Source organism: Pistacia vera, unplaced genomic scaffold, assembly GCF_008641045.1.
Source record: "Pistacia vera cultivar Batoury unplaced genomic scaffold, PisVer_v2 Contig320, whole genome shotgun sequence".
Taxonomy (NCBI): Eukaryota; Viridiplantae; Streptophyta; class Magnoliopsida; order Sapindales; family Anacardiaceae; genus Pistacia; species Pistacia vera.
The window spans coordinates 2,948,483-3,057,829 of NW_022196136.1; the positions used below are offsets into that span (position 1 = coordinate 2,948,483).

Sequence of the window (109,347 nt, forward strand, 5' to 3'; positions counted from 1 at the left end):
AAAGACGAAAACGCCTTTTGCACAAACTGATTCTTAAATTATCTTCTATCTGTGTGACCTATAGGCTCCTCATCATACTGGCAGTGAGTAGTATCGCGATTAACACCAATTAATCATCTCACAATACATAGAACAAGATTGGCCCTTAGCAAGGCATCATGGCCACCCGATAGATTTAGATTCAGCGAAATAGCTACCTGTCAATGATATAGTTACGGTGCAATCAAATCCTTTTATCTTCAATTATCTCATTGAGACTGGGGTATAGAAATAGTGTCAACCTTAGTTTACTCTCGATATATTTGTATTTAGTTATTGGACCAATGACTGGAATAATGAATTGAATTGAGCAACAACTCAATCACACTGTGATTACAAATTTGTTGTCATTGTCACTAATTGAATTGCGCCATGAAATAACTTCTCCCATACCTAGGAGTGTTGAATCTTCTGTCGATCCACTATAGTCTTGATACACTTGTCGATGTAGTCAATCATTACCGTATTGACAGCTCTGAATAGAACTGCGTTGGGCTAGTGTCAAACTACAGCAATTGGTGCACAAGGCGCTCCAGTGATCTCAAGTCTAAGGATCACATGCACCACCATTCGTTAGAGGATTTGTTCCATAGAACTGGGGATACCATCTATATGAAATCTTTTGGTGGGTCAGTCCAGTGAACTTGCCTACAGCAAGCACCCATGTATTGCACCAGGTTGTTAGTAAACAACCTTGACAAGTGAGATCAGTCACTGCCTTTCGACAAGGTCGTTCAATACTATGATAGCCTTACCATATTAATTGTGCCTTTGGTCAGAATAGTATTGGGACTATGGACGTTTCTAGAATGGCCACCATATGTGCTCATAGGGTTCTCACTATCAAGATTTGAAATACTTGATACCCTCATCACGGTTCTACCATTCTAAGGACATATATCAATACATACAACTATGGTTTACATGATATAGTAGATAATGCCTTTTATTGATTAATAAACATTATTACAAAGAGTCAATTCCACAATAATTAATTGGCTCTAGGGCACCTACTCCAATAGTAATACATATATATAAATGAAGCAATAAACCACACGTCAAATAAGAACACTTTCTTCTATTGATAAGATAGAAATGTATATACAAAATATATACATTAACATATACATATACAAAACATAATACCTTGGAATCGATGACACGATTGGTTCCTAGGGCATACACTAACAAAACTCCCACTTGCACTATAGCTAATCATTGTGGTATCTAATACACATCTTCTCAAGATGATGATCTAATTGCTTCTATGTCATCGGTTTAGTAAGTAGGTTAGCTACGTTATTTGCTGAAGGTGTTTTCTACACCAAAATTTCTCCAACTTTAATAAGCTCTCTCAAAAGTGATATTTATGCTAAATATGTTTTGATTTCTGTTGTTCTCTTGGTTCCTTTGCTTGTGCAATCGCACCATTATTATCGCAGAACAAGGTTAATAGATAACCCATGTTTGGAACCACATCAAGTTCAGCTACAAATTTGTGAATCCACACACCTTCTTTTGCTGCTTCTGAAGCGGCAATATATTTAGCTTCTACAGTGGAGTTGGTAGTGGTCGACTACTTGGAACTTTTTCAATTAACTGCTCCTCCATTAAATGTAAAGATGAATCTGGAATCATCCACATCTGGATGAAAATCAGAATCTGAGTATCCCTGCATTTTTAATTCTGAACCTCCATAACTTAGTAAATCTTTAGTCATTCTCAAGTACTTAAAGATTGTTTTAACTACTGACCAGTGTTTCTCTCCTGGATTTGATTCATATATGCTCGCAACACTTACAATAGAGGCTATATCAAGCCTTGTACATGGCATTATATACATAAGACTACCTATGGCTAAAGCGTAAGGTATATTACGCATCCGCTGTCACTCCTAATCAGTCTTAGGACTCATATCCTTATAAAGATGTAGTCTATGACCGCAAGGCAAAAAGCCTGTTTTGGAGTCTTGCATGTTGAACTTCTTCAATATTTTCTCTATATACATGCTTTGAGATAACCCTATCAATCCTTTCGCTCTATTTCTATAGATGCGAATTCCTAGGATGTAATTTGCTTCTCCCAAATCTTTCATTGAGAAAGCCTTTGACAACCACATCTTAACTTTGATCATCATGTCAATATCATTTCCCATTAACAATATGTCATCTAAATATAATATGAGGAAAATCGAGACATGTCTTTTACCCACTTATATATACATGGTTCATCTGGATTCTTTATGAAACCAAAAGTCTTGATCGTTTCATCAAACCGGATATTCCAACTTATGGAAGCTTGCTTCAATCCATAAATGGATCTATGTAATTTGCACACTTTATGTCTTTTAGTATTGGATACAAAACCTTCGTTGCGTATATGTTTTCCTCAATAAATCCATTGAGGAACGCGGTCTTGACATCCATTTGCCAAATTTCATAATTATAGTGTGCTGCTATGGCTAGCATGATTCTAATAGATTTAACATTGTAACTGGTGAAAAAGTTTCCTCATAATCCAAGACTTGTTTCTGAGTATAACCTTTTCGCTACCAGTCTAATCTTATAGGTCTCTACCTTTCCATCCTTGCCAACCTTTCTCTTGAAGACCCATTTACAACCAATAGGAACTATTCCCTCTAGAGGGTCAACAAGTGTCCAAACTTGATTCGTGTGCATGGATTCTATTTCATAATTCATCGCTTCTAGCCATCTTCTAGAATCAATATCTAATATCACTTCTTCATAAGTTTTAGGATCATCTCCATGATCAACTTCTCCCACTGAAAAAGATTCAAAAACTTTTTTCATGAAGAAAACCATAATATCTCTCTGGAGTTCGAGATATTCTAGAAGATTTATGGGCTAGAACCGTTGTGTCATGGGTTAAAGGTTCTTGATCTAGTTCACCTATCTGAGTGTTATCAATTTGAGACTCTTTGGAATATTTCTTGAGTTCAATTTTTTTTTTTTTCTGCACGTCCTTCTTCCAAGAATTCTTTCTCAAGAAAATGTGTGTTTCTACTGATTTAGATTCATTGATCAGTAGGGAAGTAAAAATAATATCCTAAACTTTCTTTAGGATACCCTATAAGCTGGCTTTTTTCAGATCTTACATTCAACTTATCTGTTTTGATAGTCTTGACATAAGCTGGACAACCCCAAACCTTTAAATAGTTAAGACTAGCTGGTTTGCCACACCATACTTCATATGGTCTTTTCTGGATTGATTTAGATGGTGCTCTATTTAAAATATGCAATGCTGTTTGTAAGGCATACCCCTACAAGTAAATCGACAAGTCCGTAAAAGTCATCATCAATTGTACCATATCCAATAAAGTACAATTTCTCCTTTCAGATATACCATTGTGTTGTGGTGTAAATGGAGGAGTTAATTGTGATATAATTCCATTTCCTTTTAGGAAATCTCGAAATTCCGTACTTATGAATTCACCTCCATGATCTGATCATAGAATTTTAATGCTCTTTCCAGTTTGTTTCTTTACTTCATTCTCGAATTCTTTGAACTTTTCAAAAGATTCTGATTTGTATTTCATTAAATACAAATACCCATACTTGAATAATCATCAGTAAAGGTAATGAAGTAATGAAAACCTTCTCTGGCCATTTCATTATATGGTCCACATACTTCTATACGTATTTATTCCAATAATTCTTTGGCCCTTTCCCCTTTACTCTTAAAGGGTAACTTGGTCATTTTTCCTTGAAGACAAGATTCATAGGTTGAATAGGGTTTTGAACCCAATGAACTTAAAAGTCCACTTTCTCCTAACTGGATTACTCTTTTGTCTCCTATATGACCTAATCTATGATGCTAAAGTAATTTATGATTAACTTCATTTCAAGTTCTTTTATTAGTTATGGAATTCATTATGCTGTGGCCATTTAATTCTAGCACATGCAAACCATTTGTATTGATAGCTTTTCCAACAAGTTTATTTCCAAAATAAACTAAACATTCATTTCTATTGAACTGCACACCATAACCATATTTACATAATACAGAAACAGAAATTATATTTCTAGTGGCTTTTGCAAAATACAAGGCATTGCACAAATACAAAAGGTGTCTAGTGGAAGCATCAAAATGCATGTTCCCATGGCTTTGGCAGCAACATTTGCTCCATTCACCATTCTTAACATGACTTGATCTTTTGCTAGAGCAGAACTATTTTGTAGATCCTGCAAACAAACACAAATGTGTGAAGTAGCAACTGAATCTAATATCCAGGATGAATTATTTGAACTAACATTTAATTCAAATTCAATGACATAGCATTGGGACATACTTGATCCAGTCTTCTCAATGAGAAGAGCTTTAGTCTCCTTAAGACTTTCTAGATAGAGGGGACAATTCCTCTTCCAATGCCCTTTTTCTTTGCATCAAAAGCATTGGCCCTTTCTTTAGATTTATTGGCTTGAGGTGCAGCCTTTTTCTTAAACCCCTTTCCCTTGGGTTTTGTTCCCAATTTCTTTTGGAATTTCATTGGGTTTTTTCTTCTTTGTCTTACTGGAAGAAACCATATTAACAACCTCTTACCTTTTTCCTTTTCTTTCTTGATCATAAAACTATTGAATCTCATTCAAGAAATCAAGAAGTTTTCTCTCAATCCTATTGAGATGGTAATTATTGATGAAAGGTGTGAAACTTGAAGGTAGATATTGAAGAACTAAATCCACCTTGAGGGTCTCTGGCATTTCAATTTTCATGGCATGTAATTGCCCCAGAATATTAATCATTTTCATGACATGTTCTTTTGGTGGCATACCCTCTTTCAACTTCATTCCAAATAAAGTTAAACTTAATTCATATTGTCTTATCCTTGAATTTTCACAGTACAACTCTTGTAACGCGAGGTAAATTTCATTAGCATTTTTCATCTCTTCACACTTTCTCTAGAGCTCATCACTCATCGATGCCATCATATAAGAGCGAGCTTTAAGTTCATATTCCTTCCATTTTTTATATTAATTATGCTCATCAGAAGGAGCATCAGAAGGAGGAGGTTCAGGCATGGGCGTTTCTAAAACGTAGGCTGCGTTTTCTAAATTCAATATTATTGTCAGTTTCCTCAGCCAATCATTGAAATTACTACAGCCAACTAACTTTTTGTTCTCATCCAGGATTTTCAATAGTAGATTATTCATCTTTTATGGTTTAATATTTTAAAAGAGATGCTGCAACGAATTAAAAAAAATTATGAGTGTTTTGTCACATATGTCTTTTATTAAGCTAATCTAATTAGCTCCCACTAATTTAATTAGCTCCCACTATTTTATTCAAATCCTATACTTCCCTGGATAAAGATTCGGAAATTTTGCTGGATTAAAATTTCTAGTGGGGAATCAAATTCTTATCAAATTTAATAATCTCACATAATAGAAATTTTGGTCCATTAAATTCAATAAGTAGGAAATTATTTGCTTTTATATCACCATATAAGCTATGATTCATTTCATTGCCTCTAGTTTCAGATACCTCACATAATAGAAATCTTGGTACCCTAGACTAGTTAAATCCGACCCATTATGCTTTCTTAAAATAAAATTCCTATTATACCCTCACATAATAGAAATCTTAGGTACAATGGGAATTTCTATCCAAGAACTAAGACAATTAATTCAATGTCATAAATTAGCATCCCTCACATAATAGAAATCTTGGGATTTCTAATTCTATGGCAAAGAATTAATTGACTCATAATGGAAGGCTTAGACTTAATATTTTTAATTAGGGAAGATTTAAAGATTAGGTTTTGTTTTAGATTAATGTTTTAATATCTACCCTATACATATCCACCATATGTATCAATTAAATATAAAACACAAACTACAAACTACAAACCTAAAACTAAATGTCATGCCATAAAATTAAGTTTCAACACTTCATATAAATATCAAAACTTAACTATAAACAATGGCATAATTAATATGCATAAATCATACAAGCATATTAGATGCTTAAATACGGCATCACATGTTATCAAACGTAACAAATATGCACTGTATTAATATAACACATATATACCCCATTTATCAATTATATATAATAAATTGCCCATTAATAATCATTAATGAAACTTTAGGGGATAATGTAACACTTACATTAAATGAGCAATTATACAACCAACATTTGGCAATGAAAAGTTGGTGGAGTAAATTTATGCTTATCTTATCACATGGAATATCAATATACATTAATGATCAATTCAATTAATCTTATCAATAACATAATAAACAGTTAAATTGTGTTCACATTACCTTTCCATGTTTTTGGCACAAAGACAATTTTATCCTTAACTCTTTAAGGGAAATTATCTTAATACCCTTAATGTCCATTAAATCACATATTCAACAAACATAATGTAGTATGACAAATTACGCTAAAGAAGATCAAACAACCCTTTTACACCTAATTAAAAAACATGCAATAATCTCTCACATGAACAAAATTCATCTCAATGCATCCATGAACATTCTAATCACTATTAAAACATTAAAACTTTTAAATTGTCCAAACAATTATGCTAATTAATCAACAATTAAGGTGTTTTTACAAACTTGTCTGGCCACAAAATTTCACATAATCAAAATTATGTGAACAACATTAATTTTCATCAAAATGACATATTCATCCATACAATGTCCAATCACCAAGAATCATGTTCTTCAAGCTGTAAATATTGAGCAAGCAAAATTTTAACCCAAAATTCATTTGGCCAACTTCAATCAAACACTAAAATTTCAATTAAATCTTGATGTTTGTGCCATAACCATCATGTTTTTAAACAAAAATCATAAGAACATAAAGTGCAATTAAAGATTTTAAAAACTATGCCATGGCCGAATTTTGCAAGTCAACCAACATGATCAAAAACAATTTTTATGGCATATAAAGGACACATGCATGGATCTACAACCTACAAAGCAAGTTAACATATAACTTCACAAATCAAAATTTGTCAAATTACACAACATTATTAACATATGAACATGAACTTTTGGCCAATTTTAGACAAATAAGGATCAAATCCTTGGCTCTGATACCATTTGAAAGATGGAATGCATGGAGAATAATGATGTGATACTATAACATGTATATTCTTGTTTTGCAAACTTTTCAATCAAATTGAAACAAATAAGGTATAACTTGTTACCTTAAGTCCTTAGAAACCTTGGAGACTTTTAATTTCAAGAGAAATTAAACAAAAGAGTATCCACACTAAGGTAAAAGAAGAATTAGGCCAAGAGAGACATTAGGGTTCTTAGAAATTTCTTATCTCTATCTCAAAATTGACATATCATTTTCTTTATATATGTAGCCTTGTAAACAATTCAATAATGTGTGGACTTCCTTAAACAATTCCATAATTGTTTGGAGTTGTAAATAATCATAATTATTATCAAGTTATTAAACTTCTTTAAATAATAACATATGAACAATATGAACAATTAACAATTTAACTCTTAAATTGTTTACATAACAATTTAACCCTTAAATTGTTCATATGTTTACAATTAGAACCCACTGTTAAATTCAATTTAATATAAAGAAAATGATAATTATGAATTCAATTCAATTTATTCCAATTAGCAATTTAACTCTTAAATTATTCATAATAACTATATAACCCTCCATTGAATCTAATTCAATGATAATAATATAAATAACTTTATTACCTGGTAGGTGCTAGCCAACCTTGGATAATCAATCTCTTTGGCTATTTCTCCATTCTCCTTAGTTTTTACAGAACTATGCATACTGCTGATTTTACTAACCAACCTACAACATGACGTGGCGTCTGCGTGGCAGTGCCAATTCATCTGCCACGTTAGTCACTTGCCACATCAGATAGTAAAAAAAAAAAAAAAAATCTGAAAAAATTTTGCACTGGGTTTACACTTTACAGAACGAATTTTTGCCTCCAAAACTTTGCCTCCCTAATCTTTGCCTCCGTAACTCCATCTTAATAACTTAAAATCTTCTCTCCCAAATCCCAATCTTAATAAACCTAAATCTTCTCCCAAATTAAATCATACTCAAAACCCACATCACCCATCCGAATTTGAGCATCTGAACTATCGATTGTGACATCCATTGTCGCCGCCGCATTTGTCTCTGTCACTGACCAGGAGAGTTCCTTTTGGTGGTAAGAGCTTACTCACTCAATGGTCTCTCTTACTTACTTGCTGCTGGTGGGAGAAGTGGAGCACAACACTTCCTTGGTGCTTTTGAGTTGAGAACCAGTAAGTGTGTATAAATTTTATAGAAAACAATATTATAGTAAAAAGGAGTGTTGTAAATCCAATAAATTAAGGAAATTTTGTGCAAATGTAAAACGGTTGAAGGGAACTGCACAATTTGGGGAAGAAAAGATGAAAATCGGTGACTTGGTGGCTGGTTTTAGTAACGCTTGGAACCTTTTTCTTGAGGACTAATATGTAGTTTTTAGCAAGACACTTATAAATCTTTATATTAGTTATTCATAATGGCTAAAGTAACCATCTGGACTGTCTTTCCCCATTTTCAAGAGCACACAGAACATCTTTGTTCTGTATTTTTGTTTCCTTCGATTTAGGTAACTCATAGCAAATATCCTGCTGTAAAGGCACTTGTCTTTTGCCCTTATTTCATAAGGATGTTTCTTCCTGTTTTCTACCTTCTTGTAAAAATTAGTTTCTTGTTATATATCCAGAGAGATGTTCCTTGGTATCTTACAAAACATTTAGGTTTTACAACTAAGAGGTTAGGTGTTACTACTTTGATTTGTGCTAGCTTATATGGTTTGGATTGTTGTGTCTTTACATATAGTTGCTGCATGTGACAAATGGGAATCGTAGAGAGTACCTGTGTACTGAAACATGAGTGCTGAATAGAACTTTCTGCATAAATGTAATAGATTATCTTCCTGATTTAACTGTAATTATTAATGTTTTTCTTAATTATTAATAAACAAGTTTAGTTTAGTTCATTGCATTCAAAATGAATTTAAGTTGTGTAAGGTTTTGCAGAGGAGGCAGAAAACAAAGGCTGATAACATGCAAGAGCAGACAATGGAGGAGATAAATGAAAGTAAAGGCTTCAGTTTCTAATACTGAAAGGGTAAGCATTGTAATGAAACAAAGTTATTATTATGTACCAATGAGTACCCATGTTGTATGATAAATGATAAATTTTTGTATACGCACAAGTTAAATTTAGATGGTTTTGTTTCTATCATGTTTGTTATCTTATAATATTCTAATTCTGGGTATATATATAAATGAATCAGGATAATCATTTGAAGAAGTTGAAGATAGAGGAAGTGCAGATGAGGAATGGGAGCCGAAGCCTGGGATGGTTTTTGATCACTTGATAATCTTCTCCAATACTACAGAAGTTATGGGATTAGAATGGGGTTTGAAGTTATTATAAGATCTCAAGGAAAGGAGATGATGGAGAGGTGACAAACGCAACACTAGCTTGTTTGTACTGGGAAGTCGAGGTAACACCCGAAATGCTTTTAAATTGTACCCAGTGACAAAGACGGATTGTAAGGCTCGGGTTGGTGCAGCCGTACATGGTAATGGAAAATGGGAAATATGTTCAGTGGGGTTGAATCAAACCATGAGCTTAGTAGCCCAACGAACTAGATATTTCAAGAGAAATCGTGGTATACAACCATACGTGAAAAGGAGACTTGTAGTAAATGATAGGGCCGGGATTAGGCCGAATAAAAATTTCAATTCCAGTTAGTTGAAGCAGGCGGTCGAGAATTTGACTTTCTTGCAAAAAGATTGTAGGAACTATATTGAAAAAGTTAGGAGGATGGACTTGGTGTCGGGGATGCTTATGCAATCCAAAATATTTTTTGAAGATGCAAAAAGATAATACAAATTTCTTTACATGAGGATTTAGATGAGGAGGGTCGATTATAGAATGTTATATGGGTGGATGCAAGAAGTAGGGCTGCATTTAAGGAATTTGGCGACGTTGTCACATTTGACCTACATACTTGACCAACAAGTATGATATGCCATTTGCGGCGTTTGTTGGTGTTGACCATCATGGGCATTCAACAATCTTAGGTTGTGGGTTAATCTCCCATAGGACACGGAGACTTTTGTTGGCTTTTTGAATCTTGGTTTGCATGTATGTGGAATTGTGCTCCAAATGCAATAATCACTGACAAGACAAGGTGATGCAAAATGCAATTGAGATTGTGTTTCCCGGTACACGGCATAGATGGGGTTGTGCATATAATGAAGAAATTACCGGAAACGTTAAGGGGTTACAGCGAATACGAACGTATTAAGTTTGCTTTGCAAAATGCTGTGTATGATTCATTGACACGTGAGGAGTTTGAACAACGTTGGACTGGATTCATTGATAAATACAACTCATAACAATGAGTGGTTACTTGGACTGTATAATGAAAGACAACGGTGGTGCCAGCGTTTGTAAAAGACACCTTTGGGCAGGTATGGTACCACTCAACGGAGTGAAAGTATGCATGCATTCTTTGATGGGTATGTAAATTCTAAAACCACTTGAAACATTTTGTAGAACAGTATGAGAATGCAATGTGTGATAAAGTAGAAAAAGAAAAGGAGGCTTTTAGATCATGGAAATCATGAATTTGCATAACCGGTTATCCAATGGAGAAACAATTTCAAGAGGCATACACGACCGCAAAATCCAAAGAGTTTCAACAAGAGCTTACAGCTAAGTTGCATTGTGAGATATCTTCTTTCTAGGCCACTGAATCTGAAATAGAATATTTTGTAAAGGAAGTTGCGTGGTTGGGGAGACATGTCGTAGTGTGTTTTTTGTGGTTTATATAATGATCGTGGTTGTGATGTTCGTTGCAACTGTCGATTGTTTGAGTTTAGAGAGATTATTGTCGACATGCAATAGCGGTGTTGCTTCATAAGAGATTTATCATATACCGGAAAAGTTCATTTTAAGAAGGTGGAGGAAAAATGTATATAGATGTCACACGAAGATTAGAGTTAGTTTAATAGCTGGAGCACGATGTTGAAGGAGAACGGTTTGATCAGTTGTCTAATTCATTTTCTGAGGTGGCTGATTTAGCCTCAACCAATTGATGATAGTAATATGGTGACGCATATGATTACTGACATGAAGAGAAATTACTATCAAATGAACGTGCTGGCGGGATTGATAGACATGGTGACATGTCATGTCACAGTAGATCAATTTGATAGTGTTCACGCTAATTCCACAGAGGCAAGCAATAAATATTAACTCCCCAGGCTGTTTGTTGCAAAGGTCGACCTCCATTCAAAAGGAAGCAATTGAAGCTCGAACAAAATGCACGTAAAGGTAACAAAAGAAATTTCATGAAAAAATGCGTGTTGCGCGTCCCTAAATCGTTGTATGATGGGGGTTCCCGAAACCAAGAAGCAAATGAACCTTTTCAAGATACGATTACTTCCAAGGATGTGAAGAAGGAGTTCATATATTAAGTCAGGTATGATTCATTAATTTTCTACCCTTTTCTTTTTGGTGTTCAATTAATTTCTTAAGTCTTATTTTTTTTACATTTTCCAGAATTACAGTGAAAGGTCAGCGCTTATAAGCCGTATCCAGTAGATTCAAACTCGGAATGAGAATAATGGGTGAAGACCATGGTGAAAAGATAGACCGTTTGAAGATGTTATATCGAAAGTTGTATTATATAATTTATTTTGTTCGTTTATAATCCAAGCTAAAGATATCATGTGTTCTTGGATAATTTTTGTCTTGTATCATAAATTATGCATAGTCTTACCCTTGTATCTGAACAATATATTTTGTTCTTTTATAATATTTTATACATGCAAGGCATCAATTTAAAAGATGCAAGTTTACTATAAGCAACACTTTATTAAAAAATTTATGGTATTAGCCATTTCTTGTACAATATTTTTACCAAAACAAAACAGACCCCACAACATCATTGAGGACAGAACATCTAAACCTGAAGCATTTGAAAACCTAAATAGAAGCAATAAATTACATCAGTGAGTTGCAAAAATATGGTTCTCTTTAAACAAGTTAAGTCCAATGAGCTGACTCTTGATTCTGAACAATCAATTTATGTGATTTTCTGATGGCTGCGGTGGTTGCAGGGGGCTGGGGGTGTTAGGTTGGTGAAATCTAGGTTGGGTAAGGCCAAGAAAGGTGGTTGGGGCGCAGGGAGGGCAGGGTGGCTTAGGTACAGTAGGGGGTAGTGTGGGGCTGGTGATGACTAGGAAGGACGCAGTAAAAGGGGGCAGTGTGTGGTGGTGGGTGATGGCTAGGAAGTGACTGCAGTGGACAAAAAAAGGGGGTAGTGTGTGGTGGAATGGCGTGTAGGTGGTTGTAGGGGTGCTGGTGGTGTTAGGTTGGTGAAATGTGGGTTGGGCAAGGCCAAGAAAGGTGGTTTGGGGGGCTCGGAGGAGACGTATATGCGCTGGGAGCTGCTTGTGCACGCAGGCGTTGCTTGTCATTCCTTGGTTTTGGTTTTGGCAAATGGTTGAGTAGGTGGTGAGACATATCAGGGGATATCGTGAGACTGACTGGATGCATGGGGAAGGCCGGAAAACATTATAACCAATCAGACAACAACACTCCCAATATATCAATCTCCCATCAAACAAACTCCAAAACAATACACCAATCAAGCTGCCATCCCACCATCCATTCCTCCCGTAAGCCAAACACACCATTTAGTATGAGCACCAGCACTTTGAAACATACTTGAGTTAATGAGATTCTGAAATTTAGAACTCTCAACTTCAGCTTGCAGACCATTCCAACTCTATTTTCAAACAAGTTTCCACATTTAATCTGCAAAAGTACAAGCAAATAGAATAAGGATTCCAAAGTTTAAATAAGATTAGTTCTGAAGTTGGTTGAAATAAGATTTAGTTCTGTTTAGTTCTCTTTTGAAGTTGGTGTCAATTACTAAATACATGAAGCAGTTTAGCCATTTAAGATGGAGTACCTGCACTTCCTCAATAAGCAAGTACATGTTTTGAGAGCATCAACAACACCAGCTGATGGAATAATAAAAAACATGCATGCCAATACACCAGCTAATTTCATCAACTGTAATCGGCTTCATTCATTCAGAGAATTTGACATAGCTTGTACCATAAATTCAAATGCCTCTTTTGCCTACATGAAAATCGAACAAATAATGAAATAGAAAACAAGAAAATGTAGAATGAAAAGGAATAATAAAATAACCTTTATGATTATTAAGGAACCAAGAAGGAATAAATTAGAAGTAGACAATATTTAAGAGCCACCTCAGGTATTCTTGCATTAGTGCTTGACATTGAAGAAACGTTGTCTCTTCTGCCTAAGAGCAGATATGAACATCTTGAGCCCAGGTCATAAGTATAAGACTTTATCAATTGGAAGTGTGTCGACTTTCTGCTACTGGACCTAATTTTCACCACAACTTTGCCTCGAAAATAGACCAACCCCTTCTTTAAAAGCCTTTCTTTAATTATAAGTCCATATCTGCTATACGGTTCACTGATACAGGGAAAACAGATGGTATGTGTAGCAAATCCATAATGTGGTGGGAGCTCTAATTGCAACCTGAATGCCATTGAGATATCTTAATCAACCAAGACTAATTCAACATATTATAACATATAATACTTCTTTCAACTAGAACCCAACTTATAACTCAACAAAAGTGACCCAAAAAGCATTGTAGCCAAGATATACCAGATTACTCAACAATATTGCAAATTATATATATCAATGAATATACTTTAGAACCCATATAAATTCATGAATATATAGTAATCAAAACAGTGGCATATATGCAATTCACTATCACACAAAATACTGAAAAGCATCAATCTTTTACAAGTATCCATGAGTAGACAATCAATGCACGAGTTATGAAATGAACTTCTGGTTCCAGAAATTATTGCAGTCAAAAGCATTAATCAATACAATTCTGCTATTAACTTGCTTGGCCACAAAAAGTATATTCAAGGCACACTATAACCATCCACAATACAGTCCAAATTTCAAAATCAATTAAATACTCTTCTTAAGAAAGAAACTGTTTACATGAAAAACAATTTGAGTAAATTATTTACACACTTTTTAAGAAATTTACAGTAAATTAATTACACCCCAGTGCATAGAACCAAATCCACCTTCAGCCAACAAATTTCTTTTCAATTTGGTTTTCAACATTTTCTTAAGAAATCTATTAAATGTCACTGCCTGTTTCTTATTTTCCACATGTTATATGTAATTTTTTCAACTTCAATTTATTTTAGAAATCGCATTTGAAGGGTTCATAATTTTAATTGTACCTGGAAAGATGGCATGCTAATAGAAACAGAATCCTTCCTGTGATGATGAGATTCTTTGCTCTGGCTTTGCACATAAGCAGTGTCAGTAACCTATCAAAGATGAATCAGAAAACATTATGATATATAGAAATATATAAATTTGGTCTTTTCCCCTCCATTAAATAGCACTATGTCATTAACCCACCTCAGAAAATATTCCAGAAACTGGGTTTTTAATATCAAAAAAAACTAAAAACAGCTACTGGAAAAAATGGCAAGTGTAACAACCACCATAACAATACAATAAAAATAGCAAAACTTGAAATAGCTACCACAACAGCATCAGTTTATTACAACAAAACCTCTAGTAAATGCTTAATCTAACAACTGTAACTGTGCAGTGCCCTGTTTCTACTCTTTTCTAGAAGGCACCAAAATAGAATGTATTCTTACCATAGCTGATGAATTCAGAGGTTTAATTTCACTTAGTTGACTCTAATTATTTAAGCCTTTTTTTCCTCCAACAATGTCAAAGCCCTCAACTTCATTTGATGATAAGAACTGGAGGAGTGATGGAATTTCTTCAGGGGAATTCTGCTTTGCGTGATCCATGAATTTGTTGTTCTCATTACCATTCAAAAACCACCTGAAACACATAACATGTTACTTAAAAAACTCTTTCAAGTCCCGTTATGTGTGATCAACTTTACAGAAAGCATTTATAGAAATAGTAAGATATTCAAAAACTGTCGACCACTAATTTGGAACTAAGGAAACATCATTTAATAAACTTCATCAGCCAACTAATCTCTGCCACAACTGCTTTAAGGAAAAAATGCTAAACATGACTACAGCAGCGCAAAATGTGCATCTCATGTTGTCTAAATAAATTTTTCAAGCGCAGACAAGAAGGTACTTCAAGATTTCCATATACAGTTACCATGATTCATATCCATATAACCACACTAGCTGCAAGAGGATCCCCCAAGTCGCTCCTTAGTTCTGCACAAATTGGTTTTACAAAGCATTGTTTTCCAAAAGAAGTTCCAGCATTTGATGAAACCAAGGATTGATTCAATTGACGAACAGAACTGATCCATGGAGCTGTAAACCAAAAAGAAAAATGAAAAAAAAAAAAAACACTGCAGTTAATTGAAACAATCACAAACCCAGAAAACAAGTTCAAACATTGCATTGGTGGGTGATCTTCGGTGGGGATGATAGGGGTTTTTGTCAGGGGAGGCCAATGAGGTGAAAGGTGGCATCGGGGTAGATCTCTGATGCCGAAATCGACTGAAAATTGGTTTAAAAAGTGCGAACCCTGGATGAGCGGCGACCGGCGATTGGTGGGTGATCTTCGGTGGGGATGATAGGGATTTTGGTCAAGGGAGGCCGGTGAAGTGAAAAGTGGTGCCAGAGTTTATTTTCGGTGCCGGAGTGGTGGTTGGCGATTTAGGGGAGAAGGATAAATTCGTAAGCCGGAATTTTGTTGGGGAATTTTTTTTTTTTAAAACTATTTGGTGTGGTAAGTGACTGACATGGCAGATGAATTGGCATCATCATGTCAGACGCCACGTCATGTTGTAGGCTAGTTAGTAAAAACTAGTAGTATGCATAGTATTTCTGTAGTTTTTATATGTGTCCTCTTAGGTTCACTATGGCCTAGCTGTGGGCCCAATATCATAGTCTATTCCGATATGTTTTGTCATAACTCTTTATGAACAAAACTCTCACCGATTATGGTAGGCATCTAGCAATGCTCCATAACCCCTAAGTCGAAATGAAGATATACTCCAACCAACCCTTTTATAATCATACGCGCTGTATAATCAAATCGTTCCGTTGTCTAATCCCAATTAAGAATGGATTCATGGTATGCCAAATCCTTATCTTAATTTTATATCAAATTGACGATCAATACATATGGAACGTGTCACCATGAAACAACCTTTCAGGTAACATTTTATATACCCCGACCGGAGATTTCCCTTTTCAAGTGTATCTTGACATTTGTCTAGGAACTTGACATCAATCTATACCAAGTCAACAGATCTCATCTTGACTATCACTTGTCCTCACACATAAACAACACATGGGCAAAACAGCTTATTAACACATGACTTGATTAGCCTCGTGTTTATACACCATATGAACCATATGTGTTTATGCAGAATCCAACCGTGATATCTCAAGTCTAAGGATTAATAATACACTAGTACGGTCTTATGATGAATCATTGACTAGATTTTAAATGTCCATGTGATTCATCATAAATGGTCATATTCGATAAACAGTTCACTAACCGCTTATCCATGCTAATGCCCTAGTGATATAACTTTTATAATCACCCACACTAATACCATCACATGATATTCTACAGAGGCATTCAGCATGCCTACTATGTAATATTATTGCACAATTAATATTGCCTATGTAGGGAATACTTTGATGATTTTGATTTTCTAAAGATTTGTATCATCTGGACATTTCACATATAATACATATATATAAATGAAGCAATAAACTACATGTGAAATAAGAACACTTTCTTCTATTGATAGGATAAAAATGTATATACAAAATATATACATTAACATATATGTACAAAACATAATACCTTGGAACCGACGACACGATTGGTTCCTAAGGCATACACTGACAGATACAATAGGTAAAACAGAATTGGATGAAACACTTTCATTATGTAGAGAAGGTAAAGGACAAGAAAACAGTCTAACTGAATTGTCATCATAATATGATAAAGAAGAAGTAAAGTGATCACTGGGAGTAGATAATGAAGATGAAGCAAAAGGAAAACTAGACTCATCAAATTTAACACTTTGGCAGATGTAGATCCTGCTATTGGAATCCAAACATTTGTATCATTTGTGATGCAAGCTATATCCAACAGAATTACATTTGGTGGTATGAAAATCAAATTTATGAGAGTTGTATGGCCTAGTTAAAGGATAAATTGCATAACCAAAGACTCTAATAACATCATAGTTTAGAGCTTGTTTAAATAAGACTTAAAAAGGAGAGAGGTTAGATAGAACAGGTGTGGGCAGTCTATTGGTCAGGTAGGTAGCAGTTTGGAAGGCAAACTACCAATATTTCAAAGGCGTGCTAGCTTGAGCAAGTAGGGTTAAACCTTGTTCTACTCTTTATCTGTGTTTCCTTTATACTCTTCCATTTTGCTGGTAAGTATGGAGACATGGATGCCTAATGATAACACCATGATCAAGAAAGTAAGAAACTAAAATCCTATATTCAGCTCCCCAATCAGTTTGAACACATTTCAAGGTTGCGTTGAATTGTCTCTCAGCTAATTTGTGAAACTATTTGAAAATAAGTTGTGTTTTAGACTTTGCTTTCAAAGGAAAAATCCAGTAAACCTGCTGTAATCATCTAAGAATTGAATATAATACTTAAAACCTTCAGGAGAAGGAACAAGTGATGGTCCCCAAAGATCTGAATGGACTAATTCCAACGGTTTAGAGGCTCTAGAGTTGGACTTAGGGAAAGCAGACTGGTGAAGCTCAGCAAATTGACAAGCGATGCAAAAATAAAAAATGATTGCAACAGTATGATTTATATTCAAAGAGTGTAGGATTTTAGCAAGAACAGTTGAATTAGGGTGACCTAATCATTTATGCCATAACATTCCACTACTTTTTGCAACTGAAAAAGATTGAAAAATGCTTATTTTATTATCAGTAGTAGCATTGGTACAAACGGATACAAATGCAGGAGAATTAGAAGTAACACTAATGTCACTTAAACCCTTACTTTCATAAACAGCAGGAAATCGAGAAGACAGAGATTGTGTGAACTGAGACTTATTAAAAAAAGTTCTAGTTGAGGAGTTGAAAGCTGAAATAGTGGAAGTTGAATGCTCAACAGGCAAGTTTGAGTTTTAGGTAGAAAGAGTGACTGGAATTTGAAGTTGATAAAGACTAGCCTTAAGTCTTCCTTGAAAAAGAACATATTTGGATTGTTTGTCCTTAATCACACAATGGTTAGCAAAGGACTCAACAATTACACTATTGTCTCTAGTAAACTTAGAAATGCTTAACAAATTTTTAGTAATGTAAGGTACACTTAAACATGCTTAAGGTAAAGTGATCTAGAATCACAAGGTAATGAAGTGAAATCGGTATGAGATATAAGGAAGTAACTCACCATTTCCAACCTAAAGTTGCTCATTGCCAGTGGAGTTGGAATTTACTGTAAGTTGAGATAAGTCTAATGTCACAAGGTCTGTAGCTCTAGAGTCCATGTACTAAGATGCATCCTGCACTATGGGTGGTGTAGTAATGTAGTTGGTAGTAAGATTGGAGCAATGTTGTGACTGCATTTGGGACAGGAACACTTGATTGTGAGCATAAGGCACATATGAGTGAGATCTAGTGTTTATATGAGACTGTCCTGAAGTTGGATTAGATCTTGTTGAAAAACTAGTTGGAGTAGGATTTTGTGCTCCTGAGTTAGAGTAGAGTGGTGATGGAAAACCACCTTGAGTAGGCATTTGAGTGCTTAAATTGGGGTTATAAGGAAACTATGTTGAGGTCTGAGCAAAGTATTGTGATCCTTGAAGGGTTNTATATACATTCACATATATATACAAAACATAATGCCTCGAAACTAATGACACGATTGGTTCCTAGGGCATACACTAACAGTTTGTTGAGTGTAAGACAAATGTTAGAGAAGAATGAGGTGTTGAGTGTCGGACAAATGTTAGAGAAGAATGATGTCTTACATTTCAAAACAAATCATGTATCATCATAGATAATGATGGTAGTGAGCTTATCAAAGTAAAAATGATGGGAAAAAGTTTCCCTGTTGAGTGGAAAAAACTAGATTTTCAGGCCCATACCGCTAGCATAGATGAATCTGAACTATGACACAAGAGATTTGGCCATTTTCACTACAATATGGCCTTAGAGAAATGAAGTATAAAAATCTGGTTCAAAATGTACCAGAGATAGAAGAAATGAGGAGTTTGCGTCATGCTTGCCAACTTGGTAAGTTGAGCAGGCAACCATTTCCTCAAAATCAAGCATGGACGGCTATTGAGAAGCTGCAATTGACACACAGTGATGTTTGTGGACCAATGCAGACTCCTTCCTTGAATAGCAAGTATTTTGTGCTGTTTATAGATGACTTCACTAGGATGAGTTAGGTCTATTTTTTAAAACAAAAGAGTGAAGTTGCTGCCATGTTCAAAAAGTTCAAGTTGTTGGTAGAAAACCAAACCTATTTGAGCTTTAAATCAGTTAGAAGCGATAATGGGACAAAGTATACTTCAAACCAATTTGAAGAGATGTGTAGGGGAGCTGGAATAAGGCACCAATTCAGTAGTCCATATACTCCACTACAAAATGGAGTTAGTGAAAGGAAAAATAGGAATGTTATGGAGATAGCTAGGTGCATGATGTTTGAAAAGAAGCCGCCAAAATCATTTTGGGCAGAGGTTGTGAATACTGCAGTCTGCTTCTCAATAGACTTCCAACCAGGGCACTTAACAATTTAACTCCATTTAAGGCTTGGCATGGAGTTAAGCCTTCAGTAAAAAATCTCAAAATTTTCGGGAGTGTGTGTTATGCTCATATTCCAGCAAGTAAAAGAAGTAAGTTGGATGAGAAAGCTGAAGCAGGAATCTTGATTAGATACAACAGCACCTCCAAAGCCTTCAGAGTCTTCAATCCAAAAACTAAGAAGATTCTAATCAATATAGATGTTAGAATGGATGAGCTGTCTTTTTGGAATTGGGAAAAGAAAGAATTTGAAGATGAAGGAAGGCTGTTGCAAAAAGAAGTTTCAAGTAGTCAAGATGATTTCGAAAATGACTCAAATGCAAATCAAGAAACCTCAGTAAGAGGTACTAGGCTGTTGTCAGATGTTTATGAGAGGTGTAATGTTGTAGTGGTGGAGCCAACCTATGTTGAAGCTGCAAAGTCAAGGGATTGGATAGAAGCTATGAGGAAGGAAATGAACAATATCCAAAGAAACCAAACTTGGAGATTGGTTGACAGACCAAAAAATAGAAAAACAATTTAGGTGAAATGGATTTTTAAAACCAAGCTGAACTTAGATGGATCAATTAACAAACATAAAGCAAAGCTTGTGGCTAAGGGGTATGTGCAACAATATGGAGTAGATTTTTCAGATACTTTTTCTCCTGTTGCAAGACATGACACCATTAGACTCTTGTTAGCTTTGATAGCTCAATTCAAGTGGAAAATTTTCTAAATTGATGTTAAATCAGCCTTCTTAAATGGCTGGTTAGATGAGGAAATTTATGTTGAACAGCCTGAAGGGTTTGTGTTGGAGCAACAAGAAGACAAAGTGTATCTGATGCATAAAGCCTTGTATGGCTTGAAGCAGGCACCTAGAGCCTAGTACAGCAGGATAAATGAGTATCTTTATAGCCTAGGCTACATAAGGAGTCCAAATGAGCATACACTTTATGTAAAGAAGATTGAAGATGAGCTGATTGTTGTCTCTTTATATGTTGATGACTTACTGATTATTGGAAGCAATGCAGAACATGTGAATCAGTTTAAACAAGCCATGCAAAGTGAATTTGAGATGATTGATCTGGGGGAAATGACATACTTTCTTGGCATGGAGATAAACCAATCGGCAAATGAGATTTTTTTGTGTCAAAGGAAGTATGCGAATGAGATTTTGAAGAAGTTTAACATGGAGAATTGCAATCCAATAAGCACACCTTTGGTGCAAAACCAAAAGTTGTGTAGAGAAGATGGTGCAAGCAAGGTTGATGAGTCCATGTATAGAAGCCTAGTAGGTTGCTTATTGTATTTGACGGCAACTAGGCCTGATCTAATGTATGCCTCTAACCTTCTATCTAGGTTCATGAATGAACCAAGTGAGATTCATTTTAGAGCAGCAAAAAGGGTGTTGAGGTGGGAAGTGCAAACTTGGGAATATGGTTTAGAAAATCAGAGAAGTTCAATCTTGTTGGCTTTACAGACAGTGATTGGGTTGGCTCTCTTGATGACATGAGAAACACTTCTGGTTATGTGTTTTCTTTAAACTCGGGAGCATTTTGTTGGCTCTCCAAGAAGCAAGAGACTGTAGAACAATCATCTGCAGATGCAGAATATATTTTTGCTGCTACTGCAGTGAATTAGGCCATTTGGCTAAGAAAACTTTTGAAGGATTTGAAGCTGGACCAATGTGAGCCTACTGAAATTTATTGTGATAATCAGTCCACTATTGCTATGGCAAAGAATCATATCTTACATGGTCGAACTAAGCACATAAAAATCAAGTTTCATGCTGTGAGGGAAGCTGAGCAAGCTAAAGAACTTAAACTGGTGCATTGTAGAAGTGAGGAACAATTGGCTAACATAATGACAAAAGCATTGAACAAGTCCAAGTTTGAAGAACTGAGGTTCAGACTTGGTGTTTTTAGCAAAAATATCAATGAGTGTTGAAGCTGATGATACTTTGCCAAAAAACAAAGTCAGCTCAAGTTTGTTGAATCATATCTTACATGGTCGAACTAAGCACATAAAAATCAAGTTTCATGTTGTGAGGGAAGCTAAGCAAGCTAAAGAACTTAAACTGGTGCATTGTTGAAGTGAGGAACAATTGGCTAATATAATGACAAAAGCATTGAACAAGTCCAAGTTTAAAGAACTAAGGTACACACTTGGTGTTTCTAGCAAAAGTATCAAGGAGTGTTGAAGCTGATCATATTTTGCCAAAAACAAAGTCAGCTCAAGTTTGTTGACCGAAGATGCAGAGAAGCCGAAGACAAGAAGCACAGCAGCTAGCCTTGGGAGCAATTGAATGGAGCTGATTTTGATGCCTAAACTGATGTTTTTCGATGTATTCAATAGGGTATTCAGCTGTAATTAAGGGGTCGTTAAATGCAAGGATTGTGTGTGGTTGAAATTGTGTGGTGGTGAATTATTGTTAGTAAAATATTCACTCCAAGTTTAGGTGAGCAGTGTCTTAACTTTTTTGTAAAAGTTGAACCCATTTTCAATGAAAAATTAGCATTAACATTCAGCAAAAACTTCTCTCTAAAAAGCAACTGTTTCATCTGCTTCCTTTGTATTCTCTAGCTCAAAAACTACAGACAGGCATCCAAGTTTCCAGTTTTAATAAAATATTTTTTGTCTAAAATCATCATCCTCAAGTGCCGTTTCATAGTTCAGTTGGAAATTATGCGCCAATGCCGCCATGGCAAGATACGTTATCTGACATGCAGCTTATATGTTTTCTTGTCACTTTGTCAGATAGCATCGTATTTCCTCGAACTTTCTATAAGGATTTTCATAGGACGACATGCCATCTATGCTTCTCTACTGAGTCCAGAACAGATGACACGAGGAAGTTTATTTGCAGGAAATCATTTTCAATTCCCAATTGGGATATTCCCCAGATACTAACATGGATATATGGTTCAGAAAAAAGCATTAGCCTCATATATCTTTCCAACATTCAGATCAAGCATTTAAATTTGATTATAAAAGCAAAATGTATCTAGATATAGAATGATTATGATCACATTATTGTATTACAAAAGTAAAACTTTAATCTTATATATTACAGTACCCTGTAATGTTACTGAGACTCCAAAAGCAAAGCAAAAACAAAGCAAAACCAATTCTCTCACTCCCAAGCACTGTCCAACTTATACATATACAAGTATATCTATAGGAAAAGGAAACAAAGCTTGTGTTTCATGAAAGCCCTTATTCATCATAACACTCTGATATATTTCGTACAGCAAGCAGCACCACTGATCCTCTATGCAACTCCCAGGAGTTCCTTTATATCATTCTGCAAAGGAAAACAAACATACAAAAAGATACCGAATAAGTAAGAACTAACCAAAGATAAAATCGATCATAAACTGGAAATGTGGTGGGGACTGCCGAAGTGGGTGTTACCTCAAAGCTAGAAGGGTTAGTAGTTGGGTCATAATGATTAACAACATTCCCATCTTTGTCAACCAAGAACTTGGAAAAATTCCATTTGATATTGTCTTCACCTTTGCTCGACTTCAGGAACTTGTATATAGGAGCAGCACTCTCACCATTCACATCCACCTGTGTATCAAAATAGACAAAGCTCAAACTAGTTAGGAAAAGCTACCATGGAGTCATAGTACACTTTTGACCACCTCGGGGCTGAAAGATGAAACAGGTGCATTTTCATCTATAATTTTGTTAAATTACTGAACAAGTACCTTGTCAAATATGGGATACTCAGCCTTAAAGCGAGTGCAAGCAAATTCCACGATCTCTTCATTGCTTCCAGGTTCCTGAGCTCCAAACTGGTTACAGGGAAATGCAAGAATTTCCAGGCCTGCACAAAGACAGTGATAAGGGAAAAACTGAAGAGAAGGATTGAATTATTAAAGCAAAGTGACCTAGGTATATATTGAAGTATTTTCCCCCTGCATTTTGCAGAGGAAAGTATAGAAAGTCTGAGATATACAAGTTTTATTCATGTGATCTTGTCTATAACCTTCAAGAAACCATAAAGTTAGAAAGGGTACAAAAGCACACCTTGATCTCTGTATTTCTGGTAAAACTGACTCAGCTCTGTATAGTTGGAATTGGTCAAGCCACTGCATTAAAAAGTTGAAGTTATAAATTTAACATACAAGGAAGAGGCATGTTGAAAGGGAATGCACTAGAAGCATTTAGACATTAACTCCAAATAAAGCTTTTCAGGAGAATTTTTGATATATAAAACAACAAAATATTCATAAAATTGAGAGTGAGACATTATAAGTTTGATGTAAATTCAATGTATACAGGAGTTAAAAGCATACCACTGTGATGCAACATTGACAATCAAGAGGACCTTTCCTTTATAAATGCTAAGATCAACAACATTTCCCCTTGCATCCTGCAAAAATATAAAACAACAGAATTTATTATTAATTTCGCTATCAAATAAGAAAATAATCTTACTTGCAAAACTATCATTATCTAACATAGCTTATGCTAGGATCATCAACTACTATAGCTCTCAATGGACTCAGCCCACCAGAAATAACGGCGAACCTCATTATAAAAAGTATTGCATTATATAAGCTTCATTTGAGGCCTTGAGTATGCCAATTATTTTCCAGGGATTTACTAGTGAAACAGCGAAACTTCTCGGACTTGGTTAAAGAACAATCCCATTCCCATATATTTTGGATTCAGTTTGCTTGTGAAACAATGGAATTAAGCAGTTAGTTTCAAGAAGAAGAAAAAGAAAAAAAGACCGACAAACTGACCTTAACAGTGAAGTCATGAACTGATTTCTTGGATTCGCTGGCCATTCTATGATTAGATTTCAAAGTGTTGATGGAGAAATCAAAATGGTTTTCTTATAATTTGAAGAGAAATAGTTTGTTAAAAGAAGAGAAGTAGATACAGTTGCTGCGTTAAGATTTCTTTCCAGGAGAATGCGAGTTGAAGAAGAGAGCAAAGAGGATTTTATAGCTTTCATAGTGTATGAAATTTTGAGTGTTGGCTAGTGTGGACATAAATTCTGACGATTGGTCCTGCAGGTTGTTGGTTGGCATGTCTACACGTGGATAATATTTGGATCAGAGATTACGTCACTGTCTTTTAAACAGTTAAAATTCTAGAAGTCTTGTGTGGTGAAGGCGACAGTAAAGATTTTGAGGATTTTAGGCTCCAACTGGACGGCCGGCCTTTTATTTGATATCTAGAAAGTTTTGCGGCTTCTTTCCTAACCTTTTGTCAGTGCTCTGCAGTTTTATTAGTTTCTAGAAAATTCTAGTTCACGATGTATCTGTCTTTGCTGTTCAGTTTAATCCTAATATTCGATGTCTCAAATTTTTATAAAAGCTTGCATGGAGTTTCAAAAGACAAAAGTTGATTTCACCTCTAATAATAATAATTAGAGTCATTTTTCGATACATAATAGTTGTTATATCACTTGGTATTCAATAGAATTTAAATATAGAATAATGTTACGTACACCAATAATTTATACCGATATATATGACATTCAGTTAAATACGATCACGTCAGAGACAATATATGTCTTCTGTGAATAAACAATCGTCCAACAATTATAGATGTTCGTCCATATTTGATTGACACCCGTCCATATAATATAGACGCGAATACGTTAGCAACAACATACGTCTTTCGTGAATGAATAACCGTTCACCTCGAATGGATGCCTATCTATAAATTTTTAAAAGTATAATAATGAACGTGAGTCCATATGATATGGATTAGCCTCCATTTAAAATAGACGACTGTTGGCAATTAATTTTTATTTGCCTCGTGCAGATACCAGGGGTCCATTTTCAATAATAATAATAATAATTGGTTTATCAAATACTCTTTATATTTTTGTAGCTAGAAATAGCATTTATAGTTGTTGCTGATGGATGTAGGTGGAATTAATATTTAAACACTTTTACTAATTAATAATTAAGGTCAAAGATAGTGATAAATATGGGTTGTGATGTGAACATATATGGAAGTCTTCTTTTAATCATGAATAAATAGTCCAGTTCTAAACTTAGTTTAGGAATAATTAATTAAGTTGGAAGTTGAAGAAATCAACAATTATAGTTCAGTTCTAATACGGACGGCTCATATAATATAGATGGACGTCCATTCTTGTACTTTTATAATTTTATAATTTAAATTATGGACGAACGTCCATTCTAGATGAACGTCCATTCATAAGAAATTGACTCTCGTCCATAGCTATTGTTATTTTGATATGATAATTCATCTAAATTAGTAGACGATCGTCAATTTGTAATGAACTGTCGTCCATCATATAAGTTGACGAGCGTCCATTGTTTTGTTTTCAAAATTTTCTGGACAAGCACCCATCCATATAATATGGATAAGAGTCCATTGATATTTTTGTGGACGCTCGTCTATTCGTGATGAATGATCGTCAATCAAATATGGACGGGTGTCCATAATTGTTAGACGGCTTTTCATTCACGAAAAACGTGTTTTGTCTCCAACGTAGCCGCATCTCATTGAATGTCATGTCTTTCGGTATAAAAATTCGGTGTCAGTAACATTATTCTTTAAACATAAAACAAGAATTATATTTTTTTAACCGGGGTGTTCGAGTCCGCTTACGGACAACTTAATTAATTCCCATAGTCCAAATGTGGTAAGTGGTCAGAGTTAGTTGAAAACACTTTATACAAACTCAATGGGTCATATAAGTTACAAATATAATAGATGACTACTTTTGTGAGATTCGAATACAAGATCTTTGGGTGACCCCACCCACCCACCCAGATTGCTAAAGACTTGCTAACCGGGCTTTGACCACAAGGTTACTTAGTACAAACATTTTTGGTGAAAATGAGGTAGAACACTTTTCAAGATAAATTTTTGTCTCAATAATTTAAAATCATCAAACATAAAAAAAAAAAACTTTGGATCAGATATTAAATATATGAAAATACAATTCAAAATTTTGAAATATATATTAATTTTAACAATTATTTTCGGATCACAAAATACATATGAATCTTGTGCCGTTACATGTGTTGATAATTCTAGATGTCAATTTTAGTACTGATAGCTCTAAATTAGCAATCCTGAGGCAGTGCCATCATGGGAAGATGAAGATGGCTTCTGTTTTCTATATAAAATCTATAACAACGAACTAGCTGTATCAATATGATCTCGAACAACCGATTACCTTAACGTAAAGCAGTTGTATATCTATACGTATTCTGGCGAGTATCAGACCTGAATAATTTAGCCCCAAGATATCTGAGTCTCTAAATTATACTTGAAGAAGTCATAAGATACAGGAGTTTCTATAGATGATCGTTGTAAAAGTATGCTCTTCCATTTAATAATGCTGTAAATCTTTTGTACATCTCAAAACTCGTATATATTCCAACATGGATACCGTTTGAACCTAAAGGTATAGTTTCTCTCTTTGTAGTTCGTAATTATCTGATCTTTATAAAATTAACAACTGTTCTGAACCACCAGGTTTTCTTGGAATACTGCTTTGGGGACTGTATTAAAATAGACTTCTGGGACCATTTGGGACCTTTTTGTGCTTTAAGTACTCAAGTACTGGATTAAAAAAGATAACATATGAGCTTTAGTGCGAAAATTTATATCAATGCCCGATGGATCTGAAAGAGAAATAGCATTGCCATTGGCCTCGTTGGTCATTCAAAGTTCAAACATTCAGATCAAGCATCTCGCATTTCAAATTAGTAAAACTATAGGACTTCATTAAAACAAACGTATTTATGATTACATTATTACTTGATCAAACTTTAATACATCATAGATGTCTATAGAAAAAAGAAAACAAAGTTCATGAATACATTTCCATGAAAGTGCTTATTCATCATATCCTACTCATTTATTCGCAGTAAGTTGATACACTTTGAAGCAGCACCTTATGCAACTGCCAGCAGCTTCTTTACATCCTTCTGCAAAGAGTAACAAGAATTATGTGAGTTAATAAGATCTAACCGAGGCTAGAGTTATCATTAAATTTGAAAATATGGCAGCGATGGCAAAAGCAGGTATACCTCAATGCTGAGAGGGGAAGTAGTCGGGGCATAACGTTCAACAACTTTCCCTTCTTTATCAACCAAGAACTTGGAGAAGTTCCACTTAATACTGTCTCCAAAGAGTCCACCTTTGTTCGATTTCAGGAACTTGTAGATAGGTGCAGCATTGTCACCATTCACATCAACCTGTTTCATAAGAGAGAAACGAATTCTATAAACGTAAGTCTCTACTTCTGATCCAAAAAAACAAAAAACATTAAAATGTCCCTTTCTTTTCCTCTGGTAACCAGCCTAAATTATACAATCTGGGAGGCAAAAGATTTGAATTCTAGATTCATCTCATCTTCTCACCCTCTTTCTGAAGCAAACCATACAAGCAAATAATGGTTTAATTTATCAGGGAATGATCAAAATGATTTTGCAACTAATTCAAAAATGAAGGTACTTGAATTTTTATCAATTGTGGAAGACCTAGAGACAGCATAAACAATTCAGAAACGGAAAGAAAGAGAGTAAGTCCAACAATTATCTCCATTAGAGCTGCATGATTCATCCACTATAAAATCAGATGTTGTTTTAAACCTCAAACTAGCCACCTAAAGCTATGGAGCCATGTAGTATACCTTGACAACCTAAGAGCTAGAAAATAAAAAATAAAAGAGCATTTTCAACTATAATTTTCTTAGATTACAGAACAAGTACCTTATCAAATATGGGATACTCAGCCTTAAAGCGAGTGCAAGCAAATTCTAAGATCTGTTCATTGTTCCCTGGCTCCTGCGCTCCAAACTGATTACAGGGAAATGCTAGAATCTCCAAGCCTGCAAGAAGATAGAATATTCAACTCTAAGCAAACTGACACCTCTTGGCTATATTAGAGTATAATCATTGACTTTACCCAAAAAAAAAAAAAAAAAAAATTTCAAGAAATTTAAGGCATACAATTCCTATTCATGTCTATAAGCGTCAACATATCATGAAGTCAGAAAAAGGAAGGAAAGCACACCTTGATCTTTGTATTTCTGATACAACTGGCTCAGTTCTGTGTAGTTGGAATTGGTCAAGCCACTGCATACAAAATCGAATCAATAAATTACATATTTTTGAAAGAGGCATGGAAAGGAGCCACCATTGAGCTTCAAAAGTAAATAGTCAGGTTGAAGTTCTGCTTCAAATTACAAATATTTGATGCAAAATGAAAATCAATAAAGATGTTCTCATACCATTGGGATGCAACATTGACAATCAAGAGGACCTTTCCCTTGTAAGTGCTAAGATCCACATCATTTCCCCTAGCATCCTGCAAGAAAATATAAAATCACAAAATATATATCAAACACCCAATTAAACCGGAAAAGAAATTAAAAAAGAAATCTCCCTATCAGCAAAACATCCTTAATTTCGCATTGACGAGGCTCAGATTATTATCTTAATGTAAAGCATTGATAGAAAGGTAATAACAGACCTCATTATAAATACTGTACCAAGCTTTGGGTTGAGGCACTTGCTGGTCAATTAATTTTCAAGTGCTTTGCCAGTTAAACAAGAGAACAGAAGTCTCTCTTATTACTGGGCCCTTCTATATATATATATATTTTATGTTTAATTAAAAATGTCAAGAATCTAACACTGATTCATTCAATCATTGACATGAAAATAAAAAAATTTAATTTCAGGATTTGGTCAAAAGCAAATCCCCCAAATCTCCGAGTATCGTCTGACTATAGCACCATTTATTTAAGGATTATTGTTTTAATTACGTCAAAAGCAAAACAATCACCATACGAAAATTCAGAAACCCATAAACAAAAAACATAAATGAATAGCAATACCAAGAAAGAGTCTTTTATGGTAACCAAACCCATAAAAATTAACGAAAAGACACCCGAGAAACTGACCTTGACAGTGAAGTCATGAACTGATGTTCTGGATTGGCTTGCCATTGTATGATCCGATCTCAAAGTGAACAACACAGGTTTAGAAACCGCTCTTTGGTTCGACGGAAAAACGAAAGAAAGAGGCTTACTTTGCCGACAAATCAAAAGGGCTTTCTCAGAAACTGAAGTTAAATGTTTTGCTAAAAGAAGAGAAGTAGCTATCGATTGAATTTTAAGATTTCGTTTGACGAGAACACGAGTTGAAGAGCAGAACATCGAGGATTTTATAGCGTCCGTTGAGTCGAATTTTTGTGTTAGATTGTGTGTGAACGTAGATTGTAAAAAATGTGACTTAAACGTGGAGACTTAGAATAGTGACACGTGGAGACAAGTTGATTACGCGTCAGCCATGGAAGGTTCTGATTTTGCATCAGAGAATACGTAATAACGAACCGTTGTAAACGAAAAAACTCCGCGCAGTTCCCTTTTCTTTCTTTTTTTTCTCATTGTGGGCTGATTTTAAAACCTTTTTTTCCAAAAGTGTCAAATCTTAGGTGGGAAAAAGCCGTTTACTCTTAAACAAATTCAAAGTCTCGTGTTCACATTTGGTTTTGTACTTTCCTTTAATGCAAATGTCACATATTTCATTTTTTTTGTCTTGTCTGTAGATTTTCCAACGTTTTTGATATTATCCATGATAGTAAGGCTTTACATTGCGAGATTCATTCAGTTTAGAAGAAGAAATAAGATGGCTGTTGATTCAAACTTTTTGTATGACGAAGGAAAGGATTTGCTACCGTTCACTCCACTTTCTATTTTGCACAAAATAAAATGGAGATGAAAAATGAACTTGCTTTACTCCTTATAAAGATACTTTTTATGATTCTTGAGCATTATTATTCACTTTTTCTGACCATTATGAATACGGTTGGTTAATTTTGTTGAAATTGGTGAACATTTCAACAACAAAGGGCCACCGCGATAAATATGGGGTTTCGAAAACCATAAACGGTTTTGGTTGATCTCATGAAGAGTCGTTATAGAATTCTCTAAAGAATAAGATTCCTAATAATTTTAGATTTATCTCATTAAATCTAATATATAAAGATATTATTCTCTTATATGAGTAATATAAAAACTCATAATAAATACATTCATTGTAATGAGAGAGGTGAGGAAATATTGAAACAATATTGACTATGTTAAAAGTAACCGATTTAGATGAATCAGGATAAATTACGCATATTTTTTCTTTCCTATTTTCATTTGTTCTGTGTAATTAGTTTTAGTTTGATTTGGACCTCTCTTTAGTTTTTTCAAATTTCACTTGAAAACAATCCTTTAAAATGATACAATTTTAGAAACTAAAAAACTATTTATCGGTTGAATTGATTATCAAACTAAGGAACAAAACATTCTACAGTTAACTCTCTTTCTTGTTCACAAAACCTCATTCATCCTATTGCATTATTTGAGCCTTGATGAAAGAAACCTATTTAAATTCCTCATTCTCTTGCAATATATCAACACCATTTGTGTTTAGAAGAGGAATAACTCAAAAGAAGGTTTGTAAGTGATTCTTGTGCTTTAAGATTAGGTATGTACTGATTATTTTTCTTCTCGAATTTGGTACTGTTCAATCTGTCTTAATTTGTGTCCTGTCTTTCTCTCTTCCATGCTGCTTTCAACATGGTTGTAAAAACAAACTGTTCAATCCTCTGTATTCATTTATTACTGCTTTCACTTGGCAGCCATACAACAATGGACTCCAATTTTGGATACCCTGGTGTTTTTCCCATATGCAGAACTTTTTGCTGATAAAGTTTGGCAAAACGCCAATTTGAATCATGTAAATAACCAATAGATTTTTTTTTATGGATTCGGAGGAGACAATTATGTCTGAACCAGAAACACTTTTTATCAAATGTATATAGAAATTGCATATATCAAAACCAAATAGAATGAAAGATAACTTGGTTATTTTACACAATAACAACGGATTTGTCACAGCATTTGCTATATGATCCACTGCCATATCTGGGTCTAATGATCTGCAATACAATCCGCAAAGTCTTAAATGGACAACAACACTCAATAGTGCCAACCAAACATCAAGAGCGCTGGTTTTATTCATTTCTTCATCCAAAGTGTTCAGGAAATCTCCAACAGCTTCTTGATGTTACCCTGAAATACAGTAACATCAATTGATAAGTGATACAGGCTGTATAACTCAAATAAACTTTCAGAATCTGAATTAGCTGCAAAATTAGACTTTACCTCAATGGTGAGAGGGGAAGTTGTGGGATAATAACGATCAACAACTTTTCCATTCTTATCAACAAGGAACTTGGCAAAATTCCATTGAATGTCATCCTCAAAAATCATCCATCTCCCTGCCTTTAAGAACTTATACACTGGAGAAGCATTCTCACCATTTACCTCAATCTGATACATAAACAGCAATGCAGATAGTTAAAATGGGATACTGGGCATCATGAGTTGATTCATTTTTTGTTTTGAGAGTTTTATTATCAATTTGTTATAAAATTGCAGAACAAGGACAGTCTAGCTTCAACCTTATCGAATATGGGAAATTCGGCCTTAAAGCGAGTGCAAGCAAACTCTAAGATCGCTTCATTATTCCCTGGCTCCTGAGCTCCAAACTGATTGCAGGGAAACGCCAGAATCTCCAAACCTGTGCTAAGAGTGACAAGGAGAAAATATAATACAGCAAAATGATCAGGAAGTAGGATATTGAAAACAGACCTTGATTTTTATATTTCTCATACAGCTGATTCAGCTCTGTGTAGTTTGAATTAGTCAAGCCACTGCATCAGGAAAAAAAAAGAATTTGAAGTAAATTGGATGGTGGAGAAGAGACTTCCAGTATTTGGGAAGTGATTCTTTAATTCTCTGTTTGGTAACCAAGGAGTCTACGGGGAAAACTCTAAAATAGCAAGTAATGAATGAACAAGAAATTAAAATACCACTGAGATGCAACATTAACAATCAGTAGAACCTTTCCGTTGTAAACACTGAGGTCAACATCGTTTCCCTTAGCATCCTGCAAGAGATATGAAAAATACACAAAAATCTCTCAATTTAATAAGCAGATGTATGGGAAATTGACATATACAAATAATCATGCAAATCAATGAAGGGGCTAATAAAAAGAATTTAAAGCTAAAACCTCAGCATCTACCAGTCTTCCCAGGGAAGCACAAATCAGTTCAGAAAAATCACAAATCCATTACTCACCAACAATTCGCTCAATAATAAATTTTGATCCCAGAAGACTCACCTTCACAGTTAAATCATAGAAAGATGCATTATTCCCTTGGCTAGCCATTTTATGATCCTATCAGCACAGGCCTTGAAATCCCCTTTCTCAACAAGATATACTGGTATACAAGTGTGTTTTGATGTTTAATTGGGGTATTAAACTTTTAGATGTAGGGTTTTGTGAAAGCAACATTTTGGAGGTCTGATTGGTGCTTTCCTCATGCCGCTTCAAATTGGGCTCACAGTTTGTCAGCATCTTTAGCCTTTAAATGTCGAGTTAACGAGTTTTTCTCGTGTAATGACACATTTTCGTACTATCACTTTTAAAATACTATTTTACTATCCAAATTTATATTCTGACAACAGAACAAAATCAATCAAAATTATTAAAACTTTTGAAAAAAGAAGACTGATGAGTCTTTTAGTGGTAAAATATTAGATTTTAGTGTTTAAGGTTTATCAAAATTTGATTTAAGAAGAGTGGATGTACAAACCCTAATCGCTCAATTACTGGTGATTGACAAAGATTGACAAAAGTAGTATTTGAAGGGTTTTGATAAGTAATGATTGAGAAAGAGAATGATGATGATGTGAGGTCACAACGATGCTAGAATTAGAAATAGAATATAAATTTAGATAAAAAAACGATATTTTAAAAGTTTTTAGGTGGGGGTCTTAGGTGGCAAAAAGTTGTTTACTCTTTTTAAACATTCCATGAATAATTGTTTTCGTATAATTAATTAATCGGTCATGATTTCAGATAGTGACATGTGAATGGACAAACAATTTTGGAATCTTTGGGTAGGTAGGCCGTAGGAGAAAGAGAAAGTAACTAGGAAATAAAGAACAAAGCAAATAAATAAGTCAGAGAAAACATTAAACTAGTTGATCCAACTGCCCCACGAATTGAAAATTGGTTTTCATATACAATAATAATAAAAAGTCTCACTGCTCTTTTTCCTCAAAATGCTGTATGTGTTATAACAAAGCAAAAAGATAAAATGAAATAAAAATGTAAACTATAGTACAAATTAAACCAATGTGTTCACCCTCTCAACCAGATTGTTCATGGTAATTGAGAATGCATCCTGAAACTTGTCGAGCTTAGAATCTAAATCTCCATATACCAACCCTGGTAATAATTCATATACTATATACCTCCTCATGTTCTCTTTTTCCTTTTCTGAAACCTTCATCAGCCTCTCTATCACATTTACCTTCATTTTCCTCACCTCCTCTTGGTCTACAAACACTGAATATTTAGTATGATCCTCTGGTAAATGCCACGGATATTGATAATATGCGGTAAAAGGATCAAAAAGTACAGGAATGCAACCTGAAATAAGTGAATCAAAGACTGATTTTCTTGTTGGACTATCCCCGGAAGGCTGTAAGCAGAATTCGGATTCCATGAACAGATCTATAACTGGCTTGGGCTTGTCACATGCACCTGAACTACAATTTAAGAACTTACAAGTCTCACTATGTGAAGAAGTGCACTGATTGATTAGTATCGACCTTATATTCTCTGGATGACCGAGCCTTGCTCCCCCGGCAAAACTGACTAGGCTCTTACGTTGTGACCGGATAACCTTGTGTTGCCAGTTGACAATATCATCATCTGAACGAGGGTGGAAGTAAGTAGGATGAGGAATTCCGATGTCATTTGCATGCCATGGCTGCCTTTCGATCAAGAGCTTTATTGGATTTTGCATTTGATCAAGCTCTAACAACCTTGTACCCCATGAAGTATTTACTCTCCTGAAATCCCACGAAATTTTTCCCAAGACAAATACATGATCCTTACCAGAATGTTGAATCCATGACTTTTTGGACTCAAGCCATTTCACCAACTCTAGTGATAGAGAATCTTTAACATCATAAGAGATATTTTTGAAATGCCACCTCAGTATATCTAAGCCACCATAATATGGCACATAAAAAAGTTTGGCTTCATTTTCATTATAAACCCTGCAGGGATGCTTCAAAACTTTTTTATGAAAAATTAGCTCTAGAGCATACTGATGAGTGTTGAACCATCCTTGACCAAGCTCTGGAATGGCTTCACCGAAAGCATCATTATTGAAAAACTTGCAAAAGTTTGACCATGGCATCATATCATCACATTGACCTACTAAATCCTTATTGAATTTAGTAGGCAAATCATACACATAAATTCCCCTCCCTTCACAAGTTGCAACATTCTTGTCTGCCCTCCAGGATCGATGCTCATGTAAAATATCTTCAACAACCTTCTTAGCCAGTTCAGCCTCATCCTCTGCATCATTGTAAACATGGGTTCTGATAGCTGGATCTTTATTGGCTTGCTCTACACTGGAACCATCTTTGGCATTGGAATCGCTACCGGAATTAGCCTTCTTATCTCTTTTAGCCTCTCCATCTCCACCATTATCGACATTGGTTCTGATGACTGGCTCTGTATTGGCTTGAACTACATTGGAATCGTTATTGGAATTGGCCTTCTTATCTCTTTCAGCCTCTCCCTCTCCACCATTGTCAACATTGATTCTGCTAACTGGCTCTGAATTGGCTTGAACTACATTGGCAATATCTTTGCCGTTGGGATTAACCTTCTTGGCTCTTTCAGCCTCTCTCTGTCCGCCATTGTCAACATTGGCCGTAATAACTGGACCTGTCTTGTCTTGAAACACATTGACAAAATCTTTGACATTGGAATCGTCATTGGAGTTCGTAAAATTATTCCTTGGAACCGGGATTTCAAAATTCCCTTCAGTACCCGCAGAGAGGCAATAAAGATTACTGAGCTTCCGGGAGGATACACAAACACGAACAACATTGCCTGAGATGATAGTAGCAGAGGATGACCAAACAAAGATAAGGATCAAAAGGAAAACCGCAAAGGGGATTCGATACAGAATCTTGAACAAATAGGAATAACAGAAACAACATTGTTTTGTTTCATCTTTTCTGGAAAGTTTAGATCTCCTTTTTGACATGAAAATTGCCATGTCTTCGTCGTCGCTATGGCCATTTTCTCCATGGCTTTCGCTCTGGTTTTCTAGTGGGGGAAGGTTGCAACTACCGTTCTGGAAAGTGTGTGAACATGGTTGCACGTTTTATGATCAGTCAAGCTCAAGAATTTGAGAGCACGTTCGACTATACTACATTTGGTAGACATTCATACACTGAGAAATGTATTAGAACAATGCACAATAAATTATGAAGTGATTTTTCCACGAAGTGGGTTGAAAATTAAATACAGAGCTCGAGACGTCAATGACATGCCAATGATTGCCTAAACTCTTGAACATACAGCTGATTAATGTCGACAGTCGTGGCAACATTGTTGGTTGCAGGAAGATCAAAATTCAATAAATATTAAACAGTTCACAAAGTCAGCTTAAAACATTTGTAAATTAAGGTGGTTGGTTTAAGAAAATGTTTAATGTTTCGGAAACTAATGAAAAAGAATGAATTGAAATCATGTATTTTCAAGATTTAAAAACAGGTTGAAAATCAGTTTCGGAAAACTTTATTTAAAATGAAAACAATGAATGTTCATTTGATCTGGAAATCAATAAAATATTTATTCAGAAATGTTAAGCATTGCATTTCCTCCCAAACTCATGGAACACTCTTCGGTTTCTCAACATCCTCCCTAAACACTGCCCTCGCCAAACCATTCAAACCTTCAAATTCCGTATGTTAACATAACAAATCAAGCTGAGAAAATAAAATATAGTGAAAAGGCAGAAGAAAATTGAACAGTTTATGGTGTAATTTGTTGAATAAATCAATAAAACACCCTCGAATAGGAACTCGTCTGGTTCAGCTTGAGATGCTAATCAATATGCAATGATTGTAAATTTGTAATTGAATTATTATGGATCTTGAGATGAAAATCCGGTTGAAATTGGAGGGTGTTTTTGTGTTTAACGGAGGAGAATGGTGAAACAATCTCTCTTTTTTCGTCAAAGAGAAAGAAAGAGAGATTGAGGGACAAAAACATTCGAAACTTTTTCATTTTAAAAGCTAAAGCTAAAAATAATGAAATATTTTTGTAGTTAGATTGGTTATATTCCCATTTTCCTTCAATATAAATTACTGTTGCAGATAAAAATATATCCTCATATCATAAGTCACAGCAGCTTATTAAGTACGTGCTGCAAAGACTCAGAAGAAATGTCAAAGACAACGTTGACACAGCATCCCACAAGTCAATAATAAAAATTATTTTGGTAATTCATCTATCTGAACCTAAACGATCGCAGGACACTGCTAAAGAAACCTGTCACAGAATCTTAGAACCTGTCAAATTCATCCGTAGGCTATGGAAATTTCTTTAACAACTATTATTGTAAATTGTAATTCTTCAAAACTAGTTAGCCAAATGTTTATATTATTCATGGTCTATCCAACCAACAACTTCGATGACCATAACATGTTAGTAAGCATGAAATGCAGCAGGAAACAGCAATAGTTTAAAGAAGTTGGCTGAAGCACTTACAAGTTCTGATACCCCAACCAAAGATATCCAGTGTCCAATTTACAACATACTATCTGTCCTGGAAGGCAGCCGACGGAAGAAGTTAATGGGCACTGATGGCATCCTACGACGAAATCTTGGATGCCTCATCACCCAGAACCCTGCCAATGCTGCTATCACCTGAAATGGTGTCACAAACAATACCAGTGCAGCAACAAGGCAGAATGTGACAAATATGGCAGTGGCACGTGGGTCTCGCCAGCTTAACAATGCCTGACACCTTTCCCCTTGGGTTGCCACATCACCTACCACAGTTTGAATTCTACCAGCCACACTTCTCAGTCGATCGTACCTCATTCTCACCAGGTCAGGGCTTCGGCTGGTGGGAAATGAGTCAAATTCCTCATCAAGTTCATCAGGGTGAACTGCCTCAGCTTGTGAAATCTTTGTGTTCATGTGCGGAGGGTACCTTGGCCGGTACCTGAAGTTCCATATCCCTATTAGAAACATGTAAAGGAAAACTGTGGGTAAAATCAACTCGGGGAAGCAAGCAAGCATAAGATAGAGCACATGGACAAGCACGGTTGTAATAGGATTTCTCCACATACAAATGTCGCCGAACCATCTCCCAACAGAGAATAATCCGGAGAAAACTGTCCTAAGCCTGAAGAAATTTGCCTTGCTGCGGCGCATACTCCAAAGATGTGAGTCCACATCAGACATGTACTCTAACACCTCCTTCCGAAGTGGAGGTTCTGCACGACCTAATCTTGCTGCCACTATGTTTACAGCTTGGTGGCGTAACATGTCTAGTTGCATCAGGGAGAATGGCCTCACATAGTGCATCTTAGGCAAAAGTGGTCGGGAGTACAAATAAAGCATGTTTGCAAAAGATGTGCATGAAAATCGTATTGCCATATGCAATTCCCCCATCTTTTTAACTCCAGAAGGATGAAGAACTAGCAGGGGATAAGAGTGTGTATATATGCGACCAGTTTCTAGAGTGGAGATGCGAATTCGAACCTTGCCAATCTTCAGGTCCTTATTACCATTTGAACCCTTCTCTCCAAGCTGGCTGTTGTCAAATACACCCACAGTGACAACTGTAGCTGGATCAAAAACCTCCCATGTGTACTGCTCGTTATATTTTGGAGACAAGTTGTCAACAATGGTTCGTGTCCTGACCCATTTTTGACCATATTTTGCCACACAATATGTATCTGAAGTTCCCCTCCCATCTCGTGTTTTCATGGGGTGAAGTCCCACAGCATTTAGAATGCCAAGCTCTAAAATCCCAACTGATGGTCTCCAGAGCTGTTTTGCAGTTGGACGGAGATCGCTGCTATAGTGAGTCGANTTGTAATTGAATTATTATGGATCTTCAGATGAAAATCCGGTTGAAATTGGAGGGTGTTTTTGTGTTTAACGGAGGAGAATGGTGAAACAATCTCTCTTTTTTCGTCAAAGAGAAAGAAAGAGAGATTGAGGGACAAAAACATTCGAAACTTTTTCATTTTAAAAGCTAAAGCTAAAAATAATGAAATATTTTTGTAGTTAGATTGGTTATATTCCCATTTTCCTTCAATATAAATTACTGTTGCAGATAAAAATATATCCTCATATCATAAGTCACAGCAGCTTATTAAGTACGTGCTGCAAAGACTCAGAAGAAATGTCAAAGACAACGTTGACACAGCATCCCACAAGTCAATAATAAAAATTATTTTGGTAATTCATCTATCTGAACCTAAACGATCGCAGGACACTGCTAAAGAAACCTGTCACAGAATCTTAGAACCTGTCAAATTCATCCGTAGGCTATGGAAATTTCTTTAACAACTATTATTGTAAATTGTAATTCTTCAAAACTAGTTAGCCAAATGTTTATATTATTCATGGTCTATCCAACCAACAACTTCGATGACCATAACATGTTAGTAAGCATGAAATGCAGCAGGAAACAGCAATAGTTTAAAGAAGTTGGCTGAAGCACTTACAAGTTCTGATACCCCAACCAAAGATATCCAGTGTCCAATTTACAACATACTATCTGTCCTGGAAGGCAGCCGACGGAAGAAGTTAATGGGCACTGATGGCATCCTACGACGAAATCTTGGATGCCTCATCACCCAGAACCCTGCCAATGCTGCTATCACCTGAAATGGTGTCACAAACAATACCAGTGCAGCAACAAGGCAGAATGTGACAAATATGGCAGTGGCACGTGGGTCTCGCCAGCTTAACAATGCCTGACACCTTTCCCCTTGGGTTGCCACATCACCTACCACAGTTTGAATTCTACCAGCCACACTTCTCAGTCGATCGTACCTCATTCTCACCAGGTCAGGGCTTCGGCTGGTGGGAAATGAGTCAAATTCCTCATCAAGTTCATCAGGGTGAACTGCCTCAGCTTGTGAAATCTTTGTGTTCATGTGCGGAGGGTACCTTGGCCGGTACCTGAAGTTCCATATCCCTATTAGAAACATGTAAAGGAAAACTGTGGGTAAAATCAACTCGGGGAAGCAAGCAAGCATAAGATAGAGCACATGGACAAGCACGGTTGTAATAGGATTTCTCCACATACAAATGTCGCCGAACCATCTCCCAACAGAGAATAATCCGGAGAAAACTGTCCTAAGCCTGAAGAAATTTGCCTTGCTGCGGCGCATACTCCAAAGATGTGAGTCCACATCAGACATGTACTCTAACACCTCCTTCCGAAGTGGAGGTTCTGCACGACCTAATCTTGCTGCCACTATGTTTACAGCTTGGTGGCGTAACATGTCTAGTTGCATCAGGGAGAATGGCCTCACATAGTGCATCTTAGGCAAAAGTGGTCGGGAGTACAAATAAAGCATGTTTGCAAAAGATGTGCATGAAAATCGTATTGCCATATGCAATTCCCCCATCTTTTTAACTCCAGAAGGATGAAGAACTAGCAGGGGATAAGAGTGTGTATATATGCGACCAGTTTCTAGAGTGGAGATGCGAATTCGAACCTTGCCAATCTTCAGGTCCTTATTACCATTTGAACCCTTCTCTCCAAGCTGGCTGTTGTCAAATACACCCACAGTGACAACTGTAGCTGGATCAAAAACCTCCCATGTGTACTGCTCGTTATATTTTGGAGACAAGTTGTCAACAATGGTTCGTGTCCTGACCCATTTTTGACCATATTTTGCCACACAATATGTATCTGAAGTTCCCCTCCCATCTCGTGTTTTCATGGGGTGAAGGCCCACAGCATTTAGAATGCCAAGCTCTAAAATCCCAATTGATGGTCTCCACAGCTGTTTTGCAGTTGGACGGAGATCGCTGCTATAGTGAGTCGATTCATCAAGAACATGGTAACCTCCATCCAGACAGACTCTGAGATGGATCCGGCTTGAGAACTTATCTTTCTTCAACTGATCTACATCAACAGCAATTGGCTTTTCCAAGTTGAACCAGCGGGAGTGGATTATTCGATCATCAGCACTCTTCTCTACCGCACTCAATGGTATGATGACCCTTCCAATAATTTCATCCTTGCCAGGACCCACACGATCCTCAACTGAAAGAACTAGATGATCTTCGAAAGGTTCAGCAGCAACAAATACTAGATCCTCATTCCAAATGGCATTCAGTGTCCGTGCCTGGCAAGTCTTTGTTTTCAAGACCTGGTTTCCTATGTGGGCCTTAACATAAACATCTGGAAAACGATTCTTCTCTGTTGGGACCAAGTCTTGTGCCTCAACAACTGTAACACGCACATACCACAACCTCGGTGCATGGTAGACTTTGGAACGTAACACTGCAGAGATAGCTGGTGTGCTATCAACAGGTGTAGCTGCATCAGAATGCCATGCATCAGGAAAGGCCTCATCTGCCTGGGTGCCAATCCAAACTGCGAGCATCAGCTCACCCTTTATCTTCTCTCCCTTCTTATCCTCAAGTCGGTACCACTCTGGAGCTAGAGGACTATCTGGTGGGACTCGCAATGGAACCTCACTGATGTCAAACCTCACACTGCCTACAAAATCATCTTTTACTAGATCCTTGTCTTTGATTACAACTTCTAGTACAGAAGCTTGCATTCGGTCCCTAGAAAAGGCAAACACCTGGTGCCACTCAGGATTTTGCTTCTTCTCAAAATGTTTTGTGATCCCTTTGTAGTTTCCAATTCTCACCTCGACAAATGGATCAAGGCTACCAGTAACATCCATGGCAGGAAGTTCACGAGCCTTAACAACTCTTACATAGAGAAAATACATCCGTTCAACAAGATCATAAGTGCTTGCAGTCTTGTCTCCATGTATAACACGACCCCCAACTACTCTTCCACCTCCAAGGTAAGGGCTTGTCTCTTTAAGTGCGAAGTCAACTGGTTGTGATGATGCAGCTGAGTACATGCGAACTAGCTTTGCAGGCTGTGGTTCAGATTTCATCTCATCAATCTCATACTTGGGTAAATGATGGGTAACTACTGGAGGAGAAGGATCATGTTGATGTTCATGGTGAGTCGGGTTAGGAAGGTGGTGAAATGTGTGTCTTGACTTAACTTTGTCAGGGTTGACTGGATTTGGAACTGCTCTGGCATGCGTATGAGTTACATTGGGCTCCTCAGTTGTGGTGTATTCAGCCGCTGGAAGTGGAGTAGAAGACCTTATGGAAGGGTCATCAGTGATATAGACTTTTAGGCCAAGCTCTCCTCGTACACGCGAGAAAATACCACGCTTTTCTAGAGGATAGTGCAAGACAACAGCATCAGAGTAGGGAACGAAAGAATTGCCAGTTAGGCTAATCTTTCCAAGGAATGATCGGGAGTTGGCAGCTTTAATATCATTGTAGACATAAACATCAAGGGTTAGATAATGGAGGTTGGAAGCATCAGAGATATTGAAGTAGAAGCTCTCATTCCAAACAGGGTTGAGATCCTTTTCTTTGATTGTAGTTCGGAACCTCTGACCATCAAAGTATAGCTCCACAAAGGCACTGGATGAACCTTGTCCATCTTTCGGCAAAAGATTATGAGCACTAACAACCTCAACTCCCAGCTTAAGATTTATCATGATCAATTATTTTCAGGCGAGACTTTTGTAAGAGTTCTGAAACCCTGGAGAGGTTGAAGACAACTACAAGAATCTGAAAAGCAGGAAAAGAACAATTACAGTTACATACTATTAACTCCAACCAGTGAAAGAGAAATGGATACGATTTTATTTTCGCTAAAAAGAACTAATAGAAGCAAATAACTGGATAAAAGAGAAAACGAACTGAACAGTGCATTGAATATATCCTAATGGAATAAGACATGCAGAAGGAAATTAAAACAAAGAAAGCAAATGAATAAACTGTACAAATGCAGCACACAAGAAATCACGAGTAAGACACTGACAAGAATAAAACATAATTTCACTAGCCCTTTCCCCCTTCCTTCAGTTCAAGTATGAACAAAGCAGATGCATACATAAAGTAAGGAACACAGAAAACAAATCCAGTCCCTAAAAGTTTACAATTATAATGAATTTTAAGCACTCCATAAAAACACGTCTCCAAAAATTCCCAAGGACAAATCACAAGAACCAACAACTGCAACCAAGGTTATTTAAACAGGACATATAAGTCGCAACAAGCAGGAGCCATGAGCAAGGAGATAATATATATCAATCCGCAGAAACAAATCTCTTCACAAATTATTTTAAGAGGACATATGATGAATATGTTGAGCAATTTAAAACATGGTTCTTTGAATACTAATTCAGTGAACAAATAAAGACAACATACCCACCTAAAATATAATAAGAGTATACCAGAACCAGGAAGATCTTTATAATTTCTTCATCTTTTCATTAGTATTAACTGAAAAGTGAGAAAGGAAAACTAAAAGCAAAATACTAACTTAAAACTGCAAAAAAGTAGAGTCTAAATAGAATGATTTTAAAATAATGAAGTGATAAAAGCAAACAGGTCAACACTTTTTAATCAAAAGCATGTGCAAAACTCCCTCGTAAAAAGATCTAAACACATAAATTATAATAAGCATATGATACTCCCTGCTTCAAGTTAAAGATCCTTAAAGCACGCTCAAGACACGTGACGTGAGCTTCTTACACAGACCATTCCACAGAACAAACACTGAAGATCTAAATGTTGTCTTCTTCTAATAGAAAAATGCAAGGGACTAAGATTTTTCGAAAATATAAAAATAATTAAATAAAAAAGAAAAAAAGCCATGAAAGTGATATCTTCTTACACACCGTTTGGTTGCCGAGAAACGGGTAGGAAAATCCCAATATTTATTCTCGATAATTCGTAGATTTTCCCCGCAACCAAACAGAGGCGTAATCATAGTCTATAGAACTGAAATGTTCCTTAGTATAGAACTCAGAGAAGAAAAATTACTGAATCTGAGGGAGATTAACAAATTTGAAAAGCAAAAAACTTGCTCAGTTCAGATCATATCGAAATTAACTTAATCTCGCCAACTTTGAGAATTACAGAAAATACATCAAATCATGAGCCTGTAAAATCATCTAAAACGCTTACTCTTAGTTTTCACACGTAACGCCAAATTTCATTTCAAAAATGTAAAAATTTATACTTTGAGAACTTTAAACTAACGTTCAGTTCAAAAACGTGAACCAAAGTGAAGTTAGTGCAGCTAAAACCCAAAGAAAAAAAAATCTGAACAGAAACAAAAGTTCACCTCTTTCGAGCAAAAATCTTCAGATTCCAGTCATTTTTTGGAGAGGAAGAAGAAGCTCTTAACTTTTAGCAGTTAGCGCTTTGTTCACAAGCAGAAGGAGCATTTAAGACAGAGAGAGATGGCGTTATGGCAAGCCAAGAGTCGGCACGAACAACGAGGACAGAAAAAATTAAAACAATAACAAATTAAGAAGCAATGCAGGTAAAGTAATGGTATGGAGATATTAAAGAGAAAACTGAAAACAAAATTAGTTTGTTTTTTTCTTTTCTCGACTTATAAAATCAACGCCATTGCCATTCCCATTGCCATTACTAGTTGATACTTCTGTGTTTCTTGTCCTGATACACAATTACAACGTCCTTTTCAATTGTGATTCTCACTCTCTCTCTCTCTCTCGGCTTTCGCTTCCTCCTTATGAAGAGTTATTATAGGATGCGGCCGACTCCTTTTCAGTTAGTTGCATCAGCTCTGTTATTGTCCCTTTCTTTCATCTGATACATTAATGGTATTCTCAGACTGCTGTAATAATACCATCTATAAATGCATTGAAAAGAACTTTAATAATTGTATGCCTTTTAATTCACAGATTACAAAGACAAAAATGGTGCTTTATAATCAAACCCCATTTTGGTTAACTTAGGAATTCTTTCAGTTCATCAAATTATTGTTCAGCTCACATGATGATTGATGGGAAAGATTGGTGAAGGTGATGACCTCTTGATATGATGAACCAACACTGTAGTCTGACAAATCATCATCATCACTCTTTTTTTTTTTTTTTTCTTTTTCTCTTTTTGCATGAAATGATGGTAGATAAGAAAGAAAGTGGTCACCATTTTTGTCATTTGACTGGGTTCGTACAATAAGATAATGCAGATGCAGATGCAGATTGCAGAGAGCATTGAGTATGGATTAATTAAGGCTTCATATACGTGGGCCCATTTGTGGAAGTTAGGCAGCTTAGTTTCCCAGGCAGCCTGTGGGCTGCGGTTTCTGGAAAGGAAGAGCATTGCAGGGCTAACTAAAGACAGATGGTGCAAGACAAAAACATAAAACGCCGTCGCTTTGTAGCCCTGTTGGTTAATTTCTCAACTATATTGTTACTTAGTCACAACCAGAAAAAATTGTCACGTGTAAAAATCACTTGTCGCATTTCTAGCGAATAAAGTATATATTCCTTTAAGATCCGAATCTCTATAATGTAAACAAAATAAGGAAAAACCGTCTTGACCCAAACCCACAAATTCAAGTTATCCGCCTTAGCTAAGGCAAACCCGCCTTGTCCAACCGCATAATGCCTTTCAACCTCCTAGGTAATGATATAAAATCCAGAACTGTATTAGTATTACCCTCCTCTCCTTGTCTAGCGAGGAAGTCTGCTGCGCTATTCCCTTCGCGGAATTGATGAGTAATGGTGAACTGAACGTCTCTTAACATAATCAAAAGCTCATCCTAATAGTCTCATAAGTTACTCTTAGAAATTACACGTAAATAATTATGATTAAATACAAAGATTGAATAATAAATGAGACATGATTTTTAAAGTGGTTCAAATGCTTAAAGCGAATCATATGTCCACTGTTTCTTTTATATATGAGAGATTGCAAAAAGTTTAGTATAACGAATAGTGAGCAGGGGTACAACAATTGAATATTCAGAGAGAATATCAGGTCAGTCTTTTTCTCGTAAGTTATCTTTGCTCTGAAAATAAAGATTACAAGATTACAATTAAAGAACGGGGTCAATATCAGAATCCCGAAAATGAGAGGGGGAGTCTTCTATTTATAATAGAATAATTCAATGTAATGATCACAAATATATAAGTGGATAAGTGTCATGCAAGTCTTTCTTTGCCTCTCATTAGCTGATAACTTATGAAATATCCTCAAATTACCTGGGACTTGGACATGTGTGCAACCCTCAATCACTCATAGACAAAACTTAAATCTGTCAAATTAATGACAGCCATATTCCTTCTGTCATGGAGTGACATGGCAGCTCCTAAGTAGCGCAAAACCTTCCTAAACTCTAATTGGTGTTTGTTGAAGTAGGGTAACGTCAAATTTGATTTTTTAGGTATAACAAATTTATTCAACAATTATTAGATATTATTAATATGATTATAAGGTGTGAGGACCTCGCATTTACATCACTCCATATATTAATACCATACTCTTTTATTCGACAAAATAGTAAATTTGTTTGATATTAAAATTCTATAATAAGGGTGTGTTTGGATCAAGGATAATCTTCATTTATTTTGCAAGACTTCAATGTTTAGTTTGCAAGTAATAAAATATTATGGGCATATTTTATTACAAATAGTGTTTACTGTTGGTAATGTATGAGGTAATCTGATACCCTCCCCCATGGGTGTTATTAGAAGATTACCAGGTAATCTAATTTTTACAATTATTTTACCCTTAATTAAATATCATTTCGAACACAATTGCTTTCAAATGTCTACAAATAACAATTACCCAACCCCCCTACATTTGAGAAATTAGCTAAAATACCCTAGCCACAAAAAGTTTAAAAGTTAACAAAATATCCCAACAACCCAAGACCATTGTCGGCCGTTACTCACCACTGTTGGCTGCCCGCGTCAGTCGCTGTAATGGCGCACAACCAGTAAGATCTGGTTGGTCGTGCGCCGGTAAGGCATTTTCCGGCCATGGATCTGTGATCCATGACCGAAACGACTAGATCTGGGCGTGAAATGGCTTTGTGATCCGTGACCGGAAATGGCTTTGTCAGCACACGGTCGGCCATATATGACTAGTTGTGCGCTATTTTGTTGACTGCCAACAGTGGCTTAGGGTGAGTGGGGGTGATTTTGCTACAAATTTAATTTTTATATGCCTAAGGTGTTTTTAGCAAAATTTCAAATGTAAGGGGTTAAAAGAAACTATTCAAAAAATAATATTATATTAATATTTAAAAATGAGGGTAATTAGTAATTGATATAACATACCCACCCATTTATCCTCCCAACCAAACATATTAGTCACCAATTTATTTGAACCAACCAAACACATTTCTTAAACATTCTCAGTGTTCTTCAAGGTGATATATCTTTCTATTAATATAATATCCTCCTATAATCAAACATTATATGATCCAAACGCCCCCTAAGGAATAGTTCTTATTACCGTAAAAATTTATAACTTAATCATAGAAAGGCATATACTCGTATTGTTATTTATTAGAGGGATTTTTTAAGTAAGCTTATGTGTGCTTGGCTCTTTTGTAGTGGGTATTTATAGGTTTCAGAAGTGTAACCCTAACCCTCGTAGGTTTCAGAAATATAATTCTACCCTCCATGTGTTTGGCTTTTTTTTTGTTTTTTTTGTAATGAGCATCCATTGGTTTCATAAATTTTATTATTTCAACTTTCAAATTTATCAATAATTTTATCAATTTAACTTCAAAAAATTTATTAACCTCTCAACATTATTGACAAATTTTGGTAAAATCGTCAGTTCCTTCAAATATAAACAAAATAACCTAATGATCTATGAAAAATGGGAGTTAGGGTCACATTTTTTAAACTAATGGATATTCACTACAAAAAAGGCAAAACACGCAAAGGTTAGGACGTATTTTTGAAACCAACTAATGTTCACTACAAAAAGGCCAAACACACAAGTATTATTATAAAAATTAGTAGTGTTCAAAAGCAGTTAATCGAACCGGTTAACCGCTTTTCTGAACCAAACCGGTTTTTCGGTTCAGGAAAATTCTTGAATCGAAACTGAACCGGTTTGGGGGGGAAACACTGGTTTTTCGGTTAACAAAAAAACCGGTTAACCTCTTTAAAAAAAGCGATTAACCGGTTTTCCCTTTTTTATTGGATAAAACTTATTTTTTTTTCCTAAATTAAATTGTAAACATAAACAATACATATCTAAATAAAAATTAAACATTCACACATATTAAAAATTAATAATATATATTAATATTAATATATATTTTTATTTTTATTTTTATTTAATATATATATATTGGTTCAAAAAACCAGTTTTAATTTTTTCTCGAACCGGTAACCGAACCAAAAATCTAATTTTTAAAATTTTTTGAACCGTAATCGAACCGTTTTTTCGGTTTTTCGGTTCAGTTTTTGCATTTTTTTGAATACCCCTAAAAACTATTTTATTTTTTTTAAAAAAAAATCTGCTTATGCTAATCAATAACTTCGTATTTTATATCGAATACAACTAATTTATTTCATCAAATATAAGAGTGAATCAAATTTACCACCCAAGGCTTGCTGAGATTACATTTCCCACCCATAAACTTTGAGAAAAACAATTTCCCACTCATTATCATCAATGGAGTCAATTACCCCACAAGGGTTAAGCTAAGAAAAGACTATAATATCCTTTACTATTTGACTTTATAATTTTTAATGAGAGAATACATTTTCCAAACCTAAACTTTATCCAATGTATTTTTGACCCCTAGTTTGGGATATAAAAGTTACGATGGGTGGATAGTATGACAAATAGAAAGTAAAAGGGATGACGTTACGATTCAGAGATATTGAAGGGACTGAAAATAGTTATACTTGAATTTTGTAATAAACAGAATGCTAAGAACGAGGGAGAGAAGCTTCATTAATCTGTATTTGATACTTAAGCTTATTAATGGGCTCAACAATATACAACTCAATCACCGAAAGTTTAAGCGGCCTAATTGGCTCAACAATATACAACTCAATCAACCAACCCACAGTGGCCGAGTAATCAAATAAGGACACTTTATTATTTGAAAAATATTGGCTCTGTTTGATTGATTTTTTAGAATACTATTATTAGTATTCCTAAAAAAGTTAAACAGTAAAATGCTAAAAAACTCACAATATTATATAATATTATTCAATTTTTTTTAAACCCCGTAAATTTGTTAATTTAATTAAATACCCCTAAATATTTTTTTCAAAATTACAAAAACACCCCTAAACCCACATTATGCCAAATTCCGACCACCACTGTCGGAAGTTGGCCGGAATCTGATATAATAGTGCACTACCGGCTGAATCTGGCCGGTAGTGCACCGATCTAGCCTTTTTCGACCAGATCCACGGTGGATCTGGCCAGAAAAAGCCAGATCTAAGGCCAAAGATCTGGCGATTGATGGCCAAATCTTTGGCCGTAACCAGACATCAACGACGGCCAACATATGGTCATCGTTGACGAGCAAATGCGGCTAGATCTGGCCGTCAATGGCCAGATCCACCGTGGATCTGGTCGGCAAAGGCCATATCGGCGCACGACTTGCAAGATCCAACCGGTCATGCGCCGATACAGTGACTCCGACCACCCTCCGGTGGTGGTGGCCGGCTGTGATTATTCAATGGGTGGGTTGGGGATGTTTTTGTTAACTTTTAAAGTTTTATTATAGGGGTATTTAGTAAATAAACAAACATATAGGGTATTTTTATTAATTTTCAAATCCTACATCGTAATACCCACCCAATTCTATTTTTTTTAACTTTTTTCAAAAAACTTTTCTAAAAAATGCAAGAAAGTAAACCAAACGGAGCCATTATCTTTATCACTTCTTCTCATAAACTTTCTCTCATAATCTTAACGTAACAGTTCATTATTGGTAAACTCCCAAATGGACAAATGAGATACATACAAGCAAGTAAGACCTATTTTGCGAATTGACCAATAACAAGCTATTGCGTTAAGATTGTGAAAGAAAGTTTGTGAAAAAAAATCGTAGATACAACATTAATTTTATTATTTATTCGCTTTGAAAAGATAAATTAAAGTCGAAGACATTGAACCTTTCTTTGTGTTTTAACTATGTTGCAACAGCGTTTTTTTTTTTTTTTTTTTTTTTTTTTAATGTCCGTTTTGTTTCTATTTCTCGAATTTATTCTTTAAACGTCTTTAGAATACAGCTAAATATGTGTTTTCTTTGTGTCCTCGAACTAGCTGCAAGTCACATCTCGGCAACTGCCCACATCCAGATGCTGTGAGTAACCTTCAGGAAAGTTTACTCATATTTTCCAGCACCTGCGTACAATGCGGAGATAGGCATTATTGGTTTTGCATTTGCCTGATGTACAATTTGCTAAGATTGCATGTTTTAAGATTTATTATTTAATCAAAGTCTTCCTAAGATATTCCACTACAAAAAGGCAAAACACGCACAAGGTTAGGACGTATTTTGAAACCAATAATGTTCACTACAAAAATGCAGATGCAGATTGCAGAGAGCATTGAGTATGGATTAATTAGGGCTTCATATACGTGGGCCCATTTGTGGAAGTTAGGCAGCTTAGTTTCCCAGGCAGCCTGTGGGCTGCGGTTTCTGGAATGGAAGAGCATTGCAGAGCTAACTAAAGACAGAAGGTGCAAGACAAAAACATAAAACGCCGTCGCTTTGTAGCCCTGTTGGTTAATTTCTCAACTATATTGTTACTTAGTGGCAACCAGAAAAAATTGTCACGTGTAAAAATCACTTGTCGCATTTCTAGCGAATAAAGTATATATTCCATTAAGATCCGAATCTCTATAATGTAAACAAATTTATTTTAATACAATTTGGTTAGATGCGTGATTTTGACACCAACACCAACGACTCGCACATGCAAAATACTAAATTATTGTTAAAAATTACACGTGACTGATTATGATCAAATACAAAGATTGAATGATAAATAAGATATATGATTTTTAAAGTTGTTTGGATGCTTAAAGCGAATCTTATATCCACTGTTTTTTTTTTTATATATGAGAGATTACAAGAGGTTGCATATAGCGACCAGCGAGCAGAGGTACAACAATTGAATATTCAGAGAGAATATCAGGTCAGTCTCTTTCTCGTAGGTTATCTTTGCTCTGAAAATAAAGATTACAATTAGAGAGCAGGTTCAGTATCAGAATCTCGAAGATGAGAGGGTGAGTCCTCTATTTATAGTAGAATAATTCAATGTAATAATCACAAATCTGCAAGTGGATAAGAGTCGTGCAAGTCTTTCTTTGTCTCCCATTGGCTGATAACTTAGGAAATATCATTAAATTACCTAGGGCTTGGACATGTGTACAGCCCTCAATCACTCATAGATAAAACTTGAATATGTCAAGTTGATGACAGTCATATTCCTTCTGTCATAGAGCAACGTGGCAGCTCCTAGGCGGCGCAAAACCTTCCTAAACTCTAATTGGTGTTTGTTGAAGTAGGCTAACGTCAGCCCTGATTTTTTAGGCATAACAAATTTATTCAACAATTATTAGATATTATTAATATGATTATAAGGTGTGAGGACATCGCATTTACATCACTCCAAATATTAATACCATACTCTTTTATTCGAAAAAATAGTAAATTTGTTTGATATTAAAATTCTATAATAAGGGTGCGTTTGGATCGAGGGTAATCTTCATTTATTTTGCAAGATTCCAGTGTTGGGTTTGCAAGTAATAAAATATTATGGGTATCATTTATTACAAATAGTGTTTACTGTTGGTAATGTATAGAGTAATCTGATACCCTCCCCAGAGGTGTTATTAAAAGATTACCGGATAATCTAATTTTTATAACTATTTTACCCTTAATTAAACACTATTTCGAACACAATTGCCCTCAAATGTTTACCAAATAGCAATTACCCAGCCCCCCTACATTTGAGAAATTAGCTAAAACACCCTAGCCACAAAAAGTTTAAAAGTTAACAAAATACCCCAGCAACCCAAGACCATTGTCGGTCGTTACTCACCACTGCCGACCGCCCGCATCAATCACCACAATGGCGCACGACCAGCAGGATCTGGCTGGTCGTGCGCCGATAAGGCCTTTTCCGGCCATGGATCTGTGATCCATGACCGAAAACGGCCAGATCTAGCTGTGAAATGGCTTTGTGATCCATGACCGAAAATGGATTTGTCGGCACACAGCCGGCTATATACGACTAGTCGTGTGCCATTTTGTTGACTACCAACAGTGGGTGGGGGTGATTTTGCTACAAATTAAAATTTTGTATAATTGAGGTGTTTTAGCAAAATTTCAAATGTAGGGGGTTAAAAGAAATTATTCAAAAAATAATAATAAAAAGTAATATTATATTAATATTTAAAAATGAGAGCAATTTAGTAATCTATATAACATACCCACCCATTTATCCTCCCAACCAAACATATTAGTCATCAATTTATTCGAACCTACCAAACACATTTCTTAAACATTATCAGTGTTCTTCAAGGTGATATATCTTTCTGTTAATATAATATCCTCCTATAATAAAACAATATATGATCCAAACACCCCCTAAGGAATAATTCTTATTACTGTAAAATTTTATAACTTAATCATAGAAAAGCATATACTCGTATTGTTATTTATTAGAGGGATTTTTGAAGTAAGCTTATGTGTGTTTGGCTCTTTTGTAGTGGGCATCTATAGGTTTAAGAAGTGTAACCCTAGCCCTCATAGGTTTCAGAAATATAATTCTACCCTCCATGTGTTTGGCTTTTTTTTTGTTTTTTTTGTAATGAGAATCCATTGGTTTCATAAATTTTATTAATTCAACTTTCAAATTTATCAACAATTTTATCAATTTAACTTCAAAAAATATATTAACCTCTCAACATTATTGACAAATTTTGGTAAAATCGTCATTTCCTTCAAATATAAACAAAATAACCTAATGATCCATAAAAAATGGGAGTTAGGGTCACATTTTTTAAACTAATGGATATTCACTACAAAAAAGGCAAAACACGCAAAGGTTAGGACATATTTTCGAAACCAACTAATGTTCACTCAAAAAGGCCAAACACACAAGTATTACTATAAAAATTTGGGGTGTTCAAAAGCGGTTAATTGAACTGGTTAACCACTTTTCTAAACCGAACCGGTTTTTCGGTTCAAGAAAATTATTGAACCGAAACCGAACTGATTTGGAGGGAAAATTGGTTTTTCGGTTAACCTCTTTAAAAAAAGGGTTAATCAGTTTTCCTTTTTTTATTGGATAAAACTTTTTTTTTTCCTAAATTAAATTGTAAACATAAACAATACATATCTAAATAAAAATTAAACATTCATACATATTAAAAATTAATAATATATATTGGTTCAAAAAACCGGTTTTGATTTTTTCCCGAATCGGTAAGCGAACCAAAAATATAATTTTTTGAACCGTAACCGAACCGTTTTTTCGGTTTTTCAGTTAGGTTTTTACATTTTTTTTTAACACTCCTAAAAACTATTTTTTTTTTTTTTAAAAAAAAAATCTGCTTATGCTAATCAATTACTTCGTATTTTATATCGAATAGAACTAATTTATTTCATCAAATATAAGAGTGAATCAAATTTACCACCCAAGGCTTGCTGAGATTACATTTCCCACCCATAAACTTTGAGAAAAACAATTTCCCACTCATTGTCATCAATGGAGTCAATTACCCCACAAGGGTTAAGCTACGAAAAGACTATAATATCCTTTACTATTTGACTTTATAATTTTTAATGAGAGAATAACATTTTCCAAACCTAAACTTTATCCAATGCATTTTTCACCCCTAGTTTGGGATATAAAAGTTACGATGGGTGGATAGTATGACAAATAGAAAGTAAAAGGGATGACGTTACGATTCAGAGATATTGAAGGGACTGAAAATAGTTATACTTGAATTTTGTAATAAACAGAATGCTAAGAACGAAAGAAGCTTTGCATTGGATACTTAAGCTTATTGAATTCACAAAGCATAACAGGGTATTCACCGAAAGTTTAAGCCGCCTAAATGGGCTCAACAATATACAACTCAATCAACCACCTACAGTAGCTGAGTGATCAAATAACGACTCTTTATTATTTAAAAAATATTATCTTTATAACTTCTTTTTACTATATTTCTCTCATAATCTATATTTCTCTCGTAATCTTAATGTAACAGTTCATTATTAGTTAACTCTCAAATGGATAAACGAAATCCATACAAGCAAGCAGGACCTATTTTACAAATTAACCAATAACGAGTTATTAGTTATTACATTAAGATTGTGAAAAAAAGTTTGTGAGAAAAGATCCTAGATATAACATTAATCTTATTATTTATTCATATTTTCCAGCACCTGCGTACAATGCGGAGATAGGCATTATTGGTTTTGCATTTGCCTGATGTACAATTTGCTAAGATTGCATGTTTTAAGATTTATTATTTAATCAAAGTCTTCCAAAATATAACTGGTGGGGAAGTGAAGTTTTCAGCGAGCAATGAGGAAATTCTTCTTACAGAGGAGGTATAATCATCTTCAACACCCAAAACACCGTGCATCCTATTGAGCTGTCTAAATTCATAAATTTACCTTTGTACTTATGATGTGCAGCTCGGTGACTGCAAAATTTATGATGTTATAGAAGACGATCCCAATCACTTGGGTTTTCAGTCTCTGTCACTTTCCTTCATAGCTAGAAGCAATGTTTTAAAAACCAACCCAGGCACAACCCAGCAAACTGGCCGGGTCTCAGGTTGACTGATTGAACTGGTGATGTCATCCCCAAAAAAAATTCAAATTCCAAATCACAGATTCCTAAAAAAATTCTTAACAAACCATCATCAAACATCAATACAATCCTTACAAGTAATTACGGATCCTTAACAAAGCATCATCAAAGTTCAAACATCAATACAATCCTTAACAAAAACTGCAGCTGGCCACGCAGCAGCCAAGAAAAAAAAAACACCCCCCAACCGTCAGCAGCAGCATCCCACACTCCTGCCCAACCACACGCCAACCAGGATCAAGACAAAGGAAAAAAAAACACCAGGACCCAGACAAGCACCACTTCACCCCACTCTCAACCCAGCTCCAACATTTTCAATAAAGAGAAAGGGAAGCCATTGTCACAACTGGAAAACGTCCCCACACATTCAAATAAACTGGAAAAAGAAACCTAAGAATAGAAAATGATAGCCACATAAACCAAATCTGTCACTTTCATGACCAAGTCTCAAGGCTATTTTTTCACCCACAAGACTTAAATTTTCAAGGTCTCTTTACTGCCCTTCTTCACATTCTACTTAAATTTTCAAGGTCTCTCTACCGCCCTTCTTCTTCCTCACAACACTGATTTTGATTTTAGACTTAAAACCCAAAAATTGGAAATGAGAGATGAAACGCAGAACTTAAAGAGAGATGAAAGAGGAAGAGATCGACTTTGACGGTACCTGACGAAGATGATCTGGAGCTGACGACGAAGAGGAGATGATTGATGGTGAAGAGAGGAAATCCCACAAATGAGAGTCACCGGTTGAAGATTTGAAGGAAATCAAAAAATGGGTGCAAAGGAAATCGCAAAAATGGGTGAATTGGGTTAAGGAAAAAGGGGTTTTCTTTTTATTTGATGTTGATGGAAAGAAAAATAGGGGAAAATTGGTTTAAGCCATGATAAAGATGAAACCAAGTTGCCGGCTGCCACTGATGAAGATGAAAGCAAGATGTCAACCAAGAAATCAACGTGAAATCGCAAATGAGAGACAGAGAGCATGGAGTTTGGTCGATGGAAAGAAGAAAAAAGGGGAAAAATCGGTTTAGGGTATTAAAGGGGGGTTTAATGTTTCACCCGGTTTATCCTAAAAACCGGTTGGACCGACAGGTTGCTACAGTTAATCTAGTCCAACCCCGGGTGAAACTGCTTCTCCAGTTTTTTGCCTAACCCGGCCCGGTTCAGTAGCCTGGTCCCGATTGGACTGGTTAAATCGGCCCGGCCTGGCTAGGTTTTAAAACAATGGCTAGAAGCATCAGGCTTTTCAAGCAAAGTGAGTATACTCCGCTCAGATGACTTGCCTGCCACACTGAATTGCCCTGTTCACAACATTGCTAACATCATATATTACTTCTTTCGTGAAGAAAAGTAGTTCAATATAACCCAAAGTTTATTCCTCAATCAAACCTTATAAATATGCTCATAGCTGTTTAAAAAAAAGGAGCTTGCTATAGCATGAGGAACAAAGGAAATCTCAGGCTGCAGTTAGGAGTGATAGTTTGTAAAATCTGTGCTTTGTTGTTCTCACTCTATTTTTTTCCCTTGGTGTGTCGCATTTACTTTATTTCAGCCTTAACTTTGAGCAGGTGATGTCAGACCAACCTAGAGCCACAAGCTTGAGATCGACCAAAGAATAATAACTTGAGCACAAGCCAATTTAACTATTTATTTATACAGTTCCAAAATATCAGGATTCGTTTTAACTTTGCTCTACAAAATTTTCTTGAAATTTAAGCCACCGATTTGGTGGGATTCAGTCCCACAGAAAAATGCTCTGAAACTCATACAGACAGAAGTGAGGTACCTGGATGTGAACTTAATTTAAATGGCAGACTGTGCTAGCTGTATGATAACACTGAAATGTTGTAAAGCTCACTGGAAGTTATGCAACCTCTTTGCTGAGCTTAGAGTATTAGAGAGTAGCATTGCTATTGTCATTGGACCAACTCCTCCAGGAACCGGAGTAACAGCTGAAGCAACCTTACATGCCTCCTCATAACAAACGTCTCCAACCAGTCGGTAACCTCGGGGACATTTTTCATCCTTAAAGACATGAACACAAAAAAACTTGTCACTAGATAGTTATAATCAGAAAAGCAAGCATAAACTGGGCACAACCAAGCTGAGCCCTCATTGCTTCAAAGAAACCACTATCCAACACAGGACATAACCTATAACACCTTAACTGGGTCCTTATCACTTTGAAATTAAAGGAGTTAAAGCCAAACTCTGTGTGTGTGTGTTTGAGGAGACGAAGTTTTCTCACCTGAACTGGGTTTATTCCAACATCAATTATAACCGCACCAGGTTTTATCCAGTTCTCCCTAACCATATTTGGCTGTCCTACAGCTGAGATTATAATATCTGCTTGTCTTGTGATGTCCTCAGGGTTCTTAGTTCTGGAATGGACAATACTAATGGAAGCATCTTCCCTCTAAGAACATTAATAAAAAAAAAAAAATGGATGTTATTTTTTAAAAGGAGGATATTGAAATTGAGAAACTAGCTTATAGAGACTAATACTCAATACAAAGGTAAAAATTGATTACTTGGAGTAACAGCGCAGCAGGCATTCCAACAATATTGCTCCGGCCAATTACAACAGCCCTTTTTCCTTTGATAACAATGCCAGATCTGTGCAACAACTCTATGCAACCTTTAGGCGTACACGGAACAAACAAGGGTTCTCTACCTCGCATGGCAAGACGACCAATGTTCAGTGGGTGGAAACCATCCACATCTTTCTCAATGCTCACAGCGTTTAAGATGCTCTGTTCATCCATATGCTGGAAGAAACCAGTAAAAATGAGTAACAGCTACAATATGCCTTAGAAAGAGAAAAAAGAAAAAGTATGGACCTCAAAATGGAAAATACAAACTCTGAACTATCAGTTAGTCTAAACAGATTTTCTTATTAGTTAATTATGCCTTTATTTTTTTCCGGCAGGTTCAATCAACCAACAAGGAATAATGGAAAAATAACTCATTAGACATCACTGTTTCATAAAATACTAGGGCAATAAATTTAATGCTGCAGACAGAAACAATTTTTCCTTTCCTCAATATAGCATGACTGAACAAAGAAAAATTAGTGTTTAAATTTAGAAGCATACAGAAGGTAGAGGCAACTGCACAAGGATGCCATGAACTGAAGGATCTTCATTAAAGCCTGAAATGAAGTTGAGTACTTCTTGTTCTGAGGAGTCCTCAGGTAAACGCACTTCAAAAGAGTTAATACCCACAGATTCACAAGCCTTTTTCTTGTTGCGTACATAAGTAGCAGAATCCTTCCGATCCCCAACAAGAATAACCGCTAACCCTGGAACAATACCAATGGCATCCTTCATCCTGGAAACTTCAGCAGTTATCTCATCTCTGATTATCTTTGCCACAGCTTTTCCATCAATAATCTTGGCAGATGTCCCAGTACCCATTGTTGCTGTACAAGATTTCAAAGGGTCAAGAGGGATTATCAATTTTAGTCTAACCACTAATATACTACTACATTACTAAACAGCCCTTCTGTATCTAAATGAAGACTCAAGTTCAAAAACAAAACAAAAAAAACAAAACAAAAAAAAAAAAAAACATGGTTTCTTCTAACTGTTCGTCTAACTCTGATCATTAAGTTCCAACATTACGAGATTCTAATAAACTAACTACAGTCGCAGTGTTTAAATACAGAGGTAAAATATAAAAATAAAAGATAAAATTAAGACTAAAGCCGGTATTTAATTGATTTACTAAAAGCATGTTAGGAAAAAGTTACCGCTAATAACAGGTGAAGAGGATGACGAAGAGTGAACAGTGAGGGTGGTTCTGAGGGAGACAGAAATTGGGGGTCGCACATGGAGAGGACCCAACAACCGGCGACAGAAAACAGCACCGTCCACACGAAGCCTGCTACGGCTGAAGGGGAGAAACCGAGCAGTTGTAGAGGAAGAGTAATCCGAGAATAACATCGAACTCATTTAATATTTTCCCAAACTGGTGATTGTTTTCCTTTACTGTGCGTTTTGTATAGAGAAAAGAGAGAGAGAAGAAAATAAAAGAGAAGAGAATAGAGAACAGAGAGAGAAAGCCGCTGGTTGCGCCGATATGCGAGGAAATTTAACTGATACGCCTTCCTACCTTTCCATTTGAGAATATAACCTCAAAAGGTTTTTGATTTTTTTTTTTAAAAAATATGACGACACACTTAAGTGTAATTAAAGTAGCAAAAATGATTAGGGTGAAAAGATTTAAATATTTATGGGTTAGAGCATAATAAATAGAAGTTGATTTAAAATTTAAAAGGCAAAACACATTTCTCTCAGTTTCACTTTCTCAAATCAGGATTCAAACACCTTCCTCTCTCTCGTTTTTTCTTCCAATTTTCTGCAATATCTCAATTTCTTTGCTCTTTGCATTTTTGTCATTCCTTGTCATTCCCGGTTAAGTTATAATGGCTGAGATCCTCAAAGAAATAGAGAAAAACTCACCCACTCCCCGAATTGTAGGCACCACTAGGTCTACCAAAAATGAAGAAGAAGAAGTTGCGGTGGAGCAACTTCTAATGACTGAAGTTGCTCCACCAGGAGAGGAGACGGCGCTGACAGAAGACATTCTGCTGGCGAAACAAGGGAGGGCAGGAGTTGAAATTGAAACTAAAGAGGAGGACGCCGACGCAAATTCCAGCGAGGAGGTGGAAGAAGATGAAATTATTGGTTGTCGGTGCTAATTTGGGGATATTTGGTTGGTGTTTGTTGTTAGGGTCATTGTTGCATTTTGTCAACTAGTTGGAGGGCATAAGAAGAGTGGGTGTTTTAGGCTTCTAGAGGACCGGGGAAGCCAAGGGAGGCCATAGGGAGGTTGTTTGTGATAGTGATGGGTTGTTCTTCAAATGGGAGAGAGTCTGAGCCTGTAGATGGTGCAGTGATGATCTTGTCATCATTGTAATTGACCATGGTCCCTGGTGCCATAAAAATCATGGCGGTATCAAGCATCGGACATGATCGCTTAAGCAATCTAAAATCGCTTAAGCGACCAAGAGTAAAAGCGAGAATTGCTTAAGTGATCGTACATCTAGGCAGAAGTTGATTCTGCCTCGAACATGGTCGCTTAAGCGATTATTAAAAGCAAAGGATCGCTTAAGCGATCGTGCGTCTTGGCACTCATTTATTGTCTTGTTCGTGATTGCTTAAGCAACCAACAGTAAAAGCGAAAAATCACTTAAGCGATACACTTAATCGCTTAAGCGATCGTGCATCTAGGCAGAAGTTTATTCTGCCTCGAACATGATCGCTTAAGCGACCAAGGTTAAAAGCAAATGATCGTTTAAGCGATAGAATAAATTGCTTAAGCGATTGTGCATCTGAGCACTTATTGATTCTGTCTTGTTCGTGATCGCTTAAGCGATAACATAAATACAACCAGATCTCTTAAGCGACTAAGTCTAAATACACAGGATAGAAAAAGCGAGAAATGAAATCTCTTAAGCGATCCAGTGTATTCGGATTATTTTTATTGTATTTCACTAGATCGGTTAAGCAATTAACACTATCTTAAACATATAAGGTGTACGATTCGTTCAGTGGACCATGACCGTTATTATATTTTAATTAAATTAGTTCTTTTAAGGTTATATTAAATATATATGGTGTAGAATGCTTACGTCTATATTAAATATATCAGGTGTACGATTCATTTAGTGGACCATGACCGTTATTATATTTTAATTAAATTAGTTCTTTTACGTCTATATTAAACATATGTCCATAAACATGAAAAAGAAATATTGAAGTAAATTACCCTTAATCATTTAAGCGATCCCGTCTATTTAGCCTTGGTCTACAGAGTGCAGAACAGATGGTTGTAGAGTTCAATTTTATATCAATATTATATTTTCTATATATTACTTTCTTACCAAGAACTAACAAAAATAATAGAATAACAATAGATCTTTCAGTTTTATGTACGATGCTGATTGACAAGGACCGAAGTGTTCTTTTCACATTCTATTGAAATGAAAAAAATAATTAATAATTAATAAAAAAAGACTAAATATTAAATAAACATTACGAAATATAATTTTTCACTCAAACGTTCACAATATCAAAAGATTGAGGAGAAAAAAAGCAAATTGACCTTGATCGCTTAAGCGACGTAGGCTATCGCTTAAGCGATCATGGCTTATCTATACTAGATCACTTAATCGAGAGCTGACACCGCTTAAGTGATTGTGTATTTGAGAAGGATTATTCTAAGTACAAAAGCAAATTACCTTTGATCGCTTAAGCGATGTCAACTCTCACTTAAGCGATCCTATACAAATAAGGCGTGATTGCTTAAGCGATAGCCTATGTCGCTTAAGCGACCAAGGCCAATTTTCTTTGTATTTTACTATTCCTTCTCAAATTCAAGATCGCTTAAGAGATGTCAGTTCTCACTTAAGCGATAGTCGATGTCACTTAAGCGACCAAGGCCAATTTTCTTCGTACTTGTCTATTCCTTCCCAAATTCAAGATCGCTTAAGCGATGTCAACTCTCGCTTAAGCGATCCTGTACAGATAAGTCGTGATCGCTTAAGCGATAGCCGATGTCGCGTAAGCAATCAAGGCCAATTTTATTTGTACTTGACATTTCCTTCTCAAATTCATAAAAATTAGCTTAAGTGATGTCATCGCTTGCTTAAGCGATTTCGTATTGATAACATCTCAATATTGAATGAATTTATATGCACAATAACATCTTAATATTGAATAAATTTAGTAGCACAATAAAAGCAACAATTAAGTAACTAGAAGCATCTTTACTATCATCTATTCAAAACTTTAAACAAAAAGATATTCAATTGTCAACATAAAAAATTGAAAACAACAAAGCATTCATAACAAGTCCATGAGACCAAAAAGGGAATCTCATAAAGTACTCATCAAAACTATTAAAATTGTTTTATAATTCACTAATAAATCTTCAACGGTTGTCCTTGGCAACTCTCTCGATTTCATCCTTCTTCTTGATAGCATAGCTGAAAATACAAGGACATAAAATCAGTTTAATGCACCACAAAAGATTGACATACAACCAAGAGAAACTAGTGAACAAGTAACGAAACAACATCTAGCCACTCACCAAAATATTCAACACCCAAAACAATGTCTCATGTCTAATAATAGCCAAGTACCTATAATGCAAGGAAAAAAAAATTATTAACCAATATATTAAGGGTTGACAGATTTTAAAAAGCATCTAGAGAGTCACTTAAGCGATCTGGTGTATCGCTTAAACGATCTGGTATATCGCTTACTGTATCGCTTAAGCGATCCAGTATATCGCTTAAGCGATCTGCTACCATATACCAAATTTATACCAGATCGCTTAAACGATATACCAAATCGCTTAAGCGATCCATCAGATCCAAAACACATTTTTAGCCATCTCCTCCTACAATCGGTGCTACCACCCCCAGCTACCCACAATGCAAGAAAACATTCAACAAATTTCACTCCTTTCAACTTGCATTACATCAAACACAACCCAGCAACCTAAACAACTAAATCAAAATCATAACCCAAACCCAATCCATTATTAAATCTTTATAAATCTAAATATAAAATGTAAAGAGGAGATACACATACTTGGACGAAATGTCAGGAGGAGGATATTTGGCGGAGAAGATGTTAATGGTGGAGGAAGAAGAAAGTATTAATGGCGGAGGAACAAGAAGATATAGAGGAATGAGGAAGAAGAAGATGTAGACGAAGCTAAGAAGAAACAGCAAATAGGGTAGGGATGCGTTAATGGCGAGAGGAAGAAGAAGGTGTTTGGGTTTGTTTGCAATAATTTTGGGTTTTTGGAAACATAGTATAATTTTTAAAAGATTACACAATACTTCATTAATCCTAATTAAGCACTAATCATGTTTAATTACCCTTAATCACTAATAAGGTTATTTACTTAACACTTTAAAACTTTATAGCCTTTTAATTAAATTTAAACTTGACATGATCTTTTAATAAAATGCCCCGTTGCAGAGAGACAGGGAAGAGACGAAGAGAAAGAAAGAGGGATGGAATATGGGTTAGGGTTTGGGAGGAGTGTTGGGAACTGGGTTTTTGTTCATCTAGTAGGTAATTGGGGTTGTAGGCTTTTGGGCCGGTGGGGTAAGAGAGAAAATAAAATGGGTTAGACAATTTTTTCTATATTTTTAATGAACTGATTTTTAATTAAAAAAAAAATTGAATTTAATATTTTATCCTTCTAAAGTTAAATTTAACAGACAGATTATAACCGCGGTTGAGAAATTATTTTTCTCAAACTTAGCCCCACCCTGGGTGGGAAATTGTCATTTCTCCTAAAATATAACTCAGAGGAAGCATTTGGTTCAGGGAATGTTGGATTATTGAAATCTTATATTACCTTGAAGATTATTGGAATCTTTAGAAAAATGTGTTTGGTTAGTTGGTGGGTATGTTATATTAATATGTTTGGTTAGGGGGAATAAATTGGTGGATATGTTATATTAATATGTTTGGTTATGGGGAATAAATTGATGGGTATGTTATTTAAATTACTAAATTACCCTCTTTTAAAATATTAATATAATATTATTTTTATTATAAATTTTTGAATAATTTTTTAACCTCCACTATTTCAGATTTAGATAAAACACCCCTGCGTAAAACTTTAATTTATGACAAAATCACCCCCACCCTCTGCCGTTGCCTGTTGCCACCACAAACCACCATCAGAAGTCTCCGAAAGTCACCGTGAGTAGCTTACCGTGACCACGAGGCTCCAATATGTTAGTTTCTCACCATATTGATAGCCGAAAATGATCATATCAAGCCAGATCCTTGGCCATTATCGGCTAGATCTAGGCCCAGATGTGCCTGATATGGTCATTTTTAGCCATCAATATGGTCGGAAACGACCATCTCGAAGCCTCCCGGAACCTCCTAGCAAATCTCGGTATTTTTAGGGACTTCGACGACTTTCTAGCGATGGTTCATGGTGGTTGGCCCGCTATCGGCGGTGGTAGCTGGGTGGCGGTGGTGGTCAGTAATTTGTTTTAAATATAAGGACATTATTGTCCAAAAACTTAGTTAAACAAGAGTAAAATTGAAATGGTATATTAATGTAAATTTATTTTAAAACAGGGGCATTATTGTCCAAAAAATTTATTAATAAAGGATAAAATTGTAACAAAAATAAGATTACCAAGGTAATCTTACAATACCTAAGAAAATAGAGGTAATCAGATTACCTCCAATATTACCAACAGCACTAACTATTGATAATGTAAGATTACCGGAATCTTATATTACTTGACAACTGTTAAGGCCAAAAAATGTCCTCGGCCCAAATGGGATAATGCATCTGATAGTGAGGAAAAGCCCAGGCCCAATCCCAATGCGGCCTAGGCCAAAACTCCCCGGATAAGGCCCATTTGATACGAAGTACAGTCGGCCTAAACCATCTAGACACAAGCTTCCTAATCTGAGTATACTTCCTGGACCTATGATCGAATTCAAAGCCCACGGTCACCTACGGATTACATTCCTACTCGAACACTGATAAAGTAGTCCACTACCATCCCTACTCCTCTAAGGTCTGTGTCAGAGTCATACTTGGACTCCTCTTCACGCCAGGATAATGAGGCCTAAAGATATATCCCTGGAGGAAACGGATTACTACGAGAACTCCCAATCCCACCAGAATTGGGAGACCAGACAATCACTATTTAAATAAAGGTCAGCCCTCTCACAGTGCAGATTACATTGCACCTTCAGACCTTGGAGTTCCCACTGGAGAACTTCACATTACAGCCGTAGTCACAGTCCCCGATTAGACTTTTGGTAACCTCTTTACTCCCTAGCCCTCACTAAATCAGCCTCTTTCAGCCTTGCTAACTTGAGCGTCAGAGTGCCTATGGTAAACACCACCCCGGTGTTTTCCATCGCTCCACGTTTGTTTCTCTACGTGTGTAGGTACAGCAGATCGTTAGTGACCTCAATCTCACGGGATCAGTCCCTCCTTCCACACAGGTAGATTTTTACGTCTATAATAATTAAACATGATAATCAAGTAATATAAGATAACATAACCTTAGTGATCTTCCATTACATCCAACCAAACATTATATATTTTAATTTTGGATAAATAAAAAAAAAATTGTATTAATCGCAAAGTCAACAAGTATGTAGTACCCAAAAAAAAAAAAAAAACTGTACAGGTGTGGAAAGGTCAAACTGCAACTGTGTCCTATCTGCCCGGTTTTCCTATAGATAAGTGAGAAGCAGCCAGTTAAAAACTTGAAACTCAAGAGTATCATCATCATCGGAGCTAGAGCAACTCAAAGAACCAGAGAAGATGAGGCTGAAAGTATACGCGGATCGAATGTCGGAGCCATCTCGAGCTGTTGTTATCTTCTGCAAGTAATTCATTATTCTTTAAACAATACAACTCGAGTTCAAGTGCTAAGTCTTTATTTCAAGATGAAGAATTTGATGTCCTTTTCTGTTTTGTACAGGATAAATGGAATAGATTTTGAGGAGATCAAAGTTGACTTAGCAAAGCGTCAGCAATACTCTCCTGAATTCAAAGGTTCTTGATGACCCTTTAATACTATGATCTTAATCATAAGAATTTGCCACACAGTCGCCTGGTTAAAGACCCAGTGTGATTAAACTTTAATGAATTCTAGTGTTAATTCCAAGTTTTGTTGCTGATGTTAATAAGATGGAGCTGGGTCGATTGAAGTTCACTCGTTAAACTAGATGATGAGATGATAATAGTTAATTGTGTGAGGAAAGTTAAGTTTGGACAAATTGATCATTTGTTTGGTTGTTGATAGTGCTAGATGTGAATTAATCACTAATTTCTACTTAAGTGGATGGTTTTTGGATGTTTAACATGCGTTCTGATTAGCAAAATATGCTAGTGTTGCTTTTACTTGAAGAAATTGGTAGCACTTATCTTACCAATTATAAAGAATGTATTCGGTGTTTTATTATTTATTTCAATGCTGTAATTTCAGAACTTAGCAATTTATTCAGTGATTTCATTACATGAAGATATGTGTAGCACTTTACTTATCAATTATAAAGAATGTGTCCAGTGTTTTATTATTTATTTCAATGTTGTAATTTCAGAGCTAAACCCTATGAGTAAAGTACCAGTTATTGTTGATGGAAAATTCAAGCTGTTTGAGAGGTTTGTATATATTTTCCCCTTTGGCTTTATCAACTACCAATTTCTTGGGGTGGAATCATCTAATTATTAATTTGCTCGCGTGGTGGTTTATACCAAATGTTAGATTACACTCTTAGTGGTGTATGTCCATTCTGTATTTGTGATGATACCTTTAGATTTCAACTATGATGGTTCAACTCTCATTTCTTTATCACTTATAAACACTGTTTCGTATATATATTAAAGGTTGTTTATACAAATATAACAATAAATTTAGGAAGGACTCTTTTTGACCTGTTAAGTGTCTAATAAATTCGGATGCACAGTAACATACAATTTTGTTATTTGTTCAGCCTCGATATGCTTTATTTTATTTTTCCTTTTCTCAAAATTGAGGGGGAGGAGATCATTACCAAAGTTTAATGTTTTATCCACTTATTTATATATTTATTTCCTTGCAGTCATGCAATACTTATCTATCTCGCCTGTGCATTTCCTGGAGTAGCAGATCATTGGTATGTAATTGCTCATCAGTTTATTCCTGACTATGTTCCATGTTACATGAAGCTCCTTAAAATTTGTGTCATATCGTGGATGCAAGATAATATGAGTATGATATGAATATGGCATGGGGTATGATGTGAAGTTGGTCCTGATACCTGAAGAATATGAGCAACAAAGCTTTAAAATGTACTTCCATTAGAAACTATAAATTCTGTAAACACTCTGTTGATATTTCTGCGTTAAATCTATACATGCTTTATATAGATGGGTCATCCAAGGGTATAGCTGAAGACAATCTGACAACTTCAGCTGCATAAACTGATTCATAACCAAACTTATCATGTGTTCTAGTGTCTATGAATAATAGGCTACAATGTTGCATCTAAGTTTTTTTGCTTTCATTTTAAGAACTATGAACTATGTCAGAATGATATGTTGTGTTCCATCTTCAGTTTGAATACTAATGTTTTGCAGCCCAGTTCTAACATCTTTTCATATTTCAAGGTATCCTAATGATCTTTTCAAGAGAGCCAAGATTCATTCAGTGTTGGATTGGCATCACTCTAATCTACGCTATGGTGCAGGTACCTTCTAAAATATATATTTTAACTTGCATTGGTGGAAGATCCAACATGAATTACACCCTTTAATAAATTTAAATAAATCATTTTTTGGATTATTTTTTTAAATAACCTATGTATGTTATTAGTGGCGCTGTCCAAAAACAAAATTTTCGAGCATCTATGCAAGAAAGTGCTTGTGTATCCATATTTATCTGGTGGCATTATATGGTTTTGATTAATGACCTAAGGACATTGTATACATTTTATTTTTAAGTTGGCCATCACAGACTCCAGATCTGTACCCTTGTTTGAATTGTTCATCATTGAACTGTCTGATATGAATATATACAGTCATTCTTTTAGCTGCCGCATCCTTATTACTACTGAAGATGGCAGTTTTTTTGGTGTGTATTTTAGGTATGTCAATGGAGCATTTTTCAGTTTTTCCTTTTATTAGTCTTGAACTTGATGTTTTTCTTTTCAGTCAAATTCGTTCAAAATGTTGCCCTAGGACCTGCTCTTGGCCTTCCACTGAATCCAGAAGCTGCTGCTTTAGGTGAGAAAATTTTGTCTGCAGCACTCGATAAGATAGAGTCCTTTTGGCTCAAGGGGAATGGAAAGTTCTTGTTGGGTAGCAATCAACCATCTATAGCAGATCTTAGCCTATTTTGTGAAATAATGCAGCTGGAGGTACGTATTGGCTGAATGCTAAAATATGCCACAGTTGCAATCTTCTTAAAGACATTTCTTGTATTTTTTTCTTTTACTTGAAAGGTAACATATGGTTTTGGGTCTCACCTTGAGATCTTGTGATGAAATTTATTTTCTTGGTGTAGGTGGTGGATGAGAAGGACCGAACTCGAATACTGGGCCCACACAAGAAAGTGCAACAGTGGATTGAGAATACAAAAAATGCAACAAGACCTCACTTTGATGAAGTGCATAAAATTCTCTTCAAGGTCAAAGAGAGACTGCAACAGCAGCAGTCAGTGGCAGCAATCAGTGACAACACATCTAGCACTAAAACTACATTGCATTCTAAAATGTAAGTAATGTCTTCAAAAAGATTTGGATGATCTATAAAACTTTGGCTCTATTTCAAGAAGCCTGGCATGAGCCTAGCGTTATAAACATTAAACAAATGACAGAAGTGAACCATGAATTTGAGCCTAGCTCATACAATATATTGTCTTCCTTTTGGTTGTGGCATTTTTTATTTTCATGGTAGACATTGCAGTTTTTGATTGGCTGAAAGTGATGCTGCACTAAGGACATAATGGTCTAGCAAATGAAAGCAGCCCCTCACTTCTTATTCACTTGTTTACATGAGAATGCAGATTCTTTGGCATAAAATTTTGTTTAAAAGTATAAGATTAAAGTGAAAGGAAAAATAAAGAACAGTTGCACTGATGAAGATGTACCTGCAGCCTGCAGGTGGAACAAAACTAAACAGAATCCTTTTTTTTTTAAAACTATTTCGCAATGCGTTCATTTGATCTTCACAAGTCCCAACATAAACCGACCATATATCTACAGATCATCAAACAACTACTTACATGTACATAAACTGCCGGCAGGCCAAGGATTATCATCACTTAACATTCTGGCTCAATTTATTCCTGGGAGATCTTCTCACCTTTACCATATATAGACAATACAGAATAAAAAACCATCTTCATAGATCATTCTATCATTATTCCACGTATCTCAAGGTTGTTCAGCTTCTTGGGCTTCTTATAGTTCTTCAATAAGAGAGAGCAGCAAACTACACTGACTGATGAAGCTGCCATCGCTGCTCCGGCAATCCATGGCGGTAAGCGGAATCTGGTAGATGGGAAAAGTGCTCCGGCAGCAATTGGTATGCCAAGAAGATTATAACCCAATGCCCAAATGTAGTTCAAACGAATACGTGAAAAGGTTTTCCTAGACAAGTCTATGGCAGTTATCACATCCTCCAAGTTACTCTTCATGAGAACAATGTCAGCTGCCTCTATTGCAATGTCCGTACCAGCACCAATTGCCATTCCAACATCTGCAGCTACTAGCGCCGGTGAATCATTAATGCCATCTCCAACCATTGCCACGGTATATCCTGAAGCCTGTCAACGAGAAAAAAGAAAAAGGTCTTAATGTAAAAATCTTTACTTGAATAATGGTGATACTAATCTAAGTAGCATTTATCACTGAGATGCTAGATGTTGGATATACATACCTGTAACTCCTTCACTTTCTCTGCCTTCTCATCAGGTTTGGCTTCCGCGATAACAGTTTCAATGCCGACTTCATTAGCAATGGATCTGGCAGTTCCCCAGTTATCACCTGTTACCATGATGCTTTTAACATCCATAGACTTGAGAATGGAAATGACTTCGTATGCACCCGGTTTCAGAGGATCAGATATGGCGAGAACTCCAGTCAATTCCCCGTCTATAGATACTAGAATCCCAGTTTGTGCCATTGCTTCAGTTTCTGTTAGCATTTCCTCAGCATCTAGTGGAACGGAAATTTTAAGGTCTAACATCAAGCTCTTGTTTCCCACAATTATTTCTTTGTTCCGAACAATGGCTTTCACTCCATGGCCAGTTATGGAGACAAAGTCTTGCGCTTCTGGCCAGATAGGATTCTCTTCATCTTCTCTAAATTTCTTTGCGTACTCAACAATAGCCTTGGCCAATGGGTGCTCACTGTTTGCCTTGTAGATAGATAACAATAATATATCAGAAGTTCAACACATAATAACCAAATTTTCAAGTTGTTTCCTAGTTCGGTAGAACTACTGGTAAAGGAAGATATAAATGACTTCTTCAAATTCTCAAAACATGAAGACATACCTCAGTTGCAGCCACAAGTTCATAAAAATCTCTTAGCACCATACTTTTCAACAGTTTAGTGCTAACAACAACGGGTTTTCCAACTGTGAGTGTTCCAGTCTTGTCGAAGACGATGCAGTTCACCTACAAGATTGTCAACCAGAATTATAAGAAAATATAATCCAGTCTCTGTATGTATAGAAAGTAGCAAAGAGCAACATGAAGTCATGAATGGGCATGTGCCAACCTTTTGTGCACTTTCTAGTGCTTGGCCCCCCTTAATTAGTACTCCTTGAGATGCACCAACTCCAGTACCAACCATCACAGCAGTTGGAGTCGCGAGGCCTAGAGCACATGGACAGGCTATGACCATGACAGAGATTCCAAACTGAAGTGCAAGCTGAAAGCTATCCATAGAAGATGGTATCCAGGATTCTGGGTAGCCATTGAATTTTCCAGCTAGAAACCAAGCAAGCCAGGTTGAAAATGAAAGGATGATCACCTTCAAGAAGCAGCTAGCATTATCAATTAAACCCAGTAAATATACTTGACATTCTAACTAGAAGAATATACTAACCGTAGGCACAAAGTATTTTGAAATGCGGTCAGCAAACTTCTGAACAGGAGCTTTAGCCATCTGGGCTGACTCAACAAGTCGAACAATTTGTGAAAGAGAACTCTCTGATCCAACCCTTGTTGCCTTAATATGTAACACTCCATTCTCATTCAAAGTACCTCCAATCACTAAATCACCCTTCCTCTTGGCCACTGGCCTTGCCTCTCCTGTTATCATACTCTCATTCACATGGCTTTGTCCCCACAAAACATAGCCATCTGAAGCTACTTTTGCACCAGGAATAATTTTGATCACATCATTCTTTTGTATCAACCTACTATCAATTTCTTCTTCATTTATCACATTTCCTTCATCGTCCAAAGTTAACAATGTTGCTGTCTCGGGTGCTAAGTCCATAAGCTTCGCAATGGCCTCAGATGTCTTTCCCTTAGCCAAAACCTCTAAATATTTTCCAAGTAGAATAAATGAAATAAGCATTGAACTAGTCTCAAAGAAATCTGTGCCCTCAAAATCTGGAGAAGTAGCGGCTCTTAATACTGTGTAAACTGAATAGAAATAAGCTGCATTTGTTCCCAGGGCAATTAAAACGTCCATATTAGGAGAACCATGGCGCAATGCTTTGTAGGAGCCAGTATAGAATCTTCGTCCTATAATGAATTGAACTGGAGTAGCTAATACCCACCTTAGCATCTCTCCAATGGTAAGCATATTGACTATTTTTGTATCCAGTCCGTGCTTGATTCCAGGAATATACATGAAGATCATTGAAGTTAAAAATACAGGAATTGTGAAAACCAAACTCCACATAAATGATCTGTAGTATTGCTTAATTTCTTCCCGTTTATGAGTCTCTCTTCCTTCACCTTCAGGAAATATCCTGGCCTTGAAACGCCCGGAACCAGTTGATTCTATCACTTTAATAAATGTTCTGGGTCCAGTCATATCAGATTTATAAGAAAGGGAGATCTTATGCAATTCAGGATCTATATCAATGTCTTGAACTCCAGGGAGAGCTTGAAGAGAACTTTCAATCATTCTCATGGAATGTTCAGAACTTATGCCATCAACCTGGAGATGAATCTTGTTCATGTCCTCTCCTGTACTCATAAGTATGGCTTCAAATCCAGTATCTTCAATGGCCTTCAAAAACTGATTATAATTAACAATTTTTGGATCATAATGAACTTCTGCTTCTTCAGTTGCTAAGGCCACCTGGGCTTTTAGTACACCATGAATTGCTTGCAAAGTTTGTTCGACAGTTAAGGAACAAGAAGTACAAGGCATTATTCCATTAATGCGTATTCTACCTACTTGAGTAGATTTCTCACTTGTTTCATCTTGGATTAATGTTGCTTTAAATCCAACATCCTCAATAGTCTCACGAATTGTCTCCTCCTGTAATATGTTAAATTAAACCTCATTACTGCCAGTGAAAATTATTATAAACAAACAAAAGAGAAGCCAACTTAAGTTATCTCTCTAACCTAAACCAACAACAAATATTTGTTCGTTCAGGTCAAGTCTCAGTCCTATCAAGTCACAAGTTCTAGTTAAGTTTAATTGGAGTTGACTGGGCCTGACCCAATCTACAAGCCTAAACAGTGAACCCCACTCAGTTGTCACTATCATGGCAATGATGGTGGGATATCTTATTCCTATAATACAATAGCTGATTCATCAGCACAAATTTTGGCTTTATTGTATAAAGGTAACTTTTTTTTTTTTTAAATTTAATACATAGAGAAAGCAAATCTCCTTTCCTGTTCAGTGGCTAAAACAACTCTACTTTTGGTTCTCAACGGCAGAAATGAGAGAGTAATAGAGTTAACGCATTTAAGAGGATGTTATCTTTTTTAATCAACCGTGAGAAAATGATATATTGATACTGAGAGTAACTCTAAAGCAAAGAAAAGAAAAGCTTTGGGTGGTGGTTTTGATCAAATTAATGTTTTAGAAAGGAAAATGCAGACTCAATTCATTAATCAATCTCCAGAAGCTAAAGCGCAATGATGAAAACATTAAAGTAATAGTACAAATTAAGTTTGAAATTGTCTTCTGTAAAGCATCATGAAATCGCACCCAACCAAAAAAAAAAAAAATTCCCTTTTGGTTACCTTTTACACTAGAATGATTCAAAACCGGAAGAATAAAACTTACGTTAACAAAGGAGGGATAGAACAAGACTAGAGCTCGATTATTCAAGACATCGACGACGGCTTCATGAATCCCAGGAAGTCTTTTGACAGCTTTCTCAACGGAACCAGCGCAGGCGGAACAAGTCATTCCCATGACAGAAAACACAGCCTTGGCCCTTGAATTCTCCACGTTCGTTTCTTGCACCGACACACCTTTGGGATACTTGGGCATGGAAGGGTAGTGTGGCCGCGGTGACAAGTCTCCATAACCAGTGTCGTTTCGTATGCAAGCCAATGCCAAGAACTTGGTGGCCATCACCCCTGTGTTTTTCTCTGAAAAAGATGAAAAACAAAGACGATGAATGCGGCGCTTAGTTTATTTCAATAAAATGACAAAATAAGTATCCAACGCTCTCAAAACTTTTTGCCATTTTTAAATTTGAGTGCGTTGGATATATATAGTATTTATGAGGGAGAACGACATTTTCCCACCCAAGGTTTGGCGAAACGACAGTTTCCCATCCATCAAGTTTCAAAATGACACTTTCTTACCCTTCGTTAGGTTCTGTTACATTTTTTGTTAATATTTTACTAAAAAGACAAAAATACCCTTAAATATTTTACTTTATAAAATTTTTATTATTTTTTAATTAGTTAAAAAATCAAATATTAAAAAGTCAAAAAAAGAAAAAATAGTTAACTCCACCTAAAAAGTTAAGAGTAATGCTATAAAATTTTATTTAAAGTTAAATGACTTTAATATTTATTTATTTATAATGTCATTAATATCTTATCACTATTATTTAATAATCTACTAAATTTATAATGCTTTTCATTTTTACTAATTAACATAAAAAATTAATATTCCTAATTAATTAAATAAACAAAGAAAAAAATATATCTTTACACTTAGACTAATAATTAATCAAGTAAAGACTTTGACTTAACTAAATTTTAATTTATAAGAAACTAATTAAGAAATAAACTATTTAAGGTTGTTTTCATCTTTTCAGTCAAATATTAACAGAAAACACTAATAGAACCTAACGAATGGTGAGAAAGTGTCATTTTGAAACTTGACGGGTGCAAAAGTGTTGTTTTGTCAAACCTTGGGTGGGAAAATGTCTTTCTCCCCATTTATGAAAGATAGTGGAGCAATTAAATTTGTCTGAATTAAGTAATCCTTAATAATCAACAAAATTAAATATTTATAATAAAAATAATAAATTAAAGTGAAGTGCGGTGTATTGTAGTGTCATATACAATCAGCATAAATAATTATGAAACTATAACAAGAATAAAATATATTTTATTAAAAGAAATCATTACTAAATTTTAATAAATAAATAAATATAAAAAATCAGAAAATTTAAGAAAATGAGAAAAATATAGAATAATAAAAAATTGAAATATTAAATATTAAATATTAAAGAATAAAAAATTAAAAACCTTACTCAAAAATTGAAAACCTTACTTTTAAAAAGTTAAAAAATTAATACAAATATGGAAAGAGAAAAATTAATTCTTCATTTTCAAAATCTTTAAAAAAAATCAATTCGTTTTCATTTAAATATTTGTGATTTTAGTGATTTTGTTGACATGCAAATATGTAAAGAAACTGGATATGAAATGAAAATAAGTGAATTATTCTCATTTCTAATTATGCTAAAATATGATTTTCTTTACTTTATTATTGAGATTATTATTATTTGTAATATTTTATATCCTTATATAGCTATCATACTTTTTGTATAAATAGATTATGTATTCACAATTCAAATTGAATAACTCAATATAATTAAATTGAATTTCTCTGATAGATCTCTCATGTATACTCCGACCATTTCAATTGTCTCTCTTGCTCTCTCAAAAATATCTTTTGGGCATACTCTAGTGCTCTTCAATTGCCTCTCTTGCCCTCTCAATTCTAACATGGTATCAAAATATTCAGGTTTAGGATAGTGAACAACTATTTCATGTCTTGAAAAACTCTGTCAACAAGACGATAAATATCTAAGGAGGATAGGTTTTAAGTGAGACAATTTGTGACCCCTTCAGTGTTTTCTGAAAATTTTTCTAGTGCATATTGAATCATTTTCAACTCTTACTACTATTTTAGGTTATTGAGTTGTTCCACTAATCAATCCACTCTAGCCTCGAGTTCTGCTTCAACATGCAAGATACATGGCACTCAAATTAGATAATCTCTTCCACAATCAAGCTTCCACTAATCAATCCACTCTAATCTAATGGCAGACAATATTTATATCCACTACGCAAGCTTAGATTTTATGACTTATACAAACCACAAGCTTGAGGAAAAGTATTGACATGCAAATTTGTGAAGAAAATATGTGACATTGATTTATATATCATCGGGACATGGAATGAGAAAATGTGATTATTATCATTCTTAATTATACTAAGATATGATTTTCTTTGCTTTATTATTGAGATTGTATCATTATTTGTAATATTTTATATCATTACGTAACTATCATACTTTTGTAGAGCTGGGCATTTGGGATCGGGCCCAAAAGCCCAGCATCAAAACCCGGTCCTAGGACCAGTCCTTGAGAGGATCGGTCCTAGGAGACCTAGTCCCAAAACAGGACCAGGCCTAAGGAGGAGGGCCCTCCTCCAAGGCCCAGGCCTGGGCCCAATTTTTTTTGTATTTGATCCTTTTAGTCCCTTGTAAAATTACATTAAACCCCTAAATAAGTATAAATTATAAGGGCTAAAATAAAATTTTATAAAAGTTATTTAAAAAAAAAAAAAAATTTAACTTTTTATAACCGTTGGCTGCCAACGGTCATAGCAGAGCAGCCACCAATCAATCTCTCATTCTTTCATTCTCTCAATCTCTCTACTCCAGATCTCCAATCAATTTCTCATTCAATTTATATTTATAATTTATTCATATTATTTATTTATATTATTCAAATTTTTTTCTATTTTTCAATATCATCATAATTTCATATTATTATTTAATTTCTTTTCATTTTAATTATTTATTATTTTATCATAAATTTATAATGTCTTTCCCAAATGAGTTTTACGTTCCATCCACCGAAAAAATTGAAGCCTTCAATCCATTTNATGTCTTGAAAAACTCTGTCAACAAGACGATAAATATCTAAGGAGGATAGGTTTTAAGTGAGACCATTTGTGACCCCTTCAGTGTTTTCTGAAAATTTTTCTAGTGCATATTGAATCATTTTCAACTCTTACTACTATTTTAGGTTATTTAGTTGTTCCACTAATCAATCCACTCTAGCCTCGAGTTTTGCTTCAACATGCAAGATACATGGCACTCAGATTAGATAATCTCTTCCACAATCAAGCTTCCACTAATCAATCCACTCTAATCTAATGGCGGACAATATTTATATCCACTACGCAAGCTTAGATTTTATGACTATACAAACCACAAACTTGAGGAAGAGTATTGACATGCGAATTTGTGAAGAAAATATATGACATTGATTTATATATCATCGGGACATGGAATGAGAAAATATGATTATTATCATTCCTAATTATACTAAGATATGATTTTCTTTGCTTTATTATTGAGATTGTTACATTATTTGTAATATTTTATATCATTACATAACTATCATACTTTTGTATAAATAGGTTTTGTATTCACAACTCAATACAATTAAATTGAATTTTTCTATGATATCTCTTGGGCATACTCCGACAATTTTAGTTGTCTCATTTGCCCTTTTAAAGATACCTCTCGAACATACTCTGGTTCTCTTCAATTGACTCTCTTGCCCTCTCAATTTTGACAGATTTTACATTTTTTTTTATTTAAAATGAATTATCAATAAATTTTAGGATAAAATAGTCACATTAAAAATATAGTTAGGGTAACTTATATTGTGTTTGGTTAAATTGAGTGCTCTCCCATATTTTGAGGGTTTACATGTTAGTTTCTAGAATTTTTTGGGACAACGGTTATTCTGTGAGTTTCAAGGGGCGTAAATGTACCAACACTTAATATATAAAAGTATAGATTCACTTACTCTTTTGCCCTTTATCTTTCTTAAACTAACGTAATAATCCTTATAGCAGGGGGTTTAAAGTAATTATCAGTACCGGACGGGATTTAAGGTTTCGGGTAAACCTCGGGTTCCGAATTTTCAATCATGATTTGGTTCTTCAAAGAAAAGCTTTGTGTTCTCATGGTGGATACTTATTTATGTGATAATAAAGAGAAATTAATTTACTACATATTTTTTCCCTTAATTTGTACGACTAATTGATTTAGAGTGATCTTTAAAAACCCCAATTTTAAATTTATCCTTTAAATTTGAGTTGATGACTTTTTCCCACCCAAATAATGGTTTAATGACACTTTTTCATCAACAGACTTTTAAAATACCACTTTACTATCCAAATTTATATTCCAATGGTGAACAGAGATCCGACGGAGAACAAAGAGCAAACTCAATCCAAGTTGTTGGGGCTTTTGAAAATGGGTGGCCGATGAGTCTTTTGATAGTGGAAAGTTAGATTTTGGTTGTTGTGATTGATCAGAATTTGACTTGGGAGGGGTGATTGTGCAAACCCTAATCGTTCGATTGTCGATGATTGACGAGGTTGACGGAAATAGGGTTTAAGGGTTTTTGGTGAGTGATAATTGAGGAAGAAAATGGTGATAGTTTAGGGTCGTAACGATTTCGGGATCGGAAACGGAATATAAAATGATATTTTAAAAGTTTATAAATAAGAAAATATCATTAAGTCATTATTTGGATGGGAAAAAAAATCGCTTACTATTTAAAATTTTCAAACATATTTAAATGTCTATTCGACAATTTTGATGATTTTGAACAAGTAAATAAATAAGAATAGTTACGCATAAAAATTGATATAATTCATTTATATTTATTGAATTGATCTTCTTTACATTTATTCATTTTGTATTAATTTATATTAAATATTTGTATTATTCGGTGAGTATATGCCCTCCCCACTCCCCAGTAAAACTTTTTTATGCTTGATCAGGAAAGCCACTAAACATATGCATTTATGATGTGTACCGCTAATTCTCCTAACGGATCAACCAAATACAAAGGCCGATTAAACTATATACACCAGGTTGTTGTTCTTCCATTAATATTCAAATAAACAATATTATCTTAGTAATCATCATTTGAATAATAGATTCAGATATATAAACAAATTTAAAAGAACAGTTGCACTGATGAAGATGTAGCTGCAGCCTGCAGGTCCAATCCAACAAAAGACTAAACAGAATTTATTCTTTTTAAACTATTTCACAATTTTGATCTTCATAACTCCTAAAATAAAACCAACCATAACTCTACAGACCATCAAACAACTAGTTATATGTACATAAACTGCCAGCAAGCCAAGATTATCGTCGGCTTAATTTATTCCTGGGAGATCTTCACACCTTTAACATATATAGACAAGACAACCATCGTCATAGATCATTCTATCATTATTCCACGTATCTCAAGGTTGTTCAGCTTCTTCGGCCTCTTATAGTACTTCAATAAGAGAGAGCAACAAACTACACTGACTGAAGAAGCTGCCATTGCTGCTCCGGCAATCCATGGTGGTAAGCGGAATCTGATAGATGGGAAAAGAGCTCCGGCAGCAATTGGTATACCAAGAAGATTATAACCCAATGCCCAAATGTAGTTCAAACGAATGCGTGAAAAGGTTTTCCTAGATAAGTCTATGGCAGTTATGACATCCTCCAAGTTACTCTTCATGAGAACAATGTCAGCTGCCTCTATTGCAATGTCCGTACCAGCACCAATTGCCATTCCAACATCTGCAGCTACTAGCGCCGGTGAATCATTAATGCCATCTCCCACCATTGCCACGGTATATCCTGAAGCCTGTCAACGAGAAAAAAGAAAAGGGTCTTAATGTAAAAATCTTTACTTGAATAATGGTGATACTAATCTAAGTAGCATTTATCACTGAGATGCTAGATGTTGGATATACATACCTGTAACTCCTTCACTTTCTCTGCCTTCTCATCAGGTTTGGCTTCCGCGATAACAGTTTCAATGCCGACTTCATTAGCAATGGATCTGGCAGTTCCCCAGTTATCACCTGTTACCATGATGCTTTTAACATCCATAGACTTGAGAATGGAAATGGCTTCGTATGCACCCGGTTTCAGAGGATCAGATATGGCGAGAACTCCAGTCAATTCCCCGTCTATAGATACTAGAATCCCAGTTTGTGCCATTGCTTCAGTTTCTGTTAGCATTTCCTCAGCATCTAGTGGAACGGAAATTTTAAGGTCTAACATCAAGCTCTTGTTTCCCACAATTATTTCTTTGTTCCGAACAATGGCTTTCACTCCATGGCCAGTTATGGAGACAAAGTCTTGCGCTTCTGGCCAGATAGGATTCTCTTCATCTTCTCTAAATTTCTTTGCGTACTCAACAATAGCCTTGGCCAATGGGTGCTCACTGTTTGCCTTGTAGATAGATAACAATAATATATCAGAAGTTCAACACATAATAACCAAATTTTCAAGTTGTTTCCTAGTTCGGTAGAACTACTGGTAAAGGAAGATATAAATGACTTCTTCAAATTCTCAAAACATGAAGACATACCTCAGTTGCAGCCACAAGTTCATAAAAATCTCTTAGCACCATACTTTTCAACAGTTTAGTGCTAACAACAACGGGTTTTCCAACTGTGAGTGTTCCAGTCTTGTCAAAGACGATGCAGTTCACCTACAAGATTGTCAACCAGAATTATAAGAAAATGTAATCCAGTCTCTGTATGTATAGAAAGTAGCAAAGAGCAACATGAAGTCATGAATGGGCATGTGCCAACCTTTTGTGCACTTTCTAGTGCTTGGCCCCCCTTAATTAGTACTCCTTGAGATGCACCAACTCCAGTACCAACCATCACAGCAGTTGGAGTCGCGAGGCCTAGAGCACATGGACAGGCTATGACCATGACAGAGATTCCAAACTGAAGTGCAAGCTGAAAGCTATCCATAGAAGATGGTATCCAGGATTCTGGGTAGCCATTGAACTTTCCGGCTAAAAACCAAGCAAGCCAGGTTGAAAATGAAAGGATGATCACCTTCAAGAAGCAGCTAGCATTATCAATTAAACCCAGTACATATACTTGACATTCTAACTAAAAGACAATACTAACCGTAGGCACAAAGTATTTAGAAATGCGGTCAGCAAACTTCTGAACAGGAGCTTTAGCCATCTGGGCGGACTCAACAAGTCGAACAATTTGTGAAAGAGAACTCTCTGATCCAACCCTTGTTGCCTTAATATGTAAGACTCCATTCTCATTCAGCGTGCCTCCAATCACTAAATCACCCTTCCTCTTGGCCACTGGCCTCGCCTCTCCTGTTATCATACTCTCATTCACATGGCTTTGTCCCCACAAAACATAGCCATCTGAAGCTACTTTTGCACCAGGAATAATTTTGATGACATCATTCTTTTGTATCAACCTACTATCAATTTCTTCTTCATTTATCACATTTCCTTCATCATCCAAAGTTAACAATGTTGCTGTCTCGGGTGCTAAGTCCATAAGCTTCGCAATGGCCTCAGATGTCTTTCCCTTAGCCAAGACCTCTAGAAATTTTCCAAGTAGAATAAATGAAATAAGCATTGAACTAGTCTCAAAGAAATCTGTGCCCTCAAAATCAGGAGAGGTAGCAGCTCTTAACACCGTGTAAACTGAATAGAAATAAGCAGCATTTGTTCCCAGGGCAATCAAAACATCCATATTCGCAGAACCATGGCGCAATGCTTTGTAGGAACCAGTATAGAATCTTCGTCCTATAATGAATTGAACTGGAGTAGCTAGTACCCACCTTAGCATCTCTCCAATGTTAAGCATATTGACTATTTTTGTATCCAGTCCATGCTTGATTCCAGGAATATACATGAAGATCATTGAAGTTAAAAATACAGGAATTGTGAAAACCAAACTCCACATAAATGATCTGTAGTATTGCTTAATTTCTTCCCGTTTATGAGTCTCTCTTCCTCCTCCACCTTCAGGAAATATCTTGGCCTTGAAACGCCCGGAACCAGTTGACTCTATCACATTAATAAAGTTTCTAGGTCCAGTCATATCAGATTTATATGAAAGGGAGATCTTATGCAGTTCCGGATCCAAATCGATGCCTTGAACTCCAGGGAGAGCTTGAAGAGAATTTCCAATCATTCTCATGGAATTAAGAGTTCTTACACCATCAACCTGGAGATGAATCTTGTTCATGTCTTCTCCTGTACTGATAAGTATGGCTTCAAATCCAGTATCTTCAATGACCTCCATAAGTTGATTATGGCTAACAACTTTTGGATCATAATGAATTTCTGCTTCTTCAGTTGCTAAAGCCACTTGGGCTTTCAGTACACCATGAATTGCTTGCAAAGCTTGTTCAATAGTTGAGGAGCAAGAAGTGCAAGTCATTCCATTAATGCGTATTCGGCATACTTGAGTAGCTTTTTCATTTGTTTCATCTTGGATTAAAGTTGCTTCAAATCCAACATCCTCAATTGTCTCACGAATTGTCTCTTCCTGTAATATATGTTAAACTAAAACTCATTACTAATTAAAAACTAACTTATCTACAGGCCAAAGTTTAATTCCACCGAAAAATTATATGATAAACAAACAAAAAAACAAAAGCCAACTTAAGTAATTTCTCCAATCAACAAGAAATGAACTAAGATAGCTTTTGAAGTTTGTTCAACTCATGTTTTAATCCTCAAATCATAAGTTCAGAGGTTCAATCACTATAACTTTCATCTATATTGAAGTCCAGTGTATAGCTGAGGTCCATAATTGAAGTTGATCTGGGCCTGACCCAATACAGAAGCCTAAACAGTAAACCCACCCAGCTGTCATAAATCATGGCAATCATATCGTACAAAGGGCACAAATTTTCCGCTTTAACGGACAGAGAAAACCTTTTATATATACAAAAAGCAAATCTCGTTTCTTGCTCAGTGGCTGAAACAAATAGCTTTTTCCTTTCCGTTCTCAAGACAGAGATAAATGAGACGGTGTTACTGATAAGAGTGAATGCATTTAAGACTACGTTTTCTTTTTCAATCAACCCGTGAAAAATTGATATATTTTGATACTATGAGTAACTGAAAAGCAAAGAAATGTCTAGAAGGAAAAAGGCAGACTGATATTCGATATTCAATCTCTGGAAACTACTGTAATGAAAGAATTTAACAAATAAATAAATAATACCCCAAGTGTCAAATTTTCTTCTGTAAAGAATCAAATCACACCCAACAAAGGAAAATCTCTTTTGATTCCCTTGTAAAAATCTTCAAAATAGAAATATTTTCATCATTTTACACGAAATGATTTATTCCATAGAAAATAGGAAGCGTAGAAAGAATAAAAAGTTAAAAACTTACGTTAACGTAGGTGGGGTAGAACAAGACTTGAGCCCGATTATTCAAGACATCAACGACGGCCTCATGAATCCCAGGAAGTCTTTTAACAGCTTTCTCGACGGATCCAGCGCAGGCGGAGCAAGTCATTCCCATAACCGAAAAAACAGCCTTGGCCCTTGAATTCTCGACGTTCGTTTGTTGCGCCGCCACGCCTTTGGGATACTTGGGCATAGAGGGGTAGTGTGGCCGCGGCGACAGGTCTCCATAACCACTGTCGTTTCGTATGCAAGCCAATGCCAAGAACTTGGTGGCCATGACGTGTCTCTGAAAAAAGATCAAAAAAACAAAACGACGGCGATACGGGCTTAGTAAAATCTCATAGCTTGGCTCAGAATTTAAAATGGGAAAACGTTATGCGTAAAGGCTATACTATTTAGAAAGAAGGTGGCGCAAGTAAAATTTTTCTAAATTAAATAATCATCTCAAATCCACGATGCTGGATTGGAATATTATCTGTTTGACCAAAATATATACATATACATGCATAAAGATAGTGGATGTACATTATATAGTAATTTAATGGTAAAAATAGTGATGCCGAAAAAATAAAGTGGAGTAGTTGGTAGGGGCATAAATATAAATATGAAAATATCCAAATCCAATACTTGTTATTGGAGTTGAGGCGTAAAGTCTTCCACCACCATCTTAACGGAATTTAGAATCATTATTTGGGAAACCCTACCATTTCCGAGGTTAAATCTTAAATCTTAATTAATTCAACCAACCTTAGGATGTGTTTAGGTTAAGAAATATTGTATTATTGAGAATGTTATACTAATATGTTTGGTTGAGAGGATAAATGGGCAGGTAAGTTATATAGATTACTAAATTACCCTTCTTTTTAAATATTAATATAATATTATTTTTATTATCATTTTTTAACCCCCCTTATATTTAAAATTTTGCTAAAACACTCCAGTTATATAAAACTTTAATTTGTAACAAAATCAACCCACCCACCCAAGGGACTGCCGACCGTCAGAATTGGCTATAATAGCGCACTACCGACCAATGATGCGCTGTTAAGGCCATTTTAGGCCATGGATTTGTGATCCATGGCTGGAAATGGCTAGAATTGGCCGTTTCACGGCCAAAGATGTGGTCGTGAAATGGCCACAGATCTGGTAGCCGTAAAACGGTTGACATTTCACGGCCACAAATCTGACATTTTCACGGCCAAAGATGTCGACTCTTGAGTGTATTACTCAAAAAGTCATAAGTTCGAGTCTCTCTTTGGATGCTAATAGGGGTAGCGACTAGAACTCGTACCTGGCAAGCCAATAGTTTCAAGGTCCCAAGAGATTAGTTGAGATACACGTAAGTTGGTCTAAACCCCTGATCAAAAAAAAAAAAAAAAAGGAACAAGATTTCTCCTCTACTTTGAGATTAATCCAAAATAAGGGTAAATTAAAATGGATTTATATCCATTGCCGTGGGAGTTTAACTTAACTGAATTACTATATATTATATATTAATTTACAAACCCTTAATTATGCATGTAACATGGATCCACAAGCAATAATCTATATATATATAATATATATATATATATATATATATATATATATATATATATATATATTCTTGGAAATGAATTTGTGGTTTTATGTGCAAAAGAAATAAAGAGAAAATATGAAGTGAATGAAGAGGCACATAATAAAGAAATTAACTGAGGCAGCTGGAAAGGAAGAATAGGTAGATAAAACGTACGAGAAAAGAACCTTTGCTTCAAAGACCTCTTCACGCAGTTTATGGTTCACACACCACCCGTATTTATAGTAACTTGAACAGCTAAATAATCAAATTTTTAAACATATTATTGTATGGGAAATATTTATAATATAAGCGGCTGAATCTAGCAAAAACATAGGATAAACTACACCAGGTTGTTCTTCCAATTCCAATATTTAAATAAAAACAATTTCAGCTTTCATGCTTCGTTGACTATTCTAGATAACTGGCATTTAGCTTACTATGCCCTACAAGAATCTCTTGGAATCATACAGTGGAACACGATGGAATCTCCGGCGGAAGAAGATACCTTCTCATATAATAATAATAATCAAAGACTGATTTGTGTCAACGTTTGGTGCCAGATTATTCAGTAATTAAAATCTTATTCGACCACACAGTTGACCTACTGTAGTGTAAAAGAAACATTTTGCATTTAAAATCTTGCTTACGACTTGTATAAATCGATGTTTTGAATTAAAAGGTAAGGAGGAGGTTTTATAATTTGTGTAGTAATATTGGACTTTGGGATCAAGGCAATACTTGGAAATTAATCGATCAATAATTACCTACTATTGTCCAATTAATTAATGTTCGTCTACCAATTTTGTATAGATTTCTGAATGAAACCAAGTCAAATTATTCTTGTAAAATTCAAACTGAATTGCCAATTGATATAGACAACAACTAATTTACAAATTTGAGTCCCCTTATGATAAAAGACTAAGAAAAATAACCTAACATAATCTCTCAAGTTCGAATCCTCTTGAAGGTAACAAAACAAAAATAGGATCTAATCTGATCTCCCAAATTTGAGTCCCTACGGTTGTTAATAGGATTGGCCACAGGAGCTTTTATCCAGCTCGTAATTCCAGAGTCTCAAAAGATTAATCAACCAATAATTATCTAGTATTGTCCGATTAATTAACGATCCCCTACCTTTTTGTGCAGATTTCTTGATGAAAAGAAGTCAAATCATTCTTGTTTTTCAAACTGGAATTGCCAATTGATATGGACCACAACTAATTTACAAGTTTTCTGTGATAAGTGATAGGGGGATATGTTTACTTACCATTATACCATAATCCCAAAATCAATATTAAATCACCGACGTGTTAAGACACGTTAATGACATAATTACAATATAATACAATCAGTAATTTAAGTTAATCAAGTTATGACAAAGCCATAACAATTAAATAAAGAAAATGCAGTTATTTTCCACCATGCCCAACTCTTTACTTGTTTGAATCCTATGTGGGATTGTGTGTTCGTTGACTTTTAAACAATTAAATTTTGTTTTATTAGTGTATGCAAGAAAAGTTTAAAGCCTACATCATTTTTTCTTTAAATGTTCAGGGGTATCCGGGCCTGTTTACGCACACCTTAACTAATTTCTCAGGATTCTAGAACTACCAATATATGCAAGAAAAGTTTAAAGCCTTTTTTTTTTTTATGATCGGGGGTGTCCAACGAGTTTACTCGTACCTCAACTAATCCATCGGGACCATGGAACTACCAGTGTATGTAAGAAAAGTTTAAAGCCTGCACTTTTTTTTTATGACTAGGGGTGTCCAGGTCAGTTTACGCACACCTTAATTAATCTCTCAAAACCCTAGAACTACCGACCGAGTGACCACCCCTATTAGCAACCAATGAGGGATTCGAACTCAGAACCTCTTGAGTAATACACCCAAAAATCCCTATCGAACCATTCGGCTACTTAGAGGTACTTAAAGCCTACTTTTTTTTATAGACCCATATTGTTAGTGTATGCCCTAAGAACCAATCGTGTCGTCGGTTCTAAGGCATTATGTTTTGTATATATATGTGAATGTATATAGTTTGTATATACATTTTATCTTATCAATAGAAGAAAGTGTTCTTATTTCACATGTGGTTTATTGCTTCATTTATATATATGTATTACATGTGAAATGTCCGGATGATACAAATCTTTAGAAGATCAAAATCATCATAGTATTCCCTATATAGGTAATATTAATTGGGCAATAATATTACATAATAGGCATGCTGAATGCCTCCGTAGAATATCATATGATGGTATTGGTGTGGGTGATTATAAAAGTTATATCACTAGGGTATTAGCATGGATACACGGTTAATGAACTATTAATCGAATATGGTCATTTATAATGAATCACATGGATATTTAAAATATAGTCAATAATTTATCATAAGATCGTACTAGTGTATTATTAATCCTTAGACCTAAGATGTCACGGTTGGATTCTGCATAAATGCATATGGTTCATATGGTGTATAAACATAAGGCTAATCATGCCATGTATTAATAAGCCGATTTAGTCATGTGTTGTTTATATGTGAAGACAAGTGATAGTTAAAATATGATCCGTTGACTTAGTATAGATTGAAATGAATGAAGAGGCACATAATAAAGAAATTAACTGAGGCAGCTAGAAAGAAAGAATAGGCAGATAAAACGTACGAGAAAAGAACCTTTGCGTCAAAGACCTCTTCACGCAGTTTATGGTTCACGCACCACCCGTATTTATAGTAACTTGAACAGCTAAATAATCAAAAATTTAAACATATTATTGTATGGGAAATATTAATAATATAAGCGGCTGAATCTAGCAAAAACATAGGATAAACTACACCAGGTTGTTCTTCTTCTTCCAATATTTAAATAAAAACAGTATTATCTTATGTAATCACCATATCAGCTTTCATGCATCGTTGATTAATCTAAATAACTGGCATCTACCTAATGCCCTACAAGAATCTAATGTGTTATGCCCGGGAAAATAAAGGGCTGACGTGGGAAAGTCACGTGAAGGGTGACCTGCTCCCGTCAGAGTAACACGCACACGTCAGACCTGCCAAATGATATGGAGCTCACACGCGTCCATTTCCCTGCAATAAGTCGTGCGAAATCAGCTTGGGAAAGGGAAAATGGGACATAAAGCCGGATTATATCCTGACAATCACACCAAACCATGGATTTAATGATGATTACACGCTTCAGTTTGATATAAAATGAAGNTTCAGTTGTTTGAGAGGTGCCGATCGGAAAAGAATGGTTTCTGGTTTGCAAAGGGCTGTCACTCGAAGCAAAGTAAATTTCGGTGACCTCATCTGAAAAACGCAAGTTTTTATATGGATTGCGAATCGACGGTTACCACCCCTCGGAACCGAAACTACAGCCCACTCTCTCTCTCTCCCCACATTAAATGCGCCCCACGTCGCATTAAATGCCGTGATAATAGTCGTCGTTTCGAATGTGCTGCGCAACTAATGCTGTTAAAACGGTGTCGGGTCAGCACACGATGCATTTAATGTGTCTGACAAACGCTTCAGTGCGTACAGAGCGCCTGACAGCGCAGAACCAGGTTCATCGAATTTCTAAGGCACAGAAAGGAGCATCCATCGGATCCAGCTCGCTGAGATGAAGATTATCAGGTCGCTTAGGCAGGGAATTGCGCGAGATCGTGTTCGCCAAAAGTCCTGTGCCGAGCTTATCCCATGCAGGTCGGAGCGACCAAATCCTCCAATATGACTTAGTTTCCAAGGTTCGATCCTCAAACCTTAAAAATTAGGGGGCTTCTGTTATGCCCGGGAAAATAAAGGGCTGACGTGGGAAAGTCACGTGAAGGGTGACCTGCTCCCATCAGAGCAACACGCACACGTCAGACCTGCCAAATGATATGGAGCTCACACGCGTCCATTTCCCTGCAATAAGTCGTGCGAAGTCAGCTTGGGAAAGGGAAAATGGGACATAAAGCCGGATTATATCCTGACAATCACACCAAACCATAGATTTAATGATGATTACACGCTTCAGTTTGATATAAAATGAAGGAGACCCCTTCGTTAAGGGGATTCGGCCATTTTCATACTAAGAAATACTCTCTCTCTCCTGTAAACACATTTGCTTTTTCAAACTCTTTTGTAAGTCAATCCGCAGTGGCGACCTGACCCACACTAATATCAATACAAATCAGTGGACGTAGGACTTGTTACCTTAGCATCCGAACCACTTAAAAAACCCCCTTTGCATTTATTTCACTTTTGATATTCCATTTTCACGTGTATTTAACAGCCAATCAACGTTACGCACGTGACAATTCGTTGGTGCAACAGCGGGGAACAATCCAGCTCCAGTCACGCTCGGTGACTACGACGAGGTGACTAGGGTTACAGAATTCTTGGTCGTGGACTGCCCATCGGCCTTCAATGGAATCTTAGGGCGACCTCTACTGGGAACTTTCAGGGCAGTCACTTCCATTTATCATCTCAAGATGAAGTTCCCCACTCCAACGGGGATAGGGGAGGTAAGCGGATCACAAAGCGCATCTCGCGAATGCTATATAAAATCAGTCCAGATGGCCGACAAAGGAAACGGCATTTCGCGATGTGCACCCCGCAAGCTATGGCGATCAGTCGGACGAGCCACAGCCTGGTCCGGCGGAGGATAATATAGATCCGCGAATTCAGGAAATCCCCCCAGCGGCCCGGTTGAGGATCTGTCCGAAGTTTTGGTTGATCCAAAAGAGCCGAGCCGAATGCTAAAGATCGGAAGCTGTCTCAACCCTCAGCTCGCTTCCGAGCTGGTAAGCTTCTTGAAGGAGAACATTGATGTGTTCGCCTGGTCGCATGCAGTATGGTCGGGATCAGCCCGAACGTTATTTGCCATTCACTGAACGTCGCAGTGAAGCTAAGCCAGTTCGCCAAAAGAGAAGGGTAATGGATCCGGAGCGGTACGCCGATTAAAATCAGAAGTGGAGAACCTTTCCGTAATGGATCTATTCGCGAGGCTCTCTACCCGACCTGGGTTGCTAACCCGGTCTGGTAAAGAAGTCAAATGGCAAGTGGCGGACCTGCGAGACTTCAGCGACCTGAACAAAGCCTGCCGAAAGACAGCTTCCCCCTGCCAAGAATCGACCAGCTCGTGATGCCACCTGGGGCACGAGCTGTTAAGCTTCATGGATGCATACTCGGGATACAACCAAATCCCGATGTATAAGCCAGATGAGGAACATACGACCTTCATTACGGACCGAGGGCTGTACTGTTACAAAGTCATGCCCTTCGGCCTCAAGAATGCGGGTGCGACTTATCAGAGGTTAGTCAACCGAATGTCTTGACCAGATCGGGAGGACAATGGAGGTCTATGTGGACGACATGCTGGTCAAATCCCAGGTCACCTCAGAGCATATTTCGCATCTCGCTGAGATGTTGACATACTCCGGCTACAGAATGAAGCTGAATCCTCTCAAATGGCTTCGGGGTATCGTCAGGAAAGTTCCTGGGATATATGGTCAATCAGCGGGGCATAGAAATAAACCCGAAAAGATCAAGCTCTGCTGATATGGAGAGCCGACCAGCAAAAAGCAGGTCATGAGTCCGAAGGGCGAATAGCGGCACTTAGTGCTTCATATCAAGGCTAACAGACCGCTGTTTACCATTCTTCAATGTTCTGAAGGCCAATAAGAAATTCGAGTGGACTTCGAATGCGAGCAGGCATTCCAGAGTATAAAAGAGCATCTTGGGAAGCCACATCTCCTCTCTAAGCCTCTTCCAAGAAATCTTGTCATCTACCTGTCCGTGTCTCAGTTCGCGGTCAGTGCAGCTTTAATACGGGAAGAGGAAAAGGCTCAGTGGCTGGTATATTATGCAAGTAAGCGTTTATCAGACGTCGAGATGCGGTATCCGAAAATGGAGCGACTAGCTTTCGCTCTACTGGTCGCGTCCAGAAAGCTGCGACCTTACTTCCATGCCCATACAACAATGTAATGATGAGTCACCCTCTCAGGCAGGTCCTCAGAAACCGGAGGCTCAGAAACTGCTCAAATGGGCCATGGAGCTGAGCCAGTTCGACTTAAAGTATACGCCCAGGTCGACTATCAAAGGGCAGGCTGTTGCAGACTTCATATCGGAATTTTCTATCTCCAAGCGAGCAACAGTCTAGCGAAGTCGGGCAAGAAACTATTCAGAACCTGTCGACCGGAACCTCTACGTCGAGGTCATCAAACAGGAAAAGAGCCGGTGCGGGTCTTCTCCTGGTGAGCCCCGAGGGGGTTCGAATTCATGGTACCTCCGGTTCGGGTTTAAGGCGACCAATAATGAGTCCGAATACGAAGCTCTGCTCGCCAGGTTGCGACTCGCCAAAGAAATGGGCGCAAACGCGATCAGTGTTTACAGCGACTCTATGCTGGTCGTCAACCAGATTCTAGGGGAATACCAAGCTAAGGAAGAGAACATGGTCCGCTACCTGAAAGAAGCTAAGGTCTCTCTGGGGCGTTAAGCACTTCGAGATCGGTCAGATCCCCAAGGAGAGCAACTCAATAGCGGACGCGCTTGGCAAAGATAGCCTGTCACTAGATTAGAGGCTCCTGATAGCATTCCTGTTCGTTTTGTCATGCTCAACTATCAGCTCGACGAACAGGCGTCGTGAACGAGGTTCAGCCAGATTCCTGGATGACTCCCATTGTCCAGTACCTCAAGGGTGGGGACCTTGCCTAGCGACAAGGTCGAGGCAAGGGTCCTACGAGTAAGGTTGCTCGTTTCACACTCATCGGAGATCAGGTGTACAAGCGAGGATTCTGTCCCTCTCCTCCGATGTGTAACTAGTGAAGAAGCAGACTACATCATGAGGGAAATTCACGAAGGAATCTGCGGTAACCACACAGCAGCTCGGTCCTTGCGAACAAGGTTGTTCGCAGGGATACTATGGCCCGAATCCAAGAAGATGCGCACAACTTTGTCAAGAAATGCGACAATGCAACGGTTCGCGAACATTCCGCGAGCCCCATCTCACGAGCTGATCACTATGTCTAGCCCCTGGCCATTTTCATGTGGGGGATCGACCTTATCGGCCCTATGCCAGTTGGAAAGGGAGGGGTCAAATATGCCGTGGTCGCGGTAGATTATTTCACAAAATGGGTCGAAGCGAACCACTAGCCGCGATCACGACCGAAAGCGAAAGACTTCGTTTTCAAGAACAAGTGTGCCGTACGGAATTCCTCACACCCTCATTCAGATAATGGAAAGCAGTTCGATAATGAGGAGTTCAAGCAGTTCTGCGACGAGCTGGGCATCCATAAAAATTTGCCTCAGTCGCCAGACCGCAAGCGAATGGCCCAGTTGAAGCAGTCAACAGACACATCAAGCACACTCTGAAAGCCAAGCTCGGGGCAGCCAAAGGAAATTGGGCTGACGACCTCCCCGAAGCTTGTGGGCGTACAGGACAACTCCAAGGACCTCCACCTCGGAAACTCCATTTCGCTAGCCTATGGCTGTGAAGCAATGATCCCTGTAGAGGTCGGAACTGGGTCCTTCGGAGGGACTTGTACAATGAGGACGAAACGAAGCACTAATGAGAGCAAGTTTGGATCTGGTCGAAGAGCACCGCAACAAGGCTTCGCTAAGGATAGCAGCTACCAACAGCGAGCAAAAAGATTCTTCGACTCAAAGGTCAAGCGAAGAGACTTTCAGGTCGGAGACTGTGCTAAAGGAAGTTCTCCTCGGAACTAGAGAGCCGAGGGCGGGGGTACTAGGACCTAACTGGGAGGTCCATACCGGGTCGACAAAGTAATCAGACCGGGGACCACCATCTCAAAAGGTTGAACGGTTCCAAAGTACCCGAGCTGGAATGCTGAGCACCTCCGGCCCGTATACAGTAATCCGAACTCAGCTTCATTTTTTAATCTTTTAAGTATTACTTGTTCGTTAAAACAGTTCGCATGTGTTCGTTCTTGCATGTAAGGATTTATATGTAATCGCTTATGTAAATCATAACTGTAAATGTACAATCTATGAAAAAACGAACTGCAATTGTAAAGAAAATATGTCTTTATGTACAAAAAGTCAAGACTCGATTACAATGGGAACGACTCTTAACACTAAGGCTGGTCGGGAAGATCCTTTGAGCCAGAGCCACTGCTGGTCGGGTCCTGGGCGGCCGCGGGAGTCTGGTCGTCCTCCTCGGCCATGATCCGCAAGGTCGCCTGCCACCCTCCGGGAGGTCGGACAAGTCCAAATCGGGGTTCCTTGCTCGCAGGGCGTAGATGGACCGATTGCCAGTCCGCGGCCTTCTCCTCATACTCTCAGACTGATTTTGCATTTCTAAGTCAGAGAAGCGACTCTCTCCGACTCTCTGAAGCTCGGCCTCAAGAGCTAGCCTTTCCTGTTCCGAGGTCCCCCTGTCTTCTTCAGCTCGCTGAGCCCGTGCGAAGGGGTCTGGAGCTCCTGGTCCTTCTCGCGATCTCCCAGAGAGCCTGGCGGTTGTCCTTTGAAGTTCCTTGACTTCCTCCGCACGTCGATCTAGCTCCGCCTTCTTGAAGTCCACTGTTGTAAAGCAGCGTCCTTTTGGGTCAGATACCTGTTCGCCGCTTCGAACGCATGAGTTCTTTCCGCCTCAACGGACTCCAAGCTCTGTTCAGCTTTGCGACTCTTCTGCAGGTCGCTTGTCCCCTTGGCGGCCCCCAGCCGCGTCTTTTCCATGGACATCCTCATCGCGAGCAACGCCTGCGAGCAAGATATGAGTTAGAAATAAACCAAAATAAAATTTCAAGTACGGCTCGTTTACCTTGCTCAGGTGTTGGAACGACGTGGTCAAGGTCGTCGCCCGTGTCGGCAAACTCGTCGTACGACTCCGACAGCTCGCACTCGAGCAGGCCATAAACTTTGGCTGCAGGTACTCGGGCAGACTTCCCAATGAGTCTAAAACAAGCGCATCTTCGCCTTGTCACCAGTCACCGCCTGCTCGCGGGTCTTGCCCGACCCCTGGATTCTGGCGCGACCTCAGAGGCTGTTCCTCAGATTCGGTCTCGAATCTTCGGGCTGAATCTGCTTCCTCTTTCGACCTCTGGGCCGGAGCCTTCCGCTTGGGCGAGCAATTGGCGCCTGAGCAGCCGTTCCGTCCTGGTCGCTTCTGCAAAGACGAGGCTGGGAAGCGGGACTGTTCGTACCGGCGTGCCGGGATTGGATGAGCAGCTTCGGCCGCCCTCTTACTCCTCGATCTAGGAAAGACGAATGGTGCTCGGCGGGGCTGCCGGACTCCTTTGGAGGCATCGTTCCTGCATTTAAGTTTGTTAGTAAACGAAATCATTCTACGAACAGAAAGGAACCAGTATAATTTACCTTTGGGGGTTCTAAAGACGCCTTGTCGCTGAAGAACCCGTACTTTCGCAAGTTCGCGGTCGTCACAAGCTTCCTCGCGTCCGGCTCTCTGTCCAGTACTCCAAAGGATACGAGCCTGTTTGGGTCGGCGAGTAAGTCTTGGCTGGTCGTTTTGTAACTGCAAAAGAAAACAAGTCGTTACTACTGATCATGCGAGCAGATAACGAAACCAGCGAAAGGAAACCTACTTGGGTCCTGAAAACGACAGTAGCCATGTAAAGAAAAAGAAGAACTTTGGCTCGTAAGCCCCCGCATTGCTGGGATAGCTGTGTATCCCCGCGGCAATGGTAGGTCGCCGAGACAGATAGTACGAGTCCTTGTCCCTACTTTTTAAGAAATAGGCGATGCCAAGCTCCACTGCCGTTGGCTCGCCCAGGCCGCTTTCGCAGCACGCAATGTACATCGTGACAGCGATGACGTATGCGTTTGGCGTCAGTACATCGGTGCGATCCCGAAATGATCAGGACCGACCGATGAAAGGATGGAAGGGAATCCTCCTCCACCTTGAAGATCTCTTCAGAGATGCGGGCAAGGCCATCAGCCGGGCGCCGTGACGACCTAGTGTAGTCGAGGAACACCTCCGCGCGGATGTCGAACTGCCTCTTTATTCTAGCATATTCGTCAGAGGTGAGAACGAGTAGACATCGAGAGCTGCGTCCTCGGGAGCTCCCGCGAGGACGAGGGCTCCTTCCTCTGGTCTGGATGTTGACGGTTCCATTCCAGTCTGCAACATCGACAGACACGGTCATTTAGGCCTTTGTGCTTGTCCCGTGCGGCGGCAGGGGACAAAATCTTAAACCCTAGCAGTAACTCGAGCCGCCGCACACGGCCGAATCCAAGGACGGCGTCACGTCCCTGGGGAAACACCGGGAGACCCAACGCCATCGCCCAACCAAGCAATGCAAAAAGGGGGGGGGGGGGGAGGAGGAAATCTTACCTTTATCGGTGGGTAACCGAGACCGAGGCTGTTTCAGTATCGGCAAAGCTGAGACTCGGTGAAAAAGTAAATCCCGAGCTGTCCCATGCCACGTCGCAAGCAAACCCAAGCGAAAATGCTGGGCGCGATGATTCCGATCACCACCAGTAGAGCGATCCCGATCGTTCTCATGCGGATGGCCTCCACACCTCGCGGGGCGGTTCATACCACCGCGAGGGTCGTGAAAATGCCCCGCACAATACATCGCCTTCACACGCCTCTAGTCAGCGTGTATCGAGCGCGGCTGGAAATACCGACCGAGGCGAGGAGGGATCCGACCTCCGAACTCTTCTGAACCGCAGCCGGGAAGGCCGGGCTCGCATGGGTGAAAACAACCCAGGTATGGCTCCGTTACCACAACTAGAGGAGCTGCAGCGAGCTCTAGACAGGTTACGGGAGCAGCGAAACGAACAGGCGCAGGTCGCCTGTACATCCCCATTTTCTCCCGAAGTGCTAGCTGCTCCACTTCCACCAGGGTTCAAAATGCCAGATATGTGGCCGTTTGATGGAAACTATGATCCGCAGGATCATTTATATGAGTTCAACGACCTGATGGAGCTCCACCAGGTTTCGGACCTTGCGAAATGACGTTGTTTGGCCGTGACAATGACTTCTCACGTCAAACGGTGGTTAAGGTCACTCCCAGCGGGATCGATCAGTTCGTGGCCTCAGATGAGCACGACGTTCCTGCGACATTTCCAAGCCAACCGGAAATTTTCAATGCCTTTGAGCTACCTTAGCAATATAAGGCAAGAAAGAGACGAATCCCTGCAGTCTTACATTGATCGCTTCCACAGGGAGCTCAACAAAGTGGCTCACGCTCCAGAAGAGTCCATCCGAACTCTTATAATAGCTGGAGTTCGCCCGCAAACTGACCTGTGGAAAAAACTGCAGGCTGAGGACGATATTTCCCTCACCAGATTCTACAACCTGGAAGAAAAGTATCTCCGAATAGAGAATTCGCTGGCGGCACTCCGCCGTCGTGATCACGGCACTTCCAACAGTACGCCTGGTCGGGGAGATAACAGGCGAGCTGATCGCAAAGGAGACAATGACGATCAGCAAAAAGGGAAGAAACCCGTTACGAGCAGAAAAAGTCCTATGCTCCTGTTCCACGCCACGACCGCGACGGGGCTCAATATACTCCGCTGAATGTGTCCATATCAGCAATCCTTGATAAGTCCGAGGAGGCCAGCCTGCTCGGTGAACCTGAACCCATGAAAACCCCTGCTACGGCCAGAAACAGTAAAAAATACTGCCGTTACCATCGGGATAATGGGCACCTCACTGATGAATGCCGAGCTCTAAAGCAGGCTATCGAAGAGCTCATCAAGAAGGGGCACTTCAAGGAGTACATTGATGACTCCCCAAAAGAAAACCAAGGGAAGCGAAAGAAAAAGCGTCGTGATCGCAGCGGGTACGATAGTGTTAACATAATTTTCGGAGGTCCGCACCTCGCGGGAAACATGCAAGGAGCGCAGGAAAGGTATGCTCGCGAAGCGCACCACGACCCAATTAGGGTAATGAACACTTCGCAGTGACCTCAAAAAGCCCGAAAAGAGGAACCGATCACCTTCTGTGAGAAAGAGGCAGCTCGCTTGCACCATCCTCACGAGGATGCTCTGGTGATCACCCCCCTGATAGGGTGTCATAATGTTTGCAGAATGCTTGTGGACAATGGAAGCGCTGTGAACATTCTGTTCAAGTCCGCTTTCGATAGAATGAACCTGGTCGAGGCCGACCTGAAGCCAGCCTCGATGCCTCTGTATGGTTTTACAGGGGATCACCTGATCCCCAGCGGAACAATCCAGCTCCCAGTCCGCTCGGTGACTACGACGAGGTGACTAGGGTTACAGAATTCTTGGTCGTGGACTGCCCATCGGCCTTCAATGGAATCTTAGGGCGACCTCTACTGGGAACTTTCAGGGCAGTCACATTCCATTTATCATCTCAAGATGAAGTTCCCCACTCCAACGGGGATAGGGGAGGTAAGCGGATCACAAAGCGCATCTCGCGAATGCTATATAAAATCAGTCCAGATGGCCGACAAAGGAAACGGCATTTCGCGATGTGCACCCGCCAAGCTATGGCGATCAGTCGGATGAGCCACAGCCTGGTCCGGCGGAGGATAATATAGATCCGCGAATTCAGGAAATCCCCCGAGCGGCCGGTTGAGGATCTGTCCGAAGTTTGGTGATCCAAAAGAGCCGAGCCGAATGCTAAAGATCGGAAGCTGTCTCAACCCTCAGCTCGCTTCCGAGCTGGTAAGCTTCTTGAAGGAGAACATTGATTGTTCGCCTGGTCGCATGCAGATATGGTCGGGATCAGCCCGAACGTTATTTGCCATTCACTGAACGTCAGATGAAGCTAAGCCAGTTGCCAAAAGAGAAGGGTAATGGATCCGGAGCGGTACGCCGCATAAAATCCGAAGTGGAGAACTTCTCGTAATGGATCTATTCGCGAGGCTCTCTACCCGACCTGGGTTGCTAACCCGGTCTGGTAAAGAAGTCAAATGGCAAGTGGCGGACCTGCGTAGACTTCAGCGACCTGAACAAAGCCTGCCGAAAGACAGCTTCCCCTGCCAAGAATCGACCAGCTCGTTGATGCCACCTCGGGGCAAGAGCTGTTAAGCTTCTGGAAGCTACTCGGGATACAACCAAATCCCGATGTATAAGCCAGATGAGGAACATACGACCTTCATTACGGACCGAGGGCTGTACTGTTACAAAGTCATGCCCTTCGGCTCCCAGAATGCGGGTGCGACTTATCAGAGGTTAGTCAACCGAATGTTCTCTGACCAGTCGGGAGGACAATGGAGGTCTATGTGGACGAATGCGGTCAAATCCCAGGTCACCTCAGAGCATATTTCGCATCTCGCTGAGATGTTTGACATACTCCGCTCTACAGAATGAAGCTGAATCCTCTAAATGCTCATTCGGGGTATCGTCAGGAAAGTTCCTGGGATATATGGTCAATCAGCGGGGCATAGAAATAAACCCGAAAAGATTCAAGCTCTGTCGATATGGAGAGCCCGACAGCAAAAAGCAGGTCATGAGTCCGAACGGGCGAATAGCGGCACTTAGTCGCTTCATATCAAGGCTAACAGACCGCTGTTTACCATTCTTCAATGTGTCTGAAGGCCAATAAGAAATCGAGTGGACTTCCGAATGCGAGCAGGCATCCACGAGTATAAAAGAGCATCTTGGGAAGCCACACTCTCTCTAAGCCTCTTCCACAGAAATCTGCTCATCTACCTGTCCTGTCTCAGTTCGCGGTCAGTGCAGCTTTAATACGGGAAGAGGAAAAGGCTCAGTGGCTGGTATTATGCAAGTAAGCGTTTATCAGACGTCGAGATGCGGTTACCGAAAATGGAGCGACTAGCTTTCGCTCTACTGGTCGGTCCAGAAAGCTGCGACCTTACTTCCATGCCATACAATCAAGTAATGATGAGTCACCCTCTCAGGCAGGTCCTCCAGAAACCGGGAGCCTATAAACTGCTAAATGGGCCATGGAGCTGAGCCAGTTCGACTTAAAGTATACGCCCAGGTCGACTATCAAAGGGCAGTGTTGCAGACTTATATCGGAATTTTCCTATCCCAAGCGAGCAACAGTCTAGCGAAGTCGGGCAGAAGAAACTATTCAGAACCTGTCGACCTGGAACCTCTACGTCGACGGGTCATCAAACAGGAAAAGAGCCGGTGGGGTCTTTCCTGGTGAGCCCCGGGGGTTCGAATTCATGGTATCCTCCGGTGGGTTTAAGGCGACCAATAATGAGTCCGAATACGAAGCTCTGCTCGCCAGGTTGCGACTCGCCAAAGAATGGGCGCAACCGCGATCAGTGTTTACAGCGACTCTATGCGGTCGTCAACAGATTCTAGGGGAATACCAAGTAAGGAAGAGAACATGGTCCGCACCTGAAAGAAGCTAAGGTTCTCTGGGGTCGTTTAAGCACTTCGAGATCGGTCAGATCCCCAAGGAGAGCAACTCATAGCGGACAGCCTTGGCAAAGATAGCCTCGTCACTAGATTCAGGGCTCCTGATAGCATTCCTGTTCGTTTTGTCAATGCTCCAACTATCAGCTCGACCGAACAGGCCGTGAACGAGGTTCAGCCAGATTCTGGATGACTCCCATTGTCCAGTACCTCAAGGGTGGGACCTTGCCTAGCGACAAGGTCGAGGCAAGGGTCCTACGAGTAAGGTCTGCTCGTTTCACATCTCGGAGATCAGCTGTACAAGCGAGGATTCAGTGTCCCTCTCCTCCGATGTGTAACTAGTGAAGAAGCGACTACATCATGAGGGAAATTCACGAAGGAATCTGCGGTAACCACAGCAGCTCGGTCTCTTGCGAACAAGGTGTTCGCCAGGGAACTATGGCCCGAATCCAAGAAGATGCGCACAACTTTGTCAAGAAATGCGACAAATGCCAACGGTTCGCGAACATTCCGCGAGCCCATCTCACGAGCTGATCACTATGTTAGCCCCTGGCCATTTCCATGTGGGGGATCGACCTTATCGGCCCTATCGCAGTTGGAAAGGGAGGGGTCAAATATGCCGTGGTCGCGGTAGATTATTTCACAAAATGGGTCGAAGCCGAACCACTAGCCGCGATCACGACCGAAAGCTGAAAGACTTCGTTTTCAAGAACATAGTGTGCCGCTACGGAATTCCTCACACCCTCATCTCAGATAATGGAAAGCAGTTCGATAATGAGGAGTTCAAGCAGTTTCGCGACGAGCTGGGCATCCATAAAAAATTTGCCTCAGTCGCCAGACCGCAAGCGAATGGCCAAGTGAAGCAGTCAACAAGACCATAGCACACTCTGAAAGCCAAGCTCGGGGCAGCCAAGGAAATTGGGCTGACGACCTCCCGAAGTCTTGTGGGCGTACAAGGACAACTCCAAGGACCTCCACCTCGGAAACTCCATTTTCGCTAGCCATGGCTGTGAAGCAATGATCCCTGTAGAGGTCGGACACTCGGTCCTTGGAGGGACTTGTACAATGAGGACGAAACGAAGCACTAATGAGAGCAAGTTGGATCTGGTCGAAGAGCACCGCAACAAGGCTTCGCTAAGGATAGCAGCCTACCAACAGCGCGCAAAAAGATTCTTGACTCAAAGGTCAAGCGAAGAGACTTTCAGGTCGGAGACCTTGTGCTAAAGGAAGTTCTCCTCGGAACTAGAGAGCCGAGTGCGGGGGTACTAGGACCTAACTGGGAAGGTCCATACCGGGTCGACAAAGTAATCAGACGGGGACCTACCATCTCAAAAGGTTGAACGGTTCCAAAGTACCCCGAGCTGGAATGCTGAGCACCTCGGCCGTACTATCAGTAATCCGAACTCAGCTCTCATTTTTAATTTCTTTTAGTATTATTTGTCGCTTAAAACAGTTGCATGTGTTCTGTTCGCATGAAGGATTTATATGTAATCGTTAGTAATCAAACTGTAAATTGTACATATCTATGAAAAAACGAACTGCAATTGTAAAGAAAAATGGTCATTTATGTACAAAAAGTCAAGACTCGATTACAATGGGAAGACTCTTAACATAAGGCTGGTCGGGAAGATCCTTTGAGCCAGAGCCACCTGCCTGGTGGGTCCTGGGCGGCCGCGGCAGTCTGGGCGTCCTCCTCGGCCATGATCGCAAGGTCGCCTGCCAACCCTCCGGAGGTCGGACAAGTTCAAATCGGGGTCCTTGCTCGCAGGGCGTAGATGGACCCGATTGCCCAGTCCGCGGCCTTTCCTCATTCCTCAGACTGATTTGCATTTCTACAGTCAGAGAAGCGACTCCTCCCGACTCTCCTGAAGTCGGCCTCAAGAGCTAGCCTTTCCTGTTCGAGGTCCCCCTGTCTTCTTCAGCTCGCTGAGCCCGTGCGAAGGTCGTCTGGAGCTCTGGTCCTTCTCGCCGATCTCCCTAGAGAGCTGGCGGTTGTCCTTTGAAGTTCCTTGACTTCCTCGCACGTCGATCTAGCTCCGCCTTCTTGAAGTCCACTGTTCGTAAAGCAGCGTCCTTTTGGTTCAGATACCGTTCGCCGCTTCGAACGCATGAGTCTTTCCGCCTCACAGGACTCCAAGCTCTGCTTCAGCTTTGCGACTCTCTCCTGCAGGTCGTGTCCCCTTGGCGGCCCCCAGCCGCGCTTTTCATGGACATCCTCATCGCGAGCAACGCCTGCGAGCAAGATATGAGTTAGAAATAAACAAATAAAATTTCAAGTACGTGTTTACCTTGCTCAGGTGTTGGAACGACGTGGTCATCAGGTCGTCGCCCGTGTCGGCAAACTCGTCGTACGACCCGACAGCTCGCACTCGAGCAGGCCATAAACTATTGGCTGCAGGTAAGGGCAGACTTCCCAATGAGTCTAAAACAGGCGCATCCTTGCCTTGTCACCAGTCACCGCCTTGCTCGCGGGTTCCTTGCCCGACCTCCTGGATTCCTGGCGCGACCTCAGAGGCTGTTCCTCAGATTCGGTCTCCGACTCTTCGGGCTGAATCTGTTCCTCTTCTTCGACCTCTGGGCCGGAGCCTTCCGCTTTGGGCGAGCAATTGGGCCTGAGCAGCCCGTTCCGTCCTGGTCGCTTCTTGCACAGAACGAGGCTGGGAAGCCGGGACTGTTCGTACGGCTGTGCGGGATTGGATGAGCAGCTTCGGCCGCCCTCTACTCCTCGATCTAGGAAAGAAGAATGGTGCTCGCGGGGGGGCCGGACTCCTTTGGAGGCATCGTTCCTGCATTTAAGTTTGTTAGTAAACGAATCATTCTACGACCAGAAAGGAACCGTATAATTTACCTTCTGGGGTTCTAAAGACGCCTTGTCGCTGAAGAACCGTACTTTCGCAAGTTCGCGGTCGTCACAAGCTTCCCCGCGTCCCGGCTCTCCTCGTCAGTACTCCAAAGGATACGAGCCTGTTTGGGTCGGCGAGTAAGTCTTGGCTGGTCGTTCTGTTAACTGCAAAAGAAAACAAGCGTTACTACTGATCATGCGAGCAGAAACGAACCCAGCGAAAGGAAACCTACTGGGTCCTGAAAACGACAGGAGCCATCGTAAAAGAAAAAGAAGAACTTTGTTCGTAGCCCCGCATTGCTGGGATAGCTGTGTATCCCCGCGGCAAGGTAGGTGCCGAGACAGATAGTACGAGTCCTTGTCCCTACTCTTTTTAAGATAATAGGCGATGCCAAGCTCCACTGCCGTTGGCTCGCCCAGGCCGCTTTCGCAGCAAGCAATGTACAGTGACAGCGATGACGTATGCGTTTGGCGTCAGCTACTCGGTGCGATCCCGAAATGATCAGGACCGATCGATGAAAGGATGGAAGGGAATCCTCCCTCCACCTTGAAGATCTCTTCAGAGATCGCGGCAAGGCCATCAGCCGGGCGCCGTGACGACCTAGTGTAGTCGAGGAACACCTCGCGGGATGTCGAAAGCCTCTTTATCTAGCATATTCGTCAGAGGTGAGAACCGAGTAGACATCGAGAGCTGCGTCCTCGGGAGCTCCCGCGAGGACGAGCTGGCTCCTCTCTGGTCTGGATGTTGACGGTTCCATTCCAGTCTGCAACATCGACAGACACGGTCATTTAGGCCTTTGTGCTTGTCCGTGCGGCGGCAGGGGACAAACTCTAAACCCTAGCAGTAACTCGAGCCGCCGCACACGGCTCGAATCAAGGACGGCGTCACGTCCTGGTGAAACACCGGGAGACCAAAGCCATCGCCCAACCAAGCAAATGCAAAAAGGGGGGGGGGGGGGGGGAGGAGAAAATTTACCTTCTACGGTGGGTAACCGAGACCGAGGCTCGTTCAGTTGTTTGAGAGGTGCCGATCGGAAAAGAATGGTTTCTGGTTTGCAAAGGGCTGTCACGCAAGCAAAGTAAATTTCGGTGACCTCATCTGAAAAACGCAAGTTTTTATGGATTGCGAATCGACGGTTACCACCCTCGGAACCGAAACTACAGCCCACTCTCTCTCTCTCCCACATTAAATGCGCCCCACGTCGCATTAAATGCCGTGATAATAGTCGTCGTTTCGAATGTGCTGCGCAACTAATGCTGTTAAAACGGTGTCGGGTCAGCACACGATGCATTTAATGTGTCTGACAAACGCTTCAGTGCGTACAGAGCGCTGACAGCGCAGAACCAGGTTCATCGAATTTCTAAGGCACAGAAAGGAGCATCCATCGGATCCAGCTGCTGAGGTGAAGATTATCAGGTCGCTTAGGCAGGGAATGCGCGAGATGTGTTCGCCAAAAGTCCTGTGCCGAGCTTATCCCATGCAGGTCGGAGCGACCAAATCCTCCAATAGACTTAGTTTCCAAGGTTCGATCCTAAACCTTAAAAATTAGGGGGCTTTGTTATGCCCGGGAAAATAAAGGGCTGACGTGGGAAAGTCACGTGAAGGGTGACCTGCTCCCATCAGAGCAAAACGCACACGGCAGACCTGCCAAATGATATGGAGCTCACCCGCGTCCATTTCCCTGCAATAAGTGTGCGAAGTCAGCTTGGGAAAGGGAAAATGGGACATAAGCCGGATTTATCCTGACAATCACACCAAACCATAGATTTAATGATGATTACACGCTTCAGTTTGATATAAAAGAAGGAGACCCCTTCGTTAAGGGGATTCGGCCATTTTTATACTAGAACTACTCTCTCTCTCCTGTAAACACATTTGCTTTTAAACTCTTTTGTAAGTCAATCCGCAGTGGCGACTGACCCACACTAATATCAATACAAATCAGGGACGTAGGACTTGTTACCTTAGCATCGAACCACTAAAAAACCCCCTTTGCATTTATTTCACTTTTGATATTCCATTTTCACGTGTATTTAACAGCCAATCAACGTTACGCACGTGACAATTCGTTGGTGCCAAAAAACGAGCATCAACATAATGGAATCACACACAGATGGAATATCCGGCAGAAGAAGATACCTTCTCATAATATAATCATGAAAAATAAATTATTTAAATTGATTTGTGTCAACGTTTGGTGCCAGATTATTCAGTAATTAAAATCTTATTCGACCACACAGTTGACGTACTTTAGCGTAAAAGAAACATTTTGCATTTAAAATTCTGCTTACGACTTGTATAAATGGATGTTTGAGTTAAAGACAGGGATTCGTTGTTGTCTAAAACCAAATAACATAAATTTAATTCATGGGTTGAGAGTAATGAAGAGGAGGAGGTTGGAATATTGGACTTTGGGATCAAGGCAATACGTACTTGGAAATTAATCAACCAATAATTACCTAGTGTTTTCCAATTAATTAACGATTCCCTACCAATTGTATAGATTTCAATGAACAAAGTCAAATTTTCTTGTTTTACAAACTGAAATTGCCAATGATATAGACGACAACTAATTTACAAATTTGAGTCTCTTTGATGCTAAAAGATAAAAGAAATATCTAAAATAGTCTTCTAAAAAAAGAATCTAACATGATTTTCTAAATTCGAGCCTGTTTGAGAGTAAAAAGGAAAAAAAAAAAGATTAATATGGTCTCTCGAATTTGAGTCTCCATGGTTGTTAATAGAGAAACTACTGGAGCTTTTATCGGTCAATAATTTTAAGGTTTTGAGGGATTAATCAATCAATAATTATTGTCCAATTAATTAATGATCACCTACCATCTTGGATGGATTTCTTGGTGAAACCAAGTCAAATATTCTTGTTTTTGAAACTGAATTGCCAAATGATACAGACCACCACTAATTTACAATTTGGTGTGATAAGGGAGACTATGTTTATTTATCATAATACTATAATCCCAAAATCAATATTAAATCACTGACGTGTTACCCATGTTAATGACTTCATTATTTAACTGAAATACTTAATATAATCAATAATTTACGTCAATCAAGTTAAGACTAGGTAAATATACAAAGCCATAACAATTAAACAAAAAAGAACAGTTATTTTCCACCATGCCCAACTCTTTATTTGTTTGAACCTGACGTAGGATTCTGTGTTCATTTACTTTTAAACAATTAAAATTTGATTTATTAGTGTATGCAAGAAAAGTTTAAAGCCTACTTCTTATTTATTTATTATGATAAGAGTGTTCAAACCAGTTTACATGCACCTCAATTAATTTCTTAAGACCTTAAAATTATGTGTGATACAAGAAAAGTTTAAGGCCTACTTTTATTTTATGACTTGGGATATCGGGTCAATTTACACGACCTTAATTAATCCTTGGACCCTAAAACTACCAATTGGTAAAAGTTTAGTGGCTATCCTATTAGCAACCAATGAGGGGCTCGAAATTAGAATCCCTTGAGGAATACACCCAAGAGTTCTATCGAAACCACTCGATACCTAAAGTAATTAAAAATCTACTTTTTTTTTATGGATCCATGTTTGTACCCGTTCATATAATTAAAAAAAATTAAATGAAATTACCTCAACTTCATGAAATAATTGTACACCACACATGTATCCCTATATTATATTTGGTGTTCTATTAAAAGAATTAATTAACTGAATATTATATTTTTATTTAAATATCTTACATAATTTAATATGTTAATATAAACATTAGTTCAATTACTAAATTTAATTATACATTTTTATTACTCGTGCAGTATTCATAATGGACACAGAAAAAGTATTTCATTGAGCCTATTGGTGATTTGGGTTGTTACATTGGACTGATCTTTAGAGTGTTACATTAATGTAGTGGGTTAGAGTTTTGAAGTTTGAACCCATTAAAACTCTTTCAAAGCCCTAAATTAAATAAACAAATTATATGCATATGCAAAATTGAAAATCCGAGAGGAACCTCTCCGCCTTTAGAAGGCTTTTCCTTGTTTGGATTATATTTAACAAGTGAGCTAATTACAGTACTATTTAAATCTAGATTTTCAGATATTTGAGCCTCGGCCCATAAGTGTAGCCCATATCAACCCTTGTATTTATTTAGAAGTGTTTATGCGAAAATTCATATCAATTAGAGATACTCAATCGACCTCGGGAGGGACCAAGTAAGATGTGCACGTGGTTACTTATAACCAACGAGGTCGATAAAATGACATGAACAAGTAAAGAACAAAAGAGATTTTTACAGTGGTTCGATGGTACCAAGACTAAGCCCACATCTACTATTATGTTATTGCTTAAAGGTGTTACAGGATCGAGAGAGATTACAAGGGAAATGGGTGCAATCTAAATGGAGGACATTTAACTCTTGCGGCCTTCTCTCACTTAATTCTCTTTTACATGTATAAGTGTGTGTTTCCTTTTGAACTTTTACTAAAAACTGGAATTCATCCCTTGAAATGGAAGCTATGGGCTCCTTTTATACTTGATTCGTCTGACAATGGTTAAGAGTGAGTATTACAAGATTGCTTGCACGCATAATCCTCATAATTAGGGTATGAATCAGTAATCTTCATGCTTGTGACAGACCGGGTCATACTAATGACAACTTAATCCATACTTATGACAGTAATCACTTTATGGCAGAAGGTAAATATTGATGGGACGACAAGTGGGAGGATCTTGGTCATCGGGCTTTGGTTAACCTGGAGAACACATGGCGCAAATCTGGCAATCAGGAAATTAGGCACAACAATAAGATTACCCAACATGGAAATAATATTCGACCTCCACTAAGTATATCATGTGCACTTTTAAAAATTTATACATAGTACTCTCTATTTTTGCTTCATAAAGATGTTAAAAGTTGTATTAAAGTACCCTACTTAGATTTAACATTTGTGGCTTTGCTTAATTGAACGCCTCAAACAATTCATGATTTTTGTGAAATGATATATTAACAAAGATCAACAAGTTACGTATAGCGTCAATGAGACTAAAAGACGGATACTAAAAATAATTCTCCTTTTACCAATATTTAGGTACACTAACTTTTGAGTGAGACTTATGTACGCCCATTGTAATGCTTCTCTCAACCAATTTTGTTATTTACTCTTGTTCAATTAAGAATTAATATAATGTTTTATGTTGAATATACATAAACATATAAAAGAAAAATGAATAATCCTACAATTTTCAAATCATCTCGCCAAATTCTCCATCCTAATTAATGTGTTGTTTTATATTGTTTTCGACTTAGATTTGAATGTTATCAAAGTTGTTTCCAATTATATAAATTTTCTTTTTGCATATATTTGCTTTTACGTGGCTTAGGTCTAGAAGTAGAAGAGAAACCGAAACTGTTAGGCACATCGAAAAGCCAAAATCTTCAACTTGCTTCCAATCCGGAAATGGGAAAACGATTGTCTCAGACTGTGATGATGAATATCTCAATTGAAAATGGGTTTTGGCAACTACAACCCAACTGTTATACACCATCATATATTTTGTTTGCGCGTAATCGCTTACGTTTCCTCCAAAATATTCTCATCCTCCTTATTCTCTGCATAAATCTCCACACCGTGTGGACCTCACACCTCTGAAGCAAAGCGCCCCAGTTGGCAACTTCTAAAGAGATTGTGTTGTTTACCAAATTTGACCTTTCACTTCACAAGTATAACCTGTACCAGATACTGCCTCTTCCGGTGCATCAAAGCATACAGCTCACTGAATCGATTTCTAACCGTTCAATTAAAGTAAGATTACGCTGTAGAGGAACTTCACGAAGGAATGCGGTAACCACACAGCAGCTCGGTCTCTTGCGAACAAGGTTGTTCGCCAGGGATACTATTGGCCCCGAATCCAAGAAGATGCGCACAACTTTGTCAAGAAATGCGACAAATGCCAACGGTTCGCGAACATTCCGCGAGCCCCATCTCACGAGCTGATCACTATGTCTAGCCCCTGGCCATTTTCCATGTGGGGGATCGACCTTATCGGCCCTATGCCAGTGGAAAGGGAGGGGTCAAATATGCCGTGGTCGCGGTGTAGATTATTTCACAAAATGGGTCGAAGCCGAACCACTAGCCGCGATCACGACCAGAAAGCTGAAAGACTTCGTTTTCAAGAACATAGTGTGCCGCTACGGAATTCCTCACACCCTCATCTCAGATAAGGAAAGCAGTTCGATAATGGGAGTTCAAGCAGATTCTGCGACGAGCTGGGCATCCATAAAAAATTTGCCTCAGTCGCCAGACCGCAAGCGAATGGCCAAGTTGAAGCAGTCAACAAGACCATCAAGCACACTCTGAAAGCCAAGCTCGGGGCAGCCAAGGAATTGGGCTGACGACCTCCCCGAGTCTTTGTGGGCGTACAAGGACAACTCCAAGGACCTCCACCTCGGAAACTCCATTTTCGCTAGCCTATGGCTGTGAAGCAATGATCCCTGTAGAGGTCGGAACTGGGTCCCTTCGGAGGGACTTGTACAATGAGGACGAAACGAAGCACTAATGAGAGCAAGTTTGGATCTGGTCGAAGAGCACCGCAACAAGGCTTCGCTAAGGATAGCAGCCTACCAACAGCGAGCAAAAAGATTCTTCGACTCAAAGGTCAGCGAAGAGACTTTCAGGTGGAGACCTTGTGCTAAAGGAAGTTCTCCTCGGAACTAGAGAGCCGAGTGCGGGGGTACTAGGACCTAACTGGGAAGGTCCATACCGCGGTCGACAAAGTAATCAGACCGGGGACCTACCATCTCAAAAGGTTGAACGTTTCCAAAGTACCCCGAGCTTGGAATGCTGAGCACCTCCGGCCGTACTATCAGTAATCCCGAACTCAGCTCTCATTTTTTAATTTCTTTTTAAGTATTACTTTGTTCGCTTAAAACAGTTCGCATGTGTTCTGTTCGCATGTAGGATTTATATGTAATCGCTTATGTAATCTAATAATGTAATTGTACATATCTATGAAAAAACGAACTGCAATTGTGTAAAGAAAATATGTCTTCATTTATGTACAAAAAGTCACAGACTCGATTCAATGGGAACGACTCTACACTAAGGCTGGTCGGGAAGATCCTTTGAGCAGAGCCACCTGCCTGGTCGGTCCCTGGGCGGCCCGCGCAGTCTGGTCGTCCTCCTCGGCCATGATCCGCAAGGTCGCCTGCCAACCCTCGGAGGTCGGACAAGTCCAAATCGGGGTTCCTTGCTCGCAGGGCGTAGATGGACCCGATTGCCCAGTCCGCGGCCTTCTCCTCCATCTCCTCAGACTGATTTTGCATTTCTACAGTCAGAGAAGCGACTCTCTCCCGACTCTCCTGAAGCTCGGCCTCAAGAGCTAGCCTTTCCTGTTCCGAGGTCCCCTGTCTTCTTCAGCTCGCATGCCCGTGCGAAGGTCGTCTGGAGCTCCTGGTCCTTCTCGCCGATCTCCCTAGAGAGCCTGGCGGTTGTCCTTTGAAGTTCCTTGACTTCCTCCGCACGTCGATCTAGCTCCGCCTTCTTGAAGTCCACTGTTCGTAAAGCAGCGTCCTTTTGGTTCAGATACCTGTTCGCCGCTTCGAACGCATGAGTTCTTTCCGCCTCAACGGACTCCAAGCTCTGCTTCAGCTTTGCGACCTCTTCCTGCAGGTCGCTTGTCCCCTTGGCGGCCCCCAGCCGCGTCTTTTCCATGGACATCCTCATCGCGAGCAACGCCTGCGAGCAAGATATGAGTTAGAAATAAACCAAAATAAAATTTCAAGTACGGCTCGTTTACCTTGCTCAGGTGTTGGAACGACGTGGTCATCAGGTCGTCGCCCGTGTCGGCAAACTCGTCGTACGACTCCGACAGCTCGCACTCGAGCAGGCCATAAACTATTGGCTGCAGGTACTCGGGCAGACTTCCCAATGAGTCTAAAAAGGCGCATCCTTCGCCTTGTCACCAGTCACCGCCTTGCTCGCGGGTTCCTTGCCCGACCTCCTGGATTCCTGGCGCGACCTCAGAGGCTGTTCCTAGATTCGGTCTCCGACTCTTCGGGCTGAATCTGCTTCCTCTTCTTCGACCTCTGGGCCGAGCCTTCCGCTTTGGGCGAGCAATTGGCGCCTGAGCAGCCCGTTCCGTCCTGGTCGCTTCTTGCACAGAACGAGGCTGGGAAGCGGGACTGTTCGTACCGGCTGTGCCGGGATTGGATGAGCAGCTTCGGCCGCCCTCTTACTCCTCGATCTAGGAAAGACGAATGGTGCTCGGCGGGGCTGCCCGGACTCCTTTGGAGGCATCGTTCCTGCATTTAAGTTTGTTAGTAAACGAAATCATTCTACGACCAGAAAGGAACCGTATAATTTACCTTCTGGGGGTTCTAAAGACGCCTTGTCGCTGAACCCGTACTTCGCAAGTTCGCGGTCGTCACAAGCTTCCTCGCGTCCCGGCTCTCCTCGTCCAGTACTCCAAAGGATACGAGCCTGTTTGGGTCGGCGAGAAGTCTTGGCTGGTCGTTCTGTTAACTGCAAAAGAAAACAAGTCGTTACTACTGATCATGCGAGCAGATAACGAACCCAGCGAAAGGAAACCTACTTGGGTCCTGAAAACGACAGTAGCCATCGTAAAGAAAAAAAAGAAGAACTTTGTCTCGTAAGCCCCCGCATTGCTGGGATAGCTGTGTATCCCCGCGGCAATGGTAGGTCGCCGAGACAGATAGTACGAGTCCTTGTCCCTACTCTTTTTAAGATAATAGGCGATGCCAAGCTCCACTGCCGTTGGC

The 109,347-nt window shown here is 38.2% G+C and overlaps 10 protein-coding genes across 11 annotated transcripts; 1 reads left to right on the forward strand and 9 right to left on the reverse strand.

Moving 5' to 3' along the window:
* Positions 1–22,908: 22,908 nt before the first annotated feature.
* LOC116136985 (probable phospholipid hydroperoxide glutathione peroxidase) lies at positions 22,909–24,769 on the reverse strand. The gene is made up of 6 exons (XM_031422671.1): positions 24,628–24,769; positions 24,175–24,251; positions 23,906–23,967; positions 23,584–23,702; positions 23,285–23,443; positions 22,909–23,174 (listed from the first exon to the last, which is right to left on the reverse strand). The coding sequence occupies exons 1-6, from the start codon at positions 24,670–24,672 to the stop codon at positions 23,142–23,144; spliced, it is 495 nt and encodes a 164-aa protein (XP_031278531.1). The 5' UTR covers positions 24,673–24,769; the 3' UTR covers positions 22,909–23,141.
* Positions 24,770–27,652: 2,883 nt separating this feature from the next.
* Positions 27,653–30,078, reverse strand: LOC116136981 (probable phospholipid hydroperoxide glutathione peroxidase). The gene is made up of 6 exons (XM_031422667.1): positions 29,793–30,078; positions 29,118–29,194; positions 28,901–28,962; positions 28,597–28,715; positions 27,913–28,080; positions 27,653–27,810 (listed from the first exon to the last, which is right to left on the reverse strand). Exons 1-6 carry the CDS (start codon positions 30,045–30,047, stop codon positions 27,778–27,780), a joined length of 714 nt encoding a protein of 237 aa, XP_031278527.1. The 5' UTR covers positions 30,048–30,078; the 3' UTR covers positions 27,653–27,777.
* Positions 30,079–31,728: 1,650 nt separating this feature from the next.
* On the reverse strand, positions 31,729–33,264 carry LOC116136984 (probable phospholipid hydroperoxide glutathione peroxidase). Its single transcript, XM_031422670.1, has 6 exons — positions 33,073–33,264; positions 32,759–32,835; positions 32,538–32,599; positions 32,348–32,466; positions 32,049–32,216; positions 31,729–31,955 (listed from the first exon to the last, which is right to left on the reverse strand). The coding sequence occupies exons 1-6, from the start codon at positions 33,118–33,120 to the stop codon at positions 31,923–31,925; spliced, it is 507 nt and encodes a 168-aa protein (XP_031278530.1). The 5' UTR covers positions 33,121–33,264; the 3' UTR covers positions 31,729–31,922.
* An 820-nt stretch (positions 33,265–34,084) lies between these two features.
* Positions 34,085–36,043, reverse strand: LOC116136894 (probable xyloglucan galactosyltransferase GT20). The gene is made up of 2 exons (XM_031422560.1): positions 35,707–36,043; positions 34,085–35,367 (listed from the first exon to the last, which is right to left on the reverse strand). The coding sequence occupies exons 1-2, from the start codon at positions 36,041–36,043 to the stop codon at positions 34,085–34,087; spliced, it is 1,620 nt and encodes a 539-aa protein (XP_031278420.1).
* A 1,399-nt stretch (positions 36,044–37,442) lies between these two features.
* LOC116137120 (FT-interacting protein 3-like) lies at positions 37,443–38,871 on the reverse strand (the record flags this gene model as incomplete). Its single annotated transcript, XM_031422809.1, has 1 exon — positions 37,443–38,871. A coding segment is annotated over one exon (1,290 nt), but the record flags the coding sequence as incomplete, so codon positions are not given.
* A 547-nt stretch (positions 38,872–39,418) lies between these two features.
* LOC116137032 (FT-interacting protein 3) lies at positions 39,419–42,625 on the reverse strand. The gene has a single exon (XM_031422718.1). The coding sequence runs from the start codon at positions 42,570–42,572 to the stop codon at positions 39,558–39,560; it is 3,015 nt and encodes a 1,004-aa protein (XP_031278578.1). The 5' UTR covers positions 42,573–42,625; the 3' UTR covers positions 39,419–39,557.
* Positions 42,626–55,949: 13,324 nt separating this feature from the next.
* Positions 55,950–58,769, reverse strand: LOC116137036 (bifunctional protein FolD 4, chloroplastic-like). Of its 2 annotated transcripts, XR_004129107.1 has the most exons (6): positions 58,480–58,769; positions 57,824–58,149; positions 57,260–57,496; positions 56,977–57,144; positions 56,118–56,753; positions 55,954–56,029 (listed from the first exon to the last, which is right to left on the reverse strand). XR_004129107.1 is itself a non-coding variant. In XM_031422720.1 (5 exons), exons 1-5 carry the CDS (start codon positions 58,679–58,681, stop codon positions 56,583–56,585), a joined length of 1,104 nt encoding a protein of 367 aa, XP_031278580.1. In that variant the 5' UTR covers positions 58,682–58,769; the 3' UTR covers positions 55,950–56,582. The 2 variants fall into 2 exon arrangements, 1 of the variants encoding a protein (XP_031278580.1); XM_031422720.1 differs by having other exon boundaries at positions 55,950–56,753.
* A 6,230-nt stretch (positions 58,770–64,999) lies between these two features.
* LOC116137050 (glutathione S-transferase T1-like) lies at positions 65,000–68,174 on the forward strand. The gene is made up of 7 exons (XM_031422739.1): positions 65,000–65,128; positions 65,224–65,297; positions 65,846–65,906; positions 66,347–66,400; positions 66,894–66,973; positions 67,437–67,642; positions 67,789–68,174. Exons 1-7 carry the CDS (start codon positions 65,064–65,066, stop codon positions 67,999–68,001), a joined length of 753 nt encoding a protein of 250 aa, XP_031278599.1. The 5' UTR covers positions 65,000–65,063; the 3' UTR covers positions 68,002–68,174.
* A 316-nt stretch (positions 68,175–68,490) lies between these two features.
* Positions 68,491–72,790, reverse strand: LOC116136887 (probable copper-transporting ATPase HMA5). Its single transcript, XM_031422548.1, has 6 exons — positions 72,497–72,790; positions 70,340–71,734; positions 70,010–70,264; positions 69,784–69,906; positions 69,165–69,644; positions 68,491–69,051 (listed from the first exon to the last, which is right to left on the reverse strand). Exons 1-6 carry the CDS (start codon positions 72,788–72,790, stop codon positions 68,635–68,637), a joined length of 2,964 nt encoding a protein of 987 aa, XP_031278408.1. The 3' UTR covers positions 68,491–68,634.
* Positions 72,791–77,760: 4,970 nt separating this feature from the next.
* Positions 77,761–82,193, reverse strand: LOC116137063 (probable copper-transporting ATPase HMA5). The gene is made up of 6 exons (XM_031422752.1): positions 81,900–82,193; positions 79,648–81,042; positions 79,318–79,572; positions 79,092–79,214; positions 78,473–78,952; positions 77,761–78,359 (listed from the first exon to the last, which is right to left on the reverse strand). Exons 1-6 carry the CDS (start codon positions 82,191–82,193, stop codon positions 77,943–77,945), a joined length of 2,964 nt encoding a protein of 987 aa, XP_031278612.1. The 3' UTR covers positions 77,761–77,942.
* Between the last annotated feature and the right edge of the window lie 27,154 nt (positions 82,194–109,347).

Excerpts from the sequence above, each read along its gene's own strand:
- LOC116136985 (XM_031422671.1), bottom strand. The coding sequence starts at position 24,672 with ATGGCCAGCGAATCCAAGAAATCAGTTCATGACTTCACTGTTAAG. Across the intron at positions 24,252-24,627 it reads TTCATGACTTCACTGTTAAG|GATGCAAGGGGAAATGTTGT; the intron begins GTCAGTTTGTCG and ends ATATTTTTGCAG. Across the intron at positions 23,968-24,174 it reads GTCAATGTTGCATCACAGTG|TGGCTTGACCAATTCCAACT; the intron begins GTATGCTTTTAA and ends TTTTTAATGCAG.
- LOC116136981 (XM_031422667.1), bottom strand. The coding sequence starts at position 30,047 with ATGTTCTGCTCTTCAACTCGTGTTCTCGTCAAACGAAATCTTAAAATT. Across the intron at positions 29,195-29,792 it reads TTCATGACTTCACTGTCAAG|GATGCTAGGGGAAATGATGT; the intron begins GTCAGTTTCTCG and ends ATTTTCTTGCAG. Across the intron at positions 28,963-29,117 it reads GTCAATGTTGCATCCCAATG|TGGCTTGACCAATTCCAACT; the intron begins GTATGAGAACAT and ends TTTTGTATGCAG.
- LOC116136984 (XM_031422670.1), bottom strand. The coding sequence starts at position 33,120 with ATGGCTAGCCAAGGGAATAATGCATCTTTCTATGATTTAACTGTGAAG. Across the intron at positions 32,836-33,072 it reads TCTATGATTTAACTGTGAAG|GATGCTAAGGGAAACGATGT; the intron begins GTGAGTCTTCTG and ends TATCTCTTGCAG. Across the intron at positions 31,956-32,048 it reads CTTCCCCTCTCACCATTGAG|GGTAACATCAAGAAGCTGTT; the intron begins GTAAAGTCTAAT and ends ACTGTATTTCAG.
- LOC116136894 (XM_031422560.1), bottom strand. The coding sequence starts at position 36,043 with ATGGCAATTTTCATGTCAAAAAGGAGATCTAAACTTTCCAGAAAAGAT. Across the intron at positions 35,368-35,706 it reads TGTGTTTCAAGACAAGACAG|ATCCAGCTATCAGAACCCAT; the intron begins GTCCAGTTATTA and ends AAGCCAATAAAG.
- LOC116137032 (XM_031422718.1), bottom strand. The coding sequence starts at position 42,572 with ATGATAAATCTTAAGCTGGGAGTTGAGGTTGTTAGTGCTCATAATCTT.
- LOC116137036 (XM_031422720.1), bottom strand. The coding sequence starts at position 58,681 with ATGAGTTCGATGTTATTCTCGGATTACTCTTCCTCTACAACTGCTCGG. Across the intron at positions 58,150-58,479 it reads CTCTTCACCTGTTATTAGCG|CAACAATGGGTACTGGGACA; the intron begins GTAACTTTTTCC and ends AATCTTGTACAG. Across the intron at positions 57,497-57,823 it reads TGCAGTTGCCTCTACCTTCT|CATATGGATGAACAGAGCAT; the intron begins GTATGCTTCTAA and ends GGTTTCTTCCAG.
- LOC116137050 (XM_031422739.1), top strand. The coding sequence starts at position 65,064 with ATGAGGCTGAAAGTATACGCGGATCGAATGTCGGAGCCATCTCGAGCT. Across the intron at positions 65,907-66,346 it reads AAATTCAAGCTGTTTGAGAG|TCATGCAATACTTATCTATC; the intron begins GTTTGTATATAT and ends ATTTCCTTGCAG. Across the intron at positions 66,974-67,436 it reads TAATCTACGCTATGGTGCAG|TCAAATTCGTTCAAAATGTT; the intron begins GTACCTTCTAAA and ends TTTTCTTTTCAG.
- LOC116136887 (XM_031422548.1), bottom strand. The coding sequence starts at position 72,790 with ATGGCCACCAAGTTCTTGGCATTGGCTTGCATACGAAACGACACTGGT. Across the intron at positions 70,265-70,339 it reads CAAAATACTTTGTGCCTACG|GTGATCATCCTTTCATTTTC; the intron begins GTTAGTATATTC and ends TGCTTCTTGAAG. Across the intron at positions 69,645-69,783 it reads AACTTGTGGCTGCAACTGAG|GCAAACAGTGAGCACCCATT; the intron begins GTATGTCTTCAT and ends TCTATCTACAAG.
- LOC116137063 (XM_031422752.1), bottom strand. The coding sequence starts at position 82,193 with ATGGCCACCAAGTTCTTGGCATTGGCTTGCATACGAAACGACAGTGGT. Across the intron at positions 79,573-79,647 it reads CTAAATACTTTGTGCCTACG|GTGATCATCCTTTCATTTTC; the intron begins GTTAGTATTGTC and ends TGCTTCTTGAAG. Across the intron at positions 78,953-79,091 it reads AACTTGTGGCTGCAACTGAG|GCAAACAGTGAGCACCCATT; the intron begins GTATGTCTTCAT and ends TCTATCTACAAG.